General features: G+C 38.8%; 6 protein-coding genes across 10 annotated transcripts; 1 reads left to right on the top strand and 5 right to left on the bottom strand.

Moving 5' to 3' along the window:
* Positions 1 to 6,235: 6,235 nt before the first annotated feature.
* CLDN12 (claudin 12) lies at positions 6,236 to 14,692 on the bottom strand. Of its 2 annotated transcripts, none has more exons than XM_030234690.2 (3): positions 14,589 to 14,692; positions 12,257 to 12,322; positions 6,236 to 10,209 (listed from the first exon to the last, which is right to left on the bottom strand). In XM_030234690.2, exon 3 carries the CDS (start codon positions 10,185 to 10,187, stop codon positions 9,450 to 9,452), a length of 738 nt encoding a protein of 245 aa, XP_030090550.1. In that variant the 5' UTR covers positions 10,188 to 10,209; positions 12,257 to 12,322; positions 14,589 to 14,692; the 3' UTR covers positions 6,236 to 9,449. The 2 variants fall into 2 exon arrangements, with proteins under 2 accessions (XP_030090550.1, XP_009084183.1); XM_009085935.4 differs by lacking the exon at positions 14,589 to 14,692 and adding an exon at positions 14,386 to 14,535.
* A 1,421-nt stretch (positions 14,693 to 16,113) lies between these two features.
* GTPBP10 (GTP binding protein 10) lies at positions 16,114 to 27,561 on the bottom strand. Of its 2 annotated transcripts, none has more exons than XM_009085934.4 (10): positions 27,402 to 27,561; positions 26,769 to 26,962; positions 26,584 to 26,675; positions 25,415 to 25,559; positions 22,812 to 22,885; positions 21,810 to 21,862; positions 18,855 to 18,962; positions 18,282 to 18,359; positions 17,225 to 17,348; positions 16,114 to 16,590 (listed from the first exon to the last, which is right to left on the bottom strand). In XM_009085934.4, exons 1-10 carry the CDS (start codon positions 27,432 to 27,434, stop codon positions 16,370 to 16,372), a joined length of 1,122 nt encoding a protein of 373 aa, XP_009084182.3. In that variant the 5' UTR covers positions 27,435 to 27,561; the 3' UTR covers positions 16,114 to 16,369. The 2 variants fall into 2 exon arrangements, with proteins under 2 accessions (XP_009084182.3, XP_018764938.1); XM_018909393.3 differs by having other exon boundaries at positions 26,769 to 26,957.
* A 7,044-nt stretch (positions 27,562 to 34,605) lies between these two features.
* FAM237B (family with sequence similarity 237 member B) lies at positions 34,606 to 41,421 on the top strand. 2 transcript variants are annotated; one of them, XM_009085933.3, is made up of 3 exons: positions 34,606 to 34,806; positions 36,753 to 37,149; positions 37,858 to 41,421. In XM_009085933.3, exons 1-3 carry the CDS (start codon positions 34,732 to 34,734, stop codon positions 37,881 to 37,883), a joined length of 498 nt encoding a protein of 165 aa, XP_009084181.1. In that variant the 5' UTR covers positions 34,606 to 34,731; the 3' UTR covers positions 37,884 to 41,421. The 2 variants fall into 2 exon arrangements, with proteins under 2 accessions (XP_009084181.1, XP_018764939.1); XM_018909394.3 differs by lacking the exon at positions 37,858 to 41,421 and having other exon boundaries at positions 36,753 to 37,815.
* Positions 41,422 to 41,559: 138 nt separating this feature from the next.
* On the bottom strand, positions 41,560 to 68,990 carry CFAP69 (cilia and flagella associated protein 69). The gene is made up of 23 exons (XM_050970993.1): positions 68,595 to 68,990; positions 68,046 to 68,129; positions 66,642 to 66,707; positions 65,495 to 65,604; positions 63,506 to 63,582; positions 62,662 to 62,760; positions 60,722 to 60,871; positions 60,420 to 60,597; positions 59,553 to 59,673; positions 57,582 to 57,630; positions 57,376 to 57,497; positions 56,687 to 56,903; positions 55,622 to 55,786; positions 54,260 to 54,378; positions 53,725 to 53,843; positions 52,618 to 52,699; positions 51,092 to 51,284; positions 50,443 to 50,580; positions 48,272 to 48,348; positions 47,039 to 47,233; positions 45,982 to 46,068; positions 44,107 to 44,211; positions 41,560 to 42,054 (listed from the first exon to the last, which is right to left on the bottom strand). Exons 1-23 carry the CDS (start codon positions 68,988 to 68,990, stop codon positions 41,926 to 41,928), a joined length of 3,078 nt encoding a protein of 1,025 aa, XP_050826950.1. The 3' UTR covers positions 41,560 to 41,925.
* A 4,611-nt stretch (positions 68,991 to 73,601) lies between these two features.
* On the bottom strand, positions 73,602 to 93,320 carry STEAP2 (STEAP2 metalloreductase). 2 transcript variants are annotated; one of them, XM_009085932.4, is made up of 5 exons: positions 93,255 to 93,320; positions 88,223 to 88,744; positions 86,048 to 86,575; positions 84,256 to 84,420; positions 73,602 to 78,047 (listed from the first exon to the last, which is right to left on the bottom strand). In XM_009085932.4, exons 2-5 carry the CDS (start codon positions 88,712 to 88,714, stop codon positions 77,763 to 77,765), a joined length of 1,470 nt encoding a protein of 489 aa, XP_009084180.1. In that variant the 5' UTR covers positions 88,715 to 88,744; positions 93,255 to 93,320; the 3' UTR covers positions 73,602 to 77,762. The 2 variants fall into 2 exon arrangements, with proteins under 2 accessions (XP_009084180.1, XP_018764937.1); XM_018909392.3 differs by lacking the exon at positions 93,255 to 93,320 and adding an exon at positions 92,810 to 92,886.
* Positions 93,321 to 103,454: 10,134 nt separating this feature from the next.
* STEAP1 (STEAP family member 1) lies at positions 103,455 to 115,714 on the bottom strand. The gene is made up of 5 exons (XM_050971389.1): positions 115,550 to 115,714; positions 112,442 to 112,546; positions 111,135 to 111,647; positions 109,535 to 109,699; positions 103,455 to 107,969 (listed from the first exon to the last, which is right to left on the bottom strand). Exons 2-5 carry the CDS (start codon positions 112,532 to 112,534, stop codon positions 107,712 to 107,714), a joined length of 1,029 nt encoding a protein of 342 aa, XP_050827346.1. The 5' UTR covers positions 112,535 to 112,546; positions 115,550 to 115,714; the 3' UTR covers positions 103,455 to 107,711.
* Positions 115,715 to 121,896: the final 6,182 nt, after the last annotated feature.

The following is a 121,896-nucleotide window of genomic DNA, read 5'->3' as shown; positions in this document are numbered from 1 at the left end:
TCTGTTTCCAAGATTCTGCATTTTTCCCAGAATGAATTCATGTAATGGTACTTAATTGCATGTTTTGTATTTATCATTGGCTTTTATTTTGTCTTGCCTCAGTCATAGCTGGGCAAGAGACATTGTAGTTTAACAGTCACTTGGGGTAAGGTAAATGGGAGAGTCACAAAACAGCAGCCCAACAAAAGAAGGGTTCTTCTGTTGCATTCCAGAAATTACTAACTCCACTATTGGTTTAACAAACTGACAGATAATATCCTTTGGCTGTTATTTCCCAGGACTTATCTTGCATGTGAAAGACTTCCTTTGTCAAAAACTGGTAAAAATCAGCCAACATTTTAATGCCAAAGTATGGGATAATTATTTACCCACACAGCTGCTCTTATTTAGTCCATTTTCTAAACTGTGAGAGGACCAGATTTTCTCTTGGCATTTCACAATCTATATCATATGAGTTAACAGACTGTTTCAGTTGGACATCGGATATTTTCCTTAATATTGTATATTTCCTGCCTTGTCAGCACTTCAACTTTTCTTTCCCCTGCTGCAGACTTGGATTTGGTTCAGAATGCCATATAGCTATGCAAAAACTCGTACTGAGATCTCATATATCTCTGTTCTGGTTTTTTTCAATACAAAGTGTTAATATAATTTGCCTCTTGGATCAACTTAAGTAATTCAAGAATCCTAATACCAAAACATCCTATTGTGGCTTTGGGCTGTCTTCTTCCCTCCATCACTTTAATTCAGACCAATTAAGACATAGTATCTGTATCTAATGATTGCCCAGGAATTTCATGTAATACCAGTTCTACACCATCACAGAAAAGGAATCCCTTCTGTCATATGCAATATAAAACTCCCAACCTTATTTAAAAATGGGAATGTATAATTACAACACAGATCCCCAAATTACCTCATCTGGAATTTTGACTGTAGCAAGTACTTATATGATGCTGCTATGAAAAAATTAAAGTACAGAGAAGATACTGCTGATTACCCTGATTAGTTTCACAAAATCCACTCACCTGTATTAACCAAACCAGATAACTGCTGTTTTAGAAAGTTGCGGCTTTACAAATGCTCCCATGAACACACCATCCTGTCCAAATCTCCTTGCTTGTGCTGCTGAACTGTAATGTTGGGAATCTGGTAGTTTACAAATGTCTGCTTTTACATCTCAGACATTTTCAACACAACTGTGATCAAATCCTTATTTTGATTTATAGATAATTTCTTTCTAGGCAGTGGGTGACAGACTTGTTTATTAGAGGGGTCATATACTGAGTGGGAATTTCCGATTTAAACTCTATGCCCAAATTTCTGATATTTTCTTCCATGCCTATGCCAATGGAAAAGGAAATGCTGCCTTCTACATTTTCCCTTCTTACGTCCAGCCAGAGTTGTGCACTTTGGACAAGTGATAAGAGACACAACAGACACAGTAGCTGAACACAGACAATATTTTTAAGAAATGTAATAATAATTTAAAGCCATAGAGGAAACTTTAAGAGCTCAAAAAAAGAAATTGATAAAACAAATTGATAGCTCTCTGCCATTAGGAACTTGTGTTTAATTCTGTTAGAAAGATGTGGGACCAGAGCCAGAAATAAACACAAGAAAATGTGTTGAAGTATTTCAGTAAAGGCTAATATCAAGATGAAATGCAAAACACTGTAAAAATAGCTGTAAGAACCAACCCAGGAAACCTGACCAATTTTAGTTTGCTAACTTACGATAATATTCAAGCAAATCTAGGGTTATGTTATCTTTGACAGACCATACAGGAGCTTCTGCAGTCCCTTATGCCATCTTTGGGGCCCATCAAAAATAATGACATGTCACCTGAGATACTGTCTTATAAGAAATGGTACCTGTAGGGCTGCTGTGGACTTATGGACCCAGAGAACTGACTTCCCCATGCTAGGAAAGCAGGAGAAGGACTCTGAAATTCTTTAGGGAATGAAGCCATCCATGAAACAAAGACAGTTATGATATAGAGAAAGGCTCTTAGAAGAAAAGGACAATTTTCTAGGTACAGAAACCTTTCTTCTCTAGAAATGGTAATCTTGGCTGACTGGAGAGTCAAAAGCTGCAGGGTTTTAGTACTTTTGTATGCACACTCAAGAAGCTCAGAGGCATATTTTATCAAATCATGTTGTTTTCATGTTATATGTCTAATAAGACCTCATTGTGTTCTTTTAGTGAGTTTCAAACCAAAAAGTGTTTGTGATGGGTTTGAATCTTACCATGAGTAGCGAAATTCACTCTGAGCAAATTCTGTTCTGCCAAGTGTTCAAGATCTTCTATAGCAGCTCTAAGTAGATTAGTGCTGAGAGCCTGAGAGAATTACAGCTCCCAGAGGACTTCTCAAGTGAGGCATGCAGGCATCAGCCGCCAAGATTAGCAGTTCTCAGGGTTCTCATAACTCCTCTGCTAATTAAGGTGCAGCCACACAGCATTTGGGAGTGTACATGCAAACTAACTGGGACTGCTGCTGCTTAATGAACAATGAGCTCCATAACAGCTGCCACAGGAACTGCTGAAAGCCCCACCAGCCTCTCAGCTTAGCCACAGCACCAGAAACCTCGTGGTGTTGTGGCTGCCAGTGTCCCAGCATGCCATCAAGCTTGCAGAGCCAGCTCTTTCCCAGCTGTTCAGTTGACTCTCCCAAGTATTTGCAAGGGAAATGTCCTCATCTCTGCACCTGTGGAGGTCAACAGCATTTGGTCAGAGTTGCAGGTAACAAGTTAGATCTGAAGGTGCTCCCACCACAAGCCTAACAAAGAGCAGAAAGGTGAGTATGTTTTTTTGATGACTGGGCTTGTGTTCTCAAGGCCTTCCCTGGGAGATGTATAATTGAATCAAACAGAATAGGCAGCAACAGAAGGCAGCTAAATTTGTGCAATCTCACTCACCTGAAGCTGTACCATAGAAAACATGCCCTCCATTAAGCCCATTTTGTGAGAATACAATTCCTTCCAGCTGCTTCCCAAGATGACAGTTTTGCCAGGAAATTCAACCTATCTACAGAACACCATAGCAAAACAGTAGAAAGAACCTGAGCATTTTATTGTTGCTGACTTGATTAAAGAGTCAAAACAGTGAAATGACAGTAATCCATGGTGCTGAGTCCTTGAGATAACACTAAGCTATTCACATTTAGCCTATAAATGAATAGCTTACTATCTGGCACGATTCATCTACTAAAAAATAAGCTCTTTTCTTACTAAAATCATCATCAGTTTTGGCATACATACATGGTATAAAGCACTGTGATCTTCAAATTCAATAGAAGTGAACTCCTTTTTGTGCTTCATTACCTTTTTTTCTTGCAATACTGTCTTTCTGAATGAATTAGAATGAAATGAAAGGAACAAAAGAAAAAACTTTGAAATGTTTTGAAACATGATTTTTTTTTGCCTTGCTAATTAATGTTCTGTGTTTTTTCTCCAAATGCAGCAGTTTTCACCAACTTCTACAATTGATAAACACAAACCACCTTAAAAAATTCAAATTAACAGAATCTTTCTTATGAAAATTTCTCACTAAGTGAGGAAACAAAGGTATCAAAGCAAGGTTTCATGAAGAATCAACCTAAGACTGCCATCTTGCCTTTCTTCCACCACATACTCCCACTTTTTGTTGGCAGTAGAGCTTGTGACCAGGAGGCAGACCAGATTAGCCACCTGGGGGACTGAAAACTAAATAAGCAGAAAAGATAAACAGCAAAAGGAGCAATAAGACATGATTTCATCTCCTGGTAGCAGACTATATTTACCCATCAAAAAAATCACATGCTGAAGCCTCTTGACTCTCTGTAGGTCACAGAGAGTCTGCAGTAACAGAAGATAGATCCAGGACCTGTTTTAGGAAACAACTTAGTTTTGACATAACTGCTAGTATTTATTTCAACTCCAGCGTGAATTTGTAAATGATCTTACACATTTGCTTATAAACATATTGTGGCTTTGGCAAGAAAACTAGAGCAGTATCAATGGTTACAGACCCTCTGACTGGTGGAAGGGCTGTAATGGGGTGATAAGACCACAGAGAGACTGGAGAGCATCAAGCTTTGGTGGTAAAATGTCAGCCTTGGCAGTGATGGCCACACAGCAGGCATGGCATATAGCTAAGAAGTGGTACTGAGCACTTGGGTCAATGTCTGGGGTCCCCAAGGACACATCCTGCCTGGGCAGTACTTGCATGCTGTGTTTACTTATATTCCTCTAGGAGTCTTGGATGTTGAGTAAAGCTTATTCGAATACTTAGAGCTTTCATTACATATTTTTCTCTTTGTTAGAACAGAAACTACGACAACAACAGCTCTTGGAAGTCCAGTTGTCTGGTCTCTCTCCTCAAAACAATCAGTAACTCATACACTACAGCTCACCACAATTTCTACTGCCCTTTCTCAGCCTTTACATCTCCTTGCGGCTGCCACATCCAGAAGACAAGGCTGGCCCTATACTGCCCAGCCTAACACCTGAGTAACCAAGTTGACTCTGGTACAGAGACAAAAAGCAGTTTTGAAAACAGTAAAAACTTCTTACCCTCCAATGAGGCCTCTGTATGTCCCTCTTGATGAACAATGATGTAGCAGTGGAACAAAAATCTTACAGGAAAGCTTATGCTGCTTCTGAGGTGCACTGCTGCTCAGTAGGTACATGAAGGGATAAGTAACATTACACACCTAATGAACCACACATGTAAACTCAAGACCTGTGAAATAAAGGGAAAAAACGGCCAAGATACTTGTTTCCAATGAGCACAAATAGGTGGGATAGTTTTTTAGGAATTTTAATAGGAAAAAAATGAGTCACTCCCACATTTTGGGAGAAACGGAGTTCTCTGCATCCCAGTATTTACGCCAACATTGAAGCAGCCAGCCTCTAGGTTTATACCAGATCAAAAAGAGAGGAGGCCTGTCTGAAAGTGACAGCAAAGGAGGAAATGAACCCACTGAAGCACAGATTATAAAATCATTTTTACACCCCCTCAAATGAGTTGCAGTACTGACAACTGCTTTTTACTGTGCCTACTCCACAAGAACAGTTCTCATACAATCTATTTCCCAAAAGAGATAAAACCCCAATCTCCTAGAATGCCAGTTGGGAAGACTAGAAATCCTGAGGAATTACCAGCAAGTGTCACTCTATTCTGCAAAATAATTCAGGTTTTGTGAACTTGAACTATGGAATCAGCATTTTCCCCACTCAAAGGGATTTTGTATTTCTCCCCTGAACAATGGAGAAAGGCTCAGGGTAGCCATATGGGTTTAGATGTTATGGTAGCTGCTACCTATAGCTATTCCCCAGTAAGCATCTCCTGTGGAAAAGCTGCCTGGGGAAGCATTCAGGCAAGGCACTCAAGTCCACACAGTCCCACTCACCACAGCTAGCTCAGCAAAGAGAGGCAGAAGGGCCTTTTTTGTAAGGCCAGCTCCAGTGAGGTTTATTGCATCCACCACACCAAAGGGAAACCAGGGACAAAAGACCAAGCCATGTGGTGTGCACAAGGTGTAGTATGGGGTCAGTGGCCACTGGGCTGAGGGCAGGGGGGCGGCACAAGGGGCAGGGCATCAGCCTACAGGGAAGACGGGCCAGCCACCAGGGATACCACAACCAGTGAGGAAACAGGGAAAGGAGAAACCATGAGAACTTGGGACATAGGGGGAAAGGAATGGGGTGGATCATGGTGTTGTGCAAGACTCCATGGGGAAGTCCTTTCTGTGGAAAACTTTATGGTATTTTTCCAAGGCAATGCCCTGGGGGATTTCCCTGAGGGGGAAGGATTCAGAGGATTCCACAGCTCAGTACTGAGTCACTGTAACCTGCTGAGCTGTAGTAGCCAGGAGCAGCACACAACAGAAGTGAAGCATCAAGAACTACCACCATCCTTCCGGAGTGCCACAAGTCCCTGGGATACCCAAATGACTTTCACAGGTCAGGAGGCAGCATATTCTCCAGCTGACATCACATCCTGCACTGCAGATGGGAGGGCAGGAGTTTGGCTTATCCCCCCTTTTCAGAAGGGCTGGTTTGGAGCTTTGTGATGCTTAAAAAAATTATTTTGTTTCGCTAAAAGCAGGAGTTCTATAGAATTAGGCAGCTAAAATGCAGTATACACATTTTAAACCTGTTAAGGTTTAAAACAGTCTGGTGATCAATACTGAAAGGTAAAGTCTTTCAAATTCTAGTAGATACTGTTTTCAATAAAATGAATCCAAATGAACTGCATCTGTATGAGAGTCTTTTATTAAAAATACATATCTTTTGTTTCACATAAAAAGAACCAACATTTAACACAATTTAAAGAAGTTAGACAGGAACTACTTGAAAAAAGACAGGTTCCTGTAATCCCAGAGCACCCAACGTTTACTGCACAAGCTACAAATGAAAATCTTTCTGTTCAAGACCCCAAGTGCTTGTCCTGCGCACAGCAGTGCCCAGGAAGGTGCCGCTGGTCAGAGGCAGGAGTGCTAACTGCTCCCCAAAGGCTGTTCCCTGGCAGACACACCTGCAGGACACGTGCTCTCTCCCAATCCAGGGAGGCCTGTCACTCCCCAGCCCTGGTGCTGGGCACGATGGCAACCTTAGCAAAAAAGAAATGCTGGAGTGGCACTCAGCTCAAGTGTCACAAGTTGGCCGTGTCTTTCTGTAACAATGGAAATACAGCACAGCACTCCCAGGTAATTTCACTTAGGATCCAGCAGAAACATATTGTTAATATGTAACAGCACTGATGAAAGAAAACCAGCTATGCTTCGGTGATAGAACATGATACATGTCTTCTTGCTAACTGAAACCTATGCTGGAATCCATTATCTTCTGGAGCCCCACTTTGCATAACTCATTCATCTCTGGCTTTTGGAAAGACACAATTTTCAAACCAACAAGTTACCAGTTTAGGCAGCAGCAAATATTAATTTAGAGTTCTGTACATAAAAATCAAAGTCAAAATACAAAAGAGCTGTCAGAGGCATCTGCTATTAAAGTGCACAGAAAACAACACTGGCTAAACTTATATTCTGGTAGAATAACAGTTTGCCAGGCTGTCATTCTTGTTCTGGAGATGCTGAAAATTCAGCTCCTTTTTGAGTCACCAAGAGACACATTCATCAACTCTTAAAAATTATCAAAATGCTTTGCAAATTCAGGCTCAGAGTGTATCAGATGCTGACTGTAACATTTACTGGCCAACTCATAACTGAAGCAAGGCACAAAGAAGAAAAGACACTGAAGTGATGCAGAAGCAAGATGACATTAAATCACAAACCAGTGGCCCCTTTGCTTTGACCTTACAAGGCATTAAAGGAGATGGGCAGCTAAACCAGCAGTGTTGGACAACCAGACTAACAGTAAAGCAAAGTTCATGGTTTGCATGTCATTACACATGTTCTAATCCCATGCAAGTCATGATCTGATTTAAAAAGATACTTCATAGTCATACTCTCATATCCTGTAAACCTAAGAGAGTATCATGTTTAGGCCTTTGAGGCATATCTCCTTACATACTCTTCATTGTCTAGTGTTAATTCCTTAAGTCTGCTGTTAAATCAAGCACTGTGTTAAAGGCCTGTCATTTCACTGACTATGCTGGGAATTATGATAGAGATCAGCTTCCTCCCTCAGTCCACTGAAGTCTGAGATCTGCCAGCTAAAACACAGTCTTTCTTTGCATACTGTTATTTCACAAATTTTAACAGACCAAGATTTGCCCAGTCCAGTACTTGTTTCTACTTCTAACAGCTAGAGGAGGAAACTAAATGGTTTTCAGGACTGGAATTAAAGAAATTGATTTGACCTTTTTTAAGGAAAAAAAAAAAAATATTCTGGAGTTAACGAAATGCAAATATCCACTAAGCTCCAGAATGCCACTAATCAAAACAGCTTTCCTTACTGGGATGACATCTTAAACATAAGATCTCAATTTACCAAAACCTGAGAGAATCAAATGCTTGCTTTAATTATAGCACTCTTCAACTCACTGTCATGAAATTTTCAAGTAATGTCAAAGCCCATATTAAAGAGCTTGGATCCTTAGGGCTCATCTGCTGCTCTGTATTATAGAAGGCAAAAAAGTGATTTAAAGACATCCCAGGTTGGGAATTTACAATCCCTCTACATCCTTGTAGAGCTACACAGCGAAGCTCAAAAGTTATTCAAAATCTCGTCTTACAGAAAATAGGATAGGAAACTTTCTGCATTTATGAGGTGGCAGCAGGGGAAATAACTACATTTTAAAATAGCTGAATTTAAAAGGTGCTAAAGAACCAGGCTGAAAACATTAAGTCTTAATCAGTAATGAAATAAGCTACAGCTTGAAAAGTCCATTAACCAAAAAGATCAACTCTGAAAAAAATGCAAGCTCATTGGTCCTTGTATATACACTTAAAAAAAAAAAAATCTAGATTTAAAAAATCTCTCCCCAGGGTTATAACTCCCTTTTCAGAGAGATAATTCCTTTTTCCAGAGAGATGTTGTTATAGCTTGTATACAGTGTTTCAAAAGGATCTTTCATAGTCTTCAGAATTCTTCATGATCTTCCTAACCCTTTTTGTAGGGAGTGACATTTCTCTCCAGAGCTGAACACTTTATATCATACTTGAAAATCCATTTTTAAAAAGGCCTTCAAATAAAACATCCAAGGTTCTAACCACAATTTTTAAATACTAGTGTTTTTAGTTTTAATCACAAAATAGATCTTGTGAATTTCCTAACTTAGTAAAAAAGAGACTAGAAATAAAATTCACAAAAGATTTCTAGCCTCCAGTAATACATAAAATGCTATTACAGCACAGAACAACATTCTTAGTTAAATCAGTTTTATTCCTTCTGACAGCTACTTTGAAAATAAAGGGTAATTTGGCACTAATTCTGTTACAGAAGTTCCAAAGCAGGTATCTGTTTGTGTGTACAGCGAAAAACAAAGAACAGTGCACCGAACAGAATCAGTCTGCCAAACACCCTTTTCAGACATCACATATTACAATATGTGGGTCTGGATGAACAAGAAACTCAGTGAATCCCCTACATCCAGTTCCATTGCCTGCATCTGGACAATACACGGGTGCAAGGGTCTTACAATGAGATCTAGGAATAGCTTATTAAAACTCAAAGACGTTCCCATCTCCTTTGACATCAGCAAGCAAAAGGATGGATGCATATAATTGTTAGTGTACTGTTCCAGCATTAGCAGCAACTGTGACTGTAGTGAGCTGAGTCAAAAAAATAAGAAGAAAAAAAAAAAAAGGAAAGGTGGTCAAGAATTAACAAACAGACCAGAACAGCAACAGACTTGCTGAAATCAGGCCTCCATGGCTTTGTGCCTTGGGAAACTTGACCTTACAAAGGATTATGCTCAGTGCAGGGCAGCACAGAGAATCAAGCCTGCAATTTTCATGGCTTGAACGAGCACAAGAACTTGGCTTCCAAGGCTTTGTCTCCTTAAGATGAGTGTGTCACAACAGGAATGTCAATTTCTACTGCAGAGAGGCGAGAACGTGCGGAGTAGGGCTGAGAGGCATAGCTGTGCATGCTGGGGGCGTGGGAATACAGGGGCTGCCAGAAAGGAGAAGGGAGGCTTTTGCATGCACAGTACCACAGGAACAGCAGGATGGAAGTGAAAAACAGACCGCCAGCACTGGCAATGGCAATAAATACAGATATGTCAAAGCTGAAGATGGGCTCGTATTTTCTGTTCAGATAATTGTTATAAAAAATGACCCAGATGGACGGAGTGAGACAAATGGCACAGGCAAGCAGGAACAAGAGGCCGGCCACGAGGTGGCAGCCTGCACTGTTTACCAGGCACTTGGCCAGCTTGACGTTTGGCACGCTCGATACAAAGGCTGTGTTACACATGCCAATCATGCAGAGGAACAGAGCTGAGACAGCAGTGAACATACTCAGAGGAAGAGCAAACTGAAGAACACGCAAATCCAGCTGATCGACAGCCGTGTACCACTGTGGGTCATAGATCACACAGTCTCTGCTCCCATCAAAGCGTGCACACTTAATCCAGAGTCCAGTGTAAACGGTCACATTCCTCTCATTCTTGTTGTAAGTGTACAGTCTCATCTGCCTCCAGTTTGGAAGCAGAACTGCCGCAAGCAGCCCAGCTACTGAGGCTGTTCCACTGAGGAAGGCCAGTACGGTCGCCGCATGAACATCCCGGCAGCCCATATTTGCCCACAGAGGGTGTTTCCTGTGATTAGAAAGAAAACTATAAATGAAAACCATGGACACAGGATTAAACACAGTCGATTTTTGATTTTAATAAACTTACACGACAGCTAGTAGGCACTAACTCCGTGGCACCTTCTTTGTCTGACAGGCTTAAGACAGCAGTAACACTGTCTTAAAAACCATTAAATTCATGCTTTAATGAAATGTCAGGTTATTTCACAACTTATGACTTCTCAGCTGACAGACTTTTGAAGTTGCTGTGTTCAAGATGAAAAAGAAGCACATTTGAATGTGTGAGTCTACACAGCCATGATTTAAGTTCACCTGTCCTCAACTGGCAGCTCCCTGTCTTTAGCCCAGATACAGTATCAGAGTGCATGCTCAGTCCTACCATGCTACTGCATGAGTAAAAGGGAGTTGCTTAAAATCCACATCATTAGACTGGCAGGGAACGCATATGTAGGCAGCTATACACATTTTATATAGGCCAAACTGTTGACAAGAGCTGTGAGATAGTGGCGGAGGCTCTGCTGAGTAACTTACTATGAATTTTTCAACAGCAACTAACAGTTCTGCCACACTACTCCTGCCTTTCAGAATCAACTGTCCAACACACAAACAACTGTAGAAAGCAGATGACTCTTCAGCTTTTACATCTTCCACTCCAGAGCAAATGTTAAATGCTGCTTCCTTTTCAATATAATCACTGTGCAAATCTACTGTAGCCTCTTGCCTGCCGAGATGCTGAGAAACAGTCTCAATGATGGGCCTTTACAAAACAAACAAAAACTTAAAAAAAAAGACTCAATTCAAGTTATGTTATCCCTTCTCTGCATGACCAAGATATTTCAAAGAAGCCTAATACATAACAGGCACTGAGCATTTACCCCAGAGTGTGCTTGAAGCTGGACACTAAGAATTATACTACCTAAAAATGAACAGATACTTACTGAGCGCCATTCAGTTATAAACTCTTCCTGAAATTTCTTCCAAATTATTATACTGCACTGTGCATATCTGTCAAATGTCCAAAGTCATAAACCAACCCCCTAAGTACCAGAAGTTCTGCCTAATGCACATACAGGTAACTGAGTATCTGTATCACAGAAAGGCTATAGACAAGGCTGCAAACAAAAAGGCAGCTGGATCTGATCCCTCACTCTCCTTTTATACCTGCAAACATCCAATGACCAGGGAGCTCCAGTTTTCAGGTGAGGAATTACACTGGAAACACACTAAAAGCATTATCAAGCCATACAACTAGCCAGCATTCTACTGATTTATAGACAAATAAATGAAGTTCAATTTGTTCCCTAAGAAACCATTAGGCAATTATTTTATGCCACCCAACCCCAAAGAATTGCACTGTAATGTGGACACTTTTATTTAATTGCTGATCACAGTCTAGATTCTAAAGAAGCACTCTGGAAAGAAATAATGACAACCGCCTTTATGCTAGAAACTACCTTATTTGTCAAAAAGACAGCATTATATTGTTGCTAAGGATAGCTGAGTGTGGGCAAGCTTCTCTTCCCATGGCAGTAAACTTTTCAGAAAGCAGGTCATTAACAGGATGGCCCCTGGGTAGGGGGACCAGAGAAGTATTTCAATTATGATTATTTTAATATGATGCTTAACCCTAGCTTCAGTAAGGGCAAAACAATCAACTTGCAAGAAAATGGAACTATAACAAATGAACTTCGAGGGTAAATCTTATATTACATCAAATTTTGTTCTCCTCAAGCTTGATGCTTTTGCTCTTCCGCAAAGAACTTGCCTTTACCTGGATAAAACTTCCATGCAGACAGGGCAGACTCCAAGATATATGAACCAGCTGGAAAAAACACAGGACTGACCATTTTCAGAAAACTGCTGATTCTGAAAATTCATTTGCAGTAGTAGATTACAGCAAATAGGCATGTTCCCCACCATCCCTTCCATCAGGGGAGACCTATCCCATCTTGCAAATACTGCTGGCTTGATGATTGTAATTATAGCTTCAGGTCCCTGATGAAGACAGCAACAAAACAGGTATTGTCTTAATTAGATGGCTTCAGTGCACTTACCAGCAGTGTCCTCAAATCAACAGAAACCTTAGCAACTTCGATAAGTAGGAAAAGGTGTTACTGGATCTAAGAAACAGAACAAAGAAAGAGTCAACATCACATTTGTTTCATGCAATTTCAGTAACAGCATTTACACTGCAATTCAGGAATTAGGAATATCAGTTATGTTTACATTAGACTGACTCCATCACCTTCTACAATTTGCTTTTATTTAAAAAACATATCTCAAACTACTTTTTCTTTCTTTCTTTCTTTTTTTTTTCTCCAGAGCTTGTTCTCTATCTATTCATCTCAAAACACAAAGGTGCAAAAACCTGCTTCTCTTGTGGGCATTCCAAGACAAAGAATTTGCATCCTGAATTTTATGTTTTTAGCAAAAAATCCATAAGAAGTCATATCGAATGATTACTGCAGATGTTAGGTTCAAGGCTGCACTTAAACAGCAGTGAGGAAAGGGTGCAATGATTATTTAATGTCAGAAAACAAAGGACAAGCTCTACATTGTTTATATATCTTGTGGGTCTCTATTTCTTCCTGCATTCTACATGAAGGTTTCAAGGAAACTGGAGAAAACCAGGAAACACTGGTAATGCCTTTTCAATGGCTGTCCAGCTTTTCCAGAAAAGACCCTCTTGTGGATTTTCTACCCCAACATCTAAGTCCCCAGATCAAATCTGCAGGTCATAATAGGTAAATCACTTTACTACTGGAAAGCATCAGACCTCCAAGTATGTCAGTATGCAACTGTTAAAAGTTACAACCTACAGGCGAATTTGTTGGGCTAACATGTGCAAAGACAAAGTTTATTCTAAACTATTCATATTAAACCCTGAAATAAATATATGAATAGCCTCCATCACCTACAAAAACAGCAAAGAAATCCTTCTATCGAACTATCTAAGCAAGAACTTTACAACACAGTCATGAACCCTGATTTTTTCACTGAATGAGAAAGAGGGTTTCAGATTTGGAAACTCATTAACAAGAATGTTATTGCATATAAGACAGAACTGCAGATGCACAGCTTGGAGCAGCAGCTTTTTTTCATTAACATTTCTGATGAATTTTCAAGCTTTCTGTGCACTCTGCAGCTAAAGCCAAGATAAACACACAGACCTCCCTCTCCAGGTTCACACCCATGAACAACCACAACAACATAATTAAGTAGAAAATTAGTGCAGGCAAACAAAGCTGTCAGAGGGAGCTGTGCCCAGCCCAGGAGTCCCTCCCATTAAATGATGAAACTTGTGTTGTAATAAACAGATACAGAGCAGCTATGGAATATTCCCCAATACCCAACTCATTTCTGCAGAAATTGAGTTTCTTTTGGTTTTCTCTTCTTCTCTTTAGTCCATCTGATTTTACTGTCTAATTCTGGTGGTGTTGAATAACTAGGGACCTCAGTCACTTGCCAACCATTGTCCAAGGGAAGAAAGCACACTTTGGCCAGATAAAACGCTGCCTTGCCTTAGATTGTTGGCTTCAGCTTCCTCCATCCCAAGGATTTTAAAGCTGTACTGTACAAGGCTCTTCTATAGGATCCACAGAAGCTACCAGTCCTAATAGTACACCTTAATAGGGACAGATTGTACCCCCCCTATTCTGAACAACGTTGCTGTAACAAGAGATGCTGTCTGAAGCTGGTTAAAAAGCAGTAAGTAATGAAAGGCCCACAAGATAAAAAAAAAGGACAACAAAAAGGACATTTACTATAAACATAATTCAGAAACGAATAAAACTAGCTCTGTTCCTTTGCATGGCCTTGAGAAGACCACGGTCTGGGAAGCATCACTGTTTTGTAAAGCCCTGTAGGAGAGAAGTCACAGCATAATTTATCAACACAAACGGTTGCCTGACTATCCAAAACAGCATGAGCAGTTCAAAATTTTTCACGAGTTTTGCCTAACTGGCCACCAGAAACTGGAGGCCTAAAGCTCGCCAGTTTCAAGGGACTGGCTCACAACCAGTGCCACCACTCTCTTTTTAAATTCTGGAAATCAATCATGCAGTTCCACGTTCTACAAAACTCCTTTTAAAATTAAATATGGATGTACCGGGTTAGAATTAACGATTCTAGCTAACAGATTAGGACTTCCAAGAAAAACTTGGAGCAGGGGTAATTATTTTACCGACTGAATCTGAGAGAGCAGCTGACGCACGGAGAGAACACACAGCATTCCCCCCGGGGAGCACCGCCGATCCCCGCCCGCCACAGCGCTCCGAGCCCGCCGCCCTGCGATCCCGGACTCGCGGGGGAGCCGGGAAGCGCAGGGCCCGGGCTGGCCGTGTCGGGGCCGTGCCCGCTCACCGGGCCGGGGCCGAGCCCGCTCACCTTGCAGCCGCGCTCAGGAGGCGCCATGGCCGCCGCTCCGGCCGCGAAGCCGCCGCGCTGAGGGGAGGCCGCGGCCGCGCGGGGCCTTGTGGGGCGGAGCGCGGCGCCGGCGCAGTGCGGGCCCGGCCCGGCCCGGAGCACGGCTCTCTACTGCGCCCGCCCGCCCGAGGCTCTCCGCTTCGGGCAGGGCGGAGAACTCCGCCAGCCCCGGCCAAAAACGCCGGTGCTCCAAAACACGTCCCTGCGATGAGGCAGCTGACCGCAGGTCGGAGGAACCCGGCCCACGGCGGACAGCTCCAGTCAAACCATGCTGCCTCTCAGTCCAAACACAGCCCCACTCCCCTCTTAATGAGTGAGTTTAAGACCGGTGTTCACAAAGTCTGGAAAAAACAAAATGCTATTTTCAGCTATGAAATAGTCTGCAGAAAAGGGGGCTCAGGGGTGATGTTATCACTCTACAACCCACTAAAAGAAGATTGTAGCCGGGTGGGGGTCGGTCTCTGCCAGGCAAGCAGGAATAGGATGAGAGGAGATGGCCCCAGTCCGTACCAGATTGAGGAGATGTACAATCTACAGGATGAGAGGAGATGGCTTCAATCTGTCCCTCAGGTTGGACATCCCAGGAATTTCTTCACAGAAGCGGTAATGGGCTACCCAGGAAGGTGGAGGGTAGAGGTGTTTAAGGAAAACAGTGGACATGGCACTGAATGCCATGGTCTAGTTTACAAGGTGGTGTTTGATCATTGCTTGGACTCAATCTCACAGGTCTTTCCCAACCTAATTGATTCTGCAGTTCTGTTAAATGGAGTATCAAGAATTGACAGCCTATTCTTAGCATTAGTGAAAGCATATTAGCCCTAAATAGTAAAATTAGAGGAAAATCACAGTAAGAACCAATACCAACAATAAAATAAATGCATTTTAACAAACCATACCTTTCTTCCCAGTGACTGCTTTAACAAAATCTAAAGAAGCAGCGTATGACATATATATTACAAAACAAAACCAAACTAGAAGGCTTTGCTGTATTCAATCTTATTTTACTTTACAAGCAATTTAATAGCTTTAAGTAGAAAACATCCTGACAATAAAGGACTTCTATTTTTTTTAAATTAAAATGTGAGTGTGCCTTCTTGTAATACAAAATCTAGAACACTAATTATTTCCAAAAACGTATAGCTCCGTTGAGAAGAAGCCATTTTCTTCACTGAAATGTAACATAAACCCAACAACCCCATAAAAGGAGGGGATCACAAATTAAGCATGGGAATTTGACATCAGGATTTATACAACTAAGATGACTAGAGCAGGCACCAGCAGGTGCCAAAAAACCCTCAAACATTACAAATCAGTCTTATTTTTTGTGCTCCTACAGCTCGCTTCCCAGTAGCTATTTATATGTATTTTCCTTTAAACCCTTAAAACCAACAAAACCCCTACAATACAATGTCTGTCACAATAGCAGAACTGGTTCACCTTAGAAGGCACAGACCCTGGAAAATTCCTCCATCAGAAACTCCCCTTGGTTCTTCTGATGCCCACAGGATATGCAGAGTTGTTGAACTTACTCCGTTGTGCAAGTTATATTCCCTCCATTCCTCTCACTTGGAAAAAAATATTCCAGGGATCATCATTTGCCAACGTAAATAAAAAAAACTTGTCACTTTCCCCACTGTGCCCTCCCCACCTGCCTAAACAAATGGAGGGAAGCAGGCAGTGAGGGAAGAGGGAACAATGTACACAGGTAAAATATTGAAATGTGCTGGATCCATTCAGGAACGTCAGCTTCTATTCATTTGTCCTTCTTTGGAAGTTTGTAAAAGCAGGAGCTTCTTTTTCCGATATTCTTCATTCACCTGCTCTGCTTGCTCATCTATGGATTTTCTTAGACATGTTTTGAGTTCCTCAATTCCTTCTCCAGTATATGTAGATATAGGAATCACCTCTCTGAATTCAAGAGTATTTTCTGGAATCATTTCTTCCTCTAGTAAGTGAAAGAAGTCTGAAAAATTGTATTGAAAGATTTAGTACCATCCCCAAGTACTATATCACTACAAAGCCCATAAAATCCCATTAAATATAGAAAATAAACTTTATAAAAATTACAGTAATAAACATAGCTGCAATTAATATAAATACTATCTGCATAATTAGTCTTCTCAAATCTCAGAAGACAAGCACTAATATAGCATTTATACCATTCCTAATGCTGCCATGATTCTATACACTTCCAGTGACCATAAAGAAATCCCAAGCTGCAGAATATGGGAGAATATGGACTCAAGCTTTTCTGGTTTTTCATGCACTCCTGGAAAGAAAAAGCAATTCACCCCAATGTAATTGCAAGATTGAAAATAAACCTACATAGACCTTTCCAGAATTTTCACAAGTTTATGCCAAAACCACATGACAAATCATCTGGGATATCTCTATTTTATTACAATCCTTTCCCAAGAGTGAAGCCATTACAAATGCATATAAACAGAGCTCTAAATGCAGGAACTGATTTTAAACTTATGTTCAAATAATAATTTTACTAGCTGACTTCAGTTTCAAACAACTCTCTGCCAATGCAGTTATCCATATGAAATCTTACTACTACTTTTGATGAAAGTTATTGTTGGAATTTCATTTACCCTGAGGATTCTCAAGTTGTGTCATAAGTTCATCCAAGTTATCCTTTGCACAAGGCAAATCCATTTTATTAATGGCAAGAAGCGCAGGCTTCGTTACAAGTTCCTCTTTGTACAGTTCCAGTTCCTTAAAAGAAAAGTAAATTTCCCTTAGTAAGTATCTGTAGTTTAACAAGTGCTACTTCAATTTTAAATCTCCTCTTGCATTTGTTTAATTGCCTAAATAGCCCTTCTTGCCCAAGGAACTGTGAGTTTGACTCGAGAGCTCAAGGCTGATATATTACAGCACAGAAGAAAATAATGTTCAGTGATTCAGTCATTTTTTTGCTCAAAGACAGATTCCAGGTAAACAGGCTAGCTCATCCTGAAATGCCTCTTACAGAAAGAATGAGTTTTGGTTTTTGTTTATACTGACATCTGTGAACACAAAATCAATTTCAGAAAAACTTCAGACCTATAAAACATATAAGAAAATCCTTTGTAGAGTGTTATAATTCTTAAACATTTTAATATTAGAAAATCCCAACCTGAACAAACTAAAAATAAACAGCAATACCTAAAATGTAGAAGATTCATCAACTTAAGTCATACAGTTAGAGATAAATTTAAAATGACATAATATGTATTATTCAAATAGGAGCATTGTTAAGAAATGGAAACAGTGAATGTCTGCAAGGCTGGGGCCTGATGTTGGTCTACACAGTAACGGCATCAAGGCAGGGCTTTCTTTAACTGTAACCACACATTTCTACTTCTTAAAATGCTACTGGATTGGGGAACTGAAAATTATGTGTCTTTTTACCTTTACTTGACTGTAAGAAATATCCCACATGCTGCATAGATTAGATAATTCTATTAATAATTATCTGGTACCCAACAAAAACTAGACCAGTTTAACCTGGACAAGTAAAAATAAAGACTTTATCACTTTGGAGAATCTCTTTGGTCACTGGCCTTATATTATAAATCCAGAAGACACAGTAACATTTGAATGTCTCTCCATCAAAACTGAGCCATTCTCTTGACTCAACAACTGTCTCATGGGAAGATGAGAACTTACCTTTGTTAGAAGCAATATCGTTTCAAAGGCTGTTCTGAACTGAGTCTTCATAGACAGCTGAAACCCAGAAATATCAACCTGAAAAATTTACACAAAAACAAGTTTTGTGGTGTAAAATTTTGTTACAGTATCAAGACACTCTCCATTAACTACTTTGCCCTGGAATGTCCATGGCAATGTGTTCACTCCTGGGCAAATAACAGAGGGCAATTAAAAGCAAAGAAACCTCAGAACTGGAGGCACAAACTGCTTAATTCTGATATAGTGTTTCTCAAAGGTCTGGTTTTTAAACTTCTTAGGGGAAATCTTACAGAAAAAAAATCATGCTTTTGTTATGCTTGGAACACTTCACTTTTCTAAATTAATTGGAAACTTTCAATGAAAAATTCTATTTAAGAACTTAATTTATCATTAGTCATTTGAGTGGTCCATTCTGTAAACACAATTACAGCTATATTTATCACAATCATGCAAATTACAAATGACTTTCTAAATTCCAACTACATTGCAATTAAGATATATTTTATTTATTGCACTTTAATTTCAATAAACTGTAAATTTTATTTAACTTACAACTAAGAGAAGCTGTTTGGTTCTCTCTACATGTTTGAGAAATTTATGGCCCATTCCTTTGTTTGCATGTGCACCTTCAATCAGTCCTGGGAGATCAGCTACTGAAATCTAGGAAAACAAAAGTTTCGAACAAAATACTTCCAGTAAGCAAACCCAGGGACTTTAAACTATCAACAGTGATTATCACTATACACAAACAAAAGAATCCAGAAAAAATAATATGCATTGGCTGTTTCAATACATTTACAATCTATCATTAGAAGCAGATTAAACAAAATGCTGCTATTACACAGACCTGGTGCTCCTCATGTTCCCCCTATTTTTTATAGCTGTCTGCTAAGTACAAAAGAGAGGGTAATAATAACTCAGAAGAGATCTTACAAAATTTAGCTATTACCTGAGAATAAAACAGACTCTGAAAGGCGATCAGCTTAGGCTATCACATTTGTATAGAATTCAAACTGTCACTGAGACAGCAAATAGTCTGCTCCTTGTGGCTACAGAGTATCATTACTCCAAATGCAAACCCACTTAACACTGCTCCCCCGAGCATGAGAAGCTACAAGAATTTGATTTCTACTCTTCAGTTCAAATGAGACTTTGATTAATGCATCAGTTTCCAGAGAGAGCCCAGCAAAGACTGCCATAATGGACAGGGACCTTGTCACTTTCTCTGCTACTTGAGAGGGCTGTTGGACAGCTGAGGCAGACCGAAAAAAAGCAGAATGATAATGAAACCCCCAAAATGGCTACTCAGTAAGTCACAGAAAGCTAAGACAGAGAGTGAAGTAAAGAAGAGCAAAGGTAGGATCTTCAAATCTATCTAATGCCCATTTAGACAGCAACTGGATTAAATTGAACAATACCTGAAGCCAGCATACCATAAAATTTCCAGTGTGCTACTTGGTGCAGAAGGGGGCTCAGATACTCTGGTAGAAAATGTAAGTGATTCTTCTAGTTTTCATTATCTGGTACTGAGACCTGAAACCCAACTCTACTCAGGTCCTCTACTTCTGTGTTTTTTTTTTTTTTTTCAAGCAGTAATAACAGACAGCATTAGGAAACTTGCACATATTTTCTTTTTATATTGTACTAAGATAAAATGAGCAAATTGTTACATATCTCTTTAAAAATATGTTCTTTAGGAAAAGATGAGTCATTGTCCTTTGAGTGATACAGGAAAGACACTTCAATTATTGCTCTTAATTACATTGCTTATGTTGTTTCAGTTTCAGCAGTTGCAATATGGAGAGAACTTCCTCTTACCCCCAGAAGTTCCCCGTGATCACAACCCCGAGTTCCCTTGACTTCAGGAAACAGGTATGTTGTCCATATAGTTCCTATATAACCCCCAACACTATGGTATAAAAACCATGAACTGTAGAAATGGCCAACAATAAGGATCACTGGCTATGACAAGACAAAGACTTCAGAAAAGAAAGGCAGAAGTGAAAGTAAATCTCTTGCTGGAGAAAAATACACCAGTATAAGCAAGAGATCCTCATTCATGGTAGACAGTTTTTTGAAAGGGCTATGAAAAATCCTGTTTATTTGCAGCATAGCTTTCTAGGATAAGCTACCCTAAACTAGCAGATAAAATGAATATATAAAAAAAATTCCCCTAGACATATTGCATCTCTGCAGGGAACCAGACAAACTCGACTTACTTTCTTTAATACACAGTTTACCTGAAGTTTGTTAAATGAAGGTTTCAAGCATCAGATACTGAATCTCCCTAGCATTATTGGTTCTGAAAGCAGAAACAGTAGTTTTTTGTCTTTTCATATCTGAGGGTTATGTTTTTCTGGTTAACTCATCTGAAACCCTTTTATGCACTTGGCTTTTATCTTGAAAATGATGAGTCCAGTGCTGCATGTATCATATACTTCAAAAACAAAGTAAAAGCACATCAAAGAAGATTCAAGCTTGAGGAATGAAAATGTTTGCTGCAATTTTTAAAGCAAGCTGGGGTCTAAAATCTATTAGCCTCTCTAGTCTCATTTAACACTGGTTTCCCCATCAGTGGATACCGTAGAAAGAATTCCAGGCACCACACAATTAAACTGACAACTTTTATCTGAAGAAGCTGGGTGGAACAGAGCTTGCAGAAATTCAAGTGGTTGGGCCATAACTCCAGCAGTCTCTCACAAAAGGAACTGGACCCAGGTGCCTCACCTCTCAGGTAGTGCACTATTCTGGCTGTTTAAGTAATCATTATCGTGTCATACTATTTCAGTTTTTAATTCAAAAACCCAACCCACCAAACAAAACCCACCCCTACATCCCAAAAAACAAACCAAACCAACAAAAATGCCACAAAGACAAAAAAATCCTAAAAGAAAGTTAGAACAGCCAACCTTGAAAGTCATAACAAGAAGTTATGGTAGCAGGGTTATAATCACAAAACTCCCTGCCATTCACTAACGTAAATCTTCAGCTATTGCACAAATCTGCCACTATTTGCTTTCTGAAAATTACTCTCAGTCCAGAGCTCTCTGTGCAGGCAACTTGCAAGAAATTTGCTTCTTCTAAATATAAATAACAGGCCGGTCTCTGAAAAAATGATTTTTTTCCAAGTCCTAAACTTTTAAGAGTACACTAGGACACAGCAATCTCAATTCCATAAATAATTTCATACCTCTAAGACTGTAAGCTAGGATTAGAACCACAGAAGAAAGGTAAGGGAAAATGAGAAGCCATTTATTAAAGTGACTTGAAACAAGCTCTACATCATAATACTGTATTTGGCTATGAAATTCTCTTATTATTACTTCATAAAACAGTACTTTTCTCACAACTCCTGTTAAGCCCATGTAATTGCATTTGACATGTACACATTATGGATACACATATGAAACTACCTAAAAGTTTTCATTCTCTTTCTGAAATTCTGTTAAGCAACATAAGTAGTCACTCCATGTAACTTCAACAATCAGAGTGAGGTTTCACACCAACCTGCTTATAATCTGCATACATGATCTTTCCAAGTTCAGGCTGTATTGTTGTGACTGTGGCAGGGGACAAGAAGAAAACAAAACTGGTTTTAACATTTAAAAAAAAAAGTTAAAGTTACAAAACATTTAAATATCGCAGAGCTTCCTCAGTGTATTTAAATTAAACAAATGTGCAGAAGCAAAAAAAAAAAAAAAGTATATAATAAGGAAAAGGAATAAAGGAAAAGCAAAATAAGGTAGATGAAAATTAGACCACAAAAAATCCAGTGCTTCACCAAGTCTTATCTCTTTCTGCAGTTCTGCCCCAGTCATCCCAAAATGGGAACAGTGAAGGTAGAGAAATCTCAGACACAAAAACTATCACCTAGACTATGGATTAGCTTTCAAACAATGAAAGGTAAAACAATGAAAGGTAAAGTGAGATAGGACTCTTCAAACTGAGAAAAGGCTGTAAAGAGTAGGGAATGGTGCAAAAAGGTCAGCAGGAATTATTGGTACTTGCAATCTTACTTTTTAATTAAAGAAGATCAGATAACTAATTTGAACTTACTGATAGGAAAAAAATAAAAAGTTTCTGTCCATTTGTCAGTGGACAGATTAAAACCCCAAAATCTTCTCTGTTGCAAGTGGTAGCAAGTTCTAAACCATACAAGATGTTCAGGCAAAGGAACCTGACAGTACATATCCTGTAGACTGAGGACATTGCACACCACAGAGAGTCTCAGTTGCAATAAAAGGGGCTGAGACAAAAATAAATGTTAAATAGACCCTGCATTAACAGGTTGAAGCATTATGGGGGTGTATACATAAAAAACTGAGGTGGGTAAAGAAACTGGACACTGAGGTAGCAAGTATCTCCTTGAAGTATTTATTATAATTAAAAAGCCAGGCAACATTGCTACACCCTACTCTTTATTAGAAACCTTTATTATAAACAAGTCAGTGAAAAGACTTCTTGCTGTTGGGAAATTTTACTGCTCTGAAAACAAGAGTATGAACTTACATGCATAATTTGCAATCTCAGGTTTGGCATGCGAAATCTTGCTTAACAAGGATGACTTTCCTGCATTTGGAAACCTAGAAGGAAAGTCAGGATTGCTACACTGAATAAACACTTATATGATTCCTGTATATTTATTTCCAAATGTATTGTTTGATGCTATCAACTCATTTTTGCCCTCATTTACTCAGACTATTTTTTTTATACAAAACAAAGAAGCCCCAAATCATTATAATTTACTTTTTGACATCAAATCTGAATAATTTTTCTAAATCCAGCAATGCTTCCTAAGGATGCAGGCAGGAGAGTTATGTAAATACAGGTGAAATATATTTAAGGGAAATCTTTCAAAGTCACTCAGACAGAAATACAGCATTACCACTCATGTACACTTGGATTCACTCTTCATGTGCTATAGCTGATTTTATAAATTATGCTTGCATTCTAAAAAGCTGTCATGCAAATCTATCTTACCAGCTGGATTTACAATCTCAGCATACACATCAGGGTTTACAAAAATCTACACTTTAAGTACCAATGATACCTGTGCTAGAGTTTAGCTAACACAGCAAAGCAAATGTGAACTCAGAGAGCGTGAGACTGTGCATATGGACACACATGTGCACAGTTTATGTGTGGGTTTAAGGCATTTGTATGAGGGATCCTGAAATTAGTACTAACTGGTTCTGCTACCAAGTAAACCTAAAGGAACACCTAGGAGCTGGTCTGTGCACACCTGTCTATTAGAACATCTCCACTTTACAAGGGATAGCTATACCTGCATGCCACAACAAAAGTGTTTCTTAAGGGATACACCAGCTTTTACAAAAGCTTCTTCACAGAATACATCTACCCACTGAAATGAAGACCTAAGTTAAGACTGAAATTGTAACACCCACTTGTTTTAAAGATTAACCTGAGCTGGAAAAGGCACAATAGCTTTTACACGTGTAAAACTTGAAGTTAATTCTGACACCCAAGGATAGACTACAGTCCTTATTCTTAGCACATGCTCCATCTAGAAAGGCCACACAAGACTTGTGTTCCAGTCAAATTCACAAATATTCATCTCAGAATGATCAAAGGCAACTCAACAAAGTCACAAGATACAAAGGCAGGTGTCCCACAGAAAACCAGTCCCCAGTTGAATATATGGAGAACCATGACCTGTTAACAAGGCTGGTACTGTATTACAGGCCTTTATAAAGGAGCTGTACATAAATCTTTCCTAAGAAAATTAAAGCAACCTAATGACTCTTGTTATAATAGGGAAACTACTGAGTGCAGTTTTCATATACTCTGATGTTGAAAGGTGCCTTAAAGACATTCCAGAAGGTTACTCTGGTCATATCCTCAAGAAAGCACTTTGTTTCCACTGAAGTAGATTATGTTCTTTGAAATTGAAATTGCAACCTAGACTAACACATCACAACCTGTACCCAAACTTGATGGGCCTTTCTCAAGTCTACATAGACTTTTTTTTACTTGATCTAATACCAAACCACTCACAAAAAAGGCAAAAATAGCAAACACAAAGAGATCAAAGTACAACCACAACCACTGGAGGCTGATTCATATTCTCAATAAGAAAATTATATGCTTCTCTAATTGACTGATAATGATTTTTCTGTCCATTTGGAAGGCAAACTGTCAGCTGAAATACAAGATTAAAGAAGCATCAGTATAATAAAACTCCTGTACTTTCACACTAATCAAAACAAGAAGAAAATTCTGTCATGTAATTACTGAAGACCAACTGAAAATTATATAACTTTAGAGAAATTTTATACTGTCAAAATTATTTCTAATAACAAAAAAAGAAAAATATAGTTAGTGTATCAATCTGTCTTCAAGTTTCCAATTTTTATCCGTGCTGTCTTCAAGTTTCCATATTTTACTGGTATATAACAACTAGACTATTTCCATCTCAAACTCATAATTTCATGTTTCCTATGTTTTTTTATTAATAAGGACCATAGGGCTGATTTATGTTAGCAGATGCTAAATAGAACAACAGTTGTACTACACTAAAAGCGTAGGCTGTTGAAAGCTTTTTTCAAATAAAAATATATTTATCTGTACTGTTATAAAGCAGCAACATCGATATGCAAGTCCTATTGTTCCAGTTTGTAATTACTTCCTTCCAACACTACAAGCTTCTTTTTTAGGGAGAGTAGGAAATGAAGCTTTTGGCATTCTCTTCAGAGTTGCTACTGAAAGGATCTACTTGTGCCAGTGCCATGAAGTTAAACATGCAATATGCAGTTTTCTTGGCTCTGTTTTGCACCTCCTACCTACTTAATTAATGTTGTGCTAATAATATTGTGGCCATCACTGCAACTGCTAAATACAATTATATTACTGATTATGTATTATCCTGATTCATGAAGCCCTTTGCTCACCAAAACGTAACAAATACTTTCAAATGTTAAAATTAATTTTAATAGCTTTACACTCAATCTGATTTTTTCAAACTGCAAATAACTTAGGTGACAATGCAAATGCACAATTAACACTCATCATCCAAACTCTCAAATTTCTTTGAAATCGAATTTGAAATGTACTACTTTGTTTTCTAATATTAGTTTTCAAACTACCATACTTACCCAACTAAGCCAACATCTGCTATAAGTTTCAAATCAAGGTGAACACTTCTCCTCTGACCTTTGCAAGGCAGAAAGTTTGTAGCCAAAGAGCCTCCAAGACCTCCACGAGCTGCTAAGAATCTCTCTCCTGCTGCATTAAGCTCTCCTGCAAATAAATTTGTTAGTGAAAAAACACAATATCCTGCAGTAGTTCACTTGTGATTTTCCATTTAAATGTCTCCAGTTATAAGACAATTTTCTGTCCGCTTCCTTGCAAGAACTGTGCCCTCAAGGTCATGGTGATTGTCCTTGTTTGTCAGCAAATGAAAGCCATCACACCCCTGTATTTTTCTCTGTCATACAATCAGCCACCTCAGGAAAACTGCAGGCAGGCAAAGTATGGCCAAGATGGAGGTTCTGAACCCTCCAATATTTGAATTGAGGTATGCAAGGAAAAATATGCATTGATAGAGATGTAGCTCCCTTCAGAGGGTTCTTATTTTTCCATTAAGATGCAGACTACGATATCTGCCTTAGGGTTAGAATAATTTAAACAACAAAAAAAGCACCACACTTGGATATCTTTAGCCCCCTGATATGCCTGCATCATAAACAAATCTTGCAATACATCCAATGTAGTTAAACATCCAAACCAGGGCAACTTGGGAATTTAGTTTTAATTCTAAACAGTCTGAAAAGCTCTGAGAAACTGCAAAGGAACCATTGAGAGCTATTCCAAGAGTCTTGAAAGAGATCTTCCTGGTGAGTAAAAAACAGATATGCATTTTAAGTATCCTAACATTCAGCAAGGATCTTTGTCTTTTGAGCATCTGCATAATTCAGTAAAGATATAGGGACACTCACTTGGGTTTATGCAGACATAACTTATGAGAGGTCATGACTGGCTCGGTGGAGGATTGGTATGGCTTCCAGCCTTTAACACGTGTTTCCAACAGCAAAGGACTTGAAGGTAGTGACAGAAATGAACTACTGCTAATTTCTGGAAGGGGTCCCTGCTTTTCCAAAAATTTTTACAATGTATTTGTCAACTCTTTGGCCAAACAAATTAAAACATAGACATATTTTGGAAAACCTATAACCTTAAAACGTCCTAGTAGTAGAAATTCACTAGATGTTATCAGTAAATGTGACAAACATTAGATACTTTAAAACAAAGGAAAGGTTCTTACCAATTTGCTTGCCATCATCATCAAGAACTGAAATTCCCAAAGGCACATGAACTTCACAGTCTTTTCCTTTTTCACCTTTTAGAGCTTTAACACTGGGAGAAATTAAACCTGGCTTAGTACTGCTGGCTGACATTTTGCTTTCTGGAAAAGCTGTAAATAACAACTTTCATTAAGAAGATTCTTACCTGCTGTTGGCTCCAGTTCCAGCTACAAATCGCTTCTGGGGATATTTCTCTCTAATGCTCTTTAAGGTAGTCCTTTCTCTGGCGACGAACCAGACATCACCACCTCTTCCTCCTTCCCCTCCCAGATTAGGATAACCCATTCCACCAGTTCCTCCTCTCACATAGACCCGCAAATCGTCTATGAAGTTGCTGTACTAATAAAACAACAGTTTCAACATCAGTTAATTACGTTCTCTTTATATTTCGCTTCACAGAAACGCGTGTAAAACCGCTTGGACTGATCTTTCATGGCAATAGATGAAACTTCAGAAAGCAGAGCGTGTAGTTTTTAATCAACGTTAGCATGTCTGCCCTGGCAGCGACACCTTACGGTGCGCAGGGCCCCGGGCAGCGCAGGGCAGCGGGCCGGGCCGGGCAGGGCAGGGCGCCGCAGTCCCGCCTGTGCCACCTTGGGGGGACATCGCCGGCGGGCCCTGAGGGTGCCGGGCGCTGCGGGCAGCACGGGCGGCACAGGAGAACTCCCGGAGAAGCCCCGCAAGCGGGACCGCGGCTCCCCGCCAGCCCTCCCCGCCACCCGAGCGCCGCCGGGGTGGCGGCACCGTCCCCACCGCTCCCCGGGCCGGCCGCACTGACCTTCCGCAGCACCGCCGCGCCGCACCGCACCATGGCGGGAGCAGCCGCCGCCCGGGCCCAAGCCCAGGCCCAGGCCCGTGGCTGTGCAGAGGGCACGGGGCAGGAGGGTGGGCGGGCTCCGGGCGCCGCACGGCGGCAGCGCAGAACCGGCCCCGCTCCGGCCTTGCAGACGCGCAGGCGCGGCCCGGCCCGGCCCGGCGCTCCCTTGGGCTCCCGCCGCCGCTGCGGGCTGTCGGCTGCTCCGAACCCCCGCGCAGTGGGTTCGGCCCCGCTGCCTGACACGGCCGGGCCCGCGCCTCGGGCCGAAGGGAGGCAGCGACGCCGAGACCCGCAGGGCCAGCGGGAGTTAACAAATCCTCCTGAGTTACAAAGGATGAGAACGGGTCCTGCCTCACCCCTGAAACAGGCCTCGTAACCTCAAAGGAAGGACCCTGGGCGAAGAACTACCTGTGCGTTTATTGCACATTCCTCTTGAGTCGTCGGCTCCTGCTGTGTCACTGGCCATCTCTTGTCCCTTGGCTGGCGCCACAGGTCCCCGTACCCTTTGTAATGCAAGGGATTGGTGCCAGTTCATGGGCTTTAGAATCCGGCAGTGGGAGGTGGCGACCACCAATACACCAAATCAAAAGAATAGAAGACTGAGCATGTGGACTAATTAGAATTGGAAAGGAAATAATTTAAGCAAAAGAAGATAGGATGCTAATAAATTACTAGATAACCTGCAGCTAATGAACTGTGATTTTGCTTGCTAAAATGTATATATAAAGTTTTGAGAATTGCTATGCTTGATTTGTGGAAAACCTCCGCCTCGCACCCTGCGCAGAATAAACTACGTCTCCTTTGGAAAGGAGAGGTTTAGAAACCTGGCTCTGTCCGTGTTTAGAGAGTCCCTAAATTGGCAGCAACAGGAGTGCCTGAGAGGAGAGCCCCAACTGCAGGAGCAGCCAGGTTTTGGTTAACAGCAGCACTCTCCAGCTGCGTGTTCTCCTTGGAACCTGTGTGCTGGCTGGAGACAGCATCTCCTGTTGGCTGTCCCCATGCAGGTGGACCCTTTAAAAGTTGTTGGTCATAATGCTGGTGTGCTCTCCCTCGAGAAATGGAGACCCGATCTTTAAATTATACTAATTTTCAAGATAAGTATGACAGTTAAAAATACATGGCTTTAATAAGGCTTAAAGTGCTTTGCATTTTTTTAATGGTCACGAATAAGAAATTATTTTGTAAATCATGACATCAATAATGTCTGAAGAGTAAAACTGGTGAAAAAATCATAGAGTCATAGAGTTGTTTGTATTGGAAGGGATGTTAAAGATCATCCAGTTCCAATGCCCCTGTCATGAGCAGGGGCACCTTCCGCTAGACCATGTTGCTCCAAAGCCCTTGTCAACCTTGCTTTGAACACTTCTGGGGATATAGGGCATCCACAGCTTCTCTGGGCAACCTGTGCAGTGCCTCACCACCCTCACAGTAAAGGACATTTTCTGTGTATCTAACCTAAATATTCCCTTTTGATTTGAACCTATCACTTGTATAACCTTGTACTATCGCTACAGCTCTGGGTAAGTCCCTCTCCAGCTTCCCTGTATGGATGCTCCACATACTTGAAGGTTACTATGAAGTCTCAACACAATCTTTAACAGGCTAAACAGCCCAAATTTCTCTGGCCTGTATTCAGAGGGGAGATGCTCCAATCCCCTTAGCAACTTCATGGCCTCTTCTGGGCTGGCTTCAACAGTTTGATGTCCTTTTTGTGTTGGGGGCACCAGAACTGCACACAGTGTTCCAGGTGGAGTCTCACCAGAGCAGAGCAGAGGAGAAAAATCACTCCCAAGTTCTTTCATAAGCCTCTATTTTGGAGATAAATATTACTTAGACAATATGAGCATGTTTTTAGTTTTTTTCTGGGTTTTTTTTAAAGCACTAATTCTCATCAAAAAGTAAATATTTTTCTGTTCCTTCTTACAGCTTTTGCACAAGGTTTTACATTCTTGATTGCACCTGTTAGCTGCCTGAGAAGAATCATTACGATTTACAGCAATTTAATACTAAAAATAACTTTACCAATGCATGTTATCTGCTACATAATAAAGTAATTTAAAAAAATTAGAAAACAGGGGTATGCCTTATACATTCTAAATGGCCCAGCAGAACATTTAGGTTCATGTGAGTGGCAGAACAGAAATTATTACCACAGCAAAAAATTCAGAATTCCAAGTTTTGCTTTCAGGTCATGGGGACCACATCCGCAGCCCTGAAGCAGGTAATATGTAAAATCTAGTGGGAAGTGTTTTGAACTGATCAGTTAAGAATGTCATGTCTGGAAAGTAGCAAACGTGGGCCTGGCCTTGTCCTTGAGGCATTTAACTGAGGGCTTGCAGGCTGAGACTCCTCTCCTATACTCAGATGTCTCCAGAGGTCAAACCACGTAATGAACAGCTCCCTGCTATCTTCATCTCTCTCTCTCTCCAAGTCTTTGAAGTTAGGTCAGCTTAACGTGGACTGTAATTGCTTATCTTTGAAAAGAAGAAAAGTGATCTTGGCCAACCACAGACCCTGAAACCTGGTCTCAGTCTCACTACAAAGCTTTGGAAAAACTCAAATTTGCTTTATTAATTCCCAAAAACATTTGATATGGTATCACCTGGGAAGGAATGAGTATATTGGGGGTTAGGAGAGAAACTGAAAAAATTAGATAGCCACAAATAAGGTTGAAAAGTAAGATGTCAGGCTTAAAGGGTTTGTTTTAGGATGGTCTTATTTGATATTTGATATTGCATGGTGCTTAGTTGCTGGCTGGGATTAAACCACCACAAGAAGTATCTCAGGAGATGGGTTTCATTTAACGTAGGGAGGTTATTAAGGTCATTGTGTAAGGCCCTGGTAAAATCTCATTTGAGGTACTGTGAAAACCTAATCAATTGTTCTATAGCTGAGCTAATGTTGAACTAAGAGAGGGTTAGAGGGAAGTTGGGTTCATCATCAGAGACCCTGAGAGCCTTTCAAAAGAACAGATCTTAGAATGGCTCAGCTTGTTTACTGCAACAAACAAAACCAGAAAGGAGACACAAGTGCTATGTATAAATATATCAGGAAAATAAACATGAAGGATGAAAACCATTTAAATGAAAGGGAAAGACACAAGAACAAACAGATATGTACTATTCAGTAATAAGTATATCAGGAAACCAGAATAATGTTGCTAGTCATTACTGCAATTGACTAATGAAACTGCTTTTTCATGGAATTAGCGGGAACAAAAATATTTCTATTTTTAATATGGCACTTGATAAATGTATGAGGTGATTGTACAACAGAGGTTTTTTTGTAGTGGCAGGGAATCAGTCCCTGTCATTCAGGAGGATGTTCCTGTTCTGTGTTACCATGCCAATTCGTAGTACAAACAGCAGAACATTTTGTCCAGTTTTGTGATTAATAATATGGGAAGGACTTGTCAGTTTTTTCTGAATAATAGGCAAGGTTTAGAAGTCCTTATGAATGCAACAGTTAGATTGTGTTACTGTGACTTCACTAAAGTATATTATGTCAGCATCCTATAGAAAAGAATAGAAAGAAGGGAGAAAGCAAAAGAACTTTAAAGTGAGATGAAAAAAGCACAGGTAAGTTGTAGATAGTTCTTCAAGGATCAAGTCACAGGCCCAGAGCCCTCCTTAGATACCAGTATAAGTATGTATCAAATTACACCTTGGTTTTGTGCTGTCTTATGCTTTTGTGGTACAGAGTGTTTGAATTTAGTCCTTACAACTGTTAAGAGCAGCCTGGTCTGAAGCTGGTCCACTTAGCAGATCCTTAAATTCAGTATGCTGCACTTCCTTAACGTGCAGCAGAAGGTTAATGTGTTAATGTGTGGACTGGCCCAGAGGTGCCAGCAGTACTAACCAGTGTTAATTGATGTCATGTAATCAGTCCACAACTTCACCTCAAAACACAGAAATAGAGAAAAGCTGGTCCTATGACTATGTTATGAGTTGAAGGTGTTGAACTTATTGACATAACACTAGATTTGTTTTAACAGAGAGCAAGTTTATGCCAACAAGCTCATGCCAGCAGGGAATTAAGCAACATTTCATTTGAAATGTGGCATTGTGCATTTTCTGGATCCTTTAATAGGATTAAGTGGCTCGTCACACATACATGATGCTAAGAATTACTGAAACAGAATTATTTTACACACTGAAGTTTAAGGATATTTAGATGTTTCATTGTCCAAATACCTGACTTCAAAAATGTATCTGGTCTCCTGAAGAGACTCTGTTTGCCAGGGCAGCGCTGATTCTATCTTCTTTCTCTCCTGCTTGCTCTGGGAGTGTCATACTTGATTTTCAGTAACAGGGCTGTGAAAAGTCAAGTCTGATGGCAGAACATCACTGTAATTTTTTACTTCAGAAGCTGCTAATCAGTGATGCAGAGGGTGACTCAATTCTTTATCCTCAGTGAATCAATCCTGTTTATGAACAAGTGTGCCTATGTCACAGATATATATATAATTCAGTCACAAAAGGCTGGTAGAATTTTAAAGCTTTCCAAACTGACTTATATATAATCAATGCATATTCTGAGTTTCATGATAAGTAGTGCTTCAGTACCTGCTCTTTAATTTTTACTGTGTACTTCATGTATTTGTATATGATTGCTTGAAAATCACAAGGGCACAGCTACCTCAAATACCAATTTTACCCCTCTGTTTCTTTTCTCTCATGGTATAAATTACTAAGTAATGTACCGTCATCAGCTCTAACAAGAAGAAGCCATAAAATCTTTTCCCCCAACAATTTTAAAACTTCCCTCAACAGATTTTTGAAATTTACTTTATGTGGTGTTTTACCCAGTCTAGAAAGAAGTAACTTTGATGGAAATATGTAGAAAATAAGCTGAAATATTTTAGCAATACAGCTTTATTTAACAAAGAGTTGAAATAATCAAAAATGAAAGTTAATTTCTCTTTCCTTGCCTTTCTGAACATGCACACAGCTGGTAAGTTTGCATAATGGTCTTTCTAATTGAGAGAAATAACTTCACCAACAGACCCAAGGTCCAAATATTGTAAAATATTGATGTATTAACTTTACAGTTTTATGGGAAAAGATAAAGAGATTTACCCAATAGCAAGGGTACGCTCTTCAGTACAATAAAGTTCCACTAGATGGAAGCACCTCAGCTACCATAATAGAAGGAAGTGCAACAGTTTAAAACACATGCCATGGAAAGGTATCAATGCTGGAAGAATTTTGAGGGAAACTTTCTTTTGCCCAGATTCAGCTATCAAATAAAAAATTAAAAATCACAGAAATAGATACTTTCACTATGAGCCATCTAATAAAACTCAGTGTCAAGCAGCTGTGTTGGAGTCCTTGTGTTTATATGTATGCTGTATGCTACAGCTTTGGAATTTTTTGGAACCCTGCAGAATTAAGAACACAACAAAATTTTTCTCTAAACCCCATTTACATTAAGTCATTATCTCATAAAAAACGTTTCCAAAGTACATGGATAAGCTCTCTACTTTAAGGATTTCCCCTTCAGCCCAAGCTTTTACGTTGCTTTCAGATATGTTAGATATTACAAAGGTGGTCACAGACTGATTTTTCTTGACTTTCCTTGACTTTTCTTGTTCTGAAATAGAAATTTAGGTGACTAACTTAATAAACATGATCAGTGACTGTCTTCATAATGCTTCCATCCTACAAACTTCATGTAACACTTCACAGGGTTATTAGTTACCAATAATTTTGATCTCTGCTAACTTAAACTCATGGGTTCATCCTTGTTCCAGGCGGCATTCCCCACAGGTGATGATCCCTCAGTGCAGGACTGACAAACTGGATAACATCAGAAAGGAAAATAAAATACAGAAGTCAGCCTTCAGAACCTTTTTCACTTAGAGATATGATTTTTTTTAGATATTATCAATGAATCTTCATGTAGATTCCTAAGAGAACATTATTGACAAGGTGTCATTTTAAAAAGAAACATTTTTTAAAAAAGATTTTCCCAAGAAAAATCTATTCTTCAGCATTTTGATTTCTAGAGGTGTGTTCTGCAAGTACCTTGTTTTGGGACTAAAAATGGTGGATTTAACTAGAAAAAGGAAAAGCAAGAGGAGAGTGATAAAAATGGAATCTGTAGGATGAAGAAGTATGATTAAATGCTGCCTTCAGTGGCTGTTGGAGTAGAGGGAAATCACTGTGTTTGCACCAGTAGCCTGTGCTACTACACCCAGATGTTTTAATTGGGAATGAAATGAGAAGGGATTGATGCCACAGCCAAGCAGCTGTGGAACTGTCCACCTCTTTACATGCCTTTAAATGCCTTTGAAATTCTGGCAGTTTCACTGTGACATTGACAGCACTGATAAATTTGATAGTGCATAAAGCAAACAAAAAGGGAAAATTTTCTTAACTTGAAAACTTACTGAATGCTGGTTTTTGTTAGTGGTACAAGGGAGCTTGCTTGCAGGTAGGTTCCTTGTGAAGTCTTTCTAATGCTTTAATTTCTTTTTTATAAACACTACCTTAGAATTTCAAGGAATAATTCCATCTAATAGAGCTTTAGCTCCTTTCAATGATACAGTGAGTTCAGAGATAAGTTTACAGTCTTCCAGATATTTACTCTAATTAGTGTGTAGGTTGAAACATGGCATACTTTTTGAAGCAAGATTTTGAAACAGTGTTGACATAGCTTAGCTGGTAAGGCTTCCAGAAGATACAAAATTATTGTGAACCCTTGCCAGTTCAGAGCAGATTTGTGTTTGTGCTTAAGCACTGTATATATTGGTTTTTGACAGAAATTTCTAAATTTCTACTTGAAAAAACTGACTGCTCCTGTCATGTTGAACTCCACCAAATCATGTTGTGAAACCTTAACAGACCCGATTTTACCACATATTTGTTCTTTTTCATTACTTTGAACATTGTCCCTGCATGTTCTAGTGGGCAAACAGGAGTGTGCGTGGAAACCTAGGTTTATGAATGGGAGTTCATTAAATGAGAGTGTTCATGTTCCTGATTAGGAGGCAGATTTCCTATCTGTTTTTCTCCCTCTGAAGCCCTCTGCCCCTCCCCTTGGCTCAGCCGAGGCACCCCCACCCCGAAGGCAGTGTCTCCAGGTGAGGCCCCAGCCCAGGCTGGGCTGACACTGGGCGCTGCTGCAGAAAGAGGTGGGGCTGCCACAGCTCCCTCCACCCTTCCTTCCACCGACCTGAGTTCAGCTGCTGCTGCTGCTGCTTTGCCAGTGGCACAGTCCTCCCTGTGCACTGGAACCTCGGCATTCTCGAGCATCCAGCAGCTGCCAGGCACTTGCAGCCCTCTCATGAATGTCTTTCTTTATCTCCAAGTGGCTGACTTCTCTTTTTCAAGGCTACTGTTTTCCATCTCCTCGCTTAAATACTGTAAGTACAACTTCTGCTGTGGCTCTTTAGTTGCTGCCTTTGTGAAATTCCTCTCTCTCTTGTACTGAACAGTGGGAGTTTCTAGTTCAAAGTCTCTGAGGTTTGTTGTGGTCTCTGCTCCTGTTTGTGCTGTTCAAATGGGCCTTTAGCATTTCAGTTTTTAGCTGGATTAATACACGAAATCAGAACAACTCACAATGTTGGTTGTTTCCTGGCTGCCGTTTTCCTACTTTGTAGGAAATTGCCAATGTGTCCTTCCTCTGAATGCTGGTGCCTAGTGAAGTGGAAGCGAGAAAAGAAGCATTTCCATCCCTACTTGTTTGCTGGAACCAGTTTTCTAAGAACCCAAAGAAGAAAACTAATGTATGCTGATAAGCTCTCAGGATGCTGAGGCAGGTAATCCTGCTGCCTGCTGAAATGTAGCTGGTCTGGGCTTTTAGGAAGGAGCTAGGTTGGAGGGTATCTGTCTGCCTCAGTTCCTTGGGTTCTGAAGCTGAAGTAAAGGAATACATGACTAGGGACCTCAGGTGGCTGCAGCAGTGTGATTACACATTCTAACTAAAAATCATCCCAGGACCCTGAGGCCACAGCAAAAAGGCCTATTTCAAGCTGTCCTGGTTCCTGACCCAGTTTGGTGTGACTGTGAACTCCATGGTGTCACCCCAACTCTGTATTCTTACAGACATTCCACATAAATGTTGTATGATCTATGGATTATTCTCTCTTTAATTGCATCACTTGGAGTTGCAGAAAGGATGTCATTATGTTAGCACTTTGAAGACATCACAGACTAACTTTTAATATTGACAGTGCCCAGAAGAGTACACTTGCAATTGGGGCCAAATTCCCAGTAAATTTTGCACAACTGCCCAAAATGTTGCCTTTTTTCTGTACAAAACCTCACATCATTTTTAAAATTGTATTTTACATTCCAAATTGGAAACTGTGGGTGTAAACATGGCACCAGCTACTTAAAATGGAATTGATTCAGGATACCAAACTAAGGGGCATTGTCTGAAAGTTTTGACTGTTTTCTTTTTCTTCAGACTTCTTCCTATGCTTGTCTTTTTTTGTTTCATTGCTTTTCTGTTTATGTTTATTATCCTGTTCCACTGCACTTTATCTTGGCATTTCTATCTATTGATAAAAAAGGGCTGATAAAAAAAAAATCAGGTGTTTTAGTGCTGTTCTGTCTGAACTTGACTCAAGGATATGGAATACACATCATAGGAAGACTGCATTTTTCCCAGGGGGAATCTCTGTATAGTAAAGAACACATATTCTGTAGCACTTGAAGTTCTTATTATGCCTCCTGTTTTATTGCTCCTTCCATCTCCAATTCTCCAGATACTTTCTCTGTGTTCCATCTAGACTAGAAATAATAAAGCAAAAATCTCACTTAATTTTCTAATATAAGCCAGAAAAGAATTTTCCCTTTTCCAGTCTTGGAAGCAACAGCTGTTGAATGAGTTCACAGCATGCCTACACTCACCCAATACACTGTACATTTACCACTCCTTCATTACCATCTTTCTGAGTCAGACTTTCCATGAAAGACTGGCTGTTTGTAATTGTTATTTGTTTGCAGTAACTTAAAATAGCATACCACTAGGACTCTTTAAGCATCTGATATTAACCTGATTTTTACTGACAATCCAAGCACAGCAGGTTAAGGGAAGTGCTGGTCTCAAGGAGCAGTTCTGACATTGCCTATGGTCACTTCAACCTTTCTGCTTTGGGTTTTCATATTCTAGATGGCATTAACAATTTCTAGGTTTCTAGCAAACCTAGCTTCCAGCATTAGGGTTCATTGACTGGTATTTATTCCACAGTTTGGAAAAATGTATTTTTCTGAATATATGTATAAATGATCCCTTTGGGTACCCATGAGAGTTATGTGACAATATAACGTCAGAATCACTGTGATTTTATTTACTTCTTTTCAGGTATCTTCTTCAAGTATGGAATTTGTATGGAAACGATGGTGGTATCTTCAGCTGGGCTGTATATTATTAGTGAATTTGGGTTATGCCAATCCAGAGTATCAAAAAGAAACTCCTCCAAGCCTGCGTGAGATTGACCATCAGTGCTGGGAGGTATCGTCCCACGGGCTGGTGGAAATTAAGAAACTCAAGGTAGCAGATACAGTCATTGCTCTCTGGGACTTCATGATGTTCCTAAAGGAATCCCCTAAGCCCAAGCACAATGAACTCTTCAATGATTTAGCCCAGAACTTCTGGGATATGTATGTAGACTGTGTGCTCTCAAGATCCCATGGAATGGGCAGAAGACAATTAACATCTCCAAAATATTCTTCCACGTATTCACACAGAACTTTAGGAGGTAACTATAGTTATAGGATATGGTACTAATATTAAACTGAACCAGTGCTCCATCCTCACCCTTCATTGTTTAGACAACTCAATATACTAATTTCCAATTTTTCTGACTCCACTTGTCAAAAGTGTTTGCATCTTTCAATGGTAGCTACTATCACAATGCATGAGACACTAGTAGTTAGAGTACCACATCTCTATATTTAACAAAGTGAAAAAAATTACTCAGTATGCATGTGGAAGTGTGTGGAAATGGATGCTGCATTCTCTGTTCATCACTGTGTGCATATAAATGACAATACATTGGTAAGTAATTACAATACTGAATTTTCCTGGTGTTGGGAGTTCAGCCTCAGCTTTGGGGAATCCTTGTTCTGCAGAAAGGAAGCTCAAATCCCTGACAGTTTGAGCCTTATTTTTCCTAGTAAAACTACTGACATATAATGTGATGTCATGGTCACTGTGAATCACTAAACAGTGACAGGTTCTGGCCATGATGATCGGGTTTGAGTCTGAACTGAGATCATGTAGGTGACTTTACATGTTACTAATCAGTCCTAGATCTGTTGCCCCCATTCCTCCTCAGCAGTAGGCTTTTTTCTGATGTACCCTGTCAGATGATTCAGGTTCCTGGAATGAGCATGAAGATTATTTATTCATAGCATTTCTAACACATTGCTTGGGCAATAACTACCTGTCTTTCATAATCTTGCAGGGTCTGCTTTCATCAATCCATTTTAGGCCAAAAGGGGAGAAAATGAAGATACTTAAACAAGGCAACATCAAAACGAAGGAGCGCAAAATCACAATATGTATTGTAGATGTTTGGACAAATCCTTTGGCATGGTTCAATCCTTTTTTTTTTTTTCTTTTTGTATAAAGTACTTAATCACTCCTCAGCTGATAAGTACATGAACCTCCTCCCTTTTGCTTTCCTATCTTGCAGACTACTATGCTCGCCTATTCCTCCCTCCATGTGTGAACGTGTTCTGAGTCAACACCTTTGTTTTCCCACATAAACTTTCAAGTTTGGATGTGTCATATTTTTGTAGAGTCTTGTGTTTTCCAATAATTCTCTTTTTAAAAGTTAATTTTGATGGAAACCCAAAATATTTTTATATATTATGCAACAGAGAAAATGTGAACAAATTTATTTTATACATTGTCTCACACATACTATTAACCTTAAGAACTGAAAAAAAAAAAAAAAAAAAGAAAAAGAGATGAGACATTAGGCTAAAGGGAAGGATGATGCTCATTGTAATGTCCTGTGCAGTCTAGCTTTTTATTTTATCATTGCTTAGTCTAAGCTATGGATTAATTAAAGTATTTTTCTAAGCATCAAGGTCTGAATAGCAGTAGTTTTTTTATCCATTAACATGTTATTTGAAGCCACTACTACATGACATGCTTTACACAAGACTGTAAATAAGGTCATCGCAGCTGAGATGGGACCTGTGCACCAAGTGGCTCAAAAGAGGGACAGGCTGACTCGACTGCTGCTCTCAGTGTAAACCATTGAGCATTGGATAAAATAACTCAAGGAGATTAACTGCCTACTTAATCCAGTTCTTCTGAGCATAAAAAAAAACCCTGAGAAATGCTGACTGTTCTCTGTTTTATTCCCTGGGCAATGCAGCTTGTCAACCCCCGTTGTGTTTTAGCCTTTTATGAAATTTCAGGTGGTTTTAATTATTTTAGAAAATATTACTCATGCTGTAATAGCATATAAACCTTCATAAGGAGCAAGAAATCCATTGTAAAATATCCAGCAAGTCTCATAGATTAGTAAATGTTCATGTAGGTAAACACAATATTGAACAGCATCTTCTAAAAAGTATTCTGGAGAGGGTACAAAAATAGTAAGAGATTTTTCTGACCAATGAACATCACTTTAAGTTCCTGATAGAAATAACATTTTTGAGCAAATGGAGTTATTACACACCCAAACACAGCAGCTTCAGGGATTGATACATTCTGATGAACAGCAGTTTGAGAGCAATTATCTAACCTGCCCCAGCAGTAGCCAGTTTATAAAGCTGTGTACTGCATTGCATTTACAACAGAAGCTTTAACTGGCATAAACAATATTAAAAAATAACCCTTGTTCACCTACATTGATCACCCACAGAAGTGTTAAAAGTATAATAACATTTTAAAGGGATTGTTTCCTCTATTAGTGGTCTTTTAATTGAATGCCAGAGCAAGGTATCCTATGCAGTTTTAAAAGCTTCATCCTTCTTCAGGCACTAAGTCTGTTTTAATTAGTTTTCTATAAGACACAGAAGTGCTTAGCATCCACCATAATTGTCTCCAGAATGTCTGAACAATCAATTGCTATGGTCACTCTGTGGTGTCTGCCAAAGGGGCAGGTGAATATGAACCCCAAGTCACAGCAGCAGCAGCAGCAGCAAAACAAATTCCAGGTGGACATGCTATGGTGTACATTTATGAGAGCTGAGGAAAGCCACAGCTGACTACTCCTGGCATGTCAGCATGAGGGACTAACAGTGAATGGGATTATTTTTTCTTCCACCACTACCTCCTCTTTTTCCATCTCTAGTTTACAGAAGGGACAGCAAGCCCAACTTCTTGGGTGTTGAATGTTCCCCCCTGCAACAGCCAAACTATGGTCCATGGCTGTCTAGCAAAATCAAATGCTGTTTGTGATATTGATTTATGAAGGATAAATGTAACAATTTGGAGAAATTCTGTCCCCTTCATTCTCCAGTTGTTATTAATTAACATTAATGCTTAATTACCAAGGGAATTTGCATTTGCAGCTGCTCATTTGCTGTCAGATTGTCTGTAGCAGAAACAATACAGTTGTGGGAGAATGTCATGGAACTCACTTTGTGACTGATTTAAAGTTTTTGCAAAAGCAAATCTGATTTCCAGTTAATGGTTCTTAATCCATACCTTGGCTATAGTGTATTGCTGTAGTTTTTGCTCAGAAATTGGAAGGACTTACATGTCCTCTACATTTTTTCAATGGGTCTTTGCCTTGCTGACAGTAGTAATGAGTCACCTACACATTCACATATGCATATGTAAAAAAACATGTAAAAAACCCTCCAAAAGTCACAGTCTTTGGTCTACTAGTAAAATATGTATTGGTTTTAATTGTAAAAAGACAACAGACCATATATTCTCTAAATCAGTAATAAAGCAGCAAGGCCGCTGCAGAGCTGTCAGAGAAATATAAACATAAAAAACTGAGCAAGACTATTTGACACAGGACTTCACTTAGAGAATCTTTATACACCTTGGCTAACCTTTCTTGTAGGCAGGCAAGAAATACAAATAGGCTACTTTAATAAAACAAACTTTATACAGATAGTCTTGGGAGAATGTTGTAATTAAATCAGATTATAGTTAAAAATTATCAGTCAGCAAAGGGTCACCATAAAAAGTTAAATTAAATTACCTCAAGTCAATTTAATTTCTCTATCTTTAAATACTAGGTGACTTTCCTTCACTACAATGTAATGACTTTCTTATTCAACAAGGGTGTAACAGACCTTCCCATAAGAAAAATCCTTCTGCTTCTTGGAAAATGAATATATAGAGATTTTTCTAAACTTCAAATATAATTTTTAAAATGAATGTTTTATTTTATTTCATTACTTTCTTGTGGTTCTTCTTTTTATAGAATCTAGGTAGTTAATTTTGAAACAAAACTGTTTGCCTTTATTTTTAACGCCACTACTTCTATGTTTGTCTTGTTATGTGCGAAACATTTTGAAGATACACTTATACACACACACTATTCCATCCCTCTTTCATGAAGTAAAAAAAAAAAAGTGAGTTGGAGCATGTTTAGCTCAAATTTATTTCCTTTTTTTCAAGTTAAAAAACCAAAAGTTTGTGCTTTTCTCAAGATGTTGCTGACAAGCAGAAAAGACAAACTAAGTGCCAGTTGGTATATCACAGCATAAAAGGTTGCACTGTCACAGAAATTTATGCCATAGCACTGGACAGCAACTGGTTTTAAAATGAAGAGCCTCAGGGAGTCTTGTGCTATTGTAACATAGTGAATTCTGGCACTGACCAAAAAAAAGCAAATAGCTCAGAAACTGAGTCATCTACATAAAGGTCTGCTGCTCACCAGTTTGTGTAGGCATTCTAGATGTGCCAAGGTGGAAGAAGATGAGTTCTTTCTGGAGACAATGGGGATAAGAGCCAAACAATTATTAGATTAATAAGATCAGTTAAAGAGCTGTGAGCAACCCAAATGGAAAAGGACCTCTCCAACAGGCTGAAGGGAGAAACTGCTGGCACAAACAAGCTCCTCAGTAAGTGTTTAGATGAAAACTGGGATGTCAGAAGTCCTGATGCTAGAAGTGGCAATTCAAGAAACAAAATGGGCTTGGACAAAAACTATGTGGGTATGGTATTCAGGAAAATGAAGAATCAAATGTGTTTATGTGAAGATTTATCACCCTGTTCAAAGAGATGCTTAGAGTGCAATGCATGGAATGTGTCAGGAAGAGATGGAAATGAAAACACTGGACCTGCTGACAAGTGGATATTAGCACACAAAGTCACTAGACTAACACACCTTTGTACCATACTGTACAGGGGACTTTATTAAACATCCCCACATTATATTAATTAAGGGAAAATATAATTGCACTCTTTTGTTATTCTAAGCAATTTTTCAAGTCATTAAAAACAGATTTTATCTTGTATCTACATATAGGTAACTACATATTAATATACCACTCTTTGGAACAGCATCCATTCGACAGATACCAATTTTTTCTTGACTGAGTCCAATGTTTTATCTCTTTTGATCACTTCTGAAGGCTTTTTTACCAGCAGAGGACTTTTTAGGAGCGTGGTCTGTATCAGCCAGTGGCTCTCCCTGATGAGGCGCACTTCCCACAGTTACACAGCGACCAGGTGTGACCTGAAATACAAAATAAATACATTGCTTGACTCTCATGCTAGCATTTAAAATGAGAGGAGAGTTAAATCATGAACTGCCTTTTGAAAATATTATTCCCTTGGTGGAGATGCCCTCAGGTTTCTGAGGGACACTAAAACTATCCTTTATAGTAAATTCACAGTTTGTTTCCATCAATACAAAAGAAAGGAGAGAGTGTTTTTTCAGTGGGTACTTTTACCTGCTCTGTTTTTCTGCCTTCATGTCTGATTTATGAATTGCAAAAAAGAAAATCAAGCCTTTATCCAACAGAAGTTTGCTGTACAATGTTGCTTGGATTTGTATAGGATGTCAGCCACAGTCTGTGACCTCAGAATTTCACCATACATTATTACTTATTACTCCAAATAAGTAAAAAAAAAGAAGAAAAAGAACCGGCCCTCTTTCTCTCAAAATGCAATTGCGTAGAACTACTGCTGCAGGAAATCTCCAAGACTGAAAGACACATACCCTTTCCAGATTCATTACTGCTCTTTATACTGAATAGGTTGGGGGTCTTGGAATAAAGATCCCTGAGTGACAGCTCTGTCTTCTAATCATGACCTCCTCAAAAAAAAAAAAAAAATTCAACTCCTTGCATGCACGTAGCTCACATGTTTGATTAGTTGACCTTGACTGGTTTGCAATAACCATCTTAGCTAAATCTTCATCTCTCCCTGCTGAGGGTGCTTGGCAGATTGTTGCATTAAAAAATTTTCTAGTCATGTCTGTCATTTGTAATTTTCCAAAGCAAAGTACCTGAGGAATGTTATATGATGTTGCTGATACATTCGTTTTCTCAATACACCTATTCTGTAAAATTGACTAATCTTTTTTATCCACACTTATTGAAATATTGATTGTAGAACCATGAAGGTATTTTCTTGTTAAATCCTCTCCCTCTAAGATATGAAAATTCATAGCTTGAGTTTCAAGCCTTTAAAATAAAATCTAACAATATACTTCTCTCCACTAACAAAATCCAGATTACTCGTACTTATATCAATTTTTTTCAGATACTTTCTCCAAATTATTGCTGTTTAACAGTCTCACTGTTGTTTATGCAAGTACCTGAATAATTGTTCCAGCCAATCTCATCTTGCATTCCCACATGTGTCCCTCCATATCTTTCTGAAGTTTAAGATAATGTAGGAAAAATCCTAGTTCAGCATTCTGAGACAATCCCCTTGCTTCCTATTAGGTTCCTTGCTTCTCCATCACATCAAACATGAACTTCCTTTTTTCTTTTTCAATTTGGAGCCACCTTAGTTGTCATGATTATTCATGCCAGAGAGCCCAAAATAAAATCTCTTGCCTTCATACAAGTTTGAAAACAGCACCTCATGTTTATTCTTTTTCATTTTTCATCACATGTAAGAGTAACTTATAAGCAACAAAGAAATTTAAATCCTCCTTAGCTGTGATACTTACATGGAAATAATCCAGTTAGCTCAAAAACAGTTCATTGGCTAGACTGAGGATTCCCTCATGTTTTGTCAAAACTCAACATCTAAATATGCTGTTAGGTGTGAATAAGATCTCAACAAAGGCTTTTTATTTTCTCTCACTTCAATTAACTGATAGGAATGAGAACAGAACGGTTTCTGCAGATGCAACAAGTGGTGTATCTGCAGGCAGTCAGGGACATGCCACTGATGAAGAACACCTCAATGGACATATCAATGGTTGCACAGATGTACTCAACAATGAAAGGAGCAGGTCTTGACCTCAGCAAGGTTTTCCTGAATGGCTGTCTCATGACAGGTACATGTCACATAGCAGAGGGCCCATCTTGCCCACACTTTTTCTGAGTAATCTGCAGATCTAAATCTCATTCTGGCCAAGTCTTGTCTAAGGCTATGTCAGAACGAGAAGTGGTGATTTGCAGAAGATACTACTTCTTTCTTATGTACTTGGAGCTTGTCAACATAAACATTATTAAAGAAAGCGTAAGCAGCAGCATGGATACAGCCAGAACAAACCCCATACCTTTTACCTATTCGTGAAAATTAAACAGTGTTATTTAGGATTACTTACTGTTAGCTGGAGTTTTGGAATATCAGTAGGATGGTCCAGTCCATTTGGAACCTTTATCTTAGATCTGGAAGCCTCTATTAATGTTCCCTGAAGCATTTTTGCTTTCTAAAGATAGTCAGAAAAAAGGTAAAATTGTTTTAATCTACATTAATTGTGACATTTGCACTCATTTGAAAATATACAAAAAAACATGACAAAATAAATCAGGTTATAATTCTATTTGCCTTTAATTGTAACTACCCTGTTTTTTGACTCTTTCTCGTAGTGAATACCCAAAACCAGAATAAATGGTCGTGGCAAGGGTGGGAAGGGAATCCCTGCATGCTCTGACCTGCGGGCTGTGCTCTGTGCAATGCAGACCTTGGTGCTGTGAGCCTTCATGGCCACAAGAGCACACTGCTGCCTCACAGTCAGCTTTCACCCCACACAGAGCACACAGCCGCCTCTCCAGGCAGACCCAGCTGGACTGAGGCATCTTAACACAATCTCAATATATCCCAGGTGAATGACTAAACATTTTCATTTCCTAAAATTCATGAGCTTTTGGTCAGCCCATCCATCCAGCTTCTGAATAGCAACCCTATCTCCCAGCATACGGAGTGCTTCCTCCAGCTCAGTGTCACAGAACTGCAGAATCACAGAATGATTTGGATTGGAAAGGACCTCAAAGTTTATCTAGTTCCAACTCCCATGCCATGGGGCAGGAACACCAGACCAGGCTGTTCAAAGCCCCATCCAACTTGGCCTTAAACATTTCCCGAGATGGGGCATTCACATGTTGAACTTGATGAGGATGGATACTGATTCAATATCCAAGTCACTAATGAAAATGTGAAATCAACACTGTATTATCAACCCTGTAATTAACTCAGAGGAATATCACACAAAACTGACTACAAGTTAAACTTCAATCACTGACCACTGTCCTTTAGAGCCCATCAATACAGCCAGTTTTTCCCACAGCTTGTAGTCCACATGTAAATAATCTAGTCAATGTATTTCAATTTTGACTACAAGAATGCTACACAGGACCATGCTGAAAACCTTGCTAAAGCCAAGGGAATAGGGATCCCCTTCCTCTTTTTCCAGAACAAATAATTTTATCACAGAAGGCAACTGTGTTGGCAAGGCATGATTTATCCTTGGTAAATTCATGACAGTCTATACCAATCTCCTTCCTCCTCATGTGCCTAAAACTGCTTCCCAGTTTAACTCAGTTAAAACTAATGAGTCTGTAGTTCCTCTGTCCCTTTTTCATTTCTAATTCTAGCATACATCTTTCCATAGGCCAGGGAGATGCTTGCATAGAAAGAAAATTGTTCTCCTTTGCAAGTCCTTTCGAAAATGAAGAAAAATTAAATTCAGCTGCCAAAGTTTTTCTTTTAAGTCTGATTTCATTCATTTTCTAACTTAGTCTAGTTGCCAAACCCGGACTCTAATATTTTTATGTTGTTTTGGGAAAGTGAAAATATTGCAAGAAGAAACTCCTTTCATCATAACATATTTCCCATCTTGAAAGATGTTTGCTGTACTATAAAAAGCGAATGAAGAATTAGAAAAAATAAAGAAAAGTAGCAACGAACAGACTCATAGTTTCAACAGTTTTAGAAGAAATACACATATATACACCCACTCCTCAATTGCAAGTGACAATGCTGATCCCCAATTTGTGGTTGATGTCAGAAGAATCAAAAATTGTAAAACTTTTCCAATACATCTTAAGGGTTACTTCTTCTATGTCTGTGTGAATATAAAAGTTACTATCACTTCTACTTGAATATCCTTATAATTCATATGCATCAAGAAATGTCTTTGGAACTTCATAATTATTATAACATCACAATTGTCAATTTCTTGCTTCATCAGGTTTCTTACCTTCAATTCCTCATAGTTTGATGTCCGAGCCAAGAAATTTTCCCAGGATTTATTTATCATTTCTTTCTGTGTGTGGGTAGCTTTGATCTATAATGGAAATGAGATTTACAGCAGCAACACAATGCTGGTATCAGATCTCTTCTGATTTCATTGCTTGTGCCTTTTGAAAAAAACATTCAGCTCCACCCCTTTGGCTACCTTAGCTCATCCCTCTCATCGGGGATTGGACAATAATGTAGTAAAGTATTTGCCCTTTAAAAACCGCACTTATGCCCCGCCCTTATAAACAAAGAGGTCTTTGCGCAAACTAATTTTCCTCACTTCCAGCATGTATGTTGGATGAGGTTCAGCTCTTTCAGGAATACTTTCTGTATATTCTTACTCTCAAATGCTGAGTAAAAGAGACAGAATCAGTTCAGGTGACAAAAGTGCTGTCATCATAATGCAGGACAATCCCTCAAAAACACTATCATGAGATTTCAGACAACTGGACCAACTGATCTTATTTCTCAGAAAGCAAGAGAGGGTGAGACAACAGATGAGCAAAACCATGAAATTTCTGCCTTATAAACAAAGCTGGAAAATGTCTATACCTTCTCATTTTCAGCATGCTGGGAAGCACAAAGCCCTACTTTCTGAAGTAATAAAGGCCTGTGAATATTCAGCAAGGGAGCTTATAATAGAGACTTATATTTCATTCTAAGAAGGTGTAGTTGTAATAGGTACTTGGCACTGTCATCTGCTACAGATGAACACGAGTGCAACTCTATAGTAAAATTATGATCATTTCTCATTACCCCATTGCTGATGCATCACGGATGATACTGCTTCATTTTTTCATGTTATTCTCTAAATACTGTGGAATTTATAGAAGCTGGGAGGACTGAGGTTAACCTAATTTAATTTAAAGTTAAAATTTGGCTGCTGAGACAGATTTAAACTTTTCAAGCAGTGTTCACATACAGGATTCTCAACATTATATAATAAGAAAATCTGCATATGAGTGGGAAAAAAAGCTTAGGTGGGTTTTCCTTATTTAAATACTCCTTTGTCTTACTTTCTGGTAAGTTTTTTTCTCTTCCTGGATTTTCTTGCGGTGTTGTTTTCCAAGCGCTTCAGTCTGCAGAGCAGCAACCATTTTTCCAGTATTTTCTGACATCTCTGAAATAAGTTTCAAGGCTCTCTCATCTGCTGTAACAGGCCTGAATTCTTCTTTTATTTCTGCAGATATTTCACTCCAAACCTCTCCAACCTGTGTGTGAAACATACACCATATGATTCAGTATTTATTGCATTATTCAGTTCCAATTATTCAAAATAAAACAGAGCAACCATCTCCTTATTTTTGTTTGACTTTTTAAAATTTTTATTCAAGGTTAGACTGCACTACTACTATGCCAGATTCAGTCATGATAAGCCTCCCTAAGCCTTCCCAAGACCAAACTTGATTCAAAGAGGGGCAACAAGAATGCTGATAACTACAGAAATTCTGAAGAAATAGCTTCAAGATACCAATTTACAACAGCAAAGTGTTGAGTCCTACTTCCTACTTCTTAAAATCTCAAATTGCAGATATTATTGCAACACAAATCATCAACAGAAGCTGGAATTATCAACCAAGTCTTGCTATTTCCTGAACACTGCAAGCTCTCACAGACTTTGTTCCTAAGCATAAATTTATCATAAATTTATCATAAAGCATCTTTTGGGCAAGACAGCTCTCACAAAGCTTGTTACCCTGCTGTAGTCCCTATAGGCACACCTTTCTTAACTTTACACTGGATGGATGGATGGATGAATGGATGGATGGATGGATGGATACTGCACATGAGGACAAAGAGCAAAGCACAGAGGAAACTTTATAAAAATGTGGTTTTAATGTCATTTTTAGTAGTGTCCCCTGAAACTGACCTTACTGTGCAAGGACACAGTCCTACTGTCCCATCCTCCCCCAGTTTCTTACTCCTGGCACATTCTTGTCTTGATCTGGCAAACAGTTATAACCATTTTTTCTGAGTTATTTTAAGCTAGTTTGTAGTCTTATTTGCTGCATGGTCACAAACATTTGTAGCAATATGAAGCAAGAAGATGGGGATTGATGCAATGTTGGAAGTGGGATTGTTTCTTTTGCTGGTGAATACTGCTTTCACTATGTGAAATTATAGGTGACTTGTGACATAGGGGACAGTTTTTGAAGGGTTATTTTGTGTTTGTTTGTTGTGTCCTGAGATATACTTGCTATTTTTGGGAATGCAGGTACAATAGTGTTATTTGCTTGAACTATACTCACTTTAAAGTCAATAAAATGTTGTATAATAGCAAGTGTAACCACATCCTTAGCAGATAAGCCAGGTAAATATTCAAAACCTGAAAGAATATTAATCACATCAGTATGATGAATTTACCTTAAAATATAATATTCTAAAAACATTATTTGTCATATAAAAACATGCAAAATCTTCATCATACATACACCAGTCAGTCACTTTTGATCCTGAGCATTTTTTGCTGATAAAAAACCCCTGTTTCTCTATAATGCACTCTCTCTCTGTACTAAAATCTTTACTTATAAATGACTCTGTCAGCCTTCCAAACATTTGTGGTAAGGGTTTGATTTCTATTAAAGCAGACAAACAGCTGAGTCTACTGACCACAAGTTCTAGAGCAGCAGTCCAGCACATAAAGAGTTTGCTTTAACTGTGAAGTAGCCAACAGGAAAATTATACTAGTGCTTTGTTCCAAAGCTGGGAAATGAGGATGTCCCTCCATCTTGTAGATTACTGTCTTCAGCATAATGCCTTGAGCATCATGACTCCATCTTTAAAAAATATTCCCAGTATGTGGAAAAGAATAAGGTAGGGAAATATGGTTGCTGAGACTATGGTTCATTTTTTTTTTGCACACTGATAGTAGCACTTAATTTAAAAAAATGTAAATATAGTCTATCAAATCTCTTTCTAGACTTCATCATATCATCTGTGTGGTAACTGGGAAGGTAGTATCTGCCTAGAGTATAATTACATGATGTTTTGAAGCTAAGAAATACCATAAATAAAGACCATTTACCACCACTGCTCTTCTAGATTACAGGCTGTTATGGAGGAACCCAGGAAGTTGCTGACAAAAGACTACAAAATATGTCCTTATGTTATTGTCAAATTTCATATAATTTCAGTACTTCACAGAAGACAGTACAATGTATATAACTAACATGGAGGATATCTGTGAATATAGAAGAAAGCTGAAAGAAAATCTTATGCCTTTTTATTTCAGTAAAGAATCCAGCTGTGATCCAACATTTAATATAATTAACACTACTAAAATTAGTAAGAGCCTGGAGCTCCTACAAGAGAGGAGCAAGTAGCTATAGATTATTAGAGAAACTAAGGATGTTTTCAAACCAGCTCTTTCTCTAGGTAAATGGCAGAGAACTGGCTGAAGCAATCTCAGAACAATTACTATTATCTTTGAACCTGCAGAGGATGAACATGAAAACAAAAATAAGCCCAAAAAAACCCTGAAATAAATAATTAGACAATGTTTATGCAGCTAAATGTTAACAGAAAAAAAAAATTAATATCCAACATGAATTACTGAAAACTAAGACCCAACTTTTGTCTACAGACAGAAAAAAATATCTCATGGATGTGGAAGAATTTATCACTTAATCTTGAGTTCAGTCTAGGTTTTAATACAAGGGTATAATGAGTATTCATATTCAGTTTACAAAAAAAAAAATTAACAGGGACTGCCACACTTTGAAAAAAAATATTAAAATGCAAATTAATCTTGCCACTCTGAAAAACTATCTAAAACCACAGAATTTAATTCAGTAAGGACAAATAGAAAATTCTAACTTTAGGAATAGCCACCTGTACAACATTCTAAGTTGAATTAGCAAACAATATCATGCCGCTAGGAATACAGCTGTTGTTACATTTATGTCTGAATGTTTATTTACAAGACGTGTAGAGTAACATAACTCTATTTGGCTGTGAGGCTTCTGCTGGAGTACTGTGTTCAGCTTTGGTATACTATAGACCAAGAAGAATTTCAATTGGAAAGACTACAGAAAAAAACAAGAATAACTAAATATTTAATGTTAGAAAATGCAATCAATGAGTAATATCTTTCTAAATCTAGAGAAATAAATGTGCTAAAATATGTGAAAGAGATATTGTTTGTAGGAAAATAAATTGCAGAGAATTTCAAGCAAATTTTAGGTTTATTCCTAAGAAAATTCTTCTTGGTGGTAAGGGCAGCAAGGTAGTGGGGAAGTCTTGAAATCCCAATAAAGAGGGACTTAAAAAAAAAATGTAATGACCAAGCATCTATCAATTAGAGAGTACTGATGCTGAATCACAATGTTTCCTTTGACTTTGGTTTTTTTTATAGTAACTTTATTAATAAGTTTAGTTTAATGACAAATATGACACTAACAAGGCATCTCCTTTGTCTTACCTAGCTTGCAAAATATTGAATAAATTTTTGCCCGTAAGCTCTCTGAAATTTCCATGACAGAAATGCTGGGACAGCTGGCAGGCACTGGAATGACCTTTTGCTGTTTCTGGAAGCTGGTAATAACAGGTCTCTTGAAGTCTAATATAAAAACACAAAACCAGAGTAGAAGAATGAAGTAGTAGTATGTTCCCAAACTTGAAGGGAATCCATTTTACTTTGTGGACACCATGTAAATAATTTTGATTGTTTGGCCAAGAGTTTTAACATAATCTGGGTCAGGAAATTTTAATCAGCATGACTAAAAATTTGTGAGAACAGCACTCACTTCTTTTTACAACACAGAACAAAATAAAATGCCTTTCATGGAAGAAATTAAGCAGTTTAACTGTCTAGCATTAGAAAAGCTGGTCATTGTTCTGTTCAATACTTGGTTCATTCCTGGCCGATCTAGAAAATGCCATATAGTGGCCAGAAAAACAAATGAATAACTGAAATGAAATAAAAAATAAATGAAATGGAAGGAATTTTAGGTTTGGTAAGAATTACAGTGTAAAGTTATAAACGCTGTTATTTACTGTCAGAATTCAGACTACAAAAGCAAAGAATGTCATTGTTTTACTGGATTGCTCACATGCATCACAAAACTTACCTACAATCTTTCCATATTGATCACGTTTGACTCCCAAGTCCATCTCCTCCTGTCTCCATAACTGTATTAGAACCTTAGCTGCTGTTTGACCTCTCTTCCCTCGCCAGATATTCATGTGTAAAATGGTTTGAGCGTTGTCCGAAAATTCAACCAAGAGTCCAAGAATTAAATTGCTCAGGTTCTTTTCCTGTAGCTTTATCAAGGATAAAGTAAAGAAAGTTTTAAACTGTTCAAAACACAGTGATGTCTTCTTTCTGAGAAATTATGTACTATGTAATCAAGTAACTGCAAGCTTTTAATCACTAATATTTGCACAAAATTGGTGTATAAGCTTGTACATCCTTAAAGTTTCTGTCATCCTGCTACGCAAAGTTCCATAAACCAAGGAACATGAGGGTAGGATCATAAAAGATGCATTCCTGTGTGTACAATCACACAGTAGTTTTTGTGTACATGGCTCCAGGATCATATGCTGGAGAAGACGCTGCTAGCAAGGTTTATTGTTGTAAGAAAGAGAACTCTGAAGGCAGAGGCTGAGCAGTACCTCACAGCACACCTTCTGTTTTGTGGCTAGATCTTTCAGCAGCAGCTGAGAGGAGGCAAGGGCTTCAAACTGAGAAAGTGTCAGTTTAGATTAAATATCGGGAAAGAATTCCTTCCTATGAGGCTGATGAGGGACTGGGAAAGCTTGCCAAGAGAAGCTGTGGATATCCCAACCCTGAAGGCTGGACAGGACATGCTGGATGTGGCTTTGAGCAACCTGATCTAGTGGAAGGTGGCTCTGCCCATGGCCAGGGGAGTTACAACTGGGTGACGTTTAAGGAACCTTCCAACCCAGGCCATTCTATGATTCTGTTGTTCTGAGGGTCTGCAGCCTTGCACTGCAAGAACATCACATCACATCACATCACATCACATCACAGGGCTGACAGCACAACCAGTGTGAATGAGGAGTGAATGGCCCAAGGAAGGTGCATTTTTATTTCCTAAGAGGTGAGATGTCTGTGCCAGCTCCATGTCCAAGATCCACAGAAGTAGCTATACACATAAGATACATGTACAAGGTAACTTAAACATAAAACTTAAACATAAACATAAACATAAAAACTGTTAAAGCCATTGAGTGTTCTCACTAACTTCAATGTGAAGAACTGAAATGCTTTTCTAAAGAGAGATGTCATCCAAACTGAGAGCATAGTTTGGTTTTCTTTTCAAAAATAGTACAATTTTGCTAAATTAAAAACTTCCTCGGTCAAATAAGTATTAAAAAAAAGAAAAAAGATACAGGGAAAACCTATACAATAATTTCTGAGCAGATATCTGGGTCAGTTAAATATACTTGGGTCAGCAGATATCAGGCAGTTAAATATACTTGGGTTTTTTTGTTTGTGTTGGTTTTTGTTTGTTTGTTTGTTTGGGTTTTCGTATTATACCAGTCTTAGGAGATACTGCAACAAAAATAACACAATTTGCCATGTTGTTTTCCTACTCTTTCATTCTACAAAGCCAATAATAGAAATACCTACTGCCAACAAATCCATAAGGAGAAAAATGCCCTGTTTTTCAATAAAAGAGTCCTCTGCAATGTAACATCCAATGACACAGGACCTTAAACAGAAATAATATCACTTATGTAGAAACACTTTTATGATTCTGAACATTCTACAATCATCTAATTTATTTTACTGAATTTCATACCATTTGGTATGCAATATGCTTCACACCTTCAGGGAGTAGAAAAATCATGTTTCATGTGCCTTTTCATTTACACCTATAAGTAAATATACCTTGCTTGACTGCTTTTTCTTCTCCTGCAGGTGGCACACCTTCCTTGAAGCAACCTGACAATTTTGGCAGGCTCTCAATGAATTGGAATATGTATTTGAACTGAAACTAACTCAGTAAACTAGTTTAAAATTTAACCAGGTTATGTCCCTAATCTGGTTTATTGTAGGGCTGTGTGAATATTTCTGCCAGCAAAAACAAGGGGGTGAGTCAAGCAATACTTTTTTTGTCAACAGTTTGCTTCTCCCAGATTAAAATGATCATAAAGCCAGCATTCATGTTGCTGTTACTGTTATATTTCCTCTGCTATGGTCATTAACAGAGAAACTAAAGAGATCTCCTGTATCAGTATTTGCTCCCAGCAAACATATTTGATTTTTAATGTATTTATCAACCTCTGCCTTTAAACAAATTAAGTTTTTATTTTCCTCCTGTGTACTGGCAATCTTTAAAATATTTCTAGCCCAATATAGCCAGTTTACAGACAATTCTTATGTTTACATAATTTTTTGCTAATATTGGTCTATTCTTGACTGCTGTTTACCTCTCTAAAGTTATTTACAGACTCTAACCATATGCCTCTCTAACAAAGTCTTGAGTAACTCTGCATGTCAGGAGGTCACTCTGTGTGGGGAGTGAGGTTGTCCCACTGAATCTGTATTTAGAAAACCTTACATGCAGTGCATTCCATTTCTTTTGCAAAATTTTTAATTAGTCAAATTTTATGAAGAATTTTTAAACAGAAGAAAGGCCTATATGTGCAGAGAAAGGTCATAGCATTGCAGACCTAAAAAAAATACAAGACTTGACATTTTTCCAAGTTACTGCTGTTAAAATACTTCACTAACCGCAAGCAGTCCAGTGCACTGAAGAGGAGATAACTGTAGCCTAATCTACAATAAAAGCTCCTTGTATCCATCTTTAGGAATGGGATGAGTATACTGATTCCTTCACAGCTGAAGAATTCCTGTTGAAATGTTAATTAAAGCAATGTTTCTTAAGCCATATTTACTAAATTTAAACATGTAAGAAAATACAATGGAAAATGTAAATATATTGCAATAAATTTGGTCCACTTGTTAGAGCAGGATGTGCACATAGGAAAAAAGATTTTCAGTTTTTCCAAAGTGCTAATTCATTTCTTAACACACTTTCATATATCAATTTCAAAATAATGTAAATTAACAATCAAATAGGTTTAGCACTTGCTAGTGGATTTTTGAATGTTTTATATTTTAGCTGAGTCAAGAAACAGGACTTGATAACAATGAACTGCAATTGACACTTGCTTTTCAATTAAGACACAAAAAAGCAGTCTCCCTTATAAGGAAATATAAAACATTTTGACATTTTCTGCCCAGTATAAGGGAGAAAGATACATACCTTTCTGTTGTCATCACTTTCACAGAGAATAGACAAAATAAATAATACGTCAGTTTGGATTTCCAGTAGAACATTACTTTCTTTTTCTTTAAATTTGTCTGCTGCATACTTTAGGATGTCTGTAAATGGATATATTTTATATATATGAATACCCCAATACAAATGTCAACATTCTATTACAGCTGCTGCTTTTTACAAAACTCAAATTTATATGAAAGGCTTTTTAAAGTAAGTTCAGTTTTATCTCCTGTGTTTCAATAATAGCTTCCACAAATGGTGCACTCTGATGCTGCAGTTTCATGGCCTTTACTCTTAGTGACAGAGTTAATGACAGCAGCTTGCACTGACTTCTCTCTTGCTCACACTCTGTGCTGCCCCTGAGATTGTGCCAGTGTAAGGAACTCAGGGAACTGATATGAATTAAAGAACTCTAAGAAAAAGACAACAAACTGGATGGTTCACTCTACTCCATAGCTTCACAAATGTTTGAACTGACAGTGGAAATGTGGGAAAGACACAAAATACCATCATTGCTGAGAAAGTCAGCCTTGGAACCACTATGTGGAAGAGGACATTCATACATAAAACTCCCCTAGAGTAAAAGTTTCTTTATTCTGATATGTAAGGTATAGTATTAATTTTGCTTTCACTAAAAGCTGTAGGTTTCCACAGAGTTTTCACTGGAGTTGAACTGAGGCTATAAAATAATTAATATCTAGGCTTTTTATTAGAATACAGTCTTTGAACTCCAAAGGATCTTTCCTGTTTTGTTTCCTTCAGAGTACTGAAAACTTTCTGATATTGTAAGAAAAGAACTTAAACCAGCTTGTTTTGGAACTTAAACCAAATTTAACAGTAGGTATGTGTTACTGAACAAGAAATGCTCTAAAATTGCAGGAGCAGTGATTAAGAAGTTTTATTCTGCTTTTTTCTTCACATTGTTCATACAAAGGTACCTTTTTATTATTTTTATTCTATGTTAATGAGGAGTTGGGAAAAACAACACCCTGATAGACCTAGGTGGAAAAATACTCATGGTCTGGAATTTCTGGGGACTGCCACAATGAAAACAAGATCTACCAAGTGCAGTAACATAAAGTGAGAAGGGGCAGCTTTTCCTCTGAAATTAAATCTGTAGACTTTTAAAACTGTCTGTTTTGCTTAACTCATTCAATGTGCATTGAAATGGAAAAAAAAAATTAACATCAAATCAGTTACATCTTGGATTAATTATCTGAGGTTTTTTTAGTTTTTCAGCAGTCAAAGGACACACTAAAAACAGGGGGCACAAAAACGCATGAACATTCTCAGTGTCAACAGAAATGTACTAATTAAAGAACAGCAATACAAATTGTGCTTTACCCAGTAGCTGGCTAATTGCTCCCTGGTCACACAGATTAGTGGTCACAGCGTCATTATAAAGGGCCACAACAGACCTAAGAACTCGGATGCCGTAGCACAGTTGTGCGTGTTTGGTGCCACGACCACCTGTTCCATGGAAACTGTTACCTCGACCAAAGAAAGGATCTGTGGAGCAATCACAACCAATACTGGTTTTGGCAGACAATCTATGTTCAGAATAATGTGCTTAGGAAAAATAAAAACAAAACAAACCAAACCAAAAAAACACAAAAAACCCCCAAAAACCCAAACCACAACAACAGCAAAAACCCCTAAACCGTGCTAAAGTTAGAAATTATTCTTGTTTAAAACCATCTAGTAATAAGCCTTTTTGTGTAGAACTATACTTTTTACATGCATAAGAATGGTAACATTTTGGTCAACATTTAAAATTATTATACATTTTTTAACCTTACTAGGTTCATGAGCAGTTTTACAAACTCAAAATATGTTATGTTTGGTATGACATTTAATATCAACTTTTTGATCTCCATTCAACCCAACTAAAAATTTCTTAGGAAATTTCTTAGGAAACCTAGGAAGACATACCAATTTTATGATGAAAAATACCTATCCTTAGAAATCTGGTCAATAAAACTGAGTGCACTTGGTTCTATTTTTGCTTAGCCCACACTCTTATCTGATGCCCAGAAGCCAGCTGTAGTCTGGAACCTGTCTCACCATGTACAACTCTGAGTTAACATGTCCTGTCTCATGGCAGGAATTCCTGCTTGGACTTCTTGCCACAAGGGAAGGGCCTGGCTTACTTGAAACACAGACAGTAGAGGTGTTTGTCTGAAAGAACATCAATATAGTGGTACACAGGGAGAGGGGCACCAGCTCATCCTTCAGTAGGAAAAAAAGGATGGTTGGTTGTTTTTTGGAAACATTTGCTTCCTAGGTGGCCTATGAAAAAGAATGATTCTGACATCATGAGTTTTACATTTTCCTTCCTTTCAAAGAAAGTAGGTTCAGCTGAACTGTTTTGAGGTTACCTCTATGTGAAAGCCATGAGTACCCACTGACCTTGGCTTACACACCATTCTAGAAACACCAGGAGAAGAGTATTCCCTTGGCAGGACAAATATTTGTCTAGTAACAGAGGAGCCACTGAAGCTAAAACAGCAATTGCATGAAGCTGTAATTCTTCATACTGGGCAACAGACCAGCCAGGAAATCCAGGCTTTGGATTTTTTTTTACATAATAAAGCAAAGCTGGAATCACGTGATTTTCAGTGAGGAGCTGCAGAGTCCAGACAAAGAAAAAGAGAGACAGTTTACAGGTTTCAAATGCAAATAAGAAAAATCTAAAGGGTGAGTCAACTTTATCTGTCCTACAATAACAAAGTTAATTTTTAATTGAGAAAATATGTCATGAACACTACAAGTACAGGCAAACTCTTTTTATATTCTGTAACTTTCCCAGAGATTGTGGATTGCTAAATTTTATTATATTCTCCAGGTGTATTTCAACAATGCTCTGCAGTCACTTGTCAGCAATTTCCCTAGCATGGTCTAAGTTTGTAACTTTCGAAAAGAGAAATTGTATGCTACTTTCCAACAGTAGGACTTGGTCTGAAGCTATGAATGGATTCTTGATTTGGAGAGCAGAGAATTTCAGTGTACTCTATTACAGTAGATGGACAGATAAGTAATATTCTCACGATTCTTTTGTCTTTTTTTTTAATTATTATTTCTGTACTGTTACAACTTACCTGTGCAGAAGATGTGTCCTTAGATAAGATTCCTATTATATTAAATAGTAACTTCTTCATCTCAAAATCCTCATAGGAGTAGGTAAGTTTAAAACCTTTTACCAGAGGATTGGGAAGTTTAACTATGATGGAAATGGTAGATAAGTTACAAAAAAATCATAATTAAAAGCAAAAATTGTGTAATTATGCACTATGGAATCTCTTACCTTCAGTACATGTTGCAAGTACTATTAAGATCTCTGCAAATCCACTTTCCTAATAGGCATTCAAAAAACACACATTAATTAAATTGCAGTGAAATTAAGACTTATGATTTCATTCTGGCTTGACTTTTTTCTTCAGAACACAGAATTTAATGTATCCTATGGCAGAATAAACAGAATTTTATCAAAGAATTGAACAACCATTTGGACATTATACAACAATAACTAACTGCAGTCCTAAGGGCACAATTAGTTAAACCCATGTTTCATTCAGTACAAGTCTGAACTTCTGTGGGGAAGTCCCAAACACTCGTATTCACTTCTATAATCTAACACAAAAAAATATTCTCAGTGCTTTAAGAACTGTTTTTTAAAATGCAATTGGTCATGTTTTACATCAGGGTCATCAGTACTTATGAAAACTGCATGTATGGGCAAGAAGAATTTACCAATGCCACATATGAAAAACTCAGAAATAAAATCTTGTAAATCACAGCTCCTAGAGAGCTAACAGAAGGACAACAATGTCTGATATAACTGTGGATAAGACCAAAGCCAGGAGGTGTCTATGCAGCACATCAGAGGCAAAGGAGAGTTGTTTCTGAGGTAAGCAATTAGCTAACAGGCTTTTTTCTAACACAAAGATAACAATATCATTATGAACTTTACATACATTTTACAGTTTGCTTGTGATGAGAAGACTTTTCCTTTTCATTGGCACAGACTCCTGTGCTGATTTGTGATCTAGTAAAATACAAAACTGACTTTTCTGAAGTTGCTTGGATAGCATATTAGGAAGAAAAGGGAACATTCTGAAGCAAATTGCTATAGTGTTATCTATAAGGCAGAATCAAATGGTAATGTTAACGTCTTTTCTACCTGATATTTATAGCTTGTTAAATCTCTAGGCAGGCTGAAAGTAAAGAATGTAAGTTAAATTGTTTTAATATTTTCTTTGCATAAAAATAATTTTTCTTCCTTTTAGTATAAGGAATTAAAAATACATATCTTGTTTACTTACTTTGTAGGAATAAAATACCCTGTTTCTACAGCCAGTTAAATATTTTGAATGTTTTAGATATTCAATATGTTGCTGCAATAGTATAACAGATATTTCACACTAGTTGGTATTAAATGAAAAGCTTGAATGAAAAGTTTGTAATCTTCATTTAGTAATACAGCCAATTGGTAAACTTCTTTTCAAGAGGAAAGTAATATATTCCTGAACAGCCAATTAATCCACAGGGATCTGACTGCTTAATTATTCAGTATGTATGTCACAACTTCACTTGAAGCTGTAAATCTCAAGTGTAAAACAAGAGACTAAAGCAATATTAACATCTATATAAAGTTAATTTCTCGGCAGGTTTCTCATAAAAATTCTAGAATATTACAAAAGAATGAGTCATCTACATTTCAGGCAACTCATGGTAGTGCATTATGTGATGGAGTCTTTAAAAGAATTTATGAGCCTCTTATTAACTGGACCTAGGTAATTATTTTCTCAGAATCTTACTTAGAGCTCCTGAGCTGATTTTTGGCCACCCTTCTTGTTCCCAGTTATGAGGCCCACATTGAATTTGGGTCATCTGAATATAGCCTACCTCCTCAAACATCAAATGAGATTTAGTGCAAAACTCTTTTTAGGAGAATGGTGCATTCAAGAATCCATGCAAGAATACAAGATTTAACATTAAATTTTGCAGATAGATAATGTTAATGTGATTTTCTAAGTATCAAATAAGGCTGATGCTAGTATTCTGGGCTAATTATGTAGAGATTTTAGGTCTCTGAGGTAAAGACAATACAGAAAGAAAAAATTGTTTTTTGCTCAGCAAATCCAAGAAAGAAGAAAGCACTGAAGACACAGGAGAAAAAAATATTAGAACCCTAATGGGGAAGAATACCATTAGGTATGCTTTTAAAAGCAAAGGAAAAGTTATTAGTCTCTAGAATACAACTCTAACTACTTACAATCACAGGTACTGCAGAGTATTCAGCTATTAATGTGGCAATCACCAAGAGGTCATTCCGTAGCTGATGATCGCAGTGCCGGTAGCCACACATGAGGTCTACAAATGCTTCTTTCAAAGCACTTGAAAGAAAATGAAGTGCATTTTACCTTTGCCTTTGATATTTTAATGTTGGACAGCTCTACATATATGAATCCTCACTCAGCATCATACTTTTCAAAGCCTTAGGGTTTAACTACAAGAAAAATAGCTTAAAACTTTATTATGAAGTGGATTCTTTTGGGTACCACCAGACATCCCATTTATTCATAGATGCAAGATGCATGTATTAAAAATTGCATCTTCCATTGTTTGTGTTAAAATTAATTAATACAAAGACAATATTTACTCAAAATTTGGAACTGGACATTGCTGAATGATTATTGAGAAGGAATAGTTTAATCTTATAGTCTAAATAGTTAAAACAGCCTAACTCACTAAGGAAGAACCTGTTATTTTCTCCAGCAGAGATCTAGAAATAAACCTTGTATATCACGACATAGAAATTCCTTGTAATTTTGTAACATCAGCACTTCAACAGTGAAGGAATACTGGCCTGTTATGCCTAAGGTGGAAGCTTCAAAATGCTGCAATTAACTCTTCTATTGTACAAAGCAATAGATAGAGCTGTTCCTCCTGCACTGTGCAGCAGAGCACCTTGTTCTGCCCTCTAACAGCAACTATGTTAATACTGAAAACTTAATGAGGATGTAATCAGAGACCCATTTGCATTTCTCTCAGTTAATTTCAAACAAAACACTACACAACAGAATGCACCAGATGTCTCCAAAATGACAAAATTAATTCATTAAATGCTCCCTGTACTTACTGTACACATTCCAAGCTTCTGAGCTGATAAATAACTTCTTCTTTTGAGGCTTTTTCCAGCAGGTTCCATAGGATATCTGAGGAATGGAACAGCAGCTGTCCTGAGGGATCAGCATCACTTAGACACAAACAAAGCCTGCTGGCTGCTTGGGCCTTCACCATTTGTCCACAACTTATTTCTGAAATTATGTAAATCAGAGTAATTAATTCTCTATAGGTCAGTAATTGTTTCAGGCATGTTCAGAGAACAAATGATCTAAGATCAATGGTAATAAGATTATTGAAAGAACAGTTTGTACTAACCAGAGGTGGAAAGATGCTGGAGAGCTTTAAGTACCCACAACTTCTCAGTTAGTTGATTTTCAACTAATGCTAATGAATAAACAAGATATTCTGCTATTCCTCCTGTTTCAGCCATCTGGATTTTATAGTTTGGACTAGTTGGCTGGTAACCTGTACATAGAGTAGCTTTAATTAAAATGCAGTAAATACCCAGAATTTTGATTACTTCATAAACTGTTCATGCTTTTTAAAGAAAGGAATGAAAATAAAGTATCATGTTTCAAGCAGTTAAGAAAAACAATCCAATACACAAGAGCTGCTTTTCTGCCTATAACACATTCAACTAACTCACACTCAAGCAAACTTCAATGCTATAGAAACAAATTACATGCTTCTTAGAATTTAGACAATGAAAGCAAAAGCAGGGCTATGGAAGTGAAAAACTTTCTTCAGTCATCAGTAACCCAGTTCTCTTCAGTAGCCTGTTGACTAGAGAACTGTTGCATTCTATCATCATATTACTTAAAATATGTGAATCCAAACTTTGATTTACAAGCTTGACTTTCTAATGTGTCTCTGTTTTACTTTTCTCCATGCATATGCAAATCTGTATTTCATTACTGAATTATGGGGAAAGTGAAGCATTGAGAAAATAAATTTATATTTATATTTATATTATGATAACTCATGAGAGCAAAGTTTATCTTAAGCAGCTTAAAAATATATATATGCATATATACACACTATATATATATATCAAATTTCATAAAGTACAAGATTGATAAATACAGATAATGCACCTGGTGAAATGAGGTTTAACTAAGCACACACTCTGATAGGCTCCAAGTTGATATTACTTTACAGATAAGAGAACTCTTCAGAGCCAGACTTTGGCAAGATTTACATATATGCTTAGAGATGAGATATTTGACTTGAAAAATCAGACTGAAACACATTCTTCATTTCAAGATAATGTATCCTATTTTCTAAATTGGAAGAAGAAAAAAAATTGCTCAATAACATTCACTTCTCCTAATGGAATTATTTACAGATACAGAACTAAATGTACACATAGCTACTTGCAGGATTTGAGTCTTGTTGTTAAGGTAAAAAAAGATTTGGATGCTTTCCTATTTCTAGAATTTTGAAAGGGTTTTAGTAGCAGCAGCTTCTTTAGGTCTCCTAAAATAAATGAAAACTTGTAAAAGGGCACAGGATTAGTGCCCCACTGCAGGAACACAGCAGGGGAGCACACTGACATCAAGCATGCTCCTTGACCTGCACTCCCAAGCCACACTGTGGCAATATTCACTTGACGTTGGCTGCCTACAAAGACAGTGCAGTCTCAGAGCATGGGATGCTGTGCCCCTCTGGGAGGGATCCATGACTGACTTCACCTGACAACAATCTCTGGCACCATCCTAAGAGCCAAAGGAATTGTGTAATAGTGGATTCTGATCATGCCCGAGTTCATGCATAGCCTCCTTCTGCAGAGATAAGTCACACCATTTATTCCAACCTATGCTCAAATGTGTCTGTATAATATGAACTCAAATCAAATTTAAATGGGTTCAGATCTATCCCTCACAGCACAAGCAAAAGCAGAGCTGCTTCTCTCCAGGCTACATATAAAAACCTACATTTCCCTTTTATAATTCTGATTCTAACTGCTTTTCCCCCCCCTCAATTTCATAGATCTTGTACCACTTCACATTTTATGGATGCTATTTAATGCTAATTTTGTAAGTGTAATAATTTATTCCTTGTACATTGATGAACTTATTTCAGATTTAGAATATGCACCTCTATAAAAACATGTTAATTACACATTTGCCAATGTTATATATTTAATATATGAGATACAGTAACCATAGTTCTAAAGAAAAATGAATCAATACCTAATTGAAAGAGGCATTTCAAAGTAGTTGGGATCATTAAAAAATAAAAATACCCTGCTTTACCTGAAAGTAGTTTTCCTGGTAGGTCCATATTAAAAAAGCTAACAATAGTCTTACAGATTTGTATTTTAACTTGAGATCTTGGCAGGTTCATCAAGAAACCTGTCAGAAAGAGAAATAAATGTAATTAACAGACTTTATAATTTTTTTAGAAAGTATTCTTAACACAGTATTCTTATTTTTACAGCACTTAGTATTACCTACAAATCTGTAATTTCATGAGAAGTTCCATCATAAAATATTCAAGAGGCAGAGACTCCCACACTGGAGAGGACAAAGGCATCTTAGAGGAGTAGCCTAAGTTTAATCAAAAAGTTACCTTCTCTGCTTTATGGCTACAGACATTTATAAGGCACTGGATTGTATTCCAGAAGTTGTGGAATTTTGAGGAAAGCTACTAAGCTACTACACTAAGCTGCTGTCATCACTACTGTATCATTAGAAACTCTTCTAAGCAGATATGATATGAAATAAAGGGAGCATAGAAGCAGGAAGGGTAGATGTTCCTGGCATCCCAGGTTTCAGTGTTTACAGAAACTCCCATTTCTCAAAATGAAATGAAACAGACTAGATACATGTTTACTTCTTCATCTGCACTGATAACGGTTTCTCATGTAGCTTTTGACATAGGCAAATAGGTAATTCTGCTAGCCAATCCTCAGGTTAGCTGCAGAGCAAAGTAAAAATTGTTTCTAATATGAAAAAAACCATAGAGGATTGAATGAATAATTTAAAGAAATTACCTACATTTACTAATGTAACAATAAATTAAAGTCATGCTAATAATACAGTTGATTTTATTGTGGCATAATAATAATTGTATTGTGGTGTATCAGGTTACACTCACCCAGATGTGCAATGGATTTTGAAGCTTCAATGGAATAGTTCACTTCATCAGATGATGTCCTTTTTTGAAATGGTAACCTGCAAAATGAAATTTAAAAATATTATAACTATTTAATAGTTAATCAAGTCACCAGAAAAGTTCAGTAGCTCTTCTCTTCTTCCTTGATAATTTTTTCAGATAAGGACACATTTTCTAGGATAAATGCACTTTTTGCAATGCTGATTCTACACTGAAAGCTTCATAATCTGCAATTACATGTTGGCAATTTGTGGTACATGTTCATAGCTAATATTTTCATAATTCAAATATAATGCAACAAGACATGATGAAGAAGCAAATGCAATTTAAATGTGGAAGACTAAATCCTACAACCTAGGCACTATCAGGCTATTACAGAACTAGGCGCAGAGGTGGAAAAAAGGGATCATATCTATGGGCAAGCCCTCTTGAAATGGATAAAAGTAAACCCAATAAACTGACTCCAAATAGCACAACAACAAATTTATTTTTAAAATCAGGATATTAATAAATACTCAACAACATAATCAAAATACTCAGATATGACTTAAACATGTGAGTGCTAAAAATTGTCTAACAGTAAACATTACAATATTATGCTAAGGTCTCTGCAGTACATACTGTGGAAGCAGATCTCCACTAAGTTTACCTCTATAAACTCTGCCAGGGGAAAAGAAAGGAAAGAACAAACAATGGAATAAATGCTGGGGGAGGTAGGGGAGGGAGAAACAAGACATTGAAAAAAAAAAAAAAAGTGGGAAGAAGACAGGTAAACAGAAGCAGTTACAAAAGAGTGGAATATTTTACTGGAGAAATTAATGTATCTGAAACTTAATCCTAAAAAAAAAAAGAAATAAGCCCCTGCCCCTGGTTAAAGGCTTTTCTGTCACATGAAGTAGCAGTGAATTGTGGTGGAATTTCCATAGTACAGAAATTAAAGCAAAACCCAAGGGTGCAATTTTCCGAAATATATTCATTGCAGAAACCGTAATTAGTGCTGAACTGCTCTAAAAGAGGAAAAGTCTCACAGCTACATTTTATCGACTTGATACACTCATTCTCAGTTTGGTCATGCTTCTAGCATACACCAAAGAAAATTAAACTCCATGATGTACCTCCTCATTCCCCACTGTGTGGCAGCAAAAAAAAGCAGTACATCTCAGGGTGCTTAGGGAACTAAAAGATTCAGCTGAGAAATTCTGTGTTTATTAAACCTAACAGCTGAGAGGAAGCTATGTAAAAATTTGTCTGAATATCTGTTTTACTATGCCACTAGGTTTTTTTTTTTTCTTCCTTATTCTGCTGAAATGAAATTAAATACAGAAGTAACTGTAGCTACAAGCATACCATAAATAACTTTACTGAATTATTGAGGAAGAGAAAACTAATGACAAGTGTGGATAACATCTAAATTCTATTCATCAGATTACTTAAAATACAGTATGACAACAAAGATGCCCAAGAGTTCATGCAAGACATTTTTAAAATAAATATAAATCCTGTTGACATTCATTCTCTCCTGTAATATGGCTTATCATTATGTAGTGCTTACCTTCAGGTATTAGTTTTTAAACTCACTTTAGAGCTTGTCTGAAACAGCAAAACACACCTCAGTACCACTTAGCTGCTGAATCCTTTGAGGCCAGCAGTCCCAGATTGACTTAGGCAATAAGAGACCTTGGGGAACCTTGTTTCCAAGCAAGCTGGGGCCCAGCACAACACAGTTTTGAATTATGTAACATGTAACTGCCCAGATGCTGAACTGTTAAAATAGGTTCCTCAATCATGTCACCAGAAACTGGACACAAGTAAAAGACAGTTGATGAAAAGGAAGGATGATCCAATGGACACCTTGCAGTTACAGTGCTTTGTAGATAAATGCTGTATGGATATGCCAGTTTCCTTAGATAAATGTATAAACCTGTTAATAAGCAGTGTTTAAATCTCTAAGAGAGAGGCTGAGGTACTTACCCAAACAATTTAATAAGTTCACATAAAGGCTCAATGAAAGCTTCTTGTTCAAATATTTTTTCTGCACACAGGTTAAGAATTTCAGAAATTTGTGCTAAATCCTCAAGGGGCTTTTAATGTGAAATTAAGGAAATCAGATAATTTGTACCACTATGAATCAGAAGAAAAAGCTGAAAACCGTGCTCATCGCACTTCAAAGACACAAGGAAGAAAAAACAAGGCCAATGTTTACAAAGTTAGGAGTTTAAAAGAAGTATGTGAGTCAATACTTAGGCTTTTGGAAGCAGCCTTATTTTTACATAAGTACAACTTTTGCAAATCTGATTTAGGTGTCTTCTCAGCTAAACTCACTCATTTCTAAAAATGGAGGATGAAAAGCTTTTACATCAAAATGTCAGATTTACCTATCTAAATTCTGAGACAGCCTTGTGATATTTAAACTGTTTTCTCCTCTAGTCCCAAGTGACTAACTGAAAATCTGGACTCAAATACATATGGAGATTATTTAATTTAAGGGTAGAGGCACAAAATCAAAGCTGAAGTGAGACTGAGAGGTTACTACCAATCCACTGACTCACAGAAACTGCCTTGAAGTACACAACTCAGTTGTAATGTGATGCCTTAAATCACTGTGCAATTATCTGAACTGTATGAAATTAATAACATTTTTCCACATGCCAACACCCTCCTTAGTACGTCTCATTATTGGAACCTTTCAGTTTGTACTGTAAATAAGAAAAAGGCTTCAGATAAATTAGTCTGACTTCATCTTTCTTTAAAATGTCTCCTTACTGGAAGTCTATTTTATCTTGCTATTTTATCTGCTGTTTCTTGAGTAGTGGCAATTATGATGCTTTTCTATTCTGAGTTTAAAGTACACCAGTTACATTTTCAACACTTTCAGCCACTGTACAGGTGAGAATCCTCTACTGAATTTTGTGACAAATGAATCTAATATCCAAGAATCTTGTCAGCCTACCAGCCTTGGCTGTGTGCATGCAAGGAGGCCAATGATGAGAATGTGTACCATCATTCCTATTCTCCATGGGGAAGCACAGTACAGCATCAAATACTTTACTGAAAAGTCAGACTATTACCTTACATAAAACACCACAACTTTAGAATTCTAGAGTGGCAAAAAGGATACAAATCCATTTTCAAAATGCTTGACTACCTTCTTGAGAGTTTTCAGCTGTTCTTTTTCAAAATCTTTCTTAAAGAAAAGAATGAAAAGCAGGTTTTAATTGCAGTTTGCCCAAGAACCTTAAATGATTGTGTTTATCCCCTTTTAAGTTTAAATTAAAGTGGAAACCAGATTCAAAAGTTTACAAGACACAACAATATTCTCAAAGTGCTTTGAAGCAGGATTAACTCCATGATGAAGCCCCATTTCTCAGTAGGAAGTCTGTTCTCTTGTAACTGAAGAAGCTTTCAAAAACTCCTGTTCAAACGTGTAGACTCTTTCTCTTAAATTCTTTGTGATTCTTTGTAAAGCACCTAAGAAAACCAAACCTATTTCACACACAACAATGTGTAAACACGTAGATCTAAGTGGCTTAGAGTGCTCTGCCCCACTAGGAAACAGCCTTCAAATTCAAGGCTGAGAACAACTCAAGTGAGGATATGTCAGGCTGTGTCAGTGATGTGCAGTGTCATTTCAGCTCTCCTGAGCACCTGCAACTTGAGGCAGGCCACAAAGTTGTTTCAGGAGTCTGCAAGCCCAGAATCCTATAGCTCCATTTTATCATATCTACAGAAGTGGTAAACAAAAACATATGGCACTTTTTTCTTCAGTCAGTAAGTTTATTCTATCAGCATGTATTAAAAAAGGGGAAGATATAACTACTTGTCTGTGGGGCATTAATTTAATATGTGCTAGGTTTAATCAGCCTGTTATGCTCTTGTTGAGAGCATAAATTATCCATATTTTGGATCAAAGTTATTTGATGGCTTAGTGAATTTAATCTGCCAAAACATCTTGTGGAGACTGAAAATCATTTGTGAAAGCCCATGAGATGATGCTTCTCCTGTGTGTGTAGGTACTTGTATTTATTCTTCAACATTGACCTTTGTATATTTCACCTTCATTTAAAATCATCTCCCTGGAGAACTACTAGCAGTTAACTTGGGCAATTACATAAATTCATGGCATACTTTCAATAAGGTTCTATGTACATTTGTTTCCCAGATATAGGTTTCAGTACTCTAAAATTCTACAATATGCTAGAAATTCTGCATGTCTACTTTTTGAATGCTCATGCTTTTGTCCTTTTTTTAAGTTCCTGAGTGATCTCCTCTTTCTCTATGTATTTTTAAAAAATAAATCCATAATTAACAAAATTTTTAAAAATAACAATTATCATCTTTAGAAACATTCCAATACCAGAAGAAATACTCATCTTTGTGCTCTGTAGCTCCAGCCACCTGTGTTGGATATAATAAACCCATCTGAGTTTATTCAGGGTGGGTGCTAAAGTAACTGTATAACAAATTTGTCAAAACCCCATTAGCACCTGTGTAACAGATCTAGCGAGGTACCAGGGTTACTTACTGAGTCCGAATCTACGAGTAGTGCGATGATGTGATCCAAATCCACTGACCTCAACTGTGTATCCTGAAAAAGCAACACTTTTAACTCTTTTTTTTTGTTTGTTTGTTTCAATTTTGAAATTTTGTTTTTAAGGCGTTTAAAATGTGAAATAGCCGCGTTAAACCAACATGAATTTACTCAGGGACGGGTAAATCCAGACCGTGTGCGAAGCACGCACCGGGGCTTGCTCTCAGTCCGAGAAAGACGGCAGGGCAGGGGCAGGGGCAGGACAGGGCAGGGCGGGGGCAGGGCAGGGGCAGGGGCGGGGCAGGGGCGGGGCAGGGCAGGGCAGGGCAGGGGCAGGGCAGGGCAGGGCAGGGGCAGGGGCAGGGGCAGGGGCAGGGGCAGGGCAGGGGCAGGGGCAGGGGCAGGGCAGGGGCAGGGGCAGGGCAGGGGCAGGGGCAGGGCAGGGGCAGGGCAGGGCAGGGCAGGGCAGGGGCAGGGGCAGGGGCAGGGCAGGGCCAGGCCAGCACCGGGGCCGGGGATGCCCCTGCCCGCTGGAGAGCTCACCTGCGCGGCGTCCGCGGCGTTCGTGCGCTTCTCGCTGCCGCAGCGAGAGGGGCCGGAGGCCGGGGAGCGGGAGGCCGCCCGGGGTTCGGCGGTGGCCAGCGAGGCCATGGCGGCTCCGCGGCGGCGGCAGCGCGGCCCGGCCGTTGCCATGGGAGCGGCGCGGCGCCGAGGCCCGGCCCGCCGGCACCGCCGCAGCCTGCGCGGCCCGGCCCGGCCCGGCCCTCCTGCCGCCTTACGCTGCTCCAGCTCTGCCGTGACACCCGCGTGTGCCGCCCTCCTCCACACGGCCAGAAAAGGCACTTCGTGGGCTGCTGTCTGAACGCGACCTCGGCGAGAAAATAATTTCCCCACACCTACATGCTGCGCGGCTGGAAGGGAAGAGGCCGGTGGGTCCATAACAAATAATCATGATAAAACCCTCCATGAGATGCCACCACGACAAACCCCAGAGAGGAAAGCGCTGCCTGGGGTAGCGTCGCAGCGGGGAAAAGGGCGAAAGCAATCTTTTCTCTGCACAGACTGATACAAAAAAGTAATAGAAGCCGGGACAGAAGGGTGAGGGGATGTAGGTATCTTCTGCTAGCAAACAGTGAGCAGCTGTTTGAATTTAGTTGACAGCTGAGATTCAAGGACAACACATCGCTCGGTGTGCTCACAGGTACTGTACTGGACTGCTCGCTTTAGCCGCCGTTCCTGGGATCTGGACACACTTTGGGCAAGTTGCACAAATGTTACGTTGGATATGCACATATCCCAAGTCTTTGAGGGCCAAACTCGGTTTTCATTGACAAATAATTAACTACAGTGATTCCAAACAAATATTTGAATACGTGAATAAATTTATTAAATGCTAACACATCTGGGAATTTAAACAGCTAGCTTTTATATGAAAAGAAGTGATTGGTAACAATAAAGAAAGACAACTTTATGGCTCCAACTATAACCCAAACAGTCCTTATTTTCATTTTTCCCAGCTTGCATGCTACACCTCTCCCATTTCATACTTGCCTTCTGCAAAAATAAGGTGCATCTCACATTTAGTACTCACATATGCTATAGAGTTCTCTTCCCATCAAAGGGAAAATACACACTATTGTGTATTTGTGTACACACAAAAATACCCATGCACACTCTGCATTTAGTAGAAATTCATCCTGTAGGCAACTCCAAAATGATGGCAAAATTATAGCCTAGCATAGCATAGGACTCTGAATTTAGAAAATGCAATGGCCCCTTTAATATCCATGGCATGCTGAGCTGTGATCATAGAACACAGGTCATACAAAGGCAGGACCTGTTTATGAAGTGCCCTCACATGATGTGACAGTGCAGTTGCCAGCCTAGGAGCTGATGTTTGACACTCTTCATCCGTCCATGTGCACACATCTCTCCATTACTATAATCACTTTACGTATTTGGCACTTCCGTCTTCTACTTAAATATTTGTTTCTATGAACATTCTGTTTTTTATTAGCTTATATTGGACGGAACAAGATTTTCTATTAAGCACCTGAGATTAAAAGTGCTGACAACGCTTATATGTCTCCAGGCATTAGCTGAAAAAGCTGGATTTTATGTATATATCTATTTTTTCTCTTGGTGGCCAAATAGATAGGAACTGAAGTTGTATGTATTCAAAGTTTTAAAGCTTATATTAAAAAACCTGCTTACACTTATTTCTATTGTAGCCTAAGCGATTTCAAGTTTGGTTGCTCCATGTTTTGAATGAAAAATGTATAGAGAATATACCTTAATTGGGAAACTTAGTCTGTAAATTATAAGCTTAAGTCACATGGCACTTGTTGGCTCACTGTTCCAAAGATCATATTGCAAAGCTCCATTTGCTCACTGTGCACCTTCTTCAAAATGAAGCTTTTAAAACTTAGGATGAAAGCTACATTATGCAAGTTTGACTACAGGGATTCTGCTGCTCTTGGTAAACGGCAAATGCCCATCCTCAAAATCATGCACTCAACTGTTATAATATTTACTCAAAAGTTAATAAACTCCAAACAGGCTCCTATTGTATTTTTATCATATCTACCTCTTCCATTGGTGATGAAAATATTCAAGACACCAAGGCCTTACTTATGAGAGTATTGAATTTTAAATCTTACAAATGCTAAGAAATATGTAAAAAACATGAACTTGATGTAAAGAGGATTTCTGTTTTGTCTGAGGACAAACTAATTTGGTGTGAAGACACAGTTCAGCAAACTCTGTTCTTGAGGTAAAACTTAAATTTCATAAAACCACAGCACTCTGTGTGTAGGACGCAGCTGTGTATTAGAGGATCAAGGTTACGTATCCAGGTCTGCCATTAATCTCCTGTTGACTTGGCTGAGTGAATTATTTCCTCTAGCACTCAGTATTCCCTATTTTACAAAGCTTTTAAGGGACTATTATTCAGTATATACCTTTCATGTGCTGCAATGCAATGGGGGTCTTCAGCTCCTAGTCAAGTGATGTCCTTTTCTTGGCTATATTCAACATGCAAATTCTGTCCAAAGCCACCTGCCCTCTTTATCAAATTTGACACTGAGGTCTTTAAAGTACAGACAGTCTGGTGACTCCTTGACTTCCTTTTAATTCTTTTTTTTCTTTTTTTTTGTTTTCTTTTTTCTTTTTTTTTTTTTTGTCTGTCCTGACAGACCTTCTATGTTTGATAGTCACAGAATAAAAGGAAAAAACCTTTGAAGTGGCTGGCAGTAGACTCAGCCTTAAACCCATCAAGTCAACAGGGCTTCCAACATCTGGATTTACCATCAAAATACAGTGCAGAGGTCATGGAGTGATATGGAATTGAGGGGAATTTTCACACTGATCTTTATTACTGTAAGGAAACACAGTAAATCACAGGACACAGAACTTATACTCTTGTACAGTACAAAGTAAGCCTGGAGAAGGGTGTTAAGTCTGGGGCCCCAGCTGCTAGCATAATATCAACATTCAGTAAAACAAGCACTGAGATATAGAAAAATGGAGAGATTAAAAAAATAGAAGCCAAGAAAAAAAAGACTTTAAGGTCCAAAATGTTACCATTAGGTTAGGCATGGCACAAACCAATATTAAATGTTCTGAATTTTAAAAACACCTATATTTCATTTGGAGTGTGGGAAGGCTATGTAACCTAATGTGAAAGCAACAGAAATGCTGCTAGATCCACTGATCCATGCATCTTTACTTCTCTGAACTCAGAACAGTTTATGCTGCTGATGACAGTTAAGCAGCATTATACCCTCATGTATTGTTTTGCTCTTGTGCTGGCATAAGCATCTTAGAAAAAAGTTATGTATTTCCAAAAGAAGGACTGCAAAGTGCTTCACCTGTTTGTTTCATTTGAAGACTAATTCTATTTCATACACACAGGACACTTGGCAAACATACTGGTGCCTAGCAATCTCATTCATGGCCAAACTGTTTGTTGAATGAAAAGTGGACTGAATATTTGCTGATAGTACTGTATCTGAAAGCTGTAATCCAGACATTGGAAAAGAAATAAACTGTCCTTTAGAATATTTTTATGAACTCACACTCAGATTTTATGTCTCAGAGAAAATGTTGATCAGAGCACCCATATATTAGAAAGAAACACAAGCTAAATTTTATTCTGCATAAGCACAGAAGAAAAAGCAAAATACCTTACACTGATTTTTTATTGATTTTTGTGTAAAACACAGTCTGTGGAAAAATAGATAAGAGCATTACTAATAATTTATAATAGCCCTGTTCAGAGAGATAGCACAGTCTGACAAACACAACTACAAAGAGAAGATTACACATGGGAGACATATTATGCTTACTGTAAGACACTGCCAAGGCATGAGAAACAATATATAATGACAGAGATCGTTGTTCAAGACAGTTAAATGTGTCACTTATTTTAAAGGCTGTAATCTAATTAATTCAAGCAGTATCATATGGTGATACAATATCAGTACTGCAACATTATTCATTATATTGACAGAAAATAGTACAGGATGAACAGCCAAGAAATCAAAACCTTGTGTATTAAGAGATGCACTGTCTGCAAGGAACTATGCATATGCATTCATTACCACTGCATATGTGAAAATACTACACTGAAAAATTCAATCTATCTAATTTTTATACACCTGATAAAGCTAACTTTCAGAGGAAAGCTGTTTCCTAACTGTATTCATACCTGTGAAATTTATTACCACTGGGGAACTCATTGCCTTATATTAATTAACTATTTCCATTAATGCCAGTTGGGTAGCTAATCCCATACAGACATAAACATAGAGACACACAATTTTATAGGCAATTCATGCCAAATAAAAATATTCTTGGCACCTCATATAATTTACAATGTTGGAACAAAAAATTAAATGTGGTAAAAGTTCACAGTAACCATTACCACAAGCTAAAGAACTTGCAAAACAATTACAAAATAATTAATCTCTAAATAACTCAAAAACTCTAAATAATGCAAGAACATCGGCACTTAATTAACTTGTACATAGTTGCAACAGTTAACAGAATTTTAAGATAAAATTAAAGACACATGGAACCTATGACAGAACTCTTGTTTTAGACAATGTCAAGAAAGAACACCTTAATATCCATGGAAAACAAATAACCTGTTGATAAAAACATAGAATTTTCCATTTTATAATATGATTCTGTACGATTCTGTATCACATATCAAGCTCTATTTTTTATACTGTACAATAATTAAGAGAACTTAGGCTTATTTAATTACTTATTTTCATTAGGCAATTAAGCAATTTTTATAAGGCTACACAAAAATATAGCTTACACTTATAGCAGACTATTCCCCAAAATATCTATTTATTCTCCTAAGTAACTAAGATGTCTACATGAATTTAGTTGTTTACATTTAGGCAATCTAAATGAAACAATTAGCCTCAGGTATTTTTCCAATGAGAAGTCTATGGTGAGTTTATGTGTTTGGTCACATGAATAAAGATCCCTTGTGGGATGAAACATATGCTGGATATAAAGTTTGCTAAATGTATGAGCATTGTTTACCTTCAGGCTTAACAGTGTTTTGTTAGAATGAATTGGTCCTTAAAGAACACTACAAAATATTAAATAACAAGTCAACATGCTCTTCCAGTTAGAAGTAAATACATGGCCTAACAGGACTAAATATGTCATTTTTGTAGCACAAATATTTCACAAAATGTCTTCACATAGTTGATCTAAAAATACTGTCTATTTATTAATACTTTAATATTTCAACCTTTCAAGTAACATATAAAGTTAAAACACATTTTTAATTTTCTACACACAATTTGAAAATAGGAATGACTCATCATTACTCTCTCCAGACATCTTTGGCAGTTTAAAATTTTGCAATATTGTCATTGTTGAAGAAATTTAATGATGAAGTAACTTTTTGCATAGGAAAGAGGGCCAATACATTTCTGCATATACTGTCAGTGGATTCATTACAGTACAATATCTATGGACTTTGACAGTATTTTTCAGTTAGTACAATATCATAGTTCTGCAACATTATCACTATTGCATCAAAATAATTAAATAATTGTAGGGAACATGAATGTTAACTACATAATCCACAGAAATGTAAAACTACCATAAAATAATAGCAGCGTATTTAATTTTCAAATGTAGTCAGATTGTCAATGGTAATACTTTCTGCCTAAATCTGTTCAGAGGTATGAAATTCTACTCTCAGTTATACCAGCCCATTCTAGTGATTTTAATTAGGTTTCATGTGCAGGACTGGGGTAGAACGTAGAGTGGTATTTATCCCATTAAAATTATCCAAGATTTGATATGTTTGTTCTAAGATTTTAGACGTTAATTTTATGTAAAGGAATGAAGCGCAATGCTTCAACCTTGTTTGGTTTCACTCTGCAATAGTGAAACAGGAAACAGTCCAGGACATTCAATTCTGCAAGCCTTTTAAGAAATGTACACCTTTTAGAATGCCATTACAGACAAAGTTAGGTTAGAAGTCATAATTGTTAATTGTTCTTCATTTTTATGTGAAAATCTCATTTGTAGTAGTTTAGGCTCCTGTCTGTCTCCAGCAACAACAGGGTTTTCTGTTAATGTCTAGAATGTTGGATAAAAAAGTATTGTACTTGTATATCACCACCAATCTCTGAAATAGCTGCATATTGGAGGAGGAACAATCAAATAAATACCCTGAAACAAACTTATTTGGTTTTGGAAAAAAGAAAGAATGCAAACATTTTTTAGTTTATTTGATATATTTACTGAACCTTTTTTCTGTTAAAAAAAACAAAATTATTGATTTCCAAGAGGCTGAGAAGTTGTGTTAGGAAAAAAAAATCACTGGACACTTGCTTTCTTTTTAGAAGCATCTACCACTTGTCAGCTACTGGAGACAAGACTCAAAGACCTTAGCCTGACCAATTATTGCTTTTCTTATAATTTATTTTTCAAAAAAATTGTGAAATAAAAATTAATTATGTTCTTTCCAATTGAATCCTCATTAAGGCTTAAAAGGGAGGATAAATCTGGGCTTTCCAACTACTTGAAATTGAAAATTTGTGAACTAAAATAAAGTATCAAATATCTGTTGACCCATGTAATAGTTGTTTTTTTCAAAAAATGTATTCACAAACCTCCATTTTCAAGGATCCACTGGTCTCTCATTCAATACAAAACATGTCTAAAGACATATAAAAATACTTTAATTCTGAAAAAACATCATGCAAGTATTTTATTTTTCATCTCTAGATTTGAACATGCTTAAAATGAAAGGAAGTTCAAGTGTTTCTCATTTTGCAACAAACCCAGAATATACACAGGCTTGATGTATATGTTTGGGGAATTTGGATACTAGAATAAAAATAAAATAGTTGTTGATATTTTGAATTTTAAATTAATTTAAGAACAACTAACATGAATTCTTTGAACTCTTAGGTTGGCATAATGGGGGCAGAGTTTGATTCTAGAATCTTCTTTTTCTGTGAAGCTGTTCATTTCATTACAAGCAGAGATAATGAGATTTATAGGACCAGTGATGTTTAAGGATTAATTCAAGCTTAATTCTATATATTTCTGATACATGATAGGCCAAATTCTTTCAAAGCAATAAATAATAAGAGAAGGCTCAGCTAAGAAAATCAGAGATTTTAAACAGTGCAAATATAGATATGAAAAAATATAATTTAATACAAGAAAAATAGAACCAAATACACAATCTGATTCACTGAAATAGAAGTTCTGCTAATTAAGCAGTAGCAGCCTGAAGGTATGAGTTGAGTTTGGTTGTTTTGTTAGAGAAGAGTAATTACTACTGACACAGCAGTAGTAATAGGTAATTGTGAACATTATTTAGAATCTGACAGCAAAAGTGAATGTCAAGGTTTAGAGATTTTTAAGTATAATAATAATAATTTGGTTTCTCACAACTTCAGGCATATCCCAGAGACATTTGTAAAAGTTAGACCTTTATATAAAAATAGAAGATTGGATTTGCACAAAAAGATACTAAGAATTTAAGACACATTCTGGGAAATTCATATATAATAACTGAAACTCCAGTGTAGACACATACAGAACATGATTATTGTGATGCTTCCAATATATTGGAAGTTTCACAGTGAAAATGGATTTTTATTGTTGCTGAATTCTCAGCTTTTATTTTTGTTTTAAAATATCTCCACATATTTCAAAGTCATTAAAAAATCAAAAACTAGTTTACACACGTATCTTTCTATAAATGTATAGCACTGTTTTGAATCTTCAGTATATGATGTATGGAAATAAAAAGATGCCAAAGGTCTAAAATTCTACTTAATACTTTGAAAAGAAAAAAGACAGTTTAGTACAATACCCTTTGCTTACAAGATGTACAGTCACACCATAACTGAGGCCAAGTTTGCATATTCCAATCATGTAATGGCGTAAAACCACACAAATAAATATACTGTACATGTGCAATACACTTGACCATGTGCAAGGTGCTGCACCTGGGCTGGGGTAGCCCCCAGTATCCACACAGGCTGGGGATGAAGGGATTGAGAGCAGCCCTGCCCAGAGAGTCCTGGGGGTGCTGCTGGGTGAGAGGCTGGACATGACCCAGCCATGTGCACTCACAGTCCAGAGAGCCAAACGTGTCCTGGGCTGCACCAAGAGCAGCGTGGGCAGCAGGGCAGGGAGGTTTTGTCCCTCTGCTCTGCTCTGGGGAGAGAGATCCCACCTGGAACATGGCACCCAGCTCTGGAAGGACATGGAGCTGTTGGAGTCCAGAGCAGGGGCACCGAGATGTCAGAGGGCTGGGGAGCCTCTCCTGGGAGGAAAGGTGGAGAGAATCTGGTTTGTGCAGCCTGGAAGGGATGGCTTAGGGGTGACCTAATTGCAGCTTTCCAGTTCCTGAAGGGAGTCTGCAAGAGAGCTGGAGAGGGCAATGGCATGTAGTGACAGGGCAAGGGGGAATGGCTATAAATGAAATGAGAGTCAGTTTAGATTGGGTTTAGATTTAAAGTTTTGGAGGAAATTCTTTACTGTGAGGGTGGTGAGGCACTAGCACAGGTTGTCCAGAGAAGTTGTTTATGCCCCATCCCTGGAAGTGTTCAAGGCTAGGGTGGATGGGGCTTTGAGTAACTTGGTCTGGTGAAAGTTGTCAAGGCCCATGACAGGGGCATTGGAACTTAATGATCTTTAAGGTCCCTTCCAACTCAAACCATTCTGTGATTCTGTGAGCATTACAAATTAATTTGTTTCAAACCCTAGTTATTTCTTAAATAATTTACTTTATATTTTGAACTCACTAGCCCAGAAATGTGGTTTTAATAGAAGAAACACTGCCCAGAAAATGTCATATAGTAAAGAGCACTCTGACACATATGCTCTAAGTCAAAAAAATATCCGTAAAGCCTGGTTCTAATATAATACTATTGTGATATAACTGTGCAAAGGAACATTAATTTTTTATTTATTTCATAATCATCTGCCTTCTGTAATACAAAAGAAAAATATTTTTGTAGTTATCAGAAGTAGTTGTCTTCTAGTTATAGACTTCTCATAGCTTGGTTAAGAGCTTGTACTATATGTCAAGCAAGAGACTTTACAAAGACTCCTACTTAACTAAACTCCTAAAAATGCAAGTTTATTTGACATAGACAAAAAAATCAAAAATCAAAGCCCAAACATGTACAACAGTGTTAACAAATATCATCACATTACAGTTATCCTTTCTGGAGAAAGATGTGGAACAGACCCACTTACTTCTTCTATAACATGGCTTTTCTCCCATCCTCTTCGGATTCTCCTCAGTTTCCTACTTACACATGGCAAAAGTAAGATGATCTTACCTACAATTACAATGGAAGGCAGAACAAGGGCAAGAACAAAATTTGGTGGTGTATAAAATCTGTAATACTCTTCTTCAAAAGCTCTCTTCCATCCATAAATCAGTACATGGAAAGTACTTATAAGCAGAGCAATGTATCCAAGTGTAGACTGTGAAGAAAGAGAAAAAAGGAGAAAAAAATATATAATAGCACTTGGTCCTTCACCTGACAGCTCTGATACATTATTTGGACTATTTTAACATTTCTATTAGACATCAAGTTAAAATCTCTTACCTACTCACTACATTAAGTTAGCAATATATGGTTTTAAGTTACCATTCTGAAATTTACTGACTGAACTGAGCACTGATTTACAGAGTACCTCTGCTAACATCTACAGGCCTTAGTCAAAGCTGAAATGATGTCTGCCCAAATTCTAAGTAATGGAAGCCAACTTCAGGATAGGTATGCCAATAAGAAACAATTCCAGAGTAGTTACTAGAACAGCATCCATTGTGATTGGAAATTAAGTTTCCTATTTCTTAATTATGAGGATAGATCACTTCCAAGATTCCTTATTATGGAACAATGCAATTCTATTGGAAGAGATTTGGGTCTAAACTTGCATATTTTTATCAGTTTGAGATCCACAGCTTACTTCTGCCTCACAAAGGCCTACATCCACTTGTCTGATGTTAGCATAAACCATCCCATTCCTTCTCCTTCAGTTGTTGCTGACTGGTTAATGGGAATATCTGAACTGCAGGGCTTGGCCATAATAGCACAAAGCAGTGCTGCTGTCTGCCATAAACCGACAGTGCTGGGTAAAAGGTCAAAGAGAGGGTTCCCACAGCAGCCTGCAGAGGAAGGACCTCTCAGCACATAAATCTAGAGCTTGGCACGGAATGTGGTGATAACAGGGTTCACTCAGCAATTCTGTGAATCCACCTTTTTAAGGACCCTGTAGCTGTAATGCTTCGTAGACTTGACAATGCATCAACTTAACTTTCCCGAACCATGATAAAAGAGGATTACTGTGCTTTGACTTCTGGTGATGATCAAATGAAGAAAAACTCTTTCTGGCCAAAACTGATGTAATAACTAACTTGGCTGGGAAACATTTGTAGAAAATCATTGAAACAGAGAACAAGCATTAAGAAAGGTAACTGAACAAGGTATGGTCTAATTCTAGCAAACAGACAAGCAAAGAAAAATGCAGCCTAAGAGTCTATAATAGGTAGTGAAATAATTAGTTCCTTCTACTTCAAGATTGAGCAGCTTCTAAAGCAAGAAAAAAGTCTGAGCTTATACTATTTGCAAGGATTCACAGGTATAATGGTATAAAAGGAAAATATTTCTGTTAATTTCTTGGTTTTGTTGCCCTGTTTTTTGACTTCCTGATATTTATGTAGCTTTTTTACCAATGGTTTCAGGGCCATCTTGTTAATCTTTAGATATGCTGCATACTTTTCCTTAAAAAAAAAAATTGTTTCCAAAACATCCCATAGTAAAGAGAACATTTAGACAAACACTTGATATGAAAATAGCGTATGTGGTATCTGAATGGAACTTCTGGTGAGAAATTTGGACAGCAAACAATACGATCAAACCTGATGTTTTTATAGGTTGTTGCAGATTTTTGTTGGCATGACTGTCCTGAATTCATTGTTATATTACTGGCAGCAGGGAGAAGGGCACAAGTGAATCATATTCCACACTTCTTCATCAGGATTACTGATGAGAAATACAACAATTCTTGAAAAAAGAAACAGAAGGGAGATATATACATTCATTTCCAATTATTTTATTTTAGTGCTTATTTTAGTTCCATTTGCAAGCTTTAGTTTTGAGACATCTATATATGTCTATCTAATGGTCAAAATGGAAGCTAGGAAATACATCCAGTATATTTTAAACTAACAACAAAAGGACAAGAAAAACATACGATGCACTTTTATTATGTTCTTTTTTTTCCTTGCCCTGTGAAGAGTCTCCATATGCTTCTCTGAAGTGTTGGTAGAGCATAGGCACAATTTCAACCACACATCTTAAAAACTAACAAAGACATTGCTATAGCTTCTGTCAGCTACTAATGTCAGCTACATTAGTACAGTGGTAATTAAGAGCCCATTCAACTGGGCTCTTAATTACCACTACCAGGCTCCAGATGATAATTCCTTTAAGAGCAAAGGACTTCTGAAAGCAGCAAGAAGAAATATTGTTTCTTCACTGGTAAATTCACATTGAACAGTACCGTGAGCAACAAAATCAGTTGTAATTCCTGGCAACCCTCTGCCTGGGCTTTAGTATGGCTGCTGGGAAAAGTGGAAGAGTATCTTTGGCTGCTTTGTTTTCTTATCTTCCATAATACTATGTTTCCTGAAAGCTGAGTAATGGATTAGCACATTTCCTATGGACTCCCAAATCTTTTAGCTTTTCTCTAAGTCCTCCTTGTTTTTTTTTTCTTTTCCTTCCTGATCAAAGTCAGCTTTTACCCAATACAGGAGATTTCCAACCAAGGCTACTGATAAATTGGACAAGCTGGTATTGTTTAAGAAAGGAACCAACAAAACTTGATGGAGCAGGAAAGATGAAAGAGAAAAACCCCTAAAATGTTACCAGCAAGATGTACGTATTTAGTGACAAAACTGTGCTGTGGGGTAAATCTGCTTCAGGAATTTCTACATTCACAATGGTCAAGTAGCTCCAAGCAATTTATATTTACAACAGATATTTTCCAAATTCAACATTTATGCAAGATATACTTCAGATTCTCTGTGTAACAGGCTATAGCTAAACTTAAAACTACTGTTTGTAGTAACTTCTGACTGCTATCTTACCCATAAACTTGGTAAATACTCAGGCCTCAGTCTACCTTACTCTGGAGAAAAAGTATCCTATTCTTGTTGGAGAACTAAGGCAAGGCAGCCTTCCCTCAAAGTGTATGCATGAGAAATATTTTACTCACACTGCCACTACTGAGAAATCAGTTTCCTACCACTCAAATGGCAGATTTGTATTGTTTTTTGCTAAAAAACATGAAGCTCAGCTTTCAGAAACGGTCTGCCCTGTCCACTGCCACTTTAAATGATGGGGTTAGAAGTCTTAAACTGAAAAACAAAAGCAGCAGTCATTTAAGTTTGCATTTCGTATTTACAGTTTAACTTTTCTCACTAGCCTGAAGGACCCAGTGCAGGATAGCTTGCAGACAACATTCTCCATTTCCTTGTATTTTATGTGAACAGTCAAGGACTGGTTTCAATAAATGTCTTTTTTTTCTGTTTACAGTGTGTTGGTTTAAGCTGTTTATTCTGCCTGCTCTGACAAAATATGAATTATTTTGTATTTCTTGCCCATGTCTTCCATTGCTCGTTATCCAAATATATTTAGATGAGAAAAAGAAGAATACTGAAGTGGCATTTAAGAAAATTGATGCATAAGTTTATCAGCCCCAGCTTTCTTCCCTGCTGCTTTTCTCAGTAAACTTCAGCTCTGGGTTACGTTAACGTGAGCACAAAGTTTCACACTAAGTTTCAGTCATCTAGGATCTCCTCCTGAGAAAACTCCTAATCGCTGTCTCATTCTGTGATTCCTCTATCTGGATGTTATGAGTGTTTCTCTCCAAATCATGATGAAGTAATAAGACCTTTGTTTTATGCAGTGGTCAACTCTACTGTAGCAATTGCTCTTTTCTGCTGGTTTCTTAGCTCCTTCTAGGACTGACACAGTAATTTCCTTTTGCAATATTAAACTTTCTCATATCTCACTTTTGTTCATATGCATACTATGAGTGAAGCCTGCACTACCTGTCCTCTCAAAGTCCTTTTCCCTTGATGAAGCAGGCTGGAATTTTTGGAGCTGCTGACACCTGTGTTTGAAACCAGGCTAGGTAAGATGGAGGCATCTCCAAAAGAATTTGGGATATCAAAGACAGCAATTACTTCTGTGCAAAACTGTTGACAAGCGGTGTTTCTTTAGAGTATTAGGAAGACTGTGTTTGAAGACTGTGTGAACTGCTGTAGGTTGGGGAGATGCTGCTTAGGGCTTGTTCTACTGGAACAAGGCTAGTCTATACAGTACATTTTAATAAACTCAGATTTTCCTAGCAGGATTCAAGACTACGTTCTTGTGGTAAAACTATTTAGAAGAGGCCACACCCTTATTTTGATGAAACTGTATTCACTAAGATGAGCAAGCAAGAATGTGTTGTTCTCAGTGGGAAGTGCTGAGCTGGGACACTGTCTGAGTGTGCTGACCAACTGATTCTTCATCTGTCAGATGTGAAACAAGTCCAGCAGCTATTGTGGAAAATCATCTGAGATTCAGGACTAAAGCAAGAGACATACTTCTTTACCCAACTGAAAAGCAGCAATGGAAAGATAGGTTAGTAGTTCTGCTATTCATCCCCCAACACAGAAAAGATTGAGAAATTTAAGTTTAATTTTCCTTCACTGAACTGAACTTCAGTAGAAGAAAAACATAAAAGTAAGAGTAAGTATTATAATGTTTTATCTGTTCTCCTTGCATACTGGGGAGAGTGAAACAGATACAAAAATACAGATTCCTTTTACTCTAGTAAGCAATCACTGAAAGTCTGTTTTCTGATTGAAGAAAGCAATAAGATTTTTTCTGACAAGTAACTAAATGGAGAATAACTTACATCCTGAGAATTAATGACAAAGTAAATACTCATTAACTTTAAGGAAATTTTTAGTAGTTCAATACTTTTGTGATTAAGAATTGCAAATGAGCATAGTTCATTACCAACACCAGTTATGTTCTGCACATAATACAGTATGAACTGTAACACACATCCCGAGCAAACAACTTATTCCCAAGCAAGTTCCTGAAAATACTGAGGGTCATTAAAGTTCATAATTATTTAGATTTGGAACTATTTTGACTTAATTTACAGTGGAAATAAATACAGTAAATATGCAGTTGTAGAAAAATCATAGTGATTATTGTGTGGGTTTTGACTCAATCACAAAAGCCTGAAATTTCAAAATCTGAGTAAGGAAAAATAAGACAAAAATGCTGGTTTTGTGGCTGGAAGTTATTACTGGACAAAGGCATCATGTCACTCACAAGTGAATACATATTTTCCTTTTTGCACTAATGTTTTGTATCACCCAACAGCAGTACTATTATCCCCACACAGAGAACTCCAGATGGGCAGAGATATTGTAACAATACACTTGAGTATTTAGTCTCTCTGAAGGCTCAAAGCCATGACTGTGAATAAACAGTTCTATCAGGGTAACTCCACTTTGAAAAACTTTTCAGCAAACTTTTTGTAGGTCTACATGCAGTTTTCCAGTGACAGAAATAAGAAGTAAAAGAAAAGGCATCACAGACAGACGTCAAACAACTACAGCCTTTGAAGTGTTCCCCACCACTCTCTTTAAAATGTCTGTAAATTAGGAAGCACAACCCAAGCCCTGAACTTTAAAGTCAGTGCCCACATTCTGAAGTGAAATAGGACTCAGAATTAGGCAATCTAGTAGGCTAAGCTGAAAAAAATGTTAATCAGAAATGACTGAGCTAAGACTACAGTTTTAAAGCCAAAGTCAGAAAACAAAACATAACAAACCCAAAAACTGTGCACACTTAGGAATTTTCACCCGAGTGAATCCTAATAAAATTTCTTATACCTGACTGCTGCCTAGAACTACTGGCACTGACATGTCAGAGCAAGCATTGAGCTGTTCATTAAAGCCCATGTTTTTCAGTATTTTATGCTAGTTAGATTTGCATGTTCTAGGTATTTACCTGAGGAAGGAAGGCAGCAGATGATGTGCCAGGGCCTTGAAAAGCCTCTGGTTTTAATAAGCAGAGCTCAGTATTTTACTAGTGGGTATTTTCAGCTAATGGGAATAAATGCAGTTGAGAGCTGTGTCAAGTCCCACAGCGGATGAGAAGTAAAACTTAATCAATGGCTGTTGAAGGGCTGTGCAATAAAAATCTTGCAGGGCAAATTAAGTCTTCAATTTTAATAGCTGTGTGCACCTACCTAAACAAGTATCTCATCAGTATCACTGCATTTAGCAGGATTGTCCAAATTTATCTAATTTAAATTTAGGAAGAAGTTCTAAGAACAGAAAACCAATAGATTAGTGAACATTTGGTTCTAGCTATATTGGTTACTTAAGATCAAGAAGTGTAAAATAAAAAGTCCTGTTCTACACTCATGAAATGCTTAATGTGCCTTCATGGTAACATATTTGCTGAGTGATTGCTGTTTTATTGAATTACCAGAGACAGAGGGAAAAAGGCTCTGGTCACATTGCAATGAGCTTTTGTTTATGATCTTGATCATGACTGTGATCAAGGAATTCTTGTTAACACTAAAACCCCCTCATTAAAATGTAACACACCTGAATAAAACTGAACTCCCTCCAGTTTAAGGCACTGTTTACTGAAGGGATGGAAGTTACTGCAAGCAAAGAAAGCAATCCAAGACTCATTATTCCAAAGGAGATATACATTTCAATTCGCCACACTTCTTCCTCATTCCAAGAATTTTCAATATTCGCATGAACCTGATGAAAGAGCAAAAAGGATGAACTTTATTCTAAAGAATATTAAAAATACCAACAGAAGCTATTTTGCTAACTTAAAGTTCACAGTCACAGGACAACTATAAAATGCGGTCAAATATTTCAGAGGTTTCCTCATGCCTTGAAGAAAAACAACTATTTCCTTACTGCTGGTATTGGCTTTTGCTAGATTAAAAATATGTAAAACATGGAAATTTTAGATGAAATGCTAAAAGAAAATGTAACATTATATACCATTTACAACAATACTGTTATAAAATCAGGTAGTTCTGCACATTCTTATACACTGTAGAACAGGAGCTGTGTTCTTCAGACTCTGCAACCTTAAAGTCTGTAACATAAGTTAGATAAACCTGCAATTTCTTTTTAGTTTAGAAATTAGAGTTTAGATTTTTAAATTACATTTAGAAATAGCTTAGCATCATTTCCTTCAGCTTTTCTATTCTGAGTCCAGGCTTGCTTCTCTCTTTCACTAGATGGTTCTTGCTGGAGGGTTTTACCAGAAAAAAGAAACAATTCAGGACCTTAACAACTAAGAAACTTAGATATTGAATTTTTTTTCCCCTTCCAGGTTAACTATTGCAATATGACGTGTCTTGAAAAAGGTGCACCAGAAATATTAGCAAGTGAAAGTTTTACAGTATCATTAAAACTAAGATAATTTCTTAGTAGAAATACCAGTGAATCCTTTAGCATTACTAGTTTTAAGTGTGAATTACGGTTTCTTGCTGCCTATTACAGTTTTGCCCTTTTCCTAAGTTCAGTTTTTGATGCTAGCTGTTTTAGAGTTTGTGATACTCCCTGTTAATTTGTTACATTTGATTTTACTTCCTTTGGTTTTCCTTTCTGTTCTATCACTTCTCTCTTTCCTATAGATTTTATGTGGTGAATGGCAATGCTGTTTTTTTGGGCAATGCTGCTTTTCTGCCCCTTTAAAGGTTACAATAAGCTGTCTCACAGACAGACAGCAGCATCAGACCCTCTTCTAGGGGATGACAGATTTGTCAGAGAATGTTTCAGGGTTATGCAAGATCAACTGTTCCTGGAAACTATGAGTCAATTCCTATTGTCTGCAATAGATGATGTCCGCAGAATTTTAAAAGAATAAAATATTTTTAGCATTGGTCCAAAATATTACAAAATATCAGCATCCTCTTTTTTCCCTTTCTAGAACACAGAAGTATCTGTAAGCATGATTACAGTATCTCCCCTTATACTTTTCATATTTGTAAATACATTTATGATATACATACTTCCCCCATGTGTTAAGTATACATAGAAAGGAACATACTTCAGAATCTTCCTGCTTTTGCTTTTATCCTGTCTAGCCTACATTCTTCTTGTGTATAATGCTAGCAGGAATTTCAGTGGGACATGTCCTTGATTCCACCTACCACGCAAACTTGACTGCAAATTGACCCACAATGTGAGCAAAATGCACAGATATTGCTTTTATTTTCTTTATCTGGCACCACCTATGCCTAAGATAACCCATAACTTTTGTGCCTAAAGCAGTAGAACAGATTAAGAAAAACCCAATTATTGTATTCAGGAGCCATATGCACCCAGCCAAGGCATTTTTGGCTAATTGATCTAAAGACTGTCTCACCTGTTGATATGCCATGTTGAGGAACAAGTACCGCTCTGATCTCCTCATAGGCAAGCAGAGGCTGTACACCACGTGCACTGATGCAAAGAAAAAGCTGAGCAGTCCAAGCTGCTTTCGACACTGGAGCCAGTTGTCCAGCCAAGGAGGAAAGCGCCGGTACTTAGTGCCATAGTAAAGCTGATAAGCAGCTGCAATGAGTCCTGATAAATATACTAGAGAAAGCAAAGTGATAGCAACAATTGGCAGGGTCTTGTTCACAATCTCAATGGGAATCTTGTAAAAGTCACTCTGCTGATTTCTCATGTATGGATGGATGACATCTCTGACAAAGGAATAGATGAAGAAAAATGTTGCCAGGCTAATGGCAATGAGTACAGGCCCCTTCCACAGGGTGAACAGTCGCAGAGGCAGGTTTTCAATTTCCCTTGAAGATGACAATGCCCCCAAATCAATAGGAATGAAACTGAGCTGACGGGCAAGCTCAATAACTTGATGGCGGGCCTGAACATTGTTACTGCATATATAGACCTGTTGGGAGAGTCAAAGGAATTGTCTGTAGTCAGAGAAAAAGACTCAAAGGTAAACAAAAAACCAGCAAAATCCACCAAAAACCTTAAGGGCTTCAAAATCAAAACTACAACACGACTGCTAAAACTGTACACTTTATCCCAGCTCATATTGCCAACATGACAATAAAATCACATAAAAATCTAGCCAAAGTGCAAACATGCACATCGATTTAGCAACAGAGTAATCAAAACAAAATTGGCTTCTTCTTGGATTTAATAATGGGGAATGTCTTGGTAATCTGTACACTGAAACCTGTCACACTGAAATGTCTACAGGACTGAACTCACTTGAAGCTACAGCTAAAAGCATTTAAGAAAATCCAAAATCTCCCAAAAATACAGGAACCTTGAACAATGACCCTTAAACAACTTTAGCATCCATAGACTGAGAAGCAACAAACTGTAATCTCTCCATGGATAACAATTTTAGCCTTATTTCACAACCCACATTTCCACAGATTTCAGATTTGAGTATTTTACAGAAAAGACAAAAACTAGCAGCCAAATAAGAACTTATTCTAAAGGCCAGTTTGTTACTCAGTGAAAGAAGTGTACTGCTACAAAGTACTTCAAGGTTCCATTAAAATTTACAATGGGCTATAGTTTGCCCAACACTATTTGCTGACCATCTGCATTGAAGCAAATATGATCAATTTTGACTGAAGTGAATTAGTATTGTGCTATTCTGAAAGGGGATAAAAGAAGTATGGTGAAGTTATTTTTTACATTCTGCTAATTCCATATCAATTGCATTCCATTTAAATCGACCTGAAGTGCCAGAAAACTGAATTTAGTCTCCAGCAGTCATGTTACATCAGTTATTTCTTATGTATTTCTCAGATTTCATAAAGCTGTGAAGGACTGTATGCTTGCACAGGCTTAAATCCTTTACATCACTTCAGCAAAACATGAAAAACATAAAGGTGCATTTTCTATAGCAGGATGGATTTCAGAACATTCTGGGAAGGACTTTGAACATGATGTTCCCAAGCAGCCCTGGATCAAATTAATAATCACTTAGAAACATATGTGCCTCCTTCTGTTCCCATATTTATGATTTGGGGGCACTCTAAAAGCTAGATAATTTCTTTCAATCACCTTGCTGCTACATTGAATGCAAGCACTTTTAGAACAGCTGATTCTCGACCTCTGGGATTGGGACCTGAAATTTCTGTGCATCTCTTTCAATAGTTCACCGCAATGCTACCACTAAAATACACTGGCAAAGACTGTCTCTACCCTTGTATAAAGCATAAGGAAACACATGAACGTATTTCCTATGGAAAACATTGACTCAACTCTTCTCTGTCTGCAGTCACCAAAAGGGCAGTTGTTTATTCTAAGCTAGTATTCACATTTCCTCCACAGTCTTTAAAGACAAACAGGCAACAGAGGGAAAAAACTGGACCACTTACTTTATTTGTCTTACAGTGGGATGAACTAAACTCTGAGGGTTTTATTGACTACTAAAACATAAGCTAAAGGTCCAACATTTTAGGCATGTTAACTCAGGGAATGTAAATCTCATGAGTTCTGACTGTTACATTCAGTTCCTGTCATTTTCACGTTACAAACAAGTGAAATTAATACAAATAAAAACATTTACCTGTCTGCTGGCATCTTTTGGTCCTAACTGTAGTGACCACGCTGAAATGACATTGAATCCTTTGACAATTAGGGAATCAGGAAAAAGTGATGCCAAATACTCTGCATTGGAGTCTGGATATTGGTCTACTCTTGTATTATTGCTGACATCAATCAGAATTTTACCAGCAAGTAAATGTTTGAGATCCCACAAAGAGGTGTAATGTTCTCTGTGTATGGCTACAAAAATGATGTTTGTTTTAGCTACTGCATCTTCATGGTGAGTGACATCAACCACATGGGGAAAGAAGTCAGCAGCATGTTTAGGGTTTCTGCTCCCTACGACCACGTGGTACCCACATCTGATAAGTCTGATTGTCAATGATTTGGCAAAGTCTCCACTTCCAATGATGCCTATTGTGACCTTACTGACATCCTTGATGCCATTGGCAGCATTTGGTAGAAAAGTTTCATTGAGATTCTTGGGACTTCCCATCATAGAGATTGATTCCATACTTCCAAGACACCAAACCTACAATGATTTCTGTAGGGGGAAAAAAAAATGAAAGAGAAGAAAAGAAAGAACAAAAGAAGGAAGAATCAGCATCATACAATTTTATGAGACCTCAAAATCCATTAACACCTCTGGAAGCAAAATCTTTGGTTCTAAGTGTCATATTATATTTTTTCCTTAATCAAGTATGTGCTAATAAATTTTGTCTTGCAATATGTCACCAATAGAAGGAGAAACAAGCAACATGAAGTACTTCAGCACTTCAATAATTGTTACTTAAGTGAACATCAGTTTTTTCATCTTCTATTTCTTATCTTCCACTGCCCTGGAATACTGGCCCACAATATAACCTTTGTACTCCTGAAAGTAATGGTAAATAGAATAGTGAGTAGAAACATATAAAGAAAATTGGAAAATAGTAGAATGTAGAGAGCACAGTGATCAGCATGAGATCAGTGAGTACATGGAACCTGAATTCCATTAAAAGTTTATGCAGGTTATTATTGCCATATCCTCTCCTGGCCATGAAGGAGGAGATGCAAAAGTCTCAAAGATGCAAATGTCATGACACCATGACAAACATCCATCTGACACACTCACCTGTCAGCCTGGAAAATGGGCTGCCCATGTGGATCCAATTGCAGAAACAACAAAGAAATTTATCAAGACCTAGTTGTGAGATCACTAATGACATTTCTAGGTCAGACTGCTTGGTCTGACCATGGATGTATAAGGATTAACTGTGGATGCAAGGGTAAATGATTCAAGGCCATGAGTCACAAATATGATTAACACAATTTTCTATCCAGGCAAGTAAAATAAATCCTGGAGACAAACACATGGGACAGCCCTCCATAGAAAGCTAATAGCAGGAAGAGACCAATTTCACCCAACAATAAAAGGGAAGATAATTTTAGGACTCAAATTCAGTGTAGTAAGGGATGTTTTGAAGAAGAACAGAAGCTAAGGCTCACAGGAAAATAAAATAAATACTGCTATATCCTTGGTCACAGAACTGCATTAAAGCTCTAGGAAAGACATTAAAAACTAACAAAACAATGCTCAGGAGGAAAGTCTGCACACAAAACCACAGTTACAACCTAGGTGGTTCTGCACTGCTGGTGGGGGTTGACCCTGGCTGGAGGCCAGGTGTCCAAAACGGTGCTGCTCTATCACTCCTCTACTCAGCTGGGCTGAGGAGAGAAATTACCACAAAAGGCTCATGAGTTGAGATAAGGACAGGGAGAGATCACTCACCAATTACCACCAGATGAAAACCAGACTCTATAACTGACTTTATTACCAATCAAAATAAGAGCAGGATAATGAGAAGTAAAACAAATCCTAAAGAAACACCTTCCCCTCACCCCAATAAGCTTCTTCCTGGGCTTAACTTTATTCCCAGTTCTCTGCCTCCTCTCCCTCTGCAGAACAGGGAGACATGGAATCAATGTTACGGTCAGTCCATCACACGCTGTTTCTGCTGCTGCTCTCCTCAGGGAGAGAAGTCCTTCTTCTGCACCAGCATGAGGATCCTCCCATAGTGGAATCCTCTACACACTTCTCCAGTGCGAGTCCTTCCCACAGGCTACAGTTCACAAACTCCTGCAGTGAGGGTCCCTTCCACAGAGTGCAATCCTTTGGGGACAGGCTGCTGCAGTGTGGGTCCTCATGGGGTCACAAGCCCTAACAGGAAACCTGTTCCAATGTGGGCTCCTCTCTCCACAGGTCCATGCCAGGAGCCTGCTCCACCCCTTCTCATGGGGTCACAGCCTCCTCTCAGGCATCCACCTACACTGGTGTGGGGCTCCTCCATGGGCTGCAGGTGGATCTCTGCTCTACCGTGAACCTCATGGGCTGCAGAGGGACGGCTGCAGGGGAATGTCTAATCCAGTGCTTAGGGCACCTCCTTCTTCTTCTTCACTGGCCTTGGTGTCTACATAAGTTGTTTCTCTCACATGTTCTCATCCTCTGTTCTGCAGCTGCAATTACTTTTTTCTCCCTTCTTACTTAGGTTACCTGAGAGGTAACAGCCATTGCTGATGGGCTGGGCCCTGGCGAGCCATGGTCCATCCCAGACCCAGCTGACACTGGCCCCATTAGACACAGGGCAGGATTCCTGCAGCTTCTCAGAGAAACCACCCCTACAGCACTCCTCCCCATCCTGCTACCAAAGTCTTGCCAGGCAAAGCCAATTTAATTGTAGGACAGGAATAAAGTCTGAAAATTAAGGAAGCAATGAGGAGAGGCAGGCTAAGGAGCAAAAAGAAACCACAAGGTTGCTGTCTTGGGAGCAATAAACAACAGACCACACAGAACCTTTTCCTGAGCTACCATCCAAGAGCTGATATGATGGTAATTAATCATCATAATAACTAGCCATTGGCTAGTAATACAGCATGTGTGGTGAACAACCTCACACAATTAAAAGCAGCTTTGTGTTTCAGAAATTAGAGGAAGCTACTAGAAGAACGTGCACTTTTTATTTCAGCTTTGACTAGAAGGTACAAACTCACCAAAACTGGACTCAGAGGAATATGTGAAAGTGACTACAAAGTTAGGATTCAAAGAAAAGATTCTAATAGTGAATTCTTCTAGCAGAGGCAGAACACCAAGACTTTTATGCATGCACTCAAAAAAATTGACTTTTTCCTCACCATGTGACCTGAAACATATTTAAAACATGACCAAACTACCAGTATTTCCTGTATCAGGATGGGTTTGCACCCAGGAACATGAGATTATCTAATGAGATAAGAGATGTAACTGGATATGACAGAACATGTAAGCTTTCACCATGTGATTACAGCAGTGATTACATTTCAGTTCTTACCACGTAACCAGAATGTGCTGCAAAACTTTGAGACTAAAAGGGAACCACTATAAGGAAATGGGCTAACAATACCACTTAACTATGCTGCAGGCTACTTTCAGTTTTAGTCCAAAGGATCCTGGGGAGAGTGGGCACACAGGACTTGGATGTGGTGAATTGCTCTGGTAAGCTGAATTTGGCCTGCTGGCCAAAGTTTCTCACTGCCTGTTCTAAGGAAAATACAGTGTGAGTAACAGAATCAAACTAACAGACTTCGTAAAACACCCTCAGGGAACAAGCTGACATGACTTAGACAAGTAACCTAAGAGATGTACAAGAGCAGAGTTACTGAAAGGGACTATATTAAATGCACAACTACAATTGAGAGGCAAGAGTGTATAACCGCAACATGAGAGCTTTCCTGACCTTGAAAAAATCACACAAGATTAAAAAAATAAAATGTTGTGTGCATGGCTAAGGAGCACTATAAAAAGAGAAAGGAACAGTGCCATCATGTAGGGATAAAATCAGAACACGGATGGTACAGAAGTGAGCTTCTAACTAGCAAAGAAGATAAATGGCAACAAGTTCCATAAATACAATAAAAAGACAAAAGACAGAAGGCAAGGTTTACAACTTCAGAGGAAAAGGAACAAGCTATAACTCAAACTATGTTAAACATCTTCTGTATTTCAGCCTTCAGCAGGAAAGTTAACTGTGAATAGGTATTTAAAGAAATTCCTTCTACAGGGAGACAGATGATGAGGTCAAAGTGGAAAAGGTAAGTTAAGAGTAGAGGATTAAAGTTAAAGATAAGATAAAGATTTTTCAAGTCAGCAGACAATTATGAAATCAGCCCTTGATGCTTAAAATGCTGACCAAAGTGACATCTTCAGAACTAAAGAGATGACAAGACAGGCAGACTAGCACATATTGCTTAAGGGAGGACGACTAAGGAAAACAAAGACTTGTTAGCCTAACTTCAGCCCCTGGACAGATTTTCCATCAAGTTATTGTGCAATCAATTGGTAAATAAATGGGAAGCAGATGATAAGAAGCAGCTGAGGTGGGTTGTTCAGGAAGAGATTTTATAAAAAATAATAAAAGTGACAAAGATTTGACATACGCTCTTAAATTAGCTAACAGAACATCACAGAGCTATGTCAGCCAGATGGTGACACGCGTGAAAAACTGCTTCTGGAAAAGTAACAACGGGAGGAGAAAACCGAACCAACGCAAGCCGGGCCACTGTACGTGTGACCCCCGCTCGGGCGGGCACTTACGGGGCGCGGGGTGAGGCGCGGGGCTGGCGGGAGGCCGGGCGCGGGCCGGTGCCCCCTGGGAGGGCTGGCGGGCGGCAGCGCGGTGCGGAGATCCAGCCCGGAGCAGCTCGGCGGGGCCCCGGTCCGGGCCGGCATCTCCAGCTGCAACGACAACACCGCCCGTGACAGGAGCGGCGGCCCCACCGCCCGCCGGGCACAGCCGGGGCAGCGCTGCCCGAACCGCCCGCCGCGGGGCGGGGGCTCGCCGGCCCCACCAGGTATCGGAGCGCCCCCGCGGCTGCCCGAGGCCGGGCCGCACCGCTCCGTGGGGCACCGGCACCGTCAGAGCCCGCCCGGAGACCGGGGCAGCCGCCGCGATGGACAGCAAGGAGAGCCCCAGGGGCGGCGGCTGCGCCAAGAAGCGCCCGGCAGGGATGGGGCCCGCCCCGGCCCCGGCGTCGCTCACCTCCGCCCGCCCGCCAGGAGCACCGCGCCGCCGCTGCTCCTCCTCGCACTCGGGCCCGCAGTGTCGGGCGGGCGGGGAGGCGGCGCCTCTCCTGCCGCTGTGACCCGCCTCCTGCGGCCGCTCCGCTACCGCCGCCACCGCGGCCGGGCCGCTCGGGGGGGGCGTGGGGGCCTTGGTGGGTGAGAGTTGATCAGGGGCCGGCAGAGTGTTCTTGCGGTCAGGAGGGCCGGTGGTATCTTGGGGTGCATCGGGAAGCGTGTGGCCAGTAGGTGGTCTTATCTCTGTATTCGGCCCTGGTGAGGCCACATCTGGAGTGCTGAGTCCATTCTGGGCTCATCAGTGCAAGAAAAACTGCTGGAGAGGGTCCAAGGGGCGCAACAACGATGATGAGGGATCTGGAGCATCTCTCTTCGAGGAGAGCATCTCTCTTCGAGGAGAGCATCTCTCTTCGAGGGAGCTTGGCCTCTTCAGAAGACTGACAGGGCTATCAATGCATAGAAATATCTCCAAGACAAGTGTCAAGAGGGCGGTGCCAGGTTCTTTTCAGTGGTGCCCAGCAACAGGACAAGGAGCAATTGCCATAAACCAAAACTCAAAAATTTCTACCTCAACATGAGGAAAAACTACTTCACATTGAGAGTGGCAGAGCACTAGCTGCCCAGGGAGGTTGTGGAGCCTGCTCCTGGAGAAATTCAAAACCCACCTGGATGCTTTCCTGTGTAACCTGCTCCAGGTTACTCTGCCTTGACAGGTGTTGGTTAGATGCTCTCCAGAGGTCTCTTCTAATCTCAGCAATTCTGTGCTTCTGTGTTTTTGTGATCTGTAACAGCACAGGGAGTTGGTATAGAGAAAGAGGGCTGTGGATAGTCCTGCCGTGCCCTCAGCTTTGCCCACTGTCACTGTGCTCCACCCCCTCTTGCCTGTGCAATACCCCCAGCACAGGCAGAGCTGGACCTGGGGGCTGCTGGCACAGGAGCAGCTGTGAGCGAGTGTCCTGTCCTCAGCAGGAACCTGTCACCAGCTGCCTCTCCTTATCCTCTCCTGGCAGAAGGGTACTGCTGCAACCTGTGCCAGCTGCAGGGCTGTGGAATTGTACCATCACATGTCACAGAATGGCAGGGTTGGAAGGGACCCTTAAAGGTCACAGAGTCCCAACACCCCTGAAATGAGCATGAACATTTTCCACTAGACCTGATTGTTCAGATCCAGCCATCCAGTCTGGATGTTTCCAATGATGGGGCACCACCACCTCTCTGGGCAACCTATTCCTGCATTTCACCACCTCTCTCATGGAAAATTAATTCTGAGGGTGTCCCTGCAGCCCAGAACAGCTTTCCAGGTTTGGTTAGTGGGGAGGTTGCTCCCTGTTTTTGCCGTGTACCCAGTATACTCTGTGTAAGTGGGAGCTGTGCTCTAATTTCAGTGTTACTCAAAATAAGAAACATGGATAAGCCACATAAAAGCAAAGATGAGCCCCAAGATCTGAATTCTATCTTATTTGAAATGGGAATTTCCAGTTGAAGAAAAATGGAGCTTTTCCCTGAAAAAGCATAGCTTCTGATTTTTGCATCTTCTGATTTACCTAATAAATTCTACCTTTCATTAAGCTATGCTGTGTATGTAACAAGGTATAATCCTAAATTCTTTGTTTTTAATGCATTTCTCACTGACCAATCCATGTGAAAATGTGTCTCTTGTGTTACAGTAAAAACTGATGAATGCACAGGTGATTGGAAAGAAGCCATATGATGACACTGAAACACTGAAGATGAGTTTTCATCTTTTGTGTGTGCATGCTGACTTGTTTCTGTAATGTATTAACTGAGGACTTCAGCAAAAGTAACCATGCAATCAATACAAACATTTGTTTCCACATATAGTCATGACAACCATTCTGTAGAATTTGAAAAGATGACTGTGACACTTTTCTGTTGTAGTTCAGAAGCCATTCATTACCCTCCTCAATTATTAAATAATTAATTTTTTCATGTTGAAAACTCATGTTTTTAAAGTATTTTTTAACTTGGTAAACAGGTGCATGGAAATTATGTTTCTTCATTTTCCAAACTTCCTTTCCAGCTCCCAGACACTGAGGACTGAGTTGCTACTCCACAGAAAAAAACCAAAAAGGTGAATCCATTGACAGACCACTCAGAACTGAATTGGTGCTTTCCATGGTGAGAAGTGGCATTTCAGTTTTCTTGTTCAATATTAGAACAATTTCAGTTTTCTTGTTCAATATTGGAACAATTTTCTTGTTCTAATATTCTCCTTTGCCATTGATTCAAAAGTCATTATCCCAGGCTTGTTTTTTGGTAGCCAGTACAGCTACATTAGTCTGAGCTGAAAAATTTTAGTCCAGCCCAAAAATATATGAAAACAAAAGAGCAGAATGTTTTTTCCTGCATTATTTGTGGCTGATTCTCTTTATATGTTACTTTATATGACTCCTGTTATCAGAAAAGTATTTACATGAAAATGAGCTCTTGAGTCACGTGCCTCAAAATGATAATGTATCACACAAATTAAGGGCAGTCACAGCCTTATAATTCTTAATTTATTTGAGTTAAAGCCTTAATAAGAAGGCTATAAATTGGAATGTTTGTCATTGCTTTCCTGTGAGATTTTTTAAACATTATTGCAGCATAAGGTCTTGAACTGAAGACTCCAGCATTTAGGAGATGAGCATTAGATCTGTGTTGATTAACAAGTAGGGAGCTTCTTTCTTATGCAGGTATGTGACTAACAATGCATGATTTGTTACCTGGTTTTTGAGCAGCTGTTTCGCTTTGTGAGTGCTCTCTAGCTGCATTTTCATGAGAAAGCATCACAAGTTCTATCTTCCAGGCTGTACTATGTAGGATGTGCCAGCTCTGACCCTGGTCCTTCATTCCTAACCCACAACCCCATGGACATCATTCAGTGTCATTTCTCACTTACATTGTTAATTTCTTCTCCAGTTGTTTCTTGTCTTGATATGTGCAAACCTATCTGACTTTAGCCTTTGGCACAGGGGTAAATGAGGGAACTCTTGAGACGTGGTCATTTACCAGGCCATTGAACAGACACCACTAACTTGGTATCTAATACATTTAAAAATTAAAATTGAGGCAGTTTGATGAATTTTTGAGGTTTTGCAGTTTGAAAATGCTTGTTTGAAATTGGGACTAAAACAACTACAGCCTTCCTTCCATTGCTGTGTAACTGATTTGTTCAAACAGGAAAAGCATAGAGGGCCCTATTTTGCTTGGAGATTTGCATGAGAGCAAGGGTATATAAATACCTTTTATATACTTAAGCTCTCAGCAAAATTGGATCAGGTCTCTGTTGTAAGAGGATGAAATTGGATAGTTACAGTTCTCTCAAATGATGTACCAAGAGCTGTAGTCAGTGTAGTTCTCAGGTAGCCTGTTAAATGACTATCTTAAACAATCTGTTAAAATAGGAGATTATTTTCTCTTAGCAGGTGTTTTTCTTTTTTTAGCAAAGTCCAGGGCAGCATTATATTTCTTCCTTTTAGGAATAGAACATAACAAAGGACTTTCCAAATGGCAAATGGAACAGATATTCTGGTTCTTCCTCTTGGAAATGGGAAAGCAAAGCCCTGGGGATTTCCTTGTGGCAAGAGTATGAAAACAAACACATAAAATTTTGCTTCCTATCAGGGCAACAAAACCAAATAGAATAATTTTTGGCATACTATGCTCAATACAGCTAATTATATAACTTAGCAGAAAAATACAGTGTTTCCTAGCCAGGAACATTTAGACCAACTAATTTTTTCTTATGGCAGTCTGTAATTACTCTAAAAATAAAACTTATACTTCTTACCCATTCTTTGTAAGGACAACATGAAACTGAGAGATATGTTATTGTTTGCTTGAAATAAAGGGGTGTTTTTGTTGAAATTAATCGATTATTAAAAATACCACCACCTTACTATTAATGAAATGAAGAACAAAAATGAATGGTAAACACCTCAACTAAAGTCTCTTCCTTTGCTTGTTGGATTTCATCAGTTTTTGATGTCCCTTTTTTTCAGTAACTGTTCAGGTATAACTACTTCTTCAGACCTTGAAGAAGTAATCAAAAACAAGGAAAGAAGCACTAACTGAAAAAACTAAAAGCATTTAGATAGTCTTTTGAAAAAGAGAGAAGAGAAGAATGTAGTAAAGAAAAAAGAAAGGAAAAAAGAGAGAAAAAAGAGAAAGAGTGAAGGAAAGAGAAGAAATGCCTTTATAGAGCACATTTAATAACCAATAGTTAAGAAATACTGGCAAGTCATGTGAAACAAGACAATGCATCTCTTTCTTCCCAAGAGAAATTACAAATAAGGGTGATTCACTTAAAGTAGAGGACTAGTCTTCCCCTCCTTCCTCCCCCACACAAGAAAAAAAAAATCCAGGTTTACACTTCTATTTCTAAGGCAATCCAAGAAGAAAAACAGTGAGGATTGTGTCTGATTTTATGATCTATCTGATTAAATTTATTCACCAGAAAGAAGCTGAAGGAAGGAAGGAAGGAAACCTTTCCTAGATTTCTCTGACTATGGTTTTCCATAGCTATTGTGATGTCCAGTTGAGGGGTTTCAGGACCTTTATTCTTAGTTTCATGTGGAGAGCAGTCATGTATGACCTTTCCACTTCTCCTTGAAACAACATTTGCTTTGTGGTGTAAGTAAGAGGTCAGATTTTTTTTTTTCTTGATTTGTGGCTGCTCATCTTTAAAGGTATCTACAAAATGAGACAGTAGGTTCTAAAAGTGTGGTCCTATGGCTGCAATAATTGCTGGATCCAAAGTCAGGGGAAAAGTAGATTATTTTTCTAATGCAAAAAATTACATCCAGATCAAAGCTTTCAGTCAGTTGACTTCCTAATGAAGAACAGACATACCTTCCTTCCTAGTGAAGTATGGATATTGGAAAACTGAAAAACTTATTCAAAATAAGTGGGAGTTCACTAATAAGTTCACTAATACTTGCTTGTGTACTCAAGCAGCTGAGGAAAACATAAGCTGGATTGTGGCTTGGCCACCATTTGACTGCCTAAGACTAGTGTGTTTTACTTTTTTAGCTCTTTAATTTCAAATTCCCTTCACAAAGCTGCAGACGAGTAGTTTTTCTTGAGAGCAGAAGTGAAAATCAAGATCACAGAATGTTTTAGGTTGGAAGGGTTCACAGGGGGTCATCTGGTCCAACCACACTACCCATGCAGGGTTATCCTAGAGCACGTAGCACAGGATTGTGTCCAGGTGGTTCTTGAATATCTCCAGTGAGGGATTTCACAACCTCTCTGGACAATCTGTTCCAGTGCTCGGTCACCTGCACAGGAAAGAAGTTTTTCCTCATATTCAGGTGGAACGTCCTGTGCATCAGTTTCTGCCCTTTGCCTCTTGTCCTATTGCTTGGAAGCACTGAGAAGAGCCTGATCCACCCTCTTGACCCCCTCCCTTTACATACTGACAGACATGGATGAAGTCCCCTCTCAGTTGTCTCTTTTCAAGGCTGAACAGACTCAGTTCCCCCAGCCTTTCCTTGTAAGAGAGATGCTCCTGTCCCCCAGTCAGCTTTGTTCTTCTCTGCTGGACCCACCCCAGGACCTTCAGGTCTCTCTTGTACTGATGAGCCCAAAACTGGACACAGCACTCCAGATGTGGCCTCACCAGGACTGAGTAGAGGGGCAGGATCACCTCCCTGACCTGTTGGCAATTCTCTTCCTAATGCACCTCAGGATAACATTGGCCTGCAAGGTCACAAGGGCACTGCTGGCTCACAGACAGCTTGTTGTCCACCAGGACCCCCAGGTCCTTCTCCTCAGAGATGCTTTCCAACATGTGAGCCCCCAGTCTGTACTGGTGAGGTACTACACTGCGTATTATGTGTCATTATGGTGGTGAAAACATAAAAATATTTAGTACTAATGGACTAATTAATACTAAAATTAATATTAATGTAATATCATAATTACATGTACCTGGTCATATATTAGGTCTTCAGTTAATTGAATCTGAACATGAATGGGATCATGCTGGCGGTGTAAAATATTCCCTGACAAACAAAAATGAAACCATAATTCAGTAGCAGCTTAGCACTGTAAAAAGAAAATTTGTATGTTTGTAGAGCAATGAAGTACTAATTGAGTTCCCAGTCCTGTGAAGAATTATGTAGTTATTTCCACAGATATGAACTGAGATCAACGAGTTGCTACAGATCCTAAGAGTTAAGCAGTTTTCCTAACATTCCTGTCATTCCTATCATATTTGTTTTCCAGCCATAAAACTTACAGGAATGTATTAGTCTGAGTGATTTACTCTTGATGTAAGGGAACATAACAAACCATACTTGGTCAGACCAATAGCCTATCTAACCCAATAATACATGTTCCAGAGCAGCAAAACAAAATGCTGTTTAAGGAGAGTATGCAATCTTGGCCGCTGTATTTTGTACTCTCCTCCCAAATCCATATTTACTCTGGTGATGTCATAGGGTACATACCTACAAAGCCCTTTTGGTGTTTCTTTAGGGGCTGTTGTTTCTGGGTTTGTCTAACCTCCTTTTGAACATGCTGATTCTGTTTGCCCTCACAGACCTCAGTGGCAGCAAGGTACAGAATTTGTTAACTGAAAAAAGATGCACATTCTTAATCAGTTGTAAACTGATTTTCTACTATTTCTCTTGAATCCCTTCTATTCCTGGTAAGGTAGATTTGGTTAAAAATAGTTCTGTGGGCTTATCTTGCCCACTGTCTTCAATATTTCGTAAATCATTATTCAATCCCCTTCCACCTTCTCCCATCTCATTTGAAGAGCTCCCACCTTTTTAGTCTCTTCCTTTCATTGAGCTGCTCCACACTCTGCTCTCTGCATTGCTGGGTTAAATTATCAAAGCCTAATTGTGGCAAAAACAAAGACCCAACGAGGCTCAGAGGAGCAGTAACTGGCAAAGGAAGCCCAGCAAGCTTATCAATGAAAATGAAGCCAAATTGCCTACTGACAAGACTATCCAAGGGGAATGACCAGATCAGAGTCACTGGGGTGAAACCTGCCAGGGTCATCAAACAAAGAAACTGTTTCCCCTGAGTGTGATGTGAACTGAAGAGGTGTTTTTTTAAAGAGATGTGGGACTTGATAAGCAAGGAAAAAACAATTATCTGAAAATTATTATTGGCTGTTTTAGGGGGATTGTAAGAATGTGCAAGGCTTACTGTGGGATGTTTAGGGAGGCATCAAAGGTGGTGAAAGGGGGGCATCAAGGAGGATAAGGCTGGAATGGAATGGAATGGAATGGAATGGAATGGAATGGAATGGAATGGAATGGAATAGAATAGAATAGAATAGAATAGAATAGAATAGAATAGAATAGAATAGAATAGAATAGAATAGAATAGAATAGAATAGAATAGAATAGAAGGGGGTATTAAATTATAATTAAATCATACCCCATTTCCATCTCCCAAACTTTCTGTAGGTTCAGTTTCCCCCTGCTTCATTCACTCATCCTCACCTCATTCTAGTGTATCTCATTCCTGCTTACCCTCTGTACTTCATTTTCTCTTCCTCACCACTGGCATTCCCCACCACCAATTTTCTCTTATGTTTTTAGCACCTTGGTGTCAGAAAGGTGTAAGAACTCAATTATGTGGAAGAGTTTCCAGGGACATTGTGCTGGTTTTGACACCAGTAGGGAACCATGATTCAAATACGCCACTCCCTTTACCCTGTCCCTTCTGGTAAGGGAGGGACAATAAAGCATAGACTATGGATTGAAATAGCAATTTACTAAAAGAGCAAAACAATGAAATAAAAAACACACAATAAGATCAGCAGTTGTTATTAATAGTAAAATTATGCAAAAGAGAAGATGTTTTACCCACAAAAGGGTATTCACCACCAGGAACAAGCCCCAAGACGGCAGACACTTCCCATAGCTCTGACTCCATGCTGCCTGACCCCCTGGCTCATTTGCACCTCACAGCTGTCCTGTCAGCACCACAAGTCCATGGTCTTGGTCTGGAGAAAACAGGAAGTAAAGTCTGGTGGGTGGCAGAGGGACCAGGTCAGGAGGGGTGACGGCCCCTCACTGTGGCGAGCCGGGTGCGCTCCCTGTTCCGGCACCCCAGCTTTTCCTGCTGAATCCAGCTCCCAGTGATGATGTTTGTGGTATAGAATAAACAGCTGGGCAAAAAAACCACCAAGCCCCTTCTCTGTAATCAGGGCAGAGGTGCTTAGGAGTAACTGAGTAAGGATGTTAAACAGGGCTGAATAAAACTTTGTGAGATTGCATGGCTCAGCTGCTGTGTTGGGATATAGAGTGATTCAGGCCAGGCTGATAATAAAAAACGGTAACAAATTTTATTGCTGTTCCCTTGATAAGGCTGCCTTGATGGAAAGTACCTGGCAGGATAGAGTCCATCCCAAACACTGGAGGAGGTGAACAAGTTATTGGTAATTGCATCCAAGACAGTGAAGACATGAAGTGTTTCTGTGACTGTAGGGGACAAATCTTGCTCTGAATGACTGAATAAAAGTCTCATTTATTTCATTGGCAATTTTGTCTCCACAAGAACTAAATGGTGATGATTTAGTATTTGAAGTAGAATAGTGATATCAGCACAAGGCTAAAACTAAAGTTCGTAGGAATTTTCTGAATATCAAGTAATGCACCATCTAAATCTACTTTCAGTTGGTTCCTTATTTTGCATAAGTAATGTTTGAGTGCTTTAGTTTCACTGTGTTTTATGTAAGAATTCTCCTTAATTTAGCACATGATGTACACTTTACCAGGAAATAAACCAGCAATGTCTGCTGTTATTTGAAATAAACTCAGTTTATATAAACATCACTATGAAAAATGGAGCAATATCTATGACTCGTTTCCCAAGCTTCAGAAGCAGTATGTCACTGAACCACTTAAAACTTCACTTGTGCTCATCTGTATCAGTAGACTTTGTACAGATTTGCCCAGAAATGCTCAAATGATATTTCAGAGTTGGAGAAATGTTTGCAACTTAATAGGTTGTGCAGGTCAAACTCTACACAAACCCAGAGTCTTTTGTATTTATTCATTCCATTCGCCAGCTCCATGTGGATAACCAACCCTCCCATCCATTCCCTCTGTTTCAAGGATTCACTTCAGTTTTCAGACTTTCCCACCAGTTATTCAGTTGTCCTCCATTTTACCCATCTCTCTTACTAAGGGTTTCTATTCCCTACTAACTTGATGATGTTCGTTGATCTCATTCAGTATCCTCCACGTACTTATTTTTACCCTTTAACATCCACTTTCATAACAACATCTGACTGCTTGCAATGTTTCATTTCCTCGTTTTCAGATTGCCAATTGTCCTGTTCCTTCTGATTCCATGTTGATGCCTCTTTGCACAGCTTCACAGTCCCAGAATACACTTTGCTCTGTCATTAATTATCAGGGAATAAATAAAGATGCGAAAAAATGATGTGAATAAATAAAGATGTACAAAGGCTATTGGAAATTAGAAGGAGGAAATTATGATTTTAATTATGGGTAACATCTAGCAATTGTTAGATTTCTAAGCTAAAGTTGCAGAGGTACTTGAGGAGCTTTGACAGTGGCTTTTTTTTTTTTTTTTTACCCAGTTCCAGCTTCTTGTTTATTTTCTTTTTAAGGATTTCCTGTTAGAATATTTTTGAATGAATGAGATGCACTGTTCAGAAGTTATTCTGGTACATGCACAGGTACAGGCAGGAGAGAAATGCCATTCAGTTTTATATATGAGTCACAGGAAAAACAAAGCAGAGAAATAATTAGAGGTGGGTTATTATGGCCATTCCTTTAAGTCCAGCAATAAGATACTTCTCAGCATGCCAAGTAATGAAGATATTAATGTGGAAAAATCAGGTAGAGTAGAGTACATTCAACAATAAATTGTAAGTATGTATATAAATGCTGCACATGACTGCAAACTACAAATTTGACCATCCAGTTAAAAAATCCCCACATTTGCCTCGCTTCTTTTTTAGTAGTAAGCCAAAAAAAAAAAAAAAGAAATTTAAGGACCAAATACTTCCATCAGTAGCAATGGTAGTATTCTACAAGTCCCACAGTGACAACACATCTTTAACCAAGTCAAAGATATAGCATATTTATCTCAGCAATGTACTTTCATGCTATGAAGATGAAATATACATAAAAAAAGAAACAAAAAATACAAACTAACTCAAACGTCTGTTGTATCATCTTTATTGAAAGTAGCTATGGTCTTTTCTATGTTTGCAGATTTTGGTTCATGGATTGGTTTTATGTATTTTCACCTGAAAATCTCTGAAAACGTATGACTACTTAATAAATTTGCCTCATTTCATCCACTCAAGTGTTAAATTTAATCTACAGAAAAATTCAAAGAATGATGCAAAAATGGAACTCTGAAGCAACTAAATTAATGAGAATTGTTTTGATAAAAGAAATAATAAGAAGTCATTTTGCCATCAGCAACAGAATATGCTCATGGGATCAAGAAATCCTGGCATTACTGAAAAAACAATAGTGGCAATGATCAGCCATTGCCAGACACTTACAGCAACAACAGCAGATTACATTCTTCAGGGGTGGTTTCAGTGTGTTTTCAAAAATTGGCCTTTTTCTTTTGTTTTTTTGAATGCCATTTAAATACCTTTAATGCCATTTAAAGAAAATCACTTTAAAAGAAATTAGTTTGAATTTCAAAAATGGTTAGCATAACATTTTGTGCTGTTAAGGGACAGTACTAGAAACTCTGGATGTAGGAGACAAGGGGAGATGTGAGATCATCATCTCTACAAATGAAACCACACAGCCCACAGTCACGTAGACATCAGTCAGTTTCATATGGGTTTTGATGACAATTTCTAGAGCACATTTTTGCCCACTGATTGGTGGAAAACTAAGAACATGACAGAAAAGTGAAGCAAGGGAATATTCTTGCTACTGAAATAGGAGGAAATAATGCAAGTTTGAACTTTTAGGTGCACTTGGAACTTTTCATTTAGGGCTGGTTAAGCTGCCTGTTTAGACCATTCCTCTTTGAGTCCTTCCTACTGACACATGTAGGATGCTGGCTGTCAGGCGAATCAGACCCATGAGTGGATCTGGCTGAATCACTCTTCACTCTGCTTTACTTTTCAAGTGGATGCAATGCCCTACTCTGATGAACTTCACATCTTTAACAACTTGCAACACTGAGAGAACAGAGAAGAGTGGCCAAAGGGAGGGACTGCTTACAGTAAATGCTGCTGTCAACAGGAATTTGCATTACACAATAGCCAACACAGCCCTGGCCTAGCTTCCTGAACATTGTTGTTGTCACTTATTGGGAAGAGTATTCTGGATATGACCTCTCCAAATGAATCTGGCATAAAATTCCTTAGGCCCCTTTAACAATTTGTATCTCCAGAGTTTCAATTCTGTGTCTCTCAAATACATTGGAGACATGTAACAATAGAAAAAAGTACTTTGCAGGCCTTATAGACACATTTTAAAGTCACTGCCATGACTTTAAAATGTCATGAATGATGGATTCTCACACAAAAGAATAATGGATTCTTATACAAAAGTATGCCCAAACATGCTTTTCCTCAATGCCCTTGCTATTTTTTTAACTTTTCTTGATCTTTGATCAGTATTTCCAGGGATCTTGGGTCTCCCTCCAAAGCTTTTTCTTCCTTCTCAAAAATCTCTGAATGCTAGAATATACAGTTAAAGGTACTGTCAGGAAAAATGCAATTTCATTACACATGAAAGTGTCCATTTTGCTTTTCAAATCTTTGTTTTCTTTCCTTTGGAGGCTCCAGGCTCTTCACTAGCATAGAGTGGTTCCCCTTGACTGTTTCTATCAGCAGCTCTTCTAGAGTGTACTGTGCCTTTTTGCCCTTTTACTCTGGATGTATATGACACAATGGCAGATACAGCATAAATTGAAGCATTTAATGATGCACAGTTTTATAAAACTAATTAGTGTTATACAAATAAGTGCCTAAAATGTGCACACACATTCAATTAATGTATTGTAAGAGTATACAGGCCTATTAATACACTGAATTTCAAAGAGGTACATAAACATAAATATAAAGGTATTTATGAATGTAGATTCACCAGTATTGAACTAGACCATGTCTGCCACAAACTGAGAAATTAAATACTGTCAATAGCATATAGATCTCCCTCACTGCTGTATCTGAATGCCTAAAAAGCAAATCATAGAATAATTTACATTGAGTCCAACCATAAATCTAACACTGTCAAGCCTACCATGAGAACATGTCCCTAAACACCACATCTACATGTCTTTTAAATATCTCCAGGGATAGTCAACCACTTCCCTGAGCAGCCTGCAGACTGGGAAGTGAGTTATTAAGACTCACCATGAAACCTCAAGTTCTGGCTGTAAGCATTTAATGGTAGTTTCTAGAGAAATGGCTAGATGTGACACAGAAAACCTGGCTTCTACCTGAAACTATCAGTAGGGAAAAACATGCTTGCATGTTTGGATGTCATGTGTGATTTTTGGAATAGCTTTTGTAGACTGTATGTAAATTTCATGTCGTTTAAGACACTTCTGGGTTTGCCTCTGGGCAATTCTAGAGAGAAAAGTCTGAAGAGTGCTTAATGTCCCCAGCTGAATGATGAGCATAAAAGATCAGTTTGGATAGTATGTAATGATCTTGAAGTTGGTTTGCCCCTGTAATTTATGTTATCAATTCAAACCATATTAACTACTTGAAATGAATAAAGTTATGCTATCTTAGACTACCTTCTGTAACAAGTGCATAGAGCTTATTAAAGATGTATTTAATTCATGGAAATATAAATGCAAATGCATTGAGCACCATACTTTTCCTACTCTGTTAGAAACTTCTTAGATTAACATTGCAGCTTCCTGTATTGTAAGGTTTTGGCCTCTGCCACACATTACTGGTTTGATACATAATGCCACAGATTTCAATCTATATTACATAGGACACCATGTCCCCAGTTACTTTCACAGTATTACATTACGTGCAAATTTAAAAAAGGCCAGCTTTTAAGTTGCAATAATTGAATGGTAACAACCCAGAAAATACAAAATATAACATCCCTGTAGATATTTAATTAGTCTGTTATTTATGCTCCTTGTAAAAGTCCAGAAAAAGACAATAGATTCATTAGCACTGTGTATTACATTTTTTTTAGGCATATGTTGTTTTCCTATTTGTTTTAATACCAGAGCCATTACCAATTACAGTTCTCATTCAGAGGATTCCAGCAATAGGTGCCGTCAACAGTCCATGTCCTAGTCAACTCCTGCAGGCAGAATGGCAGAAATGTTCCTGATGTTGGGAAATATTTACTACTGAATAACATATTTCAAAACAGGTACTAACAAATGAATTATTCACTTAAAATTTTCAGATGGACCTATGCAATGTAAGGAAAGTAGGACTTAATGAGCTTATTAAAGTTATTAGGAAAATTTCTGTAAAAGAAAATGCATTTGGAAACCATTTAACATGACAATCTCACCAAACCATTGGCAAGATTCAAATGTCTATTTTTAATGTTTTTCTTCCAGTCACACAATTGTGTTGGCCCTAGAGTAAACAAAAAAACACATTTACCTGATGGATTTATCCCACTGGAATAATTTGTGCAAATAAAGTTTAGCACATGTCAAGGGCTGCAGGCTCAGCTCAAAAGCATGGAAAATTTCCAGCATCAGAAACAAAAGAATGTGTTCATGGAATAAAAAATGGGAAGTGTTTTATCGTTTCAAGTAAACAGAGACACACCTAGTCCTGGATAAGATGGAAATCTGAGTCTAAAAACTCTTTTTTTAGACTGTGCCCAAGCCTCAGGAGATATTTACCTTGTAAAGATCCCTGTAATTCTGTTTGCTCAGTTGTGTACGTTCAAGACCTGGCAGGAATACACAGTTTCTGTCTGGTTCATATGCCAAGGTCCCCACTCTGCAGAGTGAAACACAGGCTGCTGGTGCTAAGAGGCAATGGGATGATAAATACTCTAGTTTTTGTCCCATTATAATTCTGAGATTTAATGAAGGTACACGCATGACTTTGCAAAGCAGAAAGCTTTCCTGGGCTCTGTGGTGTAATCATTTTTTTACTTTCTGTGGTCATCTGAAGAAATAATTTATGTTGGTTTTTGCATACAAAAGAACTGGGATTGAGACAATGAAACACTTGGATTTTAAAAGCAGTGAGAAGAAAGAAATCATCAAATACCAAAACACTGAATAGATTAAAGTGTAAAATAGATGTTTTCGTTTTCTGTCTTTGAAACCAACAAAATTAAGTTGTATCAAGCATCTCATCAAGTATCTCATACTCCTGAAGTCAAAAAAAAAGTGAGAAAGAAACATCTGTTGCGAATGTGAAAACAGAACTCATGAGTGAAAATTTCATGGCTTTGAGCATATTTAGATACATAGATAGGAAATGTCCATATTTGATCTACAGTCTGGAAGTTATGCTGGTTTGATTGACTTGTGTCTTAGCTTCCCAGCCACTTCTGATTTTTCTTATCCTCTTCCTAAAACATGGAAGGAGCAGTACGCATTTACAGAGCAGAACTACAATAGGAAGAAAAACTGCAACCATAAATGAAGGTGGCGTATACCAGATGAATTGGTTAGCATCAACCCACTTATTCCAAGCAAACACCAGTGCATGAACAGTGCATAGCAGCAGGGCTAAATATCCCATATTGCTCTGAAAAGAGAAAGAAAATAGCAAGCTATTTATTTTTCCCAACTCGGCAAAAAAAGTATTCAGTTAAGCAAAAAAAGAAACCTGGATTGGGCCTTGACCAACATGCTGAAGTCAAAGAAAAGCAACCATTGGCTTTAAACTAAAAGGTAACAACTGTAAGTCAAGACTCCAGCTGTGCTTCCTTATGCCAGTGTAAAAGAAAATGGAAGAGGCACATTTTTCAAGTATTGCTATGATACTTAGCTAAAATACAGAAGAGATTGCAGGTTATTCCTGCAACATGCTCAATCTTGAATATCTCAATTTACATCTGTATACTAAATTACTTTAATTTTGTGATAAATCATTATGAGTTCAAAACCAGAAATATTAAGGGATTAATTGAATACTTGCAAAGAAAAATTCTAAGCTAAATTAAAATCACAAACTCGAGTAAGTCTAGTACTATGGCAAAAGCCCTGCAAAACTACAGGAAACTCAAGTCTTTCATTTCACTTACAGTGGTAAATTTGGCTTAGCTTGGTTACAAAATTCAGGAGTAAAGAAAATTTACTAGTAATTTTAAGTTTCTTGTCACTTAATAATCTTGTACTCATCAGTGAAGTTGAACACTGTATTTCCAACTGCTGAATGTTCTGCTACAGAACATGATTTTTAAGTAATAAAGTTATTTGTTTATAAAGTAAGTCCAACACAGAAGTATTACTCATCTGGGTTTCTTCACCACAGTCTTTCAATAGTGAAAGCAGTCATGCATTTGGAGACTTCCTCCTAACTTTTCTGTAATCTCTGTACACTTACCTTAAAAATTATACTTCATAGAGTGGGCAGAATATCAAATCAGTAATTGGTGATTATACACTTCAGATCTGCTTTTAAAATATAAATCAAAATTTCAAATGCCAGGTACTTAATAGATTACTGAATTTTCAGATTTTGGTGTTTGAGGGCCTGATCCAACACTTGCTCAAATCTAGTGTGACCACACTGATGTCAGCAGAACCACCCTGATTATTACTGCATATGACATAAGGAAATCAAGAGGAACCAAAATGCCTGGCGTTAAGGAAACAAGCACAGCTGCAGCAAACTCGAGACTGGCTGGATTTGATTATCCAGCATCTGCTCTAAGATGTCTCTTTCAGAATACACTGTGCCATATGGGAACAGCATTGACTGGTTCAATGCCACCTACTCCAAATTCAGCAGGACATGGGACGTTCTGGGGAGATAAGATACCTAGAAGATGACTTCAGCACCAGAGCTAAGAAAAGGTCTCAAAGGGACAACTGCTGCTGGTCACAAAGTCAAGAGGAGAAAAAAAAAGTGGTATGGAGTTGTCTTTTCTTTCCATTTTATACACTGAACATAAAGGCCTGTTCTCCCAACAAAAGAGTAATGAAAAGGACATTTCTCACAAACTATTTAACAATGAGTACAAGCCTTTCCATTGGTTTCACTAACTTTGTGTTGGATATTTCTAACTCCAAATGGCCTTAGCTGATAACACACAGTTCTACAAACGGGACTAACAACATGCAGTAATGCTATTCATTCATGCACACCTGAATGTAGTGGAACTCTCTCCAAGTCAAAGAGAGACTGACAGATGGAATTGATGTTATTGCCAACAGAGCCAGCAAAGCGAGTCCCAGAATTCCTAGAGACACATAAATCTCCATTCTCCAAACATCATGTTCAATCCAGGCATTTTCTTTTTTTTGTTTGACCTGCCAAAAGAACACCATAAAAATTACAGACTGGCACACTTGGCTATTTGTGTTACATATAATTTTACTGTTTTCATCATAATATTATTGAAATAAGCAAAGAGAAACAGTATTTTGGTTTGTTTTAATGTCTTTGGATATAACTGCTACTTCTGATGACAAAGCCTTCACTAGTACCTCCAGAGCAAAGGTGAGCTTTTAGAGAAAAGCATTTAGATTTCATCAGTCTTGGCCCAGGAGAGCCTGATTCTGAGGCTTCTTAACCTGCCTTCACAGCAAGGATAAATCTTGGTTTTGACAAGAGAAAAACCCACCTATGGCTAAATACCATATCAGGGAGATTATAACAATAGGAAATACATTAATAGCTCTACTTCAGGAAGGTAATTCAGCAGGCCTTCTTAATAAAAATATCCTGCCATGGTAGTTGTTTAGCTCTGTTTTTTTTAAAAAACACAATTTGGTACATTTGTGATTTTAATAAATTGATGTCAAAACTTCTCTTACCTACAACTACTTGCAATAGCACTTATCCTGCTAGTGATCACCATGGCATAATATGTCCTAAATATGATAATTTCTACATCTTGAAGACTGGAATCTCAAGGAAATTTTTAGTAATCCATTCAAGTCAGATTACCAGTAAGGCTGATTTCAGAGTTTTCAGAGGTAATTTGACTGTTTACAAAAACCTTAAGAATCTACTGACATCATCATATTGTGCTTTTAATTAATAATAAAGACTTTAGGGGTAATAAAAACATTTATTTGCAGTCTATGCCTTATATTGGAATATTCCTAATACTGAATTACTTATGGTACCCAAGGAAATAGGTGAACATTAGGAACTCTCTGGTTACAGAGGACTTTGGAGAGCTTTGCAAGCCAATTATTGACCACGAGTCAGAAGCATTATTGAAATCCTATCTTTAAACAAGGTAGTGTGTATCAGTCCAAATGAGAGCCATCAGTATTCACAAATTTTGTTTGTGCAAATACAGATTACTGTGATTTACCTCAGCTCTCCTTCACTGCAGCAAAGGTGTCTAAAAATGTTGTGTTCAGTGCTCAGTTTTTGTTTCTAGATTTCACTGGTCCAGAGAAGAAATCTACACTATACTGTATACTATAGTGTATCTACACTATAGTGTGCCAAAGACTTAAATGTTCCTGTGAGATACAATTTTGTGCATTTTACAGATAGGAAAAAATCCCAAATTAAGAAAATAACTTATTTAATATATGTTAAATAAGCTGGGATGACTCTTTACTCTTATTACATGCTTTGGCAACTAGGTCCTGCTCCATCCCTGAACAGTGCTCTCTGTGAATGTACTTGAAAATCAAACAAAAGCAATGAAAATGGCTTTCCCCCATCCAGATTTGCAAGGATTTTCTGAATACAGAAGGGTTGGTGTTCATGTGCCCATCGTACCTGCTGGAATGCCCAGTTCAGCAGCTTGTATCTGTACGATCTTCTCATTGGATAGCACAGGCTATAGCAGGCGTGCAATGTAGCGAAGAAGAAACTGAGAAGTCCAAATTGTTTCCTTGATAACATCCATCTATCCAGCCACTCGGGAAACCTTTTATACTTGGTGCCAAAGTACAGCTGGAAACTAGCAGCTAATATTCCTGGTAAATACACTAGTGCTAAAAGGGTAATTGAAGTCACTGGTAAAACTTTGTTTATGACAAGGATTGGAATTTTATAGAAAACGTTTTCCTTTTTGGTTATAAAAGGATATATGACATCTCTCATGGAAGTGTAAATAAATGTTATTAATGAGATCACAGATGCTATCTTCATTGGCAAGTGCCACTTAGGGAACAGATCCTGCTCGCAGTGCTGTTCTGAAGAGTGTTCAAACTCACCAAAATGGTGTGCTTGATGTAAATCAAAAAGTGCAGCTGCTTCTGATGGATTGGCAACCTGCATATCCACATTCTGTAAGGGACAGAACAGAAATTCAAAGTGAGTTCAAGAGAAGATTAGAAACTTCTGTAATGACAGCATTTGCCACCATGACTTTTACAACTTACAGCAGTGGAACCATATACGAAACATATGCACTGTTAAAGACAAGGTAACTTGGAAACATAATATTTCAAACAGCATAGTCAGCACTTAAGTAAAGCACTTGCAGTGTAGATTTCCCACTCTTCATTATCTGCAGTGATTTTAAAATAGATTTTCATTCCAGGGAGATACTCTGTACTGCAAGGAAGGAAGTATTACATTATGCAAAGCATCATTTCAGCTTCTTATTATATAAGTTATAGATTTCAAATTTCAACTATAGACTTAATGATGTAGCCCAAATACCATGCACAGGAAAGGATTAAAGGATTTTTTTTTTGGACCTTTTTTGTGTGATGTGGAAAAACTTCCTGAGTGCAATGCTGCTATCATGAAGATTCCCCCAAAGATATATTTTATATTCCTATGTAAAAAACCTGAATTATTTCTATGGAGTTTTGCTTGTCTGGTAAGATAAAATTAGCAGCTACCCTCATGTAATTTTCAGCTGCCTCAAGCTTTGTTTATTTTTTATCATGGACTGTGATCAAACTGAATGAGATGTTCTCTATCTTTTTATCTCTTCATGTCAATATTGTGACAACATTTCAGAAATATTCATGATATGCCAGTGTGACGGTAACACTGTCTCTGGACAAAACTGAATCAAGGATTGCAATATTCTGTGTGACATATGAGCTGCTTTTTTACAGAAACATTACCAAGTAGTTAAGATTTCCTGTATTTCTTCTTGGCATGATGTTCTGACCTGCATTCTGATCAATTGCACGATTACCACCTTCCCTCTTCTCCATTGTGGAAACTCCCTGCAAAACAAATACAGGATGTAAAATAGGTTTTGAAATGCCATACTGGAACTTTGAGGCCTATTTTCCCTCAAGTTGTTTTCTTCCTTGTCCTCCACACATTTGCTGGAAAAGGCACAGTCAACTAGGGAAAGTCTGTCCTCTGAGAATGGAAAAAGCTCAGCTTATTTTCTGGGCAAAGCAGAAAATAAGAGAGAGCATAAATCAACAGAACAAAATTACAAATGAAAAGTAATATTTAAGCCTAATATCCCTGTCACCAGCAGAATCAATGCATTAATTCAAGTTTTTAAATGAAAACAAATTAGTTTGAAACAGCTTGCATAAAAACCATGTAAAATGTTGTGAAGATGGATTTTAAGTTCCTGAGACTTTCTGATGCAAGAAGCCCATGGAGATGTGGTTTCTAATGTATTTTAGGGTTTAGGATTGGTCTACCTGACAGTCACTCTGGGGCTTTAGAGTAGTATTCTCCCTTCAAGACTGTCAAGAAACTGTAGCTTCGCTCATGCTGTTCCCAGGCATTTTGGCAATACTCATCACCACAAGTAGCAGCAGAAAAGGTTCTAAGCTATTAGGAATGACAAAAAAATCAGATGACAGAAAAAGAAGAAAAAAGGAAGAGAACTGATAAACTGAAAGAGATGTTTCTGAAAATCCTAGGATAGCAGGAAAGACAGTATTTTGAAGAGCATAAAATAACTACAGGGCCTTCAAGGACCTTCCAACAAGGACTTGTCAGGTGTGTGTCACACTGTTGCACACTGCAGGAGGAGAGGCCCTGGCACCATGCTACTGAAACCTCAGAGTGCCACAGCACAGGGTGACTTTCTGTGTCAACCTTTAAGAAAATTACTAGGTGGTTCTTCCATGTACTTTCCTACTGAACAGCTGAATTACTAGATATTAAACCATTTTTCTAACTACTGATTCTTTTATATCCATAAATCTTTTGGGAAATTATATGGAGAAATTAGACCTTGACAATTCTCCTTCTTTTACTGTGTCTGGTTCCTTCAGTGGATGAGTCTTGCAGTCTTTTACTGTCTGCTATGAGGGTTTGCTCTCTGCAAGGCCACCAGGCAGCTGAACCTGAAGTATTTATTTTTGGAAGTGCTTTTTTCCTTAGTATTTCTCTTTGGATTTTTCTCTCCTGGTAGTCAGCTCTCCCTTTGAGCATAACCTTTCACACAAGTGTTGCAGAGGAGGGTCAACAAGAGTTCTGTTTGAAGGTCAGGCTGTTAAGCCATTCCTACACCAGCTAATGGTGTAGGAAAAGGTTATCCTTTGTATATCCTGCACACAAGAAAGCATGGACTCTTGAAGGCACACTTCTGTTTTTCTCCCCTATTCCTAGGGCTAGTTCTGGTGATTTTAACAGAAGTTTTGGGGTATCATGTATCTTCAAAAAAATTCAGATTTTAGAATTTCTATATCTACATGTTTCATTAGACATAATTTCTAGCTGTTACAATTTAAAGAACAATTTACAAATAGAACTTAGTAGGATGAGCTTACCTGTAAAAAACCTAATAACAAATACAGTGAACTCCACACCTATTTTTAAGGAACTCATAATATGAAGGTCTTTCAGGCCTACCTTCTGGCAACACACTGCCTTAGAGGGTCCAAAAGCATAATTTAGTTTGGGAACCTCGGTATGGAAAAGCCTGATTCACCCAGTTCTCATTCTCCTATCACTCTTCATTCAGAAAATTTAGAAACAAAGAGTCCATTATTAGTTTCCAGTTAAAGGTTTATATTGATGAGCATGTAATAAATGATGCCATGATGTGAACAAAACCAACCTATGAGCTAGAATGCCAGCTGCTAATCCTAAAAGCTGATTTATTGATCTTTTGGGATTCAATATTTAATACAATGCTAAATACAGCGTTAAAGGTTTATGCAGCAGAAAACAAGACAGAAAGAAAAAAGAAAGTGTGTGTGAATGAATGCATGTGTTCATCCAGGGAACTATGGGTTTCAGCCATACAACTGCATGCAAGGAAACTCCAGTGTCATACCACCATATTCCACTAGGATTCTGATACCAGTTAACACGAAATTATTTCCCAGTAACAAAGCACAGTAACAACCTTTGAAAACCCTAAAAGAAGAGCACCTACAATTCACTACTCAGTGCCTGAAAAACTGCCAGAAAGAAGTCATCTAGACTATATGTCTTTTTGAAACACATGAGAAGAAAGATTAGGGATCCTGCAAGAGACAGAGTTAGATATCTAACCCAGAACTGCTCTGAAAGGAAACAGTTATATTAACGTCCATCCTCAGTGCGCATCCCTTCTGCTCTGGGACGCAGCTGTCAACGAGGGTGGAGGGCGTCCTGCTGCAGAAAGCCAAGTTTCCAGCGCTTGAGTACGGTACTGAATTTTGTACCGGGACAGCACACTCACTGTAATGCTGAACCATCAGGGGTCCACACTGTGCAGACATTATCCCGGGAAAACATCGCAAGTCACTGGGAAGTTTTCCTGAGTAAGGCGTCTCAGGACTGGTTTCACGAAAAAAGAAAAAAAATGGCTAAAACAGACAGGAGGTGATGGAAGAGGTGCGGGATAGTGCCTGCACCTCTCTCTCGGCACTATCGGAAAATTACAGCATGAAACTGCTGGGCATAAGCGTCTCGCTTTCCAAGTGCCCGCTGTACCGTGCAGGACGCTGTAGGCACTCGGCACACGAGCTCATAACTTTCCTCGCTCTTCAAGAATTCTGCTGAGCTCGGTGGAAAACTGAATGAAAGCCCAGAGGGTGGGAGCCGGAGAGCGTCGCTCAGCGCTCCTTCTCGGCCAGAACGAGCCCGGGGCACTCCGCCTCAGGGAGCCCGAGCCCGCCGGGGGCTCCCGGCCCAGCCCGGCCCGGCCGCGTGGCGGGCGGCGCCCGGCTCGGAACGCGCCGCAGCCGGGCCGGGCGGGCGCACACGGACACTTTCCCGGCGGCTCCGGGCACGGCCGGCCCCTGTCCGCCCCCGGGCTCACTCACCTCGGCCCGGCAGCCCGGGCTCTCCTTCCCGCCGCAGGTCCCGCCGCAGGGGGCGGCGGCAGCAGCGGCCGTCCCGGCTCGGCTCCGTCCGCGGGGGGCAGAGCCCGGCGGCGCCGCTCGGAAGAGAAGGCGGCCTCGGGCCAGCAGCGGAGCGTCTACCGGACTCTGAGGAGATGAGAGGCGGGGGAGACCGGCCGCAGCCTCCACCTCCCCTCCCGGCCCCGCCTTCCGCGCCCATCCCGCTCCCCTGCGCCCGGCGGGAGCGGGCCGCCGTGCTGTGCCCCGTCCCGAGCAGCGGAGGGCGGCGGGACAGCGCGGCCTCCCGGAGGGGACTGCCCGCCGACACGGGCCGCCCGAAGAGCGCCCAGCCGTGGGTCTGCCGGGCCCTCGGCCGGACAAAGGGCGCATTCACCTGCTCCCTCTCCGCCCTGCCGCAGGGAGGAAGAGGAGGAGGAGGTGGTGCCGAGGTGGTGGCCGAGGTGCGCTCCCCATCCCACCCCGGCGCCCCCGGCCTCCACGGCCGGACCTCTGGCGGCTGCCCCGCCGCTTGTGACGGGGTGTGCTAGGGGTCACAGCACGCTCCGGGCCCGCCAGTGGCCCCAGGCCCTTCGGGTCCCTGGAACCCTTCTGCTCTCCTTTCATTCCCTTCTCTCTTCCCTGCCAGTTCCTCCAAACGGGTCACTCTCCTAAACCTGACAAGATGCTCTATTAATCCCCTCTTCGCATATGAGCAGTACTCACTTTAATTTTTTTTCCCCCCTAAAGTACCACCATCCTATAAGTTTGTTGTTCTTGTTTGTTTGTTTTTAACCTGTGCTGGCGATTTTGAAAAGGCAGCTGTCTCCTGAAAATTTAGTCACACAGCAGTGTGAACTATCATTATCTTGTGAAATCTCTGTTTCAGTGCATATTTTGACATCTAGTGACTTCCTGACGTCGAAGAACACGTGGCCAATTTGTGTCAGAAATGTTTTCATGCAGAGCTCATTGTATCCTCCTCAGGATGTCTTCACAGAAATGATGCCAAGTTCCATGTCATTGTATCTTGGGAGGGGAGGAGATTTATTTTTTGTCCTCCTTTTCAGTAGATGTTAAATGGACGTAGACTCCAGTTGGATGCTACATCTGGAAGAAAAGAGGAGATCGCCTTAGAAGGAATAGAAAACAGAATAATTGTATCTCTGGTGTTGAAAGCTTAACTTTTAAAATTTTTTAGTTACCTTCATTAGCATATTTTTCTGTGCTTTGCATAAAGGATATTTCCCACATGTTTTCCATTAAGTACTTTTTTTGCGAGGGATGCTAACTTGGGTATGCTCTCACTTTGTGCAAGTGCCCTTTGATTTCCTTCCCTGCTCCTTTTTTTGCACGGTCGGTTTGGGATTTTCCCCCGTTCCCATCAGCAGGGTGACGCCTGGCGGTGGGAGCGCAGGGGATGAGCTGCCTGTGCCAAGGTGTGCCGGGCAGTTCCAGCCCCGGCTAAGGAGACTTTGCAGTCCAGGGGGCTAAGAGCATATTCCTAGGGAACTCCTTGGCAAAGCACTTCTCAGAAGCCCTGGTGTATGCTAGTGTTATGGGAACTACATTTATTAAAGATAGCTGAAGATGCTGAGAGATTGTAGCATCTGGATATCCTGTCTTAAGAATAGAATATACTATCTTAAGGATAGAATATCCTTAAGGTATCCTTAGACATTTTGTAAAACACACAAGAGCTCAGCTTCTGCATATGCATTCTCAGAAGATGAGATGAAAAGCCAACCAAAATGTGAACCTGGCTATTAAAGAAGTATCTGGTGAGCTGTTCTGCACAGATGCTTTTAGCTATCTCTGGACAAGCAATCCCTTCTCTAATCTGCATCCTGAGTACCAGTAGGTGTCTGTCTGTGAATAAAACTGGAAGGCTGATTTTACGTGGGTGCTGACAAAGTGGAAATAGATTCAAATGCTAGTGAAATCTCCCCTTTCATGCCTACCCTAAGGCATGACTCCCACGTCACTCAAAGTACCACTTATGTTAGAATGGTTACTGGAAAGCAAGCTGCATGGCAGTCCTGCAAACCATTGTGCCCAGATGATACCAGTGCATGCTCATAGCTTTGAACTGGTATTTATGAGATGTGCTCTGTAAGAAGTCTGAGGCTGAAGATAGGAAACACCACAGGAATCAGGAGTTGATTCGAAATGAGAAAATTTCTCTTCGCACATGCAGAGTGGGCATGATGTCACTAACAAGAATGCAAAGTTGTGCAGGTGTGGCTAGCTCCAGAGGTTTAGAATAGTGTCAGTATGCTTCAATTCATGTACGAGCTGGGGGAGAAAAAATAATATTTTTGTGGTTGCTGAAGTGTGTCAGAGTTTTTTCCAGAGAACAAAAATACTCTGGTGACACTGTCTTAGTCTATCTGTGTTTTATTCCTTCTATATTCTGATCCAAGTCTGTGTGTGATACTGACCAAAAACATGAGGGAATGCTTGATTATATTTTCTGGAGGAAAGAAATACGGCATAATTGACAAGATTTCCAGACTGTTCTTTAATCTTTATAACAGATTCATCAGAGTTTTTAAATGGGGAGTCTGTGGTCTAGACAATTTGCTTCTGCAACTGCTCTTTAGACTAGGAGTTCTGAGAACAGCTTGCCAAATGGTTGGAAAAGTGGTGCAGTGTTCCAGTAACACACAGACCTACATATAATCACACTAACAGTCCTGCTCAGAACTTGTTGAGTAAGCTAAGCGTAACTATGAGTGTCAGCAGGATGACTACAGCATGCCCTTGGGTGACTCAGAAATGGTGCTACAGAGGGGGAGCTGGTGTAGAAAGATGGAAACCATTCCCTGTAATTTAACCAAGTGCAGATGGGCTGTGTTCAGCCAGGTTGAAATGCTTAAGTGGTGACTGAGTTTCCAGAATGGCACTTGAAGGGTTCACTAGAGGCTTACCAAGGTGGTAAAGGGCTCACAGCTCATGCTCCCTGGGGAGAGACATGGGGAAACTGGGCTTGCTTTGTCTGGTGAAGAACAGACTAAGGGATGACATAGTAGCAACCCTCCATCCTTGAAGGGAAGGTACAAAGGTGAGCAAGCCCAACTCTTGTTGGTAGTTTTTGTAGTGAGTGTAAAAAACAGGGATCACATATGGCAGTGTGAAGGTTCACATTGGGTACTAGGGAAGTATTCTTCACTGAGAAGATAGTGAGAAGCTTCATTGTGTCAATTGCTTCTTGTCTTTCCTTTGAACTCCATTGAGAAGAGTGTGGCTCCATATTCTTTACTGTCTTCCTCCCTCAGGTATTCATAGCTAATGTTAAGAACTTCCATGAGCCTTCTGATCTCCAGGCTAAATAGTTCCAGCTCTCTCAGCCTGTCATTGTAGGAGAAGTGCTACAGCCCTTTAATCCTCTTCATGCTGACCTGCACAGAAGCAATTTCAGTACATCTGTTCTTGCTTGTACTGAGGTGTTCAGAACTGAACACAGCAATTCAGATGAGTCTCAGAGGGGCTGAGGGAAGGGGAAGGAGGACCTGCCTTGACCAACTGGCAGTGCTCTTCCTATTGCAGCTTAGGACCTGATCTGGTATTGACAGGGGTCTTCCTTTGAGTGGGACAATGCACACAAAATTTAACTGCATTAATGTTTTTTGCCCATAGAAATGTGTGAGCTGACACCAAGAGGACTCTTGCTCAGAATCCCCAAACTCAGCAGTCTGTGAAAAGGAACATAAAAATGTCAGTGCTACAAAGAACCATGCATGAATTTGGAAAATTATGAAAGAATTTGAAAATTAATTTTGAAATGCTATCAAATCTAACTTGTTTTTGAAATTACAGCCTAAGAAACTGCAGTGTTGACTCCTAAACAGGAGCTGGGAATCAAAGTGGCAAGTGCCCTGTGTTCATCTTGTGAGTAGGAGTTGCAGATGCAGCTGGTAGAGAATGCTTGTCCCTTGTGGACTAAGGCCATTAGAGAACAGAGACATCAGACAACATATTTGGTTTACTGTCATTTAATAAGCTTCTTTATCCAAGGGAATATATCAGAGAGAGATCAGATAAGCATACAACTGCTGTATTCCCTGCTGAATGAGTATGTAGTAAAGGACCAGCTGTTCTTAGTGACTAACATTGTTAAAGTGAAAAAAATGTCTTACTTGGCCTGGATTTATCACACAAATCCTGATTGAAAGAAGTGGCACTCAAGCTACTTGAAATAGTTGAATTCCTCTGGAGGATTTAAGTCATTGGTGCCAAGTGATGGGAAGCTGAGGAAAACAACTACAGTGAAAAAAACAGAGAGGCTCAAGATTGTTTGAGAGGGCTGTTCAATCTTTTCCAACATGTGTAAGAAACAAAATTATGTACTACTTCTATTGAATTATGAGAAATCAACAAAGCCACATGACACTCAAATAATTTTTTTAACTGATACTTTTAGACATTGTTGAAAGTACAAGTAAAGACCACATGACCACCGCAGTTAAAGTTCGATGAAATGAGTTGAAAAATAACTCAAAGTAGAGGTGAATAGCAGTATTTAATTTTCTCATTCACTGTAAAAAATTGCATTCTGTATTTCAAGTATATAATTTATAGACAAATACAGAAAGCACTTGCATTAATTTTTTGAACTAATACCTTCCACAGCATTCCTTTCTGATAGTGCATGTTGCTTCCTGGAAGCAGCACAGAAGAATTTGTTTTATGTATAAGAAAAAAAATTGATTGAATCAGGCAGTAATATTCTTTGGGCTTAATCACATACTCTTAAAGAAATGCTTGCCCTTCCCAGTGTGTTTGTTACTTTTGCTTACATAACATCTAAAATTGTAGTTATCCTTTGAGGCAGCTATGGTACTTCTCTGTGGAGTCTTGTTGATTTCAAGATTTTACCACACACATGCCACTGGAGTATAGAGCTGGCTGCCTGAAAATACTTATAATAATAAAACCAGTGATAACAAAAAGAATGGTAATTTATATACAGATTGACAATAACAACAACAAAGCCACAACAACCCTGACACACTTCAAGGCTGTAAAATGTAAAGAATACAAGGAAGGGAATAGACTCAGAGGGAAAGGGTTACTGAACAAAGACAGAATATTGGTCATGTAGGTTTTTTTTAAACAGGAAACCCTTTTGCCTAAATCTGATTACGTAATAGCAAACAGCAGTGATATATTTTCTGCTGTGGTATATAGGGGTATTCATTGCCTCTATATATTGTTTGGGTCAATTGGGGTCAGCTGTCCTGGATGTGCCCCCTCCCATCTACCTGTGCATCCTCAGACCATTCATAGATAGGGAGAAGAACAGAAAAGGCCTCAACTCTGTGCAAGCCCTGCTCAGTAATAACAAAACCACCTCTCTATAATCAGCACTGATTGCAGTGCAAATCCAAAACACAGCCCCATGCCAGCCATTGTAAAGAAAATGAACTCTACCCCAGCCAAAACAGCCCAGTGGTTTAGGAATGGCATTCTAATGTCATTATACTTCCCATGAGGAGTTACAAAGGCATGTGATGACACAAAATTGTCAAAATATTGTATCCCTCCCAAAACCATGTTCTTTCCCAGGACATCTACCTCAGAAATTTATCAGAAAGTCTTGTTCCAATACCATATTTTGAACTCCTTACAGTTTGTAAGGATTTTTTTTTGCTCTACACCTACTCAAAAACTTGCAGAATTTTTTCTCATTACCTTAGTGCCTACAAACTGCAGACCTTGTTGTCAGATGCAGAGCAGACACAAATGATGGGCACTGGCAACTTCTCTGCAGGCCATGACATAGGTTTCACATGAGAAACAGTTGGAGACAGGTGATGCAAGCACATGGGGAGGAAGCTGAAATGAACATGGTTTTAGGAATGTAATGGGAGGGTGATGGTTTGGATGTCAGGCTGTGGTGATAACTGTCCAGTGTGACGATAGCAGGTTCAACTGCTGGGTGCCATTGTAATAGCAACAGCTTCCTCATTTTAGAAGAGGGGTTTGAAAGAAGACAAGAAATTGGCTTTGTCAGAATTTACATGTGATTTCTTGGTTACTAAGATGCCTTTGTGAAGTGAGCAGGTGGGAGAAATTCTTAAGGTGAGAGTGTTAAGAGTACTGAGGTGCTTAAAAAGACCCTAAGTTTGTCAGACGTTGTTAGAAATTTGATGCAATCTAAACAACTGTGAAACAGAACCTGCTGATGCATTTGAAATTACTTAAATATTTTAATCAAGTAATACCATAATTAATTTAAATAAAACAAAGTTGTCTGCCGTCCAATTTTGGGAAAATATGTTTTATGTAGAACTGTTGCATTAATACATTTATTATGGTTGACTGGTAAG

Source organism: Serinus canaria, chromosome 2, assembly GCF_022539315.1.
Source record: "Serinus canaria isolate serCan28SL12 chromosome 2, serCan2020, whole genome shotgun sequence".
Taxonomy (NCBI): Eukaryota; Metazoa; Chordata; class Aves; order Passeriformes; family Fringillidae; genus Serinus; species Serinus canaria.
Note: the sequence above shows the minus strand (reverse complement) of the source record. Positions and strands in the feature narration are given on the sequence as shown.

Excerpts from the sequence above, each read along its gene's own strand:
- CLDN12 (XM_030234690.2), bottom strand. The coding sequence starts at position 10,187 with ATGGGCTGCCGGGATGTTCATGCGGCGACCGTACTGGCCTTCCTCAGT.
- FAM237B (XM_018909394.3), top strand. The coding sequence starts at position 34,732 with ATGTCTTTCTTTATCTCCAAGTGGCTGACTTCTCTTTTTCAAGGCTAC. Across the intron at positions 34,807-36,752 it reads CATCTCCTCGCTTAAATACT|GTATCTTCTTCAAGTATGGA; the intron begins GTAAGTACAACT and ends ACTTCTTTTCAG.
- CFAP69 (XM_050970993.1), bottom strand. The coding sequence starts at position 68,990 with ATGGACCCACCGGCCTCTTCCCTTCCAGCCGCGCAGCATGTAGGTGTG. Across the intron at positions 59,674-60,419 it reads AGAAGCTTGGAATGTGTACA|TGCTTTGAAAGAAGCATTTG; the intron begins GTAAGTACAGGG and ends TTTTCTTTCAAG. Across the intron at positions 55,787-56,686 it reads AGAATGGTGTGTAAGCCAAG|ATCCTTTCTTTGGTCGAGGT; the intron begins GTCAGTGGGTAC and ends ATTGCTCCACAG.
- GTPBP10 (XM_009085934.4), bottom strand. The coding sequence starts at position 27,434 with ATGGTGCGGTGCGGCGCGGCGGTGCTGCGGAAG. Across the intron at positions 25,560-26,583 it reads TGATGATGGCAAGCAAATTG|GAGAGCTTAATGCAGCAGGA; the intron begins GTAAGAACCTTT and ends ATTTATTTGCAG. Across the intron at positions 16,591-17,224 it reads ACAACTTGAGAATCCTCAGG|ACTTCTTTCACTTACTAGAG; the intron begins GTAAATGAAATT and ends ACAATTTTTCAG.
- STEAP1 (XM_050971389.1), bottom strand. The coding sequence starts at position 112,534 with ATGGAGAAGAGGGAAGGTGGTAATCGTGCAATTGATCAGAATGCAGGT. Across the intron at positions 111,648-112,441 it reads CAGGAAATCTTAACTACTTG|AATGTGGATATGCAGGTTGC; the intron begins GTAATGTTTCTG and ends TGTCCCTTACAG. Across the intron at positions 107,970-109,534 it reads GAGAGTTCCACTACATTCAG|AGCAATATGGGATATTTAGC; the intron begins GTGTGCATGAAT and ends TTCTCTTTTCAG.
- STEAP2 (XM_009085932.4), bottom strand. The coding sequence starts at position 88,714 with ATGGAATCAATCTCTATGATGGGAAGTCCCAAGAATCTCAATGAAACT. Across the intron at positions 86,576-88,222 it reads CAAAAGATGCCAGCAGACAG|GTCTATATATGCAGTAACAA; the intron begins GTAAATGTTTTT and ends CTCTCCCAACAG. Across the intron at positions 78,048-84,255 it reads GGGAGTTCAGTTTTATTCAG|TCTACACTTGGATACATTGC; the intron begins GTGTGTTACATT and ends CTTTCTTCACAG.